The sequence below is a fragment of the Brienomyrus brachyistius genome, chromosome 6 (genome assembly GCF_023856365.1).
Source record: "Brienomyrus brachyistius isolate T26 chromosome 6, BBRACH_0.4, whole genome shotgun sequence".
NCBI classification, from domain to species: Eukaryota; Metazoa; Chordata; class Actinopteri; order Osteoglossiformes; family Mormyridae; genus Brienomyrus; species Brienomyrus brachyistius.
Genome location: NC_064538.1, coordinates 29,134,407 through 29,247,629, shown reverse-complemented (window position 1 = coordinate 29,247,629; position 113,223 = coordinate 29,134,407). Strand labels below are relative to the sequence as shown.

The window sequence follows — 113,223 nt, the reverse complement described above, 5'->3', positions numbered from 1 at the left end:
TATAACTGAAAGATCACAATGAATGAAGTATTCAGACCTTTCACACAGTATTTATTTGAAACACCTTTTGTACAGATTACAGCCTTGAGTCTTCCTAGGTATGATGCAACACGCTTTGAACACGTGGATCTGAAAATTTTCTGCCATTCTTTTATGCAGATCCATCCTAGGACATTGACAGAGTAGTCATTAAGCTGCTCCTGCATTGTCTTGGCTTTGTGCTTAGGGTCATTGTTCTGTTCGAAGGTAAAAATCTTAGCCCAATCGGAGGTCCAGAGCATTCTTGAGCAGGTTCTCAGTAAAGATATCTCTGTACTTTGTTCTGTTCAACTTTCCCTCGACCTTACAGTAACTTGCCTCCCAGTCCCTGCCACTGAGAAATACCTGCACGGTATGATGCTGTCATCATGCTTCACTACCACGATGGTATTACACAGGTCAGGGATTGCCCGTATTTATGATACATGTATTTAAAATACAGATTTTAAATGCATAATTGCATTTTGTCATTTGTATTTGAGCTACTTCAAAAATATGTAATTTGCATCAAAATACTTTGATGTTCAGTATTTTTGTATTCTGAAAATTAAAGAAATTCTCTCATGATGCATGTGTGATGGCATCATATGGGCAAAACATTTGTGCTACAGAAGGAGTTTTTTAAGACATTTTAATGAATGTGTCATACCCGGCTCGTACGATCCTCGTGTGTGCCACGCCCCCTGATTATCCACGTGTGCTTCCCTGATCGTACCCAGCTGTGTCTGATTATGTTAGCCCAGTCTTGTGTATTTCAGTCCGTGTCTTGCCTTGGTTCCCTGTCCGTCATTGATGTTTGTCGATGCCAGTGTTCCGTCCTGCCCTTACCCTTCATTAAATCCCTGTTTTGTCCCGTATTCTGCCTTCCTGCCTGGTCCTTCCTGCCCGCCTGCCTGTTCGCCTTATCCGTCCACCGCGAATCGTGACAGAATGTTCATTAGAGCCAATAGCTGATCACTTGTGTAGGCAGTATTCATTGAGTCTGAGAAAATAGTTTTGACTTGGGTGAATGCAAGACTGCCCCAAGTGCAAAGGAGAGTGTTTAGTATGGAGGAAAGCACCAAATTAAAGGAGCCAAATTAAATATTGGGGTCACACATCCCCCCACCTCCATTAATTCCTATGCTCCTGAACTCTCCCATCCAATCCAAATAATTATATGATAGTAATACTTTATTCACCTCCATTGGGAATTCTGGGTAGTTTTCACATATTTCATCTTACTCACCATGGGACACATGGTCATATACAGGTAAGACCAAGTTTTGAGTTCAGAGCACAGGGTCAGCTAGTGTACAGCACCCCTAGAGGGACTTGCTCAGGGGCCCAATGGTGGTATCATTCCACTGCTCACTACATTTCATACAGCAACTTTCCAATCACGGGCACAGATTCCTTGCCCACAGTGCCACTCAGAACCCCAATATGACATGCAGTTAAATAAGAAAAATTTATCAACATAAGTACATGTTTTATAGTTCCAATTTTTCAGATTACCTATAAATCCAGATACCTATAAAAGCATTTAATAATTAAACCACGTTAATGACTATACTACAAATTATATTATGCTTAGTGAACTATATAGCATTTTCAGGTATTTTTAAATATTACTTAAAGGGCTTGAAATGCAGGTCAGGTAAGCTACTTTCCTACTGACACAACAGAACGAGCCAGATTATGGGATGCAAATAAACACCAGGTCAGTACATTGTGCCCAAATATTTCACAGTGGGTTTAAATATATATCACATTGACAGAATGCAATATGATCCCACATTTATAATTTACAGTGGTTCAACTGTAAAAGTTTGGATTCTCTGCTGCTCATTGGAGTGAAGGAAAAGCTTTATGAGTGATTTGCTGTCAACATCAGGTTGCACAAATGGAGAAAGGTCTGGGCAACTAGAAGTGTCTGCCAGCACATTCCGCTGCTGGGGAAAAGGAGAGGCAAGAAGATAAACACAGACTCTCATTCACATTCATACAGTGTATTCAGGATATATCTTCACATTAAATCTGTCAAACAATGTAGACTGGAAAAGTCCTAGATTGAAAAGAGACTCACAGTTTTTCCATTTTAGCCCAGCAACTTGACATACTTAGTGCCCCACGTACAACTCATCTTATAAATTACATAATGGAGAAGCAAAATAACACTCAATGCTTTGTGACCTTGGTCGAGAATAAAAATTTTTTTTTATTCTGATTTAAGCAAAGTTTGCCTACTAAAATTGGAAAAAAAACACTATATAGTTTGTCGGCAACTTATGACCTATGTGACTTATTACTGATCGACTTTACAACTGTTCGAAGCTCGCAAATATGTGGCCATGACTGCGCCGCATCCGGCAGTGCGAGTGTATGACGGTTTCCACCCCAACTGCTGGCAGCAATAAAGTAAGAAAATGGTGATGAAAAGTTTAACCTTGCTGTCATGTTAGGGTCGGCACCTACCTGTTTGTCGACATAAAATCGGTTTGTCGGCAAGTTTAAAATGCATAAAAGCACCACATAGATTTGTGTACTGCATCTTGACTCAGCTTTTTGACTTTGTCAGGACCCTCTATTTAAACAAAATTAAAAAACAAAAATCACAAAATTATAAATGCTGTGGTCAAGATTATAATCGGGTCCAGCACCGACCCGTTTTTAAGTTTAAAATGCATAAAAGCACCACATAGATTTGTGTACTGCATCAAGGCTTTTTGACTTTTTGAACCTCTATTTAAACAAAATAATAAAGAAAAATGACTAGGCAAGGCATGCCCAGACATGTAAGGCATAAGACCAATTCAGTTTATTTATATAATTCTCTTGGTTTATTTTACCATTATTTTTTCATTGAAAACAAGAGGTATGCTGTCAAATGAAAGGTCCAGAAAGCCACACCTAAACTACAACCAATCTTTTCATGGAGGAGGAAGCCTAACAAGGTAACCAAGAGGTAAGAAAGAAATTGGATGATAAATAATTGTTTTGAGGGTATTTTATGGCTGATTTAAGACACGGGTCGGCACCAACCCGTTTAACATAAGAGATGGGAACAGAAAACTAACATATGACAAAGGATAACAGCTTCAACTCTTCAAGGAATCAAACACTGGAATCAGGAAGCCCAGACATGGTGTATAAAAAATGGGTAATGGAACTCCATCGAGCTTGTGCCATTCAAAATTCAATGTATTGATGTTCCACATCCTCAGGGGAAGCAGATTACAAATTGTGGGCACAAACTCCCATATTTAGTTGGACAGAGTTAAGCACAAAGCATTTATCATAAGTATGATAAGACCGAGAGCCTCATTTTATTTGCTAACCATTCTTCAGAGTCCATTGAAACATTTACTCCCACTAGTAAAGAAGTTTTACTTCTGGAGAATCTTGATCTATTTTGATATTTTTCAGAACAACACATGCTCATTTCTCACGAAAAGCTGAGACCCAAGATCACGTGCCTCTACCAGCAAAGATTTAAGATCTTTATGTTCATCCTTACTGATCAGGATAAGAAGCTACTCATCAACTTTGTAACAGATCTTATATATATATATATATGAGATATGTTCCGAACGGCTGTTAGTAACTTGAATTTTTCATAAGTCGTTATTCAACATCATTTTAAGGGTATATGGAAGTACAAAGAACTAGGATGCTGGGCGTACGCACGCTACACTGCTGCGCGGCGGGAGTAGCGGCCAGAAGTCGTACTAGACGGAATTGGCACGCAGAAAAATTTATTTATGTTGCGGACAGGAAAAAGAGACCCCAATGAACACAATTTGGACTTCCTCTTCGTTCATATCTCTGAAAGCCCATAAGTTGAAAGTTCGGAAGTAGATAAGCATCTGTATGTATATATATATATATATATATATATATATATATATATATATATATATATATATTCTCCCTATGTCGTCGTGGGGTTTCCTCCGGGTTCTCCGGTTTCCCCCCACAGTCCAAAAACATGCTGAGGCTAATTGGAGTTCCTAAAATTGCCCCTAGGTGTGCATGTGTGAGTGAATGGTGTGTGAGTGTGCCCTGCCATGGGCTGGCCCCCCATCCTGGGTTGTTCCCTGCCTCGTGCCCATTGCTTCCGGGATAGGCTCCGGAACCCCCGCGACCCAGTAGGATAAGCGGTTTAGAAAATGGATGGATATATATATATATATATATATATACATATATATATATATATTCTACAGATACAGGGAACAGCTATGGTGACACCACTAGCTCCAAATCAGGCAAACCTATACAGTAAATGTTTACTGCAAGGAGGTATGTGGCTCAGTGGGTTAATCCTCTCTGCCTGTGATAAGAAGGTCACCAGCTCAAGTCCTGGCCTCAGCAGAGTAGCCGCACTTTTGCTGGGCCCTTGAGCAAGGGAGGAGCGTTAGGTAAATGGCCCGACCCTGCACTCAGACCCCAAATTTCACATCCTTTTGTATATTTCTGTGTGTCCATTCCAAAGAAGAGCAATATGGATTTTATAAAAACAAACATTCCAGCATACCTGTACTCACACTTGTGAAAATGGCAAGTAAAGCGTCATCATTTCATTTTGCATAGTTTACCTTTAGTAGTGTGCATTTTGAATGTTTTACACTTAAGGGGTATTCCATCAAGGTCACTAAACAAATCTGCGCTTAACAGACTTAGCCTGGCTTAAATTAGCACTGACACAAACTGAAAGCTAAAGCAGTTCCCTTGAAACGGTTCAGCCACACCTTGTTTATATTAACTCAAGAATAGCTTGTTAAAGCCTCCATAATGCAAACCATTGCTGATATCAGCAATGACTTCACAAAAACAAGGCAAAATGAGTGTGGTGTTCTTCCCCACAGCTATATGAGTATCACAAGGGTGCAATCACAAGAAAATGGAACACTATCACAAGAAGGCAAGGGAGGGTGCATGGAAAAATATTGCTGATAGAGTAAATGTGTAAATGTCCCTGTGGCTCACCTGGTAGAGCATGTAACTGATAGTCAGGGTTTCTGGTTTAAACCCCTGAAAAACTCCTTCACCAAACTTTATAGTTAGTACAATGCAGTCAGGCAGGTAATGTTTTCCTAGCATCTGTCAAACACAAACTTGTCCATCAGACAGTCTCCTAACAGAGAAGTGTGATTCGTCACTCCAAAGAACATGTTTCCACTACTCCAGAGTCCAGTGGCATTGTGTTTTACACCAGTCCAGGCTTGCATGCAGCTGCTCGGCCATGGAAGCCCATTCCATGAAGTTCCCAGTGCACAGTTTTTGTGCTGGGGTTAATGCCAGAGGAAGTTTGAATTCTGCAGGTACTGAATCAACAGAGTGTTGGCAACTTTTACACACCATGCAACCCAGCACTTGGTGACCTCACTGTCACTTCATGTGGCCCACCACTTCATGGCTGAGTTTCTGGTGTTCCTAAATGCTTTCGCATTGCAATAATACCATGGAATATCTAGCAGTTAAAAAATTTCACAAACTTACATATTACAAAGGTGGCATCCTATAACTTGAATTCACCCATTCTTTCACAAATGTTTGTGCACCTGATGCTACAGCTAGGTGCTTGATTTTATACACCTGTGGCAATGGGTCTGAATGAAACACCTGAATTCAATGATTAAGAGCTGTGTCCCAGTGTTTTTGTCCATATAGTGTATGTCAAAGGCTTTGAGCACCTGCCCCATATGAAATTAGCATGAAATGAGCTGCCCTTATAAAATTCAGAAATAGTTCCAATATCAGGAAAATGTTACATATTATTTTTCAGTGAGTGCAATATTAAGAATTAATTACATTCATATTAGATATTTACTCTGTTAACTGTTCATGGCCTAGTGCTAAAATGTCTGCTAAAACGCCACATGTAATCTATCCTTCTCCTGAATCAATATTCATTCGGCTGATTTTTCTTATTATTACATGGCTGATACTCATTGTGATTTAGTTTATTGATCAGTAGAAATTAACAATATATTTGTCGAATTTCTCGAAAATTTATGAACTCCACCAAGATTTCTTATTTCGAAATTGGCATAGATTTCCTTCTGCAATAACAAAAATAACATGAAAACGTGAAAATGAAAATAAATGGCCAGTTACAATGAATGAAGGAATGAATGTTCATTTATATAGCACATTTTGACAACAGCCAAAGTGCTTTACAGAAGCCATGGGGAGCCAATTTAACACCACCACTGTGTAGCCTTCACCTGGATGATATCCATTCTGCACCAGTACACTCACCACGCAGTAGCTAAGGTGGATTTGAAAGGGCCACAGTGGGCAATTTTAGCCAGGACATCAGCATACCACCCCTGCTCTAATTAGAGTAAAATATGGCTAGCTAAAGCATTGAAGAGCAATGAATTTTAATGAACTGAGAATGACAGTATAAATATTGTTTAACCTCTGACCAAAGCTGCCAGTACTCCCCATAAATAGCTTATTTATCTGAATTCTTTCTTAAATTATACAGATGTATTAACAGATAAGTGTTTTCTGTAGAGTTATCACCATAATTATTATGTGTAATCCTTAACCGATGCATTTACCATAGCAAATGTATGCATTAATGGACCTGCACATTTTAATAGAGCAACTCTAGTAAAATGCCTTGCTTACTGTATGAGCTTATGAGCAGAGCGACTGCTAAAAACCGAGCATTTTCATTTAGGTTATGAGTACATGTCTAACTACCATGTAATTATTTCTATGGTTTAAGAAACAAATAAGATGATCTGGCTCACAGGGATTCGTGAATCAAGTAAGGAAGACAAGAGTGTCCAGTCAGCCAGCTGAGTATTGCTGTGGCTCACTCTTTGCATCACATCCAACTCTATATACCCTTACAACATGGCAGTCAGGCACCAGATGTTTGCTTCCTCAATGTTAGCATCCATGCTGCAGAGGAACCGCCTCTTGCAGGTGCTCTAGTGGTGACAAACTGCCGGCAAAGCATTCTACCCCACCAATCACCCCACCCACCACACCACAAGCCCTTTTTAATAACACGTTGGTCCTGCGCATTCAAGTCTGTGATTGATAATGGTATGGAAAAACAATCAGGTGACAAACGGTGAGCATCAACTCTGCCTTTTTGCACGAATACCCTGCTATAATGTATAAGCATACAAGCAGGATTAATAATGATCTGTTCCACCAGAGGAGTCTTCAGTTCAGCACCCCACACACATTGTGAAAATTAACCAGATGCAATATTCATATTCAAGCCGGCAGCCTAATAAATAACTACATGGAGAATTGTGCTCAGATTCTGTGTCATGGCTTGCGGACAAGTTTTTACCAAATGAATTATTTCTGTGCTTGGCTGACACCCTTTTGCAAAGCTACATACTACTCTACCAGATTCAAAAACATTATGTAATTCTAAAAAATATTCACAAGCTTGACTTAACCTGCTCTTGGTCAGATAGAGTATTTCACCAAAAGGTGCTTGCTCTCATAGGGAGTTAAATCTTCAGGTAATTCAAGTGTTTTGTATTAGTAACTACAGTCCTACACAATTTATAGGATCATGTAAACAGTAGAACATATGTTGTAATATGTAATTAGTGTGTAATTAAATCAACATACATGTGATGAGGTGCAGCATAGTGACTCACTGACAGAGGTGGAAATTTCAGGTCCAGAAAGTAAAAATCCAGACCAAGATTTTGTTTCAACCAAGCAGTAGAATACTATGTGACTGTGACTCTTTATGCTCAACTGGTTGGTTGAAACAACACCCTGGTCTGGATTTTTACTTTCTGGACCTGAAATTTCCACCTTTGCTCACTGATAGCACTGTGTGTGGAGTTTTGCTAGATAATCTTGTTACTTGCAGCAATCTAAAAAATTTTGATTGGAGGTAGCCATATTGGTGTCTCTAAATTTCCCAAAAGTTGTGAAGGTGCATGCCCAGTGATGGACTAGCATCCAGTGCCTTGTGTCCTCTTCTTCCTGGGATAGGCTCCAGGTTAACACTGGAACTCTGTACTGGATACAGAAGATGCATGGTTTGTGGTGCGGCCAGGGGTGAAAAGGCATTGTCATTACATCACAGAGAAAAAGAGTCTGTATCTCTTGCTGCTACGAAGAATACTAGCAAAGGATGAAATACACCATAATTCCAATGTATCACAGGCCATTCACACATATAGAATAGTGGTACTTTATTCATCGTTATGTGGCAATAGGGTCATTTTCAGTAGCCCAGCTTGCTTTCTGTGAGAGACAGAGACACACACATCACAGCAAGTCAGAGCCTGTGGGTCAGAGCCCAGGGTCAGCCAGCATCCAGCCTGACTCTGGTCAAAGGTCCAACAATGACAGGTTTACTCTGCCGACTACAGGATTCAGACCCACAATTTGATGCTGCCCCCTATTAGATAGAAAAAAACAAAAAATAAGAATGATATACTCTGTCTATTGAAACTTACTAAATATTATTGTTGAGAATAACATAGCTTTCCCCTTATGCCACACAAAGATTAGATCAGATTGGGTAGTACAGAGACTGGACTGGACTGACTGACAATTTACTAACGGTCTTCGGGTACTGACCTGACAGGTGGCTTTGAATCACCTGTCCCACCCATTTACACCCTGTTTTGTATGAACTCCAGATGTATTTTGTGTGTTAGTGTCACAGTATGTTTACCTTGCAGTCTCTTCTCCAGTAACATTATCTAGTACAACAGCTGGTCTGCTCCCATGTAAAATGAATCATTACATCCCCACACTATGCCCCATGGGACCTGTTAGCGCTGATCACAACACTAAAGTACACAGTAATTGTAGTGGTACATTGGATGTTTTTCAAGAAGAAAAGTTCTGGATGGCATTTGAATTCAAACTGGTGTTCAGGAAACTACTCCAGTTTGTTTAGCAGTGTACATGGGGACAATATCATCTAGGAACATGAGAACATCATGCACCAAAGGCTTGATTCTGTAAAAAGGTCAGGTATTGCTTGGCTGTTATACAGCCATATGTCTAATGACTGCCATGAGATGGCGATCCTTACTAACAAACAAATTGTGGTTCGCCGGCATCCTTAGGCTTTCTGGAACCCTTAAACTGGCTTACATATAGGGGTGAATATAAGGGGGTGAAAGAAGACTCCAGGTTTTGTGCTCAATTCACCAGGTCTTTTCACGTTGACCTTGCATACATACGATATTCAAACAGCAGCTTTGCCATTAATTCCAGCTTAGTGAAGCTAAGATGATTAATGATTTAAAAATCCTACAGTTTCGTAACAGTCATAACTACACCCCCAAACTTAACATACACCAGCCCACTTTCAAGCCCAATGGACATGCAGAGCCTGAACTTCAAGAGTATCATTTGTTGACTGACAAACAAAATAATTACAATGTTCTAATTAGAGTCAGGTATGTAAGAGAATAATCACACATAAACGCCGTTACCGCACCTTTTTAATTACAAAGCAGTATTTACTCACTTGCCATTAAGTAATTTAAAAAGTCTGAATCAAACATGTACCACATCATTCACTGTGCTAGCCCAAACGCCACACCACATTAAAACATAAAATTAACTGCTTATCGGAATTCACAAGTCACCCAATCATGAATAGGAAAGATGTATTTTAGTCATGTTTCCTCAATGAAAACTATCCTACATCACAAAATAAAAGGTTGTATATCCTCAGTCAGTGTACTCGCAATTCAGCCATGCGCTTTTGTTTATAGGAGTCAAATCAGGTATTTTCACATTTTTTAGATCTTTTCATTAGTGCCAAATTACCATATCGTCATCATATGAAAAGCGATATTCACAAATGGTTAGGCGATCAGCATTGCTTCCTGACTCAGTGACTGTTGTTCTTTATTTTTCTCACAAAGCTGCAAAACATCTGATTTTTTTTTTGAAAAGCAGTTTGTCACGATCGGCAGAAACGAGAGCGGCGATCGTGCGGGCAAGCAGGCAAGCAGGAAGCCAGAATACGGGGCAAACGGGAGTTTATTACGGAGACAGGGACCGGGAAACAGCTCACGCTTACAAACATTAATGACGGACAAAGGACTCGGGTAAGACACGGACTGAAATACACAGGACTGATTGAAAATAAGCCGACACAGCTGGGTACAATCCGGAAAACACACGTGGGTAAGCAGGGGGCGTGGCACACAGGAGGAGCCGACGAGCAGGGCATGACACAGTTAATTTAGTTTTAAAAAATTTGGTAAGATTTTGGTTCGATTTTATCCTGCATGTAGCATTGCCAGCTCCCGAGGGTTGAAAAAAATATTAAATGTCTAAATTATATACTGTATTACATGTATTAACATGTAATAACATGTATTATATAAATACATTATTTCTTCGCTCCACTACCACTAAGACACTGTAAATTGTTCTGATGCTCCAAGTTGGTCACATGATCAGCTGCTAGCATTCTGACTGGAAAATCTCAAAAAGTTGCCGGTTGAGATAGTTGTCCAGATAAAAATTTGTTGCCCGTTCTCAAGTCACCGAGCAACGTCGCACATAAAGGTGCTCTGTGTATTGTCACCTTTAATTCTCACCGCAGTTCCTTCAGTTTTACATCACAGTCGCTCTCCAAATCCACCAATGCTTTTATCAAGCTGACCCTTCTGCAGTAGAAAACCCAAATGAGCTGGTAACACAATGAAACTAGACTCCCTTCAGAGTACACTAGTGTAGAAGTGTCATAAGTGTGAGGATTCATTGAAAGGCAAGGCATCCTTAAACACCAGCAATGTGTACACAATTGTTTAATGAGCCTCATTTCCCCACCGAAACCAGCACTACTGATGTCGCACATTCAAGTGACTTGATATTGTGAAAATATTATTTGTATTTTTTTTTAAACAGGGACAGAAAGGAATTTGAAACTTGTAATTATTGACATGATTCCCCTTAGGGGGGGCTTTTTAATCCTTTTATGAAATGCATTTACAGACTTTTATAAAGGACCAAAATTAGATGCTTTTCAGGGTGGTGTGGACCTTACTGGTGATGCTGAAGCTCCCAGCAGAAATCCAAGCACCAGGGCCCGTATTCACAAAACTTCTTAAGCCTAAAAGTTGCTCCTAGTGATGAAATTCTAAGAAAAATCTTAGAATTATGGCATTTTCCTAGAATTTCCCCTTAAATTTAGGATTAAATCTTAGTAAAGATAAAAATGATTCACAAAACATCTTAGCCCTAAAAACAGCTCCTAAGGTAAAATTTGTTAAGAGTAGAGAGGAGGACTTTTAAGAGGCTTAAGAGTTTCTATAGCAGAGGACGAAATGGCGGACAGAAGAAATATTCTCCAAACACTGAATGATCATGAGTTAATTAAACGCTACAGATTGGATCATGATGGGATAATGTTTGTGGTCGAACTTATTAGAGATGCGCTCACATCTCCCACTCAACGTAGTAATGCCATAACGCCAGAAATGAAAGTGATTACAACACTGAGGTATTTGGCAACTGGAAAAATGCAACAGTGCAGTAGTGATGACTTGTGTCTGTCACAAACTTCCATCAGCAGAGTGATCACACAAACTATTGAAGCGCCTTCACAGTCTCATATAGTGAAACAGTTCATTTCATTTCCACTGGACGTTCGCACTCTGCGCACTGCGTGGAAATTGGTTGCTTTAAAAGTAGACACATTTTCAACATTTGGCTATTTTAATTACCTTTAATATATTTTGCCTATAACAGAAACTTTGCATAAAGTATCCTGTAGTCATGATTATACAATTTCTTTATATACAAACATTATGATTTCACTGTCTATTCTATTATCATATATTCTATTTTTACCAAAAATCCATTTTAAGACCTTTACAGATTTTTTTTTGTTATCAACCAATCACAGTCCTTGAATTGCTGCATCATCCCTAGCAACGGAGTCGACCACACCTCTTCACTAAGATAAAGGTTTTTGTACTTTCCTTACTCAGAATTGCTCTAAGACGTTTTCTAAATCACTTTTAGTCTAAGACTCCCAGCTAGGACTTTTTAGGCTAAGATAGGAGCTCTCTGAGAGCATTCTAAGAAGCTTTGTGAATACGGGCCCAGGTCAGGATTCCAGCACAAGTTGTCCTGCTTTCATAAGCAGATATCTGTACTAATGGAGGTTATTTAATTCAATTATGGATATAGTCAATTTACAAAGTACACAGACTAATGCCTCCAACCCAGAGGTACCTGTTAAGATGTCAGGTATCAAAAGAACTGCATTGCAAAAGAGCAAAATCAAGCCCCTAAACAGGCATGGCGTGTCAGCTTTTACTGCATCTGAACAAGTCCATGTAAACTCATATTTATCACATTCGTAAGTCACAGCACCTGAAAACTGGTAAATTTGCAGGACTCAAGTTCCCATACACTGCAGATCTAACCCAGAATAGATTTTTTTGAATCTATGAATGAATTTAAATATTCTAGTTAGGCTACACTATTTATTCATAGTAAGGCTGGTAGGTGACACCTGTTACACACATTAGTGACCATTACTGAAAAACGACATCTGATAGGACTCTCAAAAGGATATCACACTCAGGTTTAACATTCAATGACGTAAAAAGGCTAAATTTGAATTGAAAATTGTTTTATTTTTCTGGATGTATGAGCAAGAGAGATGCACTTAACTGAGTGTACACTCCAGGAAAAAGGCAAACTGTGCTACACTGCATCCCATGGCAGATTGGGGGGGGGGATAGGGTGCTCAGAACAGACAAAACATTTCATAATGCCATCATGAGACACAAGTCAATGGAACAGAATAACAGAAAAGTATAAAATAATTTTTGTTTTGTTTGGAACCAGCTAACAGCTAGCTAACAGTTTTCCCAACAAAACAGAGTACGTATTACAATTACAATATTGTCGGATGATAGCTAATTTGACTTCGGAAAACAAAAGAGTGGTGCCAGACCATATGTTTACAGATAAAGCTCAGTTCTAAGTCTTAGACAAGCTGACAAGGTGCAGTAAAGGAAAGGGTCACCGGCCAGGACATTTGCACACAATTTGATAAAATGTCAAAAACACTTCAACCTTAGAGTGAGTGAAATCATTAAGCAGCAAGCTGAAAATGAAATGCTCCAGGGTCATTAAATACAGCAACTCATCTTCATTACACGTAATGCCATCTAATTACATCATTTAATGGGAACCTGGGAGGAGGCTTTACATTCCCAGACATCAGATATCAACATTAATGTAAGTAATAAGTTGTAATTGAGGTCAACCATGCCCACTTATTCAAGTTAATGTTCCCATGAACTTAACCTCTTAAAGGGAAAAAAATTATATTCACTAATTTCTAAATGTTCATTTAAGAGTTTCATCTTTTTACAGCATTTTATAACAGAGAAATTGCATTAACATAATGCACAAATAGCCCTGTAATCATAATACATTTTCAATAGCCAGTAAGAATTAACAGCATAAGAATTCATTCCCCTAAAATTCTTTATGATACCAATTCGACACGGGGTTTAAAAATGTGTAATGATCAGATAGCCCATTATAAATTACAGTAATATCAGGCAGTCCCACTGGACAAGGCACCATTCAGCACATAAGTGCATAAAGCTGCATATTTTTCGAGACCCTCATCAGCAGTAACATGTAATCCTCAGAATTCTTAAGGAATTTGGCTACATAAAAACCCCTACTGGGCTAGAGAGTAGAGATGAAAGTAATTTTTTTCCTGTTTCCTAACTTGCTTACATGTTGGTGTTTAAGACAAATGTATGCTTGGATTTATGTACCGCTGTTCTGACTTAAATGGTGACATTTAGTAAACTTTGCAGTTTAATATTAATGTAGAAAATAATTGTGTAAATGGACATCTGCAATCAAACCATTTTAAAAAACTGAACCAATCTCTTCCCAGTAACCAAATTTGAACAGAAATACAAGGAGTTAAAGAACTGTAGGTATAAGCCAAAAGCAGCTTAAACAAGAGGTAGGTGTTTCAGCGCAAATACAATTAAGAAACATCACATGGTCTTAAAAAAGTACAGTTTTCGAAGTACAAATAATGAAACAATTTGCAAGATTATGAGCGGTCAATTATCCACAACTGACAAATGGGGTAATTCTTAATTCAATATGAATTCAACTGTTATCCACTGGTACTGGTTCTTGACCCAAAATGTGAAGTATAAAGATACGACTACATTGTATTCTGACCTCAAGAGTCATCTTAAAAGGATGCATAGTTACATGCGTCTCTCTCAATTTTACGTACGTACACACACACACACACACACACACACACACACACACACACACACACACACACACACACACACACACACACACACACACACACACACACACACACACACACACCTCAACAGATAATATTCAGAGACCAACTGAAGCTGTGATTGTTAATATAGAGGGATGCCTCCTATTTTTCCAAACAATATATAACAAAATTAAATGATTAAATTTATTTGGTAAATTCATCTATAAAGGTACAAATCAAAGCTTGGTATATTACAATCATGTTAAATTGGGGGGGGGGGTTCTAAATTTTAAACAACCCTCCATGATCACACATAATTTCATCATTCTTTTGACACCAGAAAAACATTTCCAGTTAACTTGAAGGTGGTAAAATCGGCTTGATGCTGGAGAAGGATGACCTTCGGCTTACTGCTGTTCATTCGCTGAGGTGTCCTACTCTACCCAAGCATCAAAGTTCAGTTTACCGTTTCCCGTTTTTCAGCTTTATTGATTCTCTGTACAATACCAGTCTCTCGGTAGTGTGGGGCGGCAGCTTATTCCTCTTGGCCCGTACAATGCAGCTAGCAAGGGGGAACAGACGATCAAAGCCTCTCGAAGTGGCGGGTACAGCTAGCAGCTTGCGGGAAAGGCTCCGCAGCTGAGGAAAGCGTGTTGCTTCCCGCCAGAAAACCTGGGTGGACCTGTCACCATCCAGCAAGGGCTCCGACAGGTAAAGTTCCAACTCGGAAAGCTTCATGTGTTTAGCGGGCGGCTGAAAGAAGCTGAAGATCTTTTTGCGCTTGATGTTGCTGCCCGGAGGAGAGCTCGATGTGTCTGCTTCCTCATGGCATTGCTCCACATTTTCTGTTTTTACACACCCATCCTCTGGCAAGTTCCAGGTGTCCATGTCTTCCAATGCAGACTCCACTAGTGTCCTTGCTTGGAATTTGGAAGGGGCTGACAAGGTGACACCCTCTGTCTCCAGTTTGGCATCTTCAAAGGGCTGCAGTTTGATGCGAGGATCAAGAACCGTGGCCAGGATCAAGTCCCTTTGCAGAAGGAGGGGCTGGAAGCGAGCATGCAAGCCCGTACGAAGGCTCTTACTAAAGTGACTGTAATTAGTGGACCTAATAGATAAGGTCTTGTCAAGGCCAATAAGAGATGGGATGATGAGGGAGAAGGTGACACCCTCTTCCTGTAGAACCTGGATGGCCTCCTCAAAGGGCTCCAACAGGCCAATGATGTCCAGCACCTGTTCCCGCTTGGCCCGCACTACTGGAGGGGAGTTTGACGTGTCTTTGGCCTCAATGCGGGCCTGTGCCAACAGAGTCATGACTGAGCCCCACACAGCCTCCTGCACCATCCGGCGCACCGCCACAAAGGTGGAGTTCCAACGGAAGCTGCTGAGGCTGTGCGGGGGCCCAAGAGAAAGGCCACACTCCTTCACCAACATCTCATTCCAGTAGCCACTGTGGCGGAAGAAGCATACCACATTCTGCACCTGAGACAGTACGTTCTCCACTACACGCGAGTTCTTCAGGGCCTCTTTGATAACCAGCTGCAGCAGGTGGGCAATAGAGTTGACCCTTGTGCCGAACTGAATATCAGAAAACTCGTCTGAAGAGGCTGGGAAATCATCCAGAAAGCTTAGCATCTCTTCCTCATCGGGGTCGTTTCTCAAGGAGGAACGTATGATTTTATAATCACAGAAGAGACTGTTGGTGGCAATGGTGGTCTTGGCCTCATTAGTAATGATGTAGCCAATGTTATGGGGAAACAAACCATAGCTCAACAACACAGCCTCAAGCTCACGGGCCACCGATGACATAATGTTCTTGCGACTCAGGTGACGGAAGGCAACAGTGGGACGATGGATATTCCAGTAGTCATCAACAAAGTGCAGCTGGACAGCAATGATTGGCTCAGCATACTGACTACTCCACAAGTCCAAGGTGACATGGATAACAGCATCACCTCCACTCATGGCGATGCAGCATTTCAACTCACGAATAAGATGGGGCTTGACAGTCTTCTCCACTTCATCATACAACTTCAAACCCACAGTGCGTTGTGAGAGCCTTGGGTACCGAGCATCCACCACTGACATGAAGCTGCGGAAACCAGAGCCTTCCACAAAGTTAAGCGGCAGCATGTCTTCTGCAATCATGCGCAAAATTGCTTCAGTAATACTCTTGTGGCGACTTGGCTGGGAAGAGCCAGAGCTGGAAGAAGAGGTGGGAGTCGGGGGAGATGTAGAGCTGGTGATATGGCCAGCAGAGGGGCTTGAGGCCTCTTTCATCACCACACCAGATGGTGGAACAACAGCTTTCAGCTTTGGAGTGGACGATTCCTTCCTAAATTTCAATTTTGTCTTTTGATCCATTTTGATATCTTTTGCATGTTTTGTCTAAAGAGAGAGAAAGCAAATATCAGTTCTCTGTAACGAACAACATAAACATGCAGTCAATATTACCAGCACCATGCTTAACCTCACATAGCATGTAGAGTATGCAAAACCCCTTCAATAAGTTCTACAAGATTATAGACTAATGTGCACTTGTTTAATCTCTCAGAATAATTTTCTGTAACATCAATATAATGCTTGCATATAAACAATTTGTTATATAATTTATACAAAGGAAAAGCCATGGCAGATTGGTTAGCAATAATGCATTAAGACAAATAGATTTAGAGCAAAAAAGCACAGACACCTAACAATGTGTTATCCTGTTAAACCATCAATGCAGTCAAATGTAGCAACATAATACAAATAGGTCTACTAGAAATAACACAATTTAAGTTGCGTCAAAAATGTACTTTTTAGAAGCACAATGATTAAAGCTTAAATTGCACCAAAAGGACAAGAGCAAATTAAATTTAAATTCCATTACCAGGATTCACCACTAGCTGCAACTAAATGGCAAATGGGCTAACAAATCATGTCCAACAACTTTACACACACTTTGCATTCCTTTCAATTTTGGGATCCTTAGTCAACCAGTTACAATATTTGAGATTAGCAAGCCAAGCAGATGAAAAACTGCATTTCCCCATTGTGAGCACAGTAAATTGCAAGTTAGCCTATATCAGTATTTCCTGCTGGAGATTAGCCAAGCATGTACCCCCCCTGCCCCCCCCCATGTACCCCCCAGACATCCCCCGATCCTTTGATTGGCATCACTGTGCACCTCGCATGCACAATCTGGCACTGACAACAAGTTCACATTGGTGATTTCATCAAAAACGTCCAATAAGCAAATACAGAGTTTTTTTTTTTATATTTGTAGGGCAATTTGTTGAAATAGTTTCACCCCCTCCCCCATCTCGAACTGAGAAGACCCTCCAAAAAGGAGAAAGCTGCATGACATTAGTGGGTAGTTAGCGAAGTTACAAGTTGAGTTATACTGGTTGATCAAATAAATCATAACTACTAGAGCATACAATAGCGATGTGGGCCACTTGGATCGGCAGAAAGTCAAGGCTACTTTTGTTGCTTTGCAATTGAAGATTGACCCCAAAAACAAAGGCAAAAGCAAATAATGCATAAATGTTTCTTTTAAAAGGAATTCAAAAAGAGCCCTTGTGCCTCGCATGAGGAAGTTAAACTCACCCCCTCTGTGAGCTCCAGCGCCTCCCTGCAGGCGGAGCCAGGTGTGGGTGAGAGGAAGCCTGCACTGTCCACAAACCAGCGACTGGGACGTACATCTTCCAAAGAGTCAACCTCAGTTTTTGGAGTCAACGTCCCAAGAAGTTGACTGGAGGAGGCAATTTCAGGGGAACGATTCTCCCCAGCTCTGACACTTGAGGCAGATGAAGGTGAGGCCTCCTAAAGAGACAAACACTTTACTGAAACTGGCCAGTGCTCCTTTCTCTAGGACATCACCTATCCCTCAAGTAATGTTAATGTTCAGGTGAAGGTTTGGCATCACAAGTAGTTGAAGTATACATGATAAAATGGCATGTGTCACTGTTATGAGTCTGCAAACTACAAGTGCAAAAAAAAAAAAGACTTAGGCTTCAGAAGGATGGTGGAGGCCAAGAATCTACAGATTAGATGAACGGTGAGATCAGCAGCAAACTGATGCAAAACTTTACTAGTAAAAGCCAAAGCAATAAGTAAATTAAAACAGAAGGCAAATTAATGACTATCAGATTAAAAAGGAGAAAAACACAACCAAGTGACAGCAAGACACCAAGACAAAACAGACAGCCAACTACAGTCTTTAAAGTGACTAAGATGCCAGGGAAAATAAATAGGATTTTAAATTTAACTTAAAAACATCATTTGTAGGAGAGGCAGGACTGTTCCAGAGTCTTAGAACAGCTACTGAGAATGCCCGGTCACCTTTAAACTTTGAGACCATGGAACATCTAAAAACATTTGGTCAGAGGATAGTAGGGCTCAAGCAGTAGAATGGTGACTTAATCAAGTCAGAAATATACAGTTGTGGCCAAAAGTTTTGAGAATGACAAGTATTGGTTTTCACCAAGTTTGCTACTTCAGTGTTTGTAGACCTTATGCTTCTATAATGAAGTATAATTACAAGCATTTCATAAGTGTCAAAGGCTTTTATTGACAATGACATTAAGTTTATGCAAAGAGTCAATATTTGAAGTGTTGGCCCTTCTTTTAAAAGACCTCTGCAATTTATCCTGACATGCTGTCAATCAACTTCTGGGCCAAATCCTGACTGATGGCAGCTCATTCTTGCATAGTCAATGCTTGGCGTTTGTCAGAATTTGTGGGTTTTTGTTTGTCCACCTGCCTTTGAGGATTGACCACAAGTTGTCAATGGGATTAAGGTGTGGGGAGTTTCCTGGCCAGGGACCCAAAATGTTGATGATGATGTGTTCCCCGAGCCACTTAGTTATCACTTTTGCCTTGTGGCATGGTGCCCCATTATGCTAGGAAAGGCATTGTTCTTCACCAAACTGTTTTTGGATGGTTGGGAGTAGTTGTTCTCTAAGGTTTGGTACCATTCTTTATTCATGGTTGTGTGAGTGAGCCAACTCCCTTGGCTGAGAAGCAACTCCACACATGAATGGTCTCAGGATGCTTTACTGCTGGCATGACACAGGATTGATGGTCATGCTTATCTTTTCTTTCTTGGACAATCTTTTTTCCAGATGCCCCAAACAATCGGAAAGGGGATTCAGAGAAAATGACTTTACCCCAAGACCTCAGCAGTCCAATCCCTGTACCTTTTGCAGAATATCAGTCTGTCCCTGACATTTTTCTTGGAGAGAAGTGGCTTCTTTGTTGCCCTTCTTAACATCAGGCCATCATCCATTAGCCTTCGCCTCACTATGCCTGCAGATGCACTCACACCTGCCTACTGCCAATCCCAAGCAAGCTCTGTACTGGTGTTGCCCCAATCCCACAGCTAAAACTGTACGAGATGGTCTTGGTGCCTGTTGGAATTTCTTGCGCACCCAAAGCCTTCTTCACCATAATTGAACCTCAGCTCCTTGAAGTTCTTGATGATCTGACAAATGGTTGATTCAGGTGCAATCTTACTTGCAGCATTATCCTTGCCTGTGATGCACTTTTTGTGCAAAGCAATCATGACTGCATGTGTTTCTTTGCAGGTACCCATGGTTAACAGAGGAGGATTTCAAGCATCACCCTCCTTTTAAAGCATGCAGTCTCCTATTCTAACTCAATCAGCATGAAAGAGTGATCTCCAGCCTTGTCCTCGTCAACACTCTCACCTGTGTTAACGAGAGAATCACTAAAATGATTTCAGCAGGGTTTTATTGGGATTAAGTTCATTTTCATGGCAAAGATGGACTTCGCAATTAATTGCAATTCATCTGACCACTCTTCATGACATTCTGGAGTATATGCAAATTTGCATCGTAAAAATGGCAACAGACTTTGTGAAAATTAATATTTGTCATTCTCAAAACTTTTGGTTACAGCTGTAGCTTGGAATCATGTCATGAAGTGCTTTAAAAACAGATAAAACTTTAAATTCAACTCTATTTGGCTGGCAGCCAGTGCAAAGTTGCAAGCATGGGAGCGGCAGCCCTACGCGGGAGTAATGCTCTCTTTTCTTGCTCCCTGTCAGGAGTCTCTCAGTTGCATTTTGGAAAAACTGCAGGTATGACAAGCTTGACTTACAGATTCCCAAGCAGAAAGTGTTACAGTAGTCAACACAAGATAACTTCATGTTGTCAAAGAAACCCACTTTGTAGTACAGGCTCAAGGTGTGTGAGAAAATATCATTGCTAAACATGCCCTACATTCTTACCTGCTCCTCAGTGTCTGGTACAGGGTCAGCATCCAAGACAACATCACAGTGGAACTCCATCTACAAAGAATAGATGCACATCTGCTACACAGGTACATGGCATTAAACAAAGGTGGAATCACCCATAAGTGCTAAGATGTTACAGTACTGCAACCATGCATCGGGGGTATTTCAAAATAAGTGCAAGGTCAATGACTGAGAATCACAATGTAAATTAGGTTTATTTCTCAAAACTGAACTGCAAATTTTCCTTCGTTTCTCCATGCTGATTGAATTTTTTTTCAGTGTATAAAAAAATCAGGATTTTTACATTATTCATACTGAATTTAGTTTACTGATTTTAAAACTTGACTCTAAATGTACTCTCTTACATTACACAAGGGCTAAGTTCAAGGACTTAAAGTGTTTTAGAATTAATCTGGCTAGCCCTTATAAACAGTAAGGCTACATATAGAGTCTAGGTTAATGGATCTGGCTTATGTACTTCTCTCATCATTCTCTGCTTACATCTCCACCCCCAAGACAACCTTCTACCAAGAGAATGCCATCCTTGACCACCCTCCTCCACCCACTATCCACCACCCTAACTACTGATGATTTTGATACTGTCTTCCATGTGAAGGTTGCAACCACACACATCCAGTTCTCTGCCCCCTGCACAGTTCATTTCCCTCATTCACCCACTTCACCAGCCTGGATATATCTAACCTTCTCATCCAAAGGACCACTACCCGTGCCCTGGATCCATCTACTCCAGGCCATTTCTCCTACACTAACTCCTACACTCACCTGATTAACTCATCTCTTAGGTTTCTGCTTAGATGTCTGCATGCATCAATGACATCACAGCCTTGATGAGGGACCAACAGCTCCAGGTAAATCTCTCCAAGACTGAGCCTCCTGACTTTCATGCCAGCCCTACCATCCACCATGACATTGCTGTACAGCTTGGATCATTTCTGTCCTATTCAAGGTCTGCCAGTAATCTAGGTGTAATGACAGACAACCATCTATTCTTCGCTGACCATGACAGTGCTATCCCTCTTCATTGACTCCCTAGACATCATCAGTGACTCACTCATCATTCAGTACTTCTGAAGTAGTACTCCTACTTCATTCCACGTTCTAACTATACATTGAATTTATTGGTTTATGGAACACAAATCAATAGCACACACTACACATTTAGAAACAATATAAGATCAGCGGTCATGAAATGGGAATATTTTCCCAATATATAAAAACAACAAAGGGCTGACAAAAGCTCTTCAGCAGTTTCTCGCTATGGCTTCCAGGTGGAACAATAATTCCGTTATTACCTACCTTTCCAATTTCAGTTCCACCAATATTGATAGCTCCCTTGATTTTACCATCAGAAATATCAGTGAAATTAGGGTACATTCGGTACACAACAAGCCCTCTGAAATTAAAACTCATTTTCAGTGGTGAGGAGCAAAAACGTCACGTGCAGCATGAATGTACCATTACAGACAAGCATGTGGTTAACTTAAGCACCTAATACAGTTACAAATTCCATACATGACCTAAAGCGTAATCCCATCCTTTAGTCAATCAGTGAAAGCCACATATCACTTAAGTGTATGTAGCTTTAAACAAGCCTCAGCTACCTATGATAGTTTCAATCTGTCTATGCAAGTATAGAACTTGCAGTGTTAAATAACTTGCTTAGAATTCCAATGCAAAAACACATAATTTCCACGTAAAGTTGTTTATCCCCACAATATATTCACAGAATTTTTTTGCCTCCACTCATATTAAAGAAAATATGGTCGTTCCGACCAGATGCACTTGCAATTGCGACCAAAAGGAGGATTCAGACTTGCCATTAACCTACTAAAATTCAAATAGAGTGGTTAACTTTTGTAAAACCCGACAACTTCATATTATCACTATGTTACAATTGCATGTAAAAATTCAGGACAACCTATTTATTTCCAGGGACATATTGACAATTTTCTGTGATGGGCTGGCCCCCCATCCTGGGTTGTTCCCTGCCTCGTGCCCATTGCTTCCGGGATAGGCTCCGGACCCCCCGCGACCCAGTAGGATAAGCGGTTTGGAAAATGGATGGATGGATGGATATTGACAATTTTACATTTTACTCTTCCATGACCAGAACATATATAAAAAAAAATACAGGTTATTAATTTTTCCTGGATGATTGGGAACCCTGCAAAACAAAAACAATTGCAAATATAAAGATCAAGGGCCAACCTGTTTATTGCGGTTGCAGTAAGTAGTGACTTCTCCGTGCTCCAGCTGGATTGGCAATGACAATGGGATGTCGTCTTCCTTGGCATAGAAACCCATCTCCACCTTACGTTTTATTGTGGAGTTCCAGTGGTTCTTTATTGCATTGTCTGTCCTGTTAGAGTCAAAACATAAATCACTTTAAATACCATCCCAAGACCATTATTCAAAGAACTGTTCAAAGCAGATTAAGCTTCATATAACGTAAATACAGAGAGAGCTTTAAGTAGGTGATTTATTAGAAAAAATGCGTTAGTTCTCTTGTGCATCAGACTAAACAGAAAACTGTAAATGAAAAACACACACGACAGGGAACAGTTAAGCATACTCTAGGCTACGATTTGTGCCTAGAAACTGGTGCAAGTGAACTAAGCTTGATGCATGTTTTACCTAAAATGGCAGAGTGGTGAAAAAATTGACATAGAAATAAAGAATATAACGTGTCATCAGATTCTCACTTAAGTTTTACTACTTATGTATATTAAGCTCTCAATCTTTTCAGTGCAGTGTGCAAGAATGCCTTTACAGTGGACTCTGAACCAGGGATATGAGCTTACCTCCCAGGCAAGAGCTTGGCAATTTCAGCCCAGCGGTTTCCCAGGACACACTGAGCCTTGTAGATGATGAGATCCTCTTCTGCAGTCCAGGAAGACTTTTTCACGTCCGGATTAAGGTGATTATGCCAGCGTTCACGACACTGCTTTCCCAATCGACCTTTTAGATGTCTAGCCACCAAAGTCCACTGTCTGGTGCCATACTTCTTTACCAGCTCAATGACCTTTGGGGCCAAGAGAATGCAAGATAAGTCAGATGCCTTTTTTTATTTGTGTGACCGTAAGATACCTTTGGGAATATCCAAACATTCCAAGAAAGATCACCTTTTCATCCTCCTCCTTTGTCCAGGGGCCTTTGACCAAGTCAGGATTCAAAACCTTCAACCACCGGTGCTGACACTGGTACTCTGTGCGTCCCTTCCAAGTAATAACAAAGCACAGTTTACAAAAACAGGTGCAATGAAAAAAACTTACAGTGTGAAAGCCGCCTAGAGTGAAGAAACAACTTACTGGCAAAAAACTGGCAATGCATTTCCAGTCATTCTGCCCAAAATTCTGAATCAGAGTCTTCAGACTTTCATCCTGAAGCAGAAAAACAGAATAACTGAATAAAGGTAAAATGACATGGTATTTTAATTGACAGAGAAAGAAAAGTCTTATTGAATACTTTCATCAAAATAAGCAAGTATAAAAACAGATCAAAAGCAGATCCTTCTGGCAGGTAAACTGCCACTTGAAACCTGAACACTCACATAGAATCTCATATCCAATTTTGGCTGGGTGATAAATGGTAGACAGTTGGCCCTCCCGATTGAAAATATCCCAAAAATATCCATAAAGTTTAAAAAAGCTAATCCTGAATGCGCCAAACAATGAGCACTACAATACAGTATAATAACTACAACTTAAACCTATTGTAAGGCGAAAATGCATTTTAATACAGTATGCCTAAGCTGACAAACATCATAGCCTAGCCTACCTTAAACACACTTAGAACACTTATATTAGCCTACAGATGGGCAAAATCATTCACACAAAGACTATTTTATAATAAAATGTATTGTATAATGTACTGAAAGTGAAAAATATTTACCCATCATAAAGTTGAAATATTGTAACATGGACCCTTGTAACCCAGGGCGTGTCTGTATTTACATAGCATTGACACTGTACTAGGTATTGTATATAATCAAGAGTTGTTTTTAAGTATGTAGGCATACGTGCATAGGTAATATATATAAATTGGCATGATATTTTGCATAAGGGACTTGAACATTTGTGGGTTTTGGTATCCGCAGGGGGTCCTGAGAGCAATTCCCCACAGATACCGCGGGACGACTTATCAAAATATTAATCTCCAGCAATAAGAAAATGAGAAACTTATCCCATCAAAGAAACAAATGCAATTCCACCAATAAAATGGACATGGCCAACAAATGCACTGAAAGCAGCAACTCATGTTGCCGTTTTGGGTGTACAATGAGTCATGGAATATATAGTGCTTACAGAAAGTCTTGAGAGGCTTGCTTAATTCAGTAAAAATGTTTCAGATTTATTGATTTAACAAGAATACCGACTTATAACAAGAATTTCATTTGACTGATCACAAAAATTTCATGTTGGAAAAAACAGTAGTTTTTGCTAAAACATTAATTTCAAGTAGTAATAAATTGTAAACCAAATTATAGTTCTAAATGAGCTTAAAAAAGGGTTGAGATGCAGCCGTTTTGAGTCGAAAGTTCACTCACAAGCAGCCTAATCAAGTGCTTTTCAATTAGTAAAATCTTTGCAATTACATAAAATACCAAACATTTGAATTTAGTATCCCTTTTGAAACCAATCAGTCAACAAAAAGAAAATGTCTGTGTGGAAGATTGCAGATGCATTATATGGACAAAGGTATCGGGACAGAACTCTTAATCATTGAATTCCGGCATTTCATTCAGACCAATTAACACAAGTATATAAAATCAAGAACCCAGCCATGCAGTCAAGTTTACAAACATTTGTGAAGGAATGGGTCGTTCTGAAGAGCTCACCAAATTCAAGTGTGCTACTGTCATTCAATGCCATCTTTGCAATAAGTCAGTTTGTGAAATATCATCAGCAAAAAGAACCTAAAGACAAGCCTTTGGTTAGCAAAAAATCATAATGAAAAGACTATTTCATTCTGGGAAAAGATCCCATGGTCTGATGATAAAATAGGTTTCAATCAGAGGGAAAGGTATATGAAAGGGACAGCTGAACATCCTGAAAGCACCACATCCTCTGTGACAAATGGTGGTGGCGGCTTGAAAGCACTGGCATGCACAGCAGCTTCAGGACCAGGGCACATAGTACTTATTGATGAAATGACTGTTGATGGTTCTCAAGTGATGAGTTCAGAAACCGACAGAAAAATAATGCCTGTATATGCCCAAAGATGGTTCTACACTACTGGGCCGTGGGCTTATCATGCAAGCTGATAATGACCCAAAACATACAGCTAGCCAGTTGGATACTCATTGCAAAGAAAAAAATGGAAAATACTGGAGTGACCAATGCCAAGCCTTGACATAAACCCAACAGAACGTGTTTTGCTTTCTGAAGAGGAAACACTACAATGAAAGATCAAAGAACAAGGCTGAGTCAAAAGAAAATGTAGAACAAGCATGGGTGGGCCTCAATTCTGAAACCAACAGCAAAAGTGTGCACTCTATGCATAGAAATTACAGCTATTGTTAAAAGTAAGGGGCATACAACAAATTAACTATTTTTCTTTTTAAAAAAAGGTTTAAACCTGAACCAACGCTTTTTGTGAGTTCTTTTAGAAGTATAATTTGGATTTTCAATTTATAACTATGCAATGCTTTAATTAAAACTACTGGCTGTTTCTATTGTGATGTATATTTTTGTAAACAACTGAATAGATAAAGTAATTACTTTTATTATAAAACCTATACATTTTGAACATTTTTCCTGAATTAAACAAGCGACCCGAGACTTTCTGTGAGCACTGCAAGAATGCTTCCTAAGAAGAAACGCTAAGTGTCAGTGAAAAAACAACAGCTCAGCAACCACAACATCTTTCTAAAAGGGAGGTATTGTGGAAAAACCGAGAGCAGAGACAGTGCTGGTATAACGGTACTTTGCCTATTTCATCTCAAACGCAAGTCTGGTGATGTGTACTGAACCGTGTGCCAGCTAAAACTGGAAACTTATTTCACCACTCGAAGCACTGCCATCCAAAACACAAGTGCTTACAATCACATATTCAACGTCAAACCTGCCCCCTAGAACCAGCAGAGGCAGTGAAAAAAAAAGCCCAGTGACGAACTGTACTGTCAGCATTTTCTAATGATACAGCCTAAAAAAATGTTTACTTTGTATGATCTATTAGAATTAGATTCTATTTTGCAAGTCCATTCAATTTGTGTTCAGTTTTTAAGTAATGTACTTAAAGGGAATCCAAAGAGAACTTTTAAGCAAAACTGGACCCTTGAAGTAAGAAATACGGACTTGAATAATACTGTAGTAATTATCAATATAAAAAAATTGTGGTGAAATGTTTCCTTATCTCCCAGTCCTATACCTGATACAGAAATGAGAAAATGCTGCTGAAAAGTCAACAAAACTAATCAAATTTTAAACAATACCATTCACTTGGAGAAAAAAAGTGTTTTTCTGTGAACTAATGAAATTGAAAGGAGCTGTGTAACTCACCTCCTCAGGGGTCCACTTTACCTTTAATTTCCCACATTCTCGTTGTTCAGCCACATCAGAGTCAGTATCCTGTATCTCCTCACCATCCTCACTAAAATGCAGAAAGAGGTAGGCATCCTGAATGTTAAGTGCACTGAAAACTCAAATCAACTCCCAAAATGGAATACTTCATTATTAACAATAGTTCACTGACAGATGGTTAGAACGGTTGGGAAATTACATTAAGGTTACACCAGTGATCTCTCAGATGGTAAGCAATACATTGCTCGTGCAGTGACCTTTGTAGCTGTCATGGCGCCACACCCACGGATTGTTGCAAGTTTAGGAGTGGCTCAAACCAGGATTCAGATGTCTTGACATCTAACTACAAGTCTCAAAAATTAATTTGCAACCTGACAGTGCAAATTCCTTATAGTGGGATTTATTATTCATTACTCTATAAACCGGCGCATTCTGTATTTATAAAGCGTTCCCTTGCAACGATCTTACTTGTTTACTCGGTCTCGTGTGTGTAACTTATAATGATCCACATGAATAATAGGTAACAGAACGAAACCAGCATTACCTTTCAATGTCCTAAAGACGGCTTAGATATTTTTGTGAGCACATGCTACCCTGTCATTTTAGAAAAGTGAATTATACAGTTTAAAGCTGTTGTTAATAATAACAATCGATATCCACGATCTCACTTCATACACCCTTGTAGTTGGTAAGCTGTTCAGTAAGTTAATTTTTAGACGGCAATATAACCGCTGCACTTTGATGTTTTAACTATGTGCAATTGGTGCATAAATATCCGGTGCACGTTTACTGAGGACCAGTGTGCGCGTAGCAACAGTGTAACGAATTCAAAACGAAGTGACGACCCGCTTGTCCTCGGACATTTGTCAAGAAAAATTTGCAACATTACGACATCGTGACGTTTTTAGGATTCGCTGAATGGTTAATTCTCCACAACAAAACAACGACCAAGGAGCGTGGCAAACGATGTAACTCGCGAATCCTTCCATCAAAACAAATCGATTACAGCTAACAGGCCAGCCGCTCGAGCTAGTAAACAAACTCGACTGTAACTGCAAATGTTTAGGGAGATACATGCACAAATATTCCAAGCTTCCAATCTAAAATCGTATTACACTTCTTCATACGGTAGACATAGTCACACCTAAAGTATCGTAAACACAACGTTAACAATAGGGTCCGGTGTGCTTACCCGCGCGGCCACCAGGACATTTCCCTGTTGCGGTGTCCTAATGTCCAGAAAAAGTCCAAATAATACAAAAACGGACGCCTCTACGGGCGTAAATCGCAGAGTGGTCGCACGGAGCGTAACACTCCCTAGTCAATTGTAAATCGATGAACAAATATGTTGTCGTTTTGCCCCAGAAATTCCAAATTATCAAGCCGTAGCTCGGACGTTTCAATTTCTATCTCGCGCCTAGAGTCTCTCGCAGGTTTTCCCGGGAGTGACGCGCGCGCCTGGGAAGAGGAAGTTGTTCGTATAACTCGGCGGTATGAAACTGCGCATGCGCAAGTGCAGCTTCAACGGAACTAAGCCCAAGCGCGGGAAAGTCGGGGTGAAGTATATTACATTGTGGCCGGCAGAAAAGTTACAAGTCAGATATTTTTAGTTCTGTGAACATAGTGTTGGGTATATCTTTATCTAACTACTGCAGTTAATTACGTTGATGACAAAGCACTGAATTATACTGTAAAAGTACTTGTTACAGGTGTTTGTGGGGCTATGTGCATACTCAGTTTTGCCATAGAAAGTCTCTCCAAACCTTAAACGTTTGTAGCTGCTTTGATTATGCGTGGCTTGCTTTAATAGTCTTGTTTCTATAATTTTACATCTTTGGAGCATTGTGGAGGTGTACACAGATGCCCAATATTCTGTGAACTTTGCGTAATATCCATATATGTTAGGGGATTTCCACCACAAATATGGGTTGTCATTGTCTAATGTTTCACTTATTATTAGGTTACTAACTAGTGCACTCTGATATCTTTCATCACTCTGTTACTATACTGACAATACTGACTCGGACAAACACTGACTGTAAAGAGTAGTGCAACTTGCTGCGTTCCATTATGACTAGTAGGCCTATACCCCTCCCGTCACCAGAAAAGGTTCTTTTCCATGGCAAACTCATTAACATCATGGCAATCAAACTCATCAGCATCTTCTTTTTATATATATATTCGTGTGTGTATGCACTTTTCTTTTTTTTCCCTTCCTTTGGTTCCTTTAAAGTTATGTAACTATATAGTTTATACTAATTTAAAATTACACATTTGAACAACACATTAGTGTTTTTTTTTCTTGTTTGGTCTGTTTGACCGTTATTTCTCCACACCCCCTGTGTGTGTGTGATAAGAATTACTCAGTGGTTTGACAGTGCTGATTAACCACATTCCTATTCTTAAGTTTGTGGGTGTCACTGAATAAAGGTACTGGTTGTGTCATATACCATGGTTGTGCACCATTCAGAATTGATTTCAGAATGGCCCTGAAATTGCAATTCAATTCGTGAATTTGAATTGCAGAATTTTGAGGAAGTACAATTAAAATGCAACTGAATTCAAATAAATCCATATACATAGCATGGGTGCAGCTTTTAATAATACAGCTTTATAAATCAATATAAATTGCATGTAAATGTTAACATAAACAGCATATACTGTTATAAAAATGTCCTGTTATTCAGAATGAAAGAACATTTGAGGTGTTACTTATAGACCAAATAATCTTTTTTCTCAGAATTTTCCTAATACTGTTGTGTGGCCGTGCAAGTTTTGTTATGGTGTCATATTTTTCTGCTTCGTTTTTATAAGTAATTGCTGTATGAATAAACATTTGCTATATGTTTATGCAGTAAAATAAAATATACTGTCTGTATTATTTATCTTCATTCAGAAATATTTACTTAGAAAAGAAACGTCCCAAACTCTTCTCATATATGAAAGTCAAAATAGTCCCTCATGTGTCGTTAAAGTTTCATTTGATGGTACCGTATAACTCAGTCATGTGTGTTTAGCAGGGGATCCCTACCCAGCACAATATGTCTACAAATACCTTGTTATAGCTACTGTCTCTTCAGCTGTTGTTAGAATATTCAATGTAGCAGGAAAAAAAATTAAAAACACTTCTAAAGATCATATGCTGATTAAATGTGACAATACTGAACAATGAGTCATGCATTGGAATAAAGTATAATTGCATTTACCATGATGTTTTGTTTTTCTGTAATACGAAAGTTGAAGTGAAAGATAATACTTATTTTTCTATACATAAGAAAATAAAAAGGAGCGATTGCATGAAACAGTCATTCTATTTTTGTATACATGTGTACATTTACTTTCTTTTAATGTTAAAATATAAACAAACTGTTAAGCAGCAAAGAATAACAGATACTACTTGTCACTTTATTCAAATAAGAGATGAGACTATTGTCATTGCATCAGAAATACAACAAAATTTGTTTGGTAGCTCACGGCTTGCCAGCAAAGAGGTATACATTAATGTACCACATTAATATAAAATACAATCTCGTAGACTTGGTAAATATAAACTATATATTGATCCAGTCAATGATGGTCAAGCCTCTCCTTCGCTCCCAAGACAAGAAATCAAACTTAAAACCGTCCATTGAGCTTGATATCACATCCGAAAACAGTGGATAAGAAATGCTGTCAAGCTGTTACCCTTAAATGTGTCAAAAGAAAACAAAATACACCTATGTCCAGGATCAGGTCACTCTCTGCCCTGACTGTTTTGAAGGTTTTCATACCAAAAAATAAAGGGAAAAATGTCAGTAGGCCTTTCCCAGTTTTCACATTAAAAATTAAAGGCTAACCTTATTCATTGTTCTTCATAAATTGTTCATGCTAAGACTACCGTTAATTCTGAAGAATTCAGCTACCTTGCATTTATGACTTTAATGTTAGTTCAATTTTAATGCTGTAGGCCAGTCTAAATAGCTGTATTCATAGTTCATTAATTGTTTTAGTGTTAATTTTAAATGAAATACGCAGATGATGCATTTTAAAGTATTCTAAGTGTTTTGCTTTTGATTATTTTTTTTTACTTAAAACAAGAAAAGATTCTGATTACTTTAACTATGCCTAAGGGGAAATTTTGTGTTTTTCAGTAACCATTTACATAAATAACAGGAACATACAGACACAAGATTGGCATAATGGTAGACACAGAACCAAATTACACTAAATGTACAAATATGCAAAAAAAATACCTGTGTGCAAAATAAATGTAAATGTGCATTGTACACTGTGGACTGCCTCAGAGACTCTTTTCCTGCACAGTGATCCATGGCATGGAAGGCTAAACTGGAAGAAAACTTTTGCATTTCTAAATGACAACATATTAGTGCGGACGTAGCCTTAGGATAAAACTTCATAAATGGTTGTTGAAAATGGGTTGACTGACTACTTCTCACAAATATCTCTTCCCTACAGTGCTGTTTTTCATAGAGACAAACATCTAGCGATAACATCTGATCAGGGATGGTTAACTACCCAACATTACATTTCATTCCATGAAACCGGAATCTTTGATAAACAGGTACTGAGTTCTGCTGTTCTGCTTCTGGAATACAGTGCAGGTTCGTCTCATTGTGTTTTCCAGGCTAATGATGAGAACTGGACTACTTTATTTTCATGGGTATAGGATTAGGGGGGAGATCAGGTAACTAGGAAGATTGTGCACACTCAGCTCACCCATTTCACATCCATGGGTTCCAGAAATAATTGGTTTTTGTTTTCTCTTTGCCTCAGTAATCCCTTTCACATACTGATGCTTGTTTCTGTCTTTGTTCCAGCAATTGTTGCCTGACACCTATGTTATTTTTTTCCTGATTTATGCCAGCATGGCTTGTCTTTGTTTGCCTCCCTGTTTAACATCACTTCAGTCCAGTCACTGTCCAGTCCAGACTGTTTCTTGTGGCATTCTCAATTAGTCTTCCAAACATTTATGCAGTACCAATTCCCTGTGAACCCAGACCACAAGGGAGGGAAACCCTCTGGGCTAGGGGACAATCCAGCAGAGTACTGCACGCACACTTGCAATCAGATGAGCAGTGAGCAGTTTACAGGCATCTGTTCAACTTATCGCAACTGTATAAAGTGCAGAGACGCCGAACTCCACACACAGAGCAGTGGTGGGATTTGAACCCCCAACTTTGGAATTATTAGGTGCTACCCATTTAACCATCATGTCTCCTTCTCACAGTGCTATTATTAAAAACGTCACCTATGGGTGGCAGGGATAGGCTTCAGGGTATTATAACGCTCTGATTTTCAGATTTTATGGATCAGTAAATGGAAATTGACTTGCCTTTGCTGGAGACTGTAGCTATTCCACTCAAACAGCACAGGTACAGTTCCTTTCGCCACTCGTGTCCTTCCGTTTTCTTTGACGGGTTTGACAAGTTGATCTGAAGTAAAATGCCTGCTACAAACCTTAGTGTTTTTCGTTACGTGGAACTTGTCACGGCAGATGTTTATAAGCCATTTCTTTCTTAGCTTCGCATCAGCGGGAAAGCAGTGAAAGCTCAAAATGCCATTAAATTTCGAGGATGCTGAGCACTGGGGGACGCAGCAGTGATCCGATCGTCTTTTCTGTTGCTTTTGGTAGATAAAGCTTTTAAAAACTTTCGGACGTTTACTGTTATTCATTTTAAATTCCTCGTGTAGCCGCCGACACAATTGATCGCGGTCAGACAGGAAATGCTGGAGCCATCATCTCTTTAAACGGAAGTACGTCACCCCGATAAGTGCAGGCAGATCGGCATAAAAAAATATGGCGGAGTGTGTGAACAGTGTCAGTTCGACAGTGTCGAAAAGGTGCAAATGTCTGTCATTGTAAGAATGACGTGGCTGCGGGCGCTCCGGCAAGTATGTCTTTCAACCTACCCCAAACAACTAAAGGTCAGAGACCTACAATACAGTATGTAAGGCTCCATTTTAAAAAATGGCGGAGGCGACTGACCATTTGTTTTGTACTTGTATAAGTATCCATAAGATTTTTTATTATTTTATTATTATTATTATTATTATTATTAGGGCGGCATGGTTTTGCAGTGGTTAGCACTGTTGTCTCACACCTCTGGGACCCGGGTTCGAGTCTTCGCCTGGGTCACGTGTGCGGAGTTTGCATGTTCTCCCCATGTCGTCGTGGGGTTTCCTCCGGGTACTCCGGTTTCCCCCCACCGTCCAAAAACATGCTGAGGCTAATTGTGAGTGAATGGCGTGTGAGTGTGCCCTGCGATGGGCAGGCCCCCCATCCTGGGTTGTTTCCTGCCTCGTGCCCATTCCTTCCGGGATAGGCTCCGGACCCCCCGCGACCCAGTAGGATAAGCGGTTTGGAAAATGGAAAATGGATGCATGGATTATTAGTATTAAACATTCCCTCTACTGGTTATACCATACCTAGCAGGTTGGAATGTTGAACAGACTTAAAGCTACAAACAAGATACAGCATGATACAGACAGGGGTGTATGCAGAGAATAGAGAAAGGAGGAAAATTAATCATAAAGGTAAGTTCATTCTGAATATGCATCAAGTGTCTTAACAGCTGTTTGTTTTTTAATCCATGCAAGGTCTGGAAATAAAGTCCTATTTCTAAGTCCTGGATCCTTGGTTCCTTCTTTGCCCATTTACACTGACGAATAAAATATTTCCCATGTAAAATAAAAAGGATCAATATACATTTCCTATTACATTCAATATCAGTCTTTTCCAATTTAATTTTTTTTCTAGCATAAAACACATTAAATAAATGTTCAACTTCCAACCAAAAAAATGGACATACATACAGTCGTAAAATATGGTGAGAAATGTACTCAGTGCTGTACTCAAAGAAAATACAATGTTCATCAACTCCAACTTTAAGTCTTTGTAATATCTGGATTGATGGATAAATTAAATGGAAAAATCTTGAAGGACACCTTTTAAAGATTCCATTTATTGGTGACAAAATCTGTTATTATGATTACAAATAAGTTTCCAATTGACACTACACTACTTTAATCAATCAATTTTCTGCTTGGGGTATTGAACGTGTCCAACACATTTTCCTGAACAGTTTTTTTAAAACATCTATTATCTTTAATATGCACATCATCAAGCACAAGATTTATATTGTGAAAAACACAATAAACAGGATCATAACCCTGCAACAAATTCAATAAACCTGACAGTATAGCCTTAGCAATAGTTGCCCATTCTTTTTCAGATATAAAAGTTCCGTATTTCCTTATGAACTCTGTGTATGTGTACAAATTGCCGTTTTCATTAAGAAGCTGATTTACCAATAACATTTTTTTGACTCATTTATCCACATATAAACTTTCGGTTTTGTGTCTGATATCGTTATTATTCCAAATCATCTGTGTGGGGAAATTTTATGTTTATAAATAATCAACCAGGATAACAGTATTTGTTTGTGGAAATTGGACAATTTGATTGGAATTTTTTGCACATCATAACTACAACTGAGTAGAAACTCAGTTTCACCCAACCTGTTAAAAGTAAAATTTGGAATATAAAACCACAACTTATTTGCATTTTGGATATAATTTTTGATCCACTTCGTTTTCAAAATAGTATTATATGTTCCAAAGTCAATCGTGTCTAAGCCTCCATCCATAAGAGAATTACATAACACTAAATTTAATAAAATATGGTGCTTATTTTCCCAAACAAAATCGAAAAGATCCTCATCAGTATGGTTAATTATTACTTTTGATACAACCAACACCATAGCAAAATAAATCAGTCCTGACAAATCTTAAAATCACATTCATTTCCATTGTTTATGTTACAAGGCAAAGAATGACACTCGGCTCAGTCTTCTGCAACACATTTCATGTCTGGATTTCACCTGTTCGGGTGTGGAAGTACAAGATATATTTGGAGCGCGCTAGTCCTCGTATACACTCATGTATTGACGACCTCTAATTTACTGGCCTCAGCTGCTGATTCTGTAGTGTACTGCCCACAGTGCCCTCTGCTGGTTATGCTGTACCAAGCAGGAATAAACTAACCGCACCACAATTTAGGTAAATGATGAAATAACAATGTAATCGTATTGTGTTATTGGGACCTCAGCTTACAACCAACACCCAGTGCCACACTCTACCCCACAAAATTAAATGTCTCCTGACATTTCGATGGCAATTAGTCAGTGTCTCACTAACAGACCTCTACCTTTCAAGGTCTCCAAAAAGTCACTGTTACCTTGAAGTCTCTTTGTACCAAAGACAGCTGGCCTAATGTGTTATAACTCAATACAACAGGCTGCTGTCTCAGTCTCTGTGGTTGCTGTCTTACCCACTTTGCCAAGTCCTTCTCTGGGTCAGAGGTGTCAGCCTCCTCACTCTCCTGACTGAGTGAGGTAAGTACAGGATTTTTGATCCTCTTCCAGCTGACTTTGTTGATCCTACCTTGGCCAAGGGCTCACCCTGTGAGTGCAACAGTGATTGCTCCTGTGAATCTTCCCTGCTGGTGTCTTGATGCCACTGGTAAGTGACCCCATAATTTTCCTTGGAGATGCTATCTGTCATTGGCTATTATATTCGGCTAATTCCACTACCCGTCTATATACCATGGCATTGAGCTTCGCAGGTGTGAGCACATACGTCAGTGGGTTGTTATCGGTATTCACCACAATCAATGAGGCATGGAACAAGTACTCACGAAAGTGCTCACATGCAGCCCATTTTAAGGTTAAGAACTCCAACTTCCCAGAGTGGAGATGTTAGTTCTTCTCTGATGGACTGAGGGTGTGAGAACCATTACGGTCACTCTCATCTTTCTGTCTTCCTGCTGGTAACGCAGTGCTCCCAGTCCTTCTTGAGATGCATTGCAGTGCAACACAGGGGGTTGTGTGATGTCAGGGTAGCCCAGGATCAGAGGTTTTATGAGAACGCCTATCAGCTAAAATGTCTTGATGAATGCTAGTCCACTGTATTGTAGTGCATGATGGTAAATGTTCTTTCTCTGTCCTTACTGTGGCTGGGATCCTCCTTAATGGTTTCACTACAAGGACTGGTCAATAACTCGTACAATGAACGGGAAACACTAGAGAAGCGAGTAATGTAACACTGATAGTAAGACAGGAACCCCAACATCTGCTGCAGGTCATCGACCTTGGCGGGTGTTTTCTCATTTGAAGCCTTAACTGATGCTATTTCTGCTTGTACCTCCATCCTGTACCCTTTCCCTGGCACCATCTTCCCAGGGAACCTCACTGTTCTCTGGAATAACATACATGTCTTTGGGGTGAGCTTTACTCCATGTTTTTGGTACCGCTGAAGCACCGCACAGACATGTTCAAAATGGCCATCAAAACTGCTACTGTGTACCAAATTATCGTCTAAGTATGGTAAGTACATGGAGTCCCTCAATCCAGCCAGACAGTGTTCCATGCTCCTTTGGAATTTTGCAGAGGTGGTCCTCAGCCCAAACAGTATCCGCACTCATTGGTAGAGGTCCCACGGATTTAAGAATGCTGTCAGTGGCTGGCTTTCTTCATCAAGGAACCCCAGATGGTAAGCCTTGCTCTGATCCAGCACAGAGAACCATGAACTCCCACCCAGTGCATCCAGCATGTCTTGGATCCTGGGGATGAAGTGGCGGTCAGGAACTGACTTTCGATCCAGTTCTCCGTAGTCACAGCACAGCCTTAAGCTGCCATCCTTCTTTCTCACAGACTGATGAGGAATATGGTGACCAGGATTGGGTGATCCACCCTCTTTTCAACATGTCCTGTAAATATTCTTTTACTTCCTTGTAAAGAGATTTTGGGACCAACATGTACATCATTTGCACTGAGCTGGTGTCATGAACGGTTATGTGCCTGTTGAGAGATAAAATGCAACCCACGTCATCCTTGTTGAATACAAAAGCTTCTTCTTCTAACATTTGCTTGGCACTTTCCCATTGGGCCTCTGTTACATGGTCAATGTTCACTGGAAGGGGAACTTTAGGAACTCCTCTAGTTTATTCTAAATCTGAAAGTTATTTAGTTTACATAGCTATAGCTTACATTTAGTTGCTGAAATTATCCGTAAAAATAAGTAACTGGCTAATGGTATCATTTAAACATACAGATCAATCAACCTTATTTTATCTGAACATGATTATCTCTCAGCCTGAGATACAAGATATGCTGGTGCTGACAGTATACCTGCTGAAGCTCCTCAAGAAATAAATAAAATCCAAGCAAAAGCCAATCTCATGGCTTCTCGCTCCTTGAAAAATACCCCAACACTTTCGATGCAGCTAATTTTAGTTTTATAATGGAAAAATGTAGATGTGCCATAAGACTGCTTCCGTGAGAGTCAGACAGCGTTAGTGTCATGCCAGATGAGAGACAGTTGGCAAGTGTGTAACGGTTTACGATAATTCAGTGCTACGTTGAAACTATTTGCGCGGTGCAACCTCTTTTTTTTTAGCAGTGCGTAAGCTCGAACGTAGGTGAAGGGTCTAGCTGCCATACATGCACTCTCAGCCACTTGCAACTCTGCCACATGGGGAAATATATCTGTGTATCCCTCCTGGAATGTAGGAGCAGTTAAGTCCATCGAACTTTTCTAAACTGGTGCAGCCCACTACAGAATCTTGCCATACGTAAGGTATGTGTAATGATCGTTCGGCGGGCAGAAAGGCAGTGAAGCCGTGGAGTCAGGAAGAGGTTTTATTCCTCCAAAAGACAGGGCAGGGTACAGCACGATAAAGAATATTAATGACAGACCTGGGGAAACTGACTTGAAAGCAGTCTGAAATACACAAGACAAGCCAAAAATAACAGGAAACAGGTGATCACAATCGGGGAAGCACACGTGGATGATCAGGGGGCGTGGCACACACGAGGACTGGACGCGCAGGTCATGACAGTATGCTAGAATGAAGGAACTCTTGAAATGCAAATAAAACTTATAAACTGATTAAGCTGTCACTCCACATACCACATTGGCATTAATATATATGCAGTACAGGTAAAGGCAGTTTCAAATACACACAGATAGTTTCATATTTTAATTTTAAAGTTTAATAATGCATACTCTTCTATCTGCCTATAGGAGAAATTGTCAGCATGGGGTTTGTTTGGAACTATCGAAGCCTACATGAACCACGTGACTGCATGGCGGCAAGATCAACCGGTGTCGCAACTCTCTCAGTGGTTCTGAGTGCAAGGAGTCTACTGCCAAAGACCATGGATATCATACATATAGATGTCACGTTGGTTGCTTACGGTGTTTAATCCTATGATTGACTGTTTGCTTTGGAAGAAGATTATTGCGTGAAATAGACTCATCTTAAACCGAATTTGAATTTATTTACCTGAATCTGAATGTGTTAACCTGAACTTGAATTTCATTACCTGAATATTAGAAGCTGAATTTCACTGTAATTAACTGAACTTAAATTAAAGAATCCAAACTTAAATATGTTTACCTGTGCTTGAATTTAAGAAAACATATTTGAAGTTATTACCTGAACTTAAATAATAAAAAAAAAACGAATAAAAATTTATTGCCTGATTTATGTTGCTTGTGTGGTAATTAAAATTAAAGTTTCGGTTGTAAACCCTCAATGCCAAGAATAAAAAGACCATACTTGAGATCTTGGCAAGACCCAGTCTTGCTAATTTTCCTTCCAAGAATAAACTTTCTATTGGTCTTTTTTATTGCTTCCCCACACTGGCAAGAGTGGGACATGGAAGCATCAATATATCTTTCTCATAATCAGCTACCTTTATTTCATTGGAACCCATAAAATATCTGTACTTTATATTTCTGCTCCCTGCATGGATTACCTTGAGGGGACATCTGCCAGGTATCAGCCCAGTCGCTAATTAAATCCAGATCCCATTGTAGCCTCTCCGCTGCTAGATCAGTATCAGCTACACCACCTTGGTGTCATCTGCAAATTTAACCAGTTTACTGTATGTAATGGTGTCAATATCATTAATGTAAATTAGGAACAACAGTGGTCCTAAAATTGAACCCTGCGGTAAAGTTAAAGGTTGACTAAGAATATACCTCATCTCTCTTAAAACTATAGGTAAGATGCCATCAGGGCCCTGTGATTTATTTATTTTGAGCTTAGCTTAGTACCACATCAGCCTCAGTTATACATATACTGTGAACACCTGTGTAAAATAATCATTAAACTCATTTACTATATCAATTTCATTTTCAATTATAAGGCCCTTACTATCCTGCAAATTAGTTATTTCAGCTTTTAGAGCTCTTTTGGAGTTAAAATATTGGAAGAAACTTTTGTCATCTTTAGCCTCCAATGCTATTTTTCCTTCAACATTCCTCTTAGAGAGTCTAATGTTGTTTTTTTTAACTCAACCTGTAGATTTAGGTACTCCTGCTTAGTTTTTAAATCATTAATTAATTTCCATTTGTGTGCCCTTTTCCTCCTGACTTTATTCTTAATTTCCTTAGTAAACCACCTTGTTTGTAGTTTCCTAGATTTAGTTTTGCTGGAAACAGGTATGAGGTCCTCTTGCACTTGCAACAACGTTCTTTTAAAAAATTCCCAGGCCTCTTCAACCATTTTGCTATTTAACTCCATCCAGTTTACAGTTTCTTGTTTCAGTCTCATACCAGTTAGCCTTCCTAACATTGTATACTTTTGTTTTGGACTTTACTCCTCAGACACTAAAATTAACCTCGAATTTAACCATGCCATGATCACTACCGTCCAATGGTTCTAAAACCTCAAATTTTCCAATCCTATCCTGGTTATTAGAGAAAACAAGATCAAGAAGGGTATCTCCCCTGGTAGAGGTATTAATAAACTGAGTAAAAAAAAACAATCCTGTACTAATTCCACCATCTCAAGTTCATTTACAGAAGAGACAGAGACAGTGTCCCACTGTATCCCAGGTAAATTAAAATCACCCATAACCACCACATCATTTTTGTTACTCATAATCCTGATATCATCATATAACATTCTGCTTCCCTCTGCAGCTACTTTAGGTGCTCTATAACAAACCCCAACAATTAGGCCATTTGAGTTTTTAGCATCTAGTTTTATCCATACAGCTTCTGTACTTTTATTTTTATCAGTGAGCTCCCTTGCCTGTAAGTTTTCTTTTCCGTATACTGCAACACCACCTCCCTTCTTGTCTATCCGGTCTCTACGGAACAACCTATAACCATCCATAATATAGTCTTCACCGTCATAGTCACTCATCCATGTTTCAGTTATTCCTATAATGTCATAAGTGTCTGATGATATTAAAGCCTCTAAATCATCGATTTTGTTTCTAATACTCCTAGCATTTAAATACAGACCACAAAGGGTAGGCCTTTTACAGTGCCCACTTTTAATATTTATTGGGGTTTTCCGTCTCTCCCCACCTAAATTCGTAACTAACCTCCCTGCCCCCCCAGTCCCTAGTTTAAACACTTCCTGACTAAACTGCATGTCCCCGCTCTCCTATGAATGGTCTGTAGGGCTGAGCAATTACGGGCCAAAAACCATATCTTGGTATTTAACACCGTATTAATGTGGCAAATGTACGAAACCCCATCCCAAATGACTAGCTGGTGTCTTGTGATTGGCCAGGATGGTGAGTGGTTCAGTCTTTCTAATAGCTTTTTAAGACCAGAAGTGTAATTTCATTTTGAATAAATAATGAACCTATTAGCAATAAGGTTTCTGTTAGTTTCCTTTTGACTGTCTTTGTCCAGACCGATGTCAGGGATCTGCCATTTTCCCAATGCCAAACCTACTGGCAAGCATCCAGATCATTCGTCCGGGTGGCATGAGGGGACATCTGTCTTCTAGCATCCTTCTGTACTCACCAAACCATGGTAGACTGGGGCACCAAAAACCCATGTTGACACAACCTTTTAACCGATACAAAGCTCACCAAACTAATCTGAATGGCAGAAAAGAACGAAAAACAAGATGTTTTTAAGATGAGATTTACTTTTGTTGTGTATTTTCATAAAAAGACAATATGGTACCCTCCAGACTGAGCAGATCATTATAGAAAAACAGACAAATGCCCAATAACCAATAACAAGAGGAGTATAAATTATTTAAAGAATATTTAAATAGGTGAAATAAATATATTCAAAAAGAACAGTCTGCAAAGTGTCCAGTGTTAAATTTTCCAGGGTCAAGGTGTCCAGTGGTGGGAGGGGGAGATTGAAGAGATGTGAGAGAAATGTATGTGCTTGTGAGGCGGCACTGGATGTGTGGGAGTCTGGGGAAGCCTGGGGAAGAAGCTGTTCAGCCATGTGGTGAGCCTGCACTCACTGAGGTGGCTTTTGATATGTAGTTGCCAACCCTCACTGTCTGCTGCCTCAGCGACAGGAAGTCAAGGATCGGGTTGCGGATGTTATTGTCCAAGTGTGTGTCCAGCAGCCTCAGCTTCTCCAGCAGCTGTATAGTTGTATTAAAAGCCAACCTGAAGTCAATGAAGAGGATTCTGGCATAGATGTTTGTGTTTTCCAGATGGGTCAGAACGATATGGAGCGGGATTCCCCAGTTTCAGTCCTCGACCACCAGAATCCAGCACAGTTGTTGTTGTTGTTATTTCGGTCATAACCTAATGTAGAAATATTTTGAGCAAATGGTTTGGCTTCTGTGGGGTTTAGGATACCCACAGACAAGTTTGCCATTGTACTGATTTTACAGAAAAACACGGCTAAAGTCACCTAAAATAAGCGAAGTCTGTTCCTCCTGAAGTTGGAAGACATCCTCCCGGCTGGTCTCGTTTACCATTTATGTCAATAATACACCAATTCACTTATCCCCAGATGGTAGATAGTTGAATCATTTCTGAAAAGATTTAGACTGACATTCTTGTACAATAGCACTGGACACATGCCGTTACTTGTGCCCCCTCAAGTAAAGTGTTACCAGAGTTTTTAGTTATTATAGAGAATTCCAGTCAAAATCCTTAATTTATGGATCAGTATAAACTACATTCTATCATACACATAATGTATAGAAAACATAAAAACACACAAACACTGACTGATTATATAATACAGCCAGCATGGGTGGGAAGAGATGGGCAATTATCAAGTTTTTAATGAAAAATCAAAGAACTGAAATGAAACGAAAACTGAAAAGATTCTAAACTTTACAATAACCAAGAAACTATGCAATTTGGTAATCAGAATGTTTTTTAGTCTCATCTCTCTCTACAAGCCAGCTGGGCTCATTAATCTGAGACATCTGTTGTCACTGGTTGGATGATAAATTATCATGACACCACTGAATAACCATAATCCCATGCATATTGCTGTTTTGACAGATCAAAGCAAACTTGCTTTATGATGATGCTTCACTGCTGCATAGATGCGATAACAGTGTTTTTGTCATAGATATATTTGTATATGAAAATGTCCCCTAAAGGGGTAAATTTTATACAAGGTATCTTGCATCTTTCTAGTTGCCACACAGGGCCGCAGCAAAACCAGAAACTGTTCATTAAATTGTAGCTTAGGCTATGGATTAATGTGCAGCCAGCCATATATTAAACAAGATCAATATTGCAGTTAAAGTACGCAGAGACACATAGTTTTTCTCTGTCCTGTGGGCTCACCACCACCTCTTTAGTCTTTATGTAAAGAGCTCTTCCCCCTCCAACACTGGCCCCCACAATAGCATTGAGCATCTTCCTGGCTATCTTCTGTAGACTCCTATCAATAAGTTTTCTCCTCAACCATCTGAACCAAATAAGTTTATCTTGGTCTCATCAGACCACAGGATGTGGTTCCAGTATTCCAGGTCCTTAGTCTGCTTGTCTTCAGCAAACTGTTTGTGGGCTTTCTTGTGCACCATCTTTAGAAGAGGCTTTCTTCTGGGACGACAGCCATGCAGACCAATTCAATGCAGTGTGCGGCATATGGTTTGAGCACTGACAGGCTGGCTCCCCATCCCTTCAACCTCTGCAGCAATGCTGGCAGCACTCACACGTCTATTTTCAAAAGCCAACCTCTGGACATGACGCTGAGCACGTGCACTCAACTTCTTTGGTCTACCATGGCGGGGCCTGTTCTGAGTGGAACCTGTCCTTTTAAACCGCTGTATGGTCTTAGCCACCGTGTTGCAGCTAAGTTTCAGGGTGTTAGCAATCTTCTTATAGCCTGGGCCATCTTTGTGTAGAGCAATAAGTCTTTCTTTCAGATCCTCAGAGAATTCTTTGCCATGAGGTGCCATGTTAAACGTCTAGTGACCAGTATGAGAGTGTGAGAGCGATAACACCAAATTTAACACACCTGCTCCCCAAGGACACCTGAGACCTTGTAACACTAACGAGTGACATGACAACGGGAAGGGAAAAGGGCTAATTTGGCACAATTTGGGCATTTTCATTTAGGGGTGTACTCACTTTTGTTGCCAGCAGTTCAGACATTAATGGCTGTGTGTTGAGTTATTTTGAGGGGACATCAACTTTACACCATTATACAAGCTGTACACTGATTACTTTACATTCTATCAGAGTTTCATATCTTTAGCGTTGTCCCTTGAAAAGATGTAATAAAATATTTACAAAAATGTGAGGGGTGTACTCACTTTTGTGAGATACTGTATCTGTTCAGACTCTGTGTTAATGCTTTATTCTTTAGTCATTAAATCAGAAAAAATATCAGCTACTTCTTATGCATCTTTCAACCAGTTATACAATACAAGGTTTTTGGACAATTTCATATATGTTTTAATTAAATAGAACTATAAAACAGATTTTAGTTTTTAGGGACTTGGCTTTATATGAAAACAGAAAAAATTAGCAAAGTTATTACAAATTCTATCATTAAAACATTCAAATGAACAGTTTGGTTAGAATATATTTATACACATATATATCCAACAATTTAGCACCTAATTCTCATTCTAAGAAAAAAATAACATATCTGTGCTGTAACTATATATGTTTAGTAAATGAAAATAATTAAATAATATGGACAAAATGTACCTTTATATACAATTTATAGGAAATCTACAAAACTATAAATCATAGCCGTACAATGGGAAAAAGTGCTCTAGTTGGTTAACATTGATGAGAAATGCCCATTTCAAGTGGATCTGTATTGTGGATTGTTCATTAGTCTTCCAACAAGAACAGTCTGGCAGTTGTCATTGATAAGCAGAAGCATTACATTGGTTTAGGCACCTTTCTCAAACTGCCTGCTCCTTAATTTCCCAATCAGGTTGATATATAAATAATTGGAATGCTTATTTATGAAATATGGATATGAATTCTCACCACTAAAGATAGCAGAAGAGTCTTACAGATTCTTCAAGATGATGACAGGAAATACACTGCACAAGGCAGTGACATCCTCTCAGTTACTGCAGTTTCTTTTTGTTTTTCATACAGGTTCCATACCAGAGAGATATGTCAGAGATTGATTACAACATTAAGTACAAGATCTAGCAGAGAAGAGTTCAGAAGCAGCCGCACTGAACTCTCCATTACTGTTACAGGAAGTTCTCATCGCTGGGCACATAAGAGAAACCTTTGAAGGCACTGGAACTGCTGGTTCCAAGGCAAGAGGACGGCTCGGGGGTGCGGCCCACTGACCCAGGCACAGTCTCTGTTGTGAACTCTGGATCGATGTGCTGCATGTCAGCGGGCCCTTTCTGGAGCAGCAGGAGGAATAAACATCTCAAAGAGAGATCATACCAGATAACAGAATGCTGCCCTTGGATGACAGATTAACTTACCACTTTTGGGTTGTATGGAGGGGTAATTCTCTTATGGTACAGGTCATCCCAGTTTATGGGAGAGAAGAACACATGGTACTTCACTTCAAGCTGGAAAAAACAAGTTTACTTTGTATATTATATATATGCGAAATGGGGGTTGTGAGAGGAGTAGGGATTAGATGGGAGGGGGCTGATGGGGCGGTCCAGGGATACACTTTTCTGGTCCCTAAAAGGGGAAACTCAGTTTTATAAAAATCTGTGACTGCAATCAAAAAAAACGAAAAATGTCAAAATTGTTGTATTATGTTTGGTTACTTATGGTTAAGATCAGCGTTGTTTTGGGTTTAAGGTTGTCATAGCTGGGATTAGGGTTATGCCCATAGAAATACATGGACAATCCCTGCAAAGATATAAGAACATGTGTATGCATGCATATTTTGTGTGTGTGTGTGTGTGTGTGTGTGTGTGTGGGTTTGCATAGATCATATTTGGGGACCAAAATGTCCCCAAAGTGCGGTAAAACCTGAAACTTCCTTACGTTTGTGGACATCTTTTGAGGTCCCCATTTGGATAACCTCAATTTTATAAAAATCTGTGAATGTAACCAAAAAAGTAAAAATGCCAAAAGTCTGGTATTTTGGTTGGTTGCTTATGGTTAAGGTTAGGGTTGGGTAGGGGTTAAGCGTGTCAGGACTGGGATTAGGGTTTTTCCCATAGAAATGAATGGACGGTCCCCATTTAGATAGGAAGACGTCCCCTCAAGAGAATTCTCAATATTTATAAACATTTGTGAATTCAATCAGAACACTAAAAATGCCATAAGTCTTGTATTTTGTTTGTTTATTTATATTTAGAGAACAGGATTCAGCAAAAAAATATATAAAAGCTGTATTAGAGTCTAATCTTGACCTAGGTGGACTTACAATTGCTAGCTAGTTTTCAATTACACAAAATAATTATTGTATTTTCTATGTCGATTGTTTACATCTGATTAAATTATTAATTGATTAATTAGTGAAAATTCATTCATTTATTGTACATAACTTGGTAGTGTCCCTAGACAGAGAGCACACTGTGACAATTTTGTGCAATTCTCTACCCATGAAACATATAGTGAAGTTGAAGTTATTTCAAAGCTATGCAATTTCAACACCCACATCTGTGACTGTACATGGAGTTTCCATGCAAGTATCTGTGACTGTACAGTATTGTTTTTATCTGAGAGGGTGAAACACACAAAGCTACTCACAAAGTCAGCAATAGCTCCTAGGCGGTGATGTTGGTCTTTCTGCAGCAGCCCCTGCAGTACATCACAGGCTGCCATGGTTTTCCCACCAGGCAGGTGTAAGGGTTTGTGTAAGATCCCATCGTACATTTCAGCTACATCGCGACTGTAGAATGGGGGCTGGGGACCATAGGTACACAACCAAGAACCAACAAACAATTATCACAACAATTCCTCTCTTATCACAACAATTCCTCATTATACACTGGTAGCAACACGTAAAAACTCGTTCTTAAAAGACCATTCATGGTACTCGTCTATTTTATTTCACTCTGACTCTGAGCCCTTCTGTCATTCCTGCCTCTACAGTCTATTTTCACAAGCCTTACCAAGCCAAAGAGCATTTCATATAGAACAGCACCGAGGCACCACCAGTCCACCATGCGGTCATAGGGCTGTTTCCTGAGCACCTCTGGAGCTAAGTACTGCAATGGTGAGAAGGGGTCGGTGTTAATGTAGACGTAGCATGGCGGTGGCTAAGAAGGGGCTTCCTTCAGTCTCTCTGACCTCTGGTGTTCCACAGAATGTGGATGTGGTGAACTCTGGCTCCATTCCTTCCTTGCAAAGACCAAAGTCTGTCAAAACAACATGGCCCTAAAGCAGAATGCAGAAGTTATAGTGTTAGTCACACATATAACTAGCTAGTAAAAATGTTGCTTTTTTGAGGTATGGTATCCGAAGATATAACCCATGTTAACAGCTAGATGCTGTCAGAACAACAATGATGTATTCTCTGGACAGCCCCATTACCCCTGTCCCATCTAATCCCCACTCCTCTCACAACCCCCATTTCACCTATTTTTCACTGAGATTTATTGTGTCCACAAAATCAAGCCTTTGCAGCCCCCCTTTCCTTTACTGCTGCCACCTAACGCTGCTTCAAATTGTCTCAAACTGATTTGTCTCAAAATGAAATTAAGTGTAGATCTTCAACCAAATGTTTCTGAAGTGGTAATTAGGTCATAAGACTATCAGATACTTTTTTTGAATTGTGATGTTCACAGTGTCAAATGCCTTCTGAAGTCACCTTTCCCTTTCCTACCACAATGCGGCATTGCTTCAATTTTCATGCAGCTGCTCTCAAAATTTGATCAAGTCCAAATCTTCACCTATACAATGTATTTGCTCAGTTTGCAAAAAATCCGTCAAATACTTTTGGAGATATCATGCTAACGGAATAAGTGTCTGAGGCCGCCCTTTTCTTTGTTATTAATATGCAGCACTCCTTCAGTTTTAATGTTATTTGATCAATTCCAGTTCTTGCCCCATAAAATGCATCTGCAAAGTTTGAAAAAAGTTTGACAAATGCTTTTTGAGTTGCCGTGTCCACAAGATCAAATGTTCTTCCCTGTTCATCAGTAAGCGGTAAATTGCAACCATTCAATATGTCTGCTAATTTTGGAAAAGATCAGTCAAATGTTTTTTGAGTTATCACAGTATGAAGAATGAGTGTCTCACACTGGTCTTCTCTTCGCTATCACTACGTGGTGATTTTCACTCATTTTCATCCATTGAATGTGTTTGCAAAGATTGAAAATGATCTATAAAATACTTTCAGAGTTACTGCATTCATAAAATCAAGTGTCTTCTGTAGCCACCTTTTCCTTCTTTTGCTGCGCTGCTTCAGTTTTGTCTCAAAAATCGATCAGTTCTAGTTCTTCACTCATACCATTTTTTTGCATAGTTTTAAAAAAAATCACATGTATTCCCCATTTGTGGAATACAATAGCATGTTAATTTAATATTGGTACTATTACCTCTTACCTCAGAGTCTAACAGGATATTCTCTGGCTTCAAATCTCTGGGAGAAAAAACAAGTCTCACAGTAAGTAAGGAGAAGACACAGGTTGAGGGTATAATTGCAGTAGAGGAGATGCTATTGACCTGTAAATTATATGGAGGGAATGGAGGTATCCAATGGCACTTGCCACTTCAGCAGCATAGAATCGGGCACGTGGCTCCAAGAAGCATCGTTCCCGCTGCAGGTGGAAGAACAGCTGAAGAAAAGAAAGGTCAGTAGCGACTTAACACCTCCAAAGATATGTCCAATACCATTTGAACTATGCATCTAGAGCCAGACTCTACCCTTCAACATCCGATTATGTGGAATGCAACCCCTCGGCAGCCCAGGGCACTACCTCTCCTCCATTGACATAGTCCAGTACAAAGTAGAGCTTCTCAGGGGTCTGAAAGGAATAGTGGAGTCCCACCAAAAAGGGATGCTTCAGGCTTTTGAGCAGCACATTCCTCTCTGCCATGATGTTCTTTTGCTGAGGGACACAAACTGCTGATTATATAGCTGGGACAAAAGAATGGGATGTGACAGGAAAGCATAGCTGTCACTGCAGCAGGGCAGAAAACAAGGGCCAATTCTATCATCTAGAGACTAGACAGAGAAAAGCACAATGCGCTCGTCTTTGTCCTGTGACTCTATAATTATATTCATTCTCATTTTAGCAAAGTAAAATCGGTGACTTGCATGTTAAGGGACCTCAAACAAAGACAAGGTATTCCCAATTATTCAAAAAATTTAGCAGATGCTTTTGTCCGATATGACATACAAGTGAGGACGATATGGGGCAGTAATGGATATGGAAGTGTAAGTACGGCTACCATTTACACATTAACCAACCTCTTTTTTCTTTAGTATGACTTTCTTCTGCAAGACCTTTACTGCGTAAAATTTATTGTCTGATTTCAGTTTGGCCAGTAGCACCTGGGGCAGACAAAGACATTGTTACAAAGGGTATCTGGCTGGTAACTAGTCCTAGTGCACTATGGATCCTTAACCTTCTGTGAGATTTTTCTTCATCTTAAATTGACACAAACTTAATTTAACCTGAATATGTGCTTTTCAGCTGTCATACACAAAGTTGACAGTTTGCAGTATTAAACTATAACATTTGTTATTTAGTAAAACATATAATTTATTCCTCAATCCAAGCAATCCTTGGAATTAACTATTTAATTATGATTGTAAACCAAAGGACATATACTGTATATTCCTATACGTACCTTCCCAAATGTTCCTTTCCCAATCACTGATAAGAAATCAAAGTCTGTAGGTCTGGCGCTAAATAAATAAAAAAAATATGTATTTTTTTCAAAGTATATTGCAAATTAATATATTGCAAGTAACAATGATAGATGTTGAATGAAATATGCAATGGAGGAAAAAATTAAGAGACCACTCTATATTTTTAAACAAATCTGCATTTGTAAATCCTGCCTCATTCCAATTGCAATGTTTATATTATATTATATTATATTATATTATATTATATTATATTATATTATATTATATTATATTATATAAAAATGAATCGTCAGATGAATCGGTAGATTACTCAGTTATTGATATAATCAATAGCGACAGCCATAGTTTGAAGCAGGTAATTAGACTATAAAACTTCTCTAAATGGTCAGCTGTAGGTGAATAACACTATAAAGTTGGAAAATTTCTTAAATAAAAGTGTTTCTCTTCAGTGTTATTTTTCTACATTACCCCTAGCTTCACTGTTAGAGTCATGCCTGAGAATTACTCACTGGGGGTTGGCCGTAGGTCCCAGGTTGACATCATTAGGAGAGGGTGACCGGGGCTGGAAAACATAAAAGTATAGGCAACAGTGACAAAAGGGAAGAGTATACTGTCACGCCCGATCATTTAATCCTTCCATGTCCCACGCCACCCTCATTACCCTCATGTGAAATCCCGATGTTACCAGCTGTTTCTTGTTGTTTCATTAAGTCCTGAGCATTTAAGTCCACGTCAGAGTATGTATCCCCAGTTCTGTCATGGACGTCTCGACCGTGTTGTGCCTTGTCTGCCTGTTTTGCCTAATAAACCCCTCATTCTCGAATCTCCATTGCTTGGATCCTGATTCCCCTCTTCCTGTTCACCCGCTGGTCGTGACATATACCTTGTTTGATCATCTGCTCACAGCCTCAAGATATAAGTTTTGCATTCTGTGGCCATCTAGAGAATACAAGTGTCATGGGAAATTTACAGAGGCTGATCTCATGGGACAGTTAGACCTTGTGAGATCACTGCTATTGCCTTGGTGGAACTAAAAACCTTGTCTTCTAAAATCCAGTGTTCATTGCATCAAACTGTTTTTAGGGTTGATCTGATAGGGTTGATTTGGTGAATGAATTTTCCAGATGAATTTTCCAGATCCATTTACACGTTATAAGGTTTAGATGTGTAAAAATATTCAACTTGTCCTAAGTCTAGTCTAAAGTAAAAAATCAATCAAAAAATTAACTTACCTCTTCACAGTGAGCCATCTTATCGGTCCATTCCATTTCCAACCAGAAATCACAGTGGAAGATCCCTAAAAAAGACAAGACTTTATCCTAGTGATTAGTCAGTAATGAGTGGACTAATGTTCTTGAATGAACGTGAAACTCTCAAGTGCATCTGATACCCTTCAGAGGGGCAGAAACGACCCTGCGAAACTGGATGTACTGGTTTATGACAGAGAAAACCAACACACCTACAACATTTTGTAAACGAAGCTGCTAATCTTGTAATCAAGAGAAAAAAATTCAGCAATTTCACTACACAGTTATTAACATGTTAAACATGCTCTACAATTTTCATATAGACTTTATGAGATTACATGTATTATATAACCATGAATGACGGGTACAATAGTAACTAATGTCTTAACTTGAAAATCACAGATTTTTTTCACAGTTACGACCTAAGAACTAATAACATCTGCAATTTATTAAAATGTTTTACTCCAGCTATCAAAAATGTAATCTCCTCTGAAATATGTCCAACAAACAGTCATAGTCATACAATTCATATGATTCCCAGGGTAATCTCAGAACATCCAAAACAATAGCATTTTCTGTCTTCACTGCACTCCTTAAATACCGTTAAACAGTCTATTTGCTTGTCATGCAACCTGCAACTTATATTACACCATAGTTTTAAATAGACTGTAAACATTACGAGTCTTAGATTTTCAAAGGCCAATTTCTTAATTTTGATGGAATTAAATACCAGACGGATCCTTTTTATATTTTCTCTTATGCTGTATATTTTCAGGAACAGCTCAGCATATCTTATCTTTGTATCAGTGTTTGTTCAGGCCATAAGGTACTTTGCTGACTAGCACCTTTCACTAGCTTAAACGAGGAGCTGACCTTGTGAACCGGCCGGCTATAGTCCAGCATTTAACACACCGAAGCAAGACGGTTGCTCACTTATAGCCTTAAAACAACTGCGCAAATCGGCTTAGCTACATGTGAGGCGTATGTGCGTGTAGGTGTATTATTTTGCTAGATATGAATCTTGGAAGACCGCAAGACCCTTGATCGAATCAGACAAATTACTTTTCAGTCCACTGGGGAAACTGCAGTCTCGATATATGGGCAACAACAACAACAATATTATTATTATTATTATTACTATTAATAATAATGATGATCATGATGTGTGGGAAAAACCCAAAACGTACAGTATACGCCATCTAGTTCTTAACGTTTTTTGACTGCAACGATCCTACAAAATAGACAGCCACGGATATCTGAATAGCGACCACCATAAAACGTGTTAATTTAAAACAACGCGCCTGAAGGAGTATACATCTCTCCAAAGTCTGCATGCTGTATTTCTCGGCGTTTACCTTCTGCAGATATCCGATGTCCCAGGCGGTTCCGTCCACGGCGTAGAAATGGCCCTAAACTAATATAACTGTGTATAGTGTCAGGACCTGTCAGCGTTCCGCGTCATTAACATCCAAGTGCTTCGCGAAGGTCAGAACGCTCCAGAAAACGGGTTCCGCTTACAAAAGAATCAATCATTAGCTTATGAGCAGCGTAGGAATGCTGCGTGCCTTAAAATATATTTATATAGAAAAACGACAAAATCGTGTTTGAATCGCATTGTCAACTTCCCCTTTTCTGATTTACTACCAAGATGAATCATACCGCCAGTGACCAAAGTCTGTATACACCGTATTTATAATTCGAATAACGCTGTGTAAAAATAGAAACTTCTCCTTTTATTTTCTTTTTACCAAAATGAGTCTTCTGTATTCAGTTATATCTTATGATATAGCCTATGCGAACACACACACAAAAAAACAAAAGCACCTCAAAATGTGTACTATGTGATGTTATATTACTAATTGTATTATTGTCGTCTATATCATCCAAAATCATTACTATAACTTATTAACGTGTATTGTAAAAATGTAACGGATCCTTTTATACAGCCAAGTGTACATTGACTCCTAGGTAAGGTGATTTATACTGGATGTGTTCATATTTGTGGTGTCACATATTATTGTTCACTGATAGTTATAGATTATGCTGAGACCTAATAATGGGTGTGTGGTGATTATTGTTTTGACGTATTGAAATTCTTACTTACAGGTAACAAAATTTAAGGTTAATACAAGCAATAAATTAATAAAGTGAGATCTTAAACATCTATCCACTGCTTATTCAGCTCCCTGTTACAGGGGCAGCAGTCTGACCCTCCATCTCTCCAGCCATCTCCTTCCGCTCCTCTGGGGGAATATTCCGGCCCTTCCAGGCCAGCTTAGAGATATAATCTCTCCATCCTGTCTTGGGTCTGCCCTGGGGTCTCCACCCTGGTGGACATGTCTGAAGCACCTTTCAGAGAGGCATCCAGGTGGATGCCTTGGGCTCCTCACCCAAGCAGACACCCTGCTAAGAAAACGTATTTCCGCTGCTGGTATCCGTTATCTCATTCTTTTGGCTACAACCCAGTGCTTGTGACCATAGGTGATGGTAGGAACATAGACTGACCAGTACATGTATAAACTCCCCGTTTTGGATCAGGTATCTCTTTACGACAACAGAATGGCATAACATCCACATTACTGCTGACGCTGCACTAATCCTGTAGTCAGTCTGCCGCTTCATTCTTTCATCACTCGGGAACAAGGTCCTGAGATACTTGAACTCCTTAGCCTGAGGCAGTTGCTCCTCCCCAACCGGGGGGGGGGAGAGAATCTACCCTATTATGGTTGTGAAGCATGACTTCAGACTTGGAGGTCTTGATCCTCATACCAGTTGCTTCACACTTGGCTGCAACCTGCCCCAGTCACAGTTTGATGAAGCCTACAGGACCACATAATCTGATTCCCTGGAGTTGGAACATAACAATTAAGATTATTACCCTAGCTTGCCAATCCGGTGGTACTGTCCTCAGCCTCCATGCAGTTTTGAAGAGTCATATCAGCTAAGACAGCCCAACATCAAGAGTCTTTAGGAACTCAAGGCGAGTCTCATCTACCTCTGGAACCTTACCACTGAAGAGTTTTTTGACCGCAGTCCTAGTGATAGGCGAGTCCTTCTCTGACTCCTCCAAATTTACTTCCTCCTTTGAAGGCGTCTTAGTAGGATACAGGAGGTCCCAAAAGTACTCCTTCCACTATCTGACTATATTCCCAGTTGAGGTCAACAGTACTGCATCCCTGCTGTAAATAGCAGAACCCTGCTTTCCCCTCCTCAGTCGCTTCACAGTTTGTCAGAATCTCTGCTAGGCTGACTGCAAGCTATTTTCTATGGCCTCACCCAACTCCTCCAACACCTGTTTTTGTTTCTGCAACTGCCAAAGCTTGCCAGTACATGTCAGCTGACTCTGGAGTCCAACAAGCCAACCAAGCTGAGAAGTCCTCCTTCTTTAGGGTCACAGCTCGCTTTACTGCTTGTGTTCACCAGCAGGGTCAGGGGTTGCTGCCACGACAAGCACCAACAATCGTATGACCACAGTTCTGCACAGCTGCCTCAGCAATGGAGGCACGGAACATTGCCCATTCAGGCTCAATGTCTCCAGCCTCCCTCGGAATGCAAAACAAGTTCTGCTGGAGGTGTAAGTTGAAGATCTTCTAGACAGGGGTCTTTGTCAAACTCTCCCAGCATACCCTCACTATACATTTACCAGGTCTGTGTGATATTTTCCCCCACCATCTGATACAACTCACCTCCAGCTGATGATCAGTTGACAGCTCAGCTCCTCTCTTCACCTGAGCATCTAAGACATATGATCACAGATCTAATGATACAAAACCATCAAGCTGCGCCCTACGGTGTTCTGGTACCAGCTGTACTTATGAAGACCCTTATGCTCGAACATGGTGTTTGTTATGGACAAACTGGGCTTAGCACTGAAGCACAGTACAGGGCAGAAGATCAGGTCACACAGACTGTTCCTCCCAATCAGCTTTTAGCTTTAACTGTCATTACCCACGTAAGCATTAAAGTTCCCAAGTAGGACAATGGAGTCCTTTTGTCTGACAGCACCCCCATCCAAGGTCTTCAAGAAGGCCGAACACTCTGAACTGATGTTTGGTGCATAAGAACCTGTGACTCAAAGTTGAAGGGAGGTGATCCTCTCGTTCACTGGGCTCCACTTCAACATACAAACACTGAGTACAGGGTATATGAGTAAACCCACAAAAGCCTCTCACCCAGGGCAAGTGGAATATAATCCAGACCAGGGGAACCATATAAGGGGGGAAGTTAGCACATTTCCAAGGGCTGCTAACTAACAGAGGCCCTAAAAATTTTCAAACATAATTGGATTGATCTGGGTTGAGGGCCCAAAATGATACACTTTCATGGGACCCAAAATCTCTAGCAGCACCCCTGGTCCAGACACAATCCAGGAGTTGGTTGCAGAGTCTGTGCTGTGCATTGAGGTTCCTTTGACTGCCGCCCAATCCACAAACCAGACCCTATGACTCCTCCTGCTGGTGGCAGACTCACAGGAAATCATACACGCCACTGGTCTTAACTCATTTTATCCTGAAAAAAATAATGTAAATCAGATTTGCCTTTTTACCAGAAACACCATAAAATCTAATAAGGTATTATTCTTTATATATGCCTATTTTAAAATCTATTTCATACGGGCATCTTACAAAGTACAGTGGTACCTTGGAACATGAACTTAATTCATTCCAGAAGGCTGGTCAAGTTGCGATTTAGTCCAAGTCAAATTTCCCATAAAAAATAATGTAAACACATTTAATCTGTTCCAGACCCCCAAATGATTGCCTATTTAAATTTATCTACCTACCTAACTAATGATAAAAAGCATTAACGATCAATATAAAACTAATACACACATGAAAAATCACACACTCAAAAGTGATAAACAATAAAAAAAAAATGCTAATCCAACACTCCAAAGCGAGAGCAGACACATGACCACCTTCAAGTCTCGCTATAATATCCTTTTTAAGTTCTGCAGTTACTTTCACTACTTTCCTCTTTGGTCTGCTGCCATCACTGCTCACTTTCTTAGGGCCCATGATCACTAAATGCACTGTAGATAAAGCACAAAAAATTCACATCAAACATAGGAACATGGCTTTTGCACATCAAACTCGGTCATGAGGTACTGCGAGACTGAGAGTGATTCGTAGTCATCAGCATCCCAGTAGGTCCGTTTGTGTTGTGTCAAAGACGTGTTTCGATCTGTAAGTTTTAGCAGGTCTGTTTTGTTTTGTTCTGAGTTTTTGGCTGAGTTGCACTAGATTTTTCTCAAACGAGAAAACTAGAGTTTTCTCCCATTCCAGGTCTGAATTTGGTAGAGTTGAACACATCTCATCCTGTACAAGTTTTAGCAGGAATGGTCGAGTTCCAAGATTTCGGTTATGGTACAAGTCAAAAAAACAGAACCGTTTGACATCCGAGTTGGTCGAGATAAGATGCGTTCGAGTTCCAACATTCTACTCTATTCCTCCAATGCTTCCTGGCAAAGAATATTGAGTCAAGTAGCTACTTGTTTTTAATGCCTCATAGAGTAACAGTAATAGAGCAGTTTCCCTTAATTTCACTAGACTGTATAAATAAATCCATTTCAACCTTGTAACGAAAATCTAGTACATAAAGTAATATTTGTTTGTATTTTGCACAGCTTTACACTTTATTGAATGGATTTAAATGCACATCAAAATTCTGGAGAAACCAAAGAGCTTGAAATGAACTTGTGCTGAGTTGTGAGAAGCTGAAGGGCTTCTTGACGTAATTACTGCACCTTAACACCGTACAGGCAGTTCCCAGGTTATGAACGAGATCCATTCCCTAAATCTGTCTCTACGTGGAATTTGTAGATAGATTGGAAAAATAATAATACAGTACATAATAATAATAATAATAATAAAGCAGTAATAAAAGTAATACAGTACTATTCTGTACCTCGAGCCAACTAACCGCTGAAGCCAGTCGTTTTCACGAGAGTCACAAAGTGTGTGCATTCATTTTTATGAGCCATTACATTTAACCAAAATTTTTCACGTTACAGACTTTATGGCCGTCCGTTCATAAATACGAGCTGTCTGTAAGTCGGACTTTCTTAACCCGGGCACTGCCTGTAAACTTGTATCCATTAGAGAGAGAGTCTTGGTCCCACTGAAAACCTCAAACTGGGATTTATATTATCTGAAATCTTCAAGTTTTCTTAAATGCAAGGTATACACTTGCAAAAAACTTTTATGTAAACGTGTTACGTTTATGTCACTTTTCAAATAATTTAGCTTTCTTTCAAAAAAGGAGTTTCAATTAAATAAAATATACCTTTCATGTTGTTCTTATATATGCATGTGTATTTGTGTGTCACCAAGCGGAATGGAAACTTCTAGGAACATCAGAAGTTGATAATTAATGGCTCAGTCTAACTATCCGCTTCAGCAACATTAAATTTCTTGGGGACAATAGGCTTTTTTTTCTATTGTAACTACATCATTGAAAATAAAGTATAAAAAATTCATCAGGCGGTCTCTCTTATGGTTTTTGAACTGAACACCAAACACATAGATGAAGAGATTTCTAGACTGGTACACCGCAAAACAGGCAAATCACTTGAGGCCTTCGTCAGTGGTCTTAAACATAAGGATGGCATTATAGATCTTGAGAGCAGGGCCAAGCTTGATGCTCATTATCTTGACTATGTCAGCCTGTGTCAGCAGCAGGAAAGCCTCCCCATCAATCATCTGTGGAGAGAAGTCCATCTTGTTTACAGTCTAGGAACTAGGAGGGATTAGATAGATGTTTGAACAACAAAATCATGGGGACCACAAGAATGACATAATGCTGGTTCTAAGTTCCAGAATTTGGTCTAGAGGGTGGAATCCTACGTCACTCAGGAGATGGTCTACACCTGGCCTTAGAACTCAAGTACTAGCTCACCTCATCCCTGAAGAGTCGGGCCTGCTCTTCACAACCAGTCAAGTTATGAACAAAGCCAAAGACCTGTTTATAAACCAAGACAGAATACAACACATACATTTAAACTACACTCCCCAGGATGTGTTTGTAGTAACTTGAGGCAATTACACCGATATTATACTGCTTGGTAAACCCCAGTCTTGTACTACACTGGCTTACACTGTAAATACCAACTGGAAGCTCAGCCTAGTTGCACTTACTCCTGTCTGAAAGTATGTCTGTAATGTACTATTTGATTGGTATTCAGCTTTGGACAAAAGTGTCTCATGAACAGGGATGCACATAGCTAGTATTCAAGAAATTACTGTGGATTTTAACCTTTATATGGCTAATTTGTACTTCATTCAAGGAAGATGCATGGTAGTTTCTCGTCATAGAAAAGCAAATGCACATTAAATAAGAACGTATTTGCACTGCTACGGCAAGAAATTGCTGCTCACATCCTTTCACACTGCTAATGTGTACTTGTGTTCCAGTTATGTACATCCCTGCTTATGATTAAATAAATGTAAATGTACTTATTACAAGTTTTATCTGCTAAATATTTTTAGGAGCACTGCATTAATTATGCCACCGACACCTGGACATCTTTCTACAGCGCCACACAGACTATTGCTCTGCCTTGTTGCCATGACTATGCAGCGTAATACGTTCCTCACCTCCTCCACAGTCCAAGTGGCCACCTTGCTGGCATGAATGCCTGCCACACCTGGCAACAGCTTGCAGTGCTGTTCCCAGCAGAGAGAGACGGTGCGGTCTGGATGGGCTGAAAGCGCTGACATGAACAGGGACGGATACACCCCCTCTACAGTCATACCTGAAAGATCGACACGCCATGTCATTAGTGCTGCCGAAATCTGCGAAGATGGATCCTGCACTGATTTGAGAATGGCTGGACCGTAAATAACGTGTACATGTGTCAAAATGTCTGCTCACTCTGATAGCTCCTCTGCTGGCTCTTCCGGTACTTTGGAGGGCGGCCGATCCTGCGTACAGAGAGGGACTCGGTGCCAGTCAAAATGGAACCAAAAATCACATTGTAATATTCAGTTCACAATTTAAAGGATGTTTCAGATGCATTAAACTGCTTTAAATCCTTAGACACGACAGCTTGGCATGACGGAATTACCTGCCATGGTAGCGTGACTTCTTGTTACGCGGACCGAACATGAGCAGGTTCCGTTTGCTGCCTAGGCCCTCGGTGTCAGACAGCTCGGTCTTCAGTCGGCCCTGGTTGCGCTCAGCCAGCGGGCAACCGGAGAGACAGTGGTGTGCTGTGAAGCGGCCTGTCACATGCCCCGAGCCGTCGCAGCCCGGGGTCGGACACTTCCTGTTTTCACCATATAAACAGATTCGTGGCAGCATCAGTAGAGTGATAACGAACTCCGTTTCCCTGAACATCACTCGCTGTCACAAAAAGAACTCAAATGAGGTTGTGGTGAACCTCTTCCTTACTTCAATATTCAACAGTTTTACCAAAATATATGATATTATCTTAGACTACAAAATACACAGATCTTCACTATCTAGAATAGGGATTTCAACGGGATCCATGAATCAAAACTATTTTTCTGAAATTTTATAAATTGTCTATAAATAAACTCAAACCAGTAATATATTAAACGACAGATAAATATTCACTGTTAACTGCTCTGTAAATTAAACAGGCTCACATGGTTGTCATCCATCCATCCATCCATTTTCCAAACCGCTTATCCTATTGGGTCGCGGGGGGTCCGGAGCCTATCCCGGAAGCAATGGGCACGAGGCAGGGAACAACCCAGGATGGGGGGCCAGCCTATCGCAGGGCACACTCACACACCATTCACTCACACATGCACACCTATGGGCAATTTAGCAACTCCAATTAGCCTCAGCATGTTTTTGGACTGTGGGGGGAAACCGGAGTACCCGGAGGAAACCCCACGACGACATGGGGAGAACATGCAAACTCCGCACACATGTGACCCAGGCGGAGACTCGAACCCGGGTCCCAGAGGTGTGAGGCGACAGTGCTAACCACTGCACCACCATGCCGCCCCTCATGGTTGTCATCTAAACCCATTATTCAGCTCAAATGTTGTACTGCTGGCCCACTGGGACAATGGGACAACGTAACCTAAATCGAAAACACGTTACATTAATGTCAAACACAGTCAAATTTGATGTTACTAATGACGTGTAATACAATAGAATGGTTATGCATGTGGTGATACTGTAATTTGTCCATTTTGTTTATTTATTTCATGTTCCTGTTCATATGTAACCTCCACTGCAATACAGACACTGAGTCAGTTCCACTTAATATCGTATGCTTTGAGTCTTATACTAAACTGCAATACAGACACTGAGTCAGTTCCACTTAATATCGTATGCTTTGAGTCTTATACTAAACTGCAATACAGACACTGAGTCAGTTCCACTTAATATCGTATGCTTTGAGTCTTATACTAAACTGCAATACAGACACTGAGTCAGTTCCACTTAATATCGTATGCTTTGAGTCTTATACTAAACTGCAATACAGACACTGAGTCAGTTCCACTTAATATCGTATGCTTTGAGTCTTATACTAAACTGCAATACAGACACTGAGTCAGTTCCACTTTGAGTCTTATACTTTGAGTGCCTGTATTAAAACAAGAAAATAAACACTATTGTCAGTGTTGACCAAGCTGCCTAAACCATACACATATACAGACCCTAAAATCTATAAGTGAAATAGAAATGTAATGTAAAAAAAGATAAAAAATAATATTGAAATAGCCAGGCCTAACCCGTAACACAAATTTATAATACGTAAAGAGGTGGTCCCTGGCCTGTCTCTCTATCCACCAAGAGGTCACTGACCTGAAAAGGCTGAATTACAAAAAAAGAATTCTCAGCCTATTTGGATCTCCAAACCTTGAGGAGATTCGGGCTTGGTTATATACTGCATGGCGTAATTCTTATTAATGCATGGCTAGGTAAACACACATAACACAAGTGCCCTTCGATGATCAACCTAGACTTTGAGTTCCTCTTTTTCATCAGTGAATCTGCTGCAAACTACTTTAACATTGTCAAGTCACACGTACAAATCCCAGCATGGACATAACTGATGGTACCAGAAAAAGGCATAATTTTGACCATTTTTGAATAATGGGATTCTTTTACTATTTGCTATAGCTCTGCTTAGAGTTTGGAGTGTCAAAGACAAATGATCACAGCTGACTGTACATATAGGTCTCAATCCATGCTTTGAATTAAGAGCTCAGATTTTGTGCGTCCACCTAGTGGCCAAAGACAGGGCACGCAGCATTTACCTGTGATGGAAGCTGTACTTGGTGTTTCTGGAGTGAGATATTCCTTTGCAGGGCAGAGAAGGAAAATTTGTCTGTCCTGAAACAGGAGGTTCCCTGGGACCTGCCAGCAAAGAGAGAAAAACACAGCCACAGACACGCAAGAATGAGAGAGCGCAACAAAAGGGCAAAGACAGCAAACATTTCTTCTGAAAAATGAAATTCCAAATAAATGGTTTTATTCTTTTTTATAGAGCATTTTAAAGACAGGAAGTGAAGGTTAACAGAACACTGTCAGGGTTGCGTAGTACCTCCCACCACTTATTACACTGTATGCCAATGATTGTAGGAATGTGCACCCTAACAATTATAATGTGAAATTTGTGGCAGACACTGTGATCCTAGGATGTGGATCCTTAAATGGATCAGGATGAGACATATTTATTTATTAAGTGGTGTGATAACGACCATATATTTCTAAACATCATCAAAACACAGTGCTTTTGTATAAAGCAACCATGCACTATGCCCAAGCCAAAGTTTAACCTAATAAAGTTTAACCTAATAAAGTTTAACCTAACCTAATGCTTGTGCAAGCAACACAACCATCACCAGTGTATAACTGACACATGTATTTCACCAAGCCCAGTCCATGCCGCAAGACATCTCTGTAAGAGGCGTTTTTGACAACTGGGCTATATAACAGTTTTGTGGCAGAGGAAGCACTGATGAGTTAATAAAGGGTAAGGGAAGGTCTGCTGTTACCGGGTGGCTGGATGCTGGGTTCCCGAAGAGGTGGCTGCAGGGAGTGCCCTGTGTGCTCGCACCAGCCAGCTGGGTGGAGGTCTGGGTGGTCTGCATCCATCCACTCGTCGTACATGTGACTCCAACCGTCAAAGTGAATCTGGGAGGAGAATGGAGGCATTGAGGTGAATCGCCAGTGTGTGCTTTCTGGACAGACAGAACAGCATTACAGGTAGCCTTCACTGTCTGGACTCACACCATCAGAATATCTGCTATAATGACTTGCAAAACTGCACCCAGTATTCACTACCTGCTATAATGAATTTGCATCTGCAAAAAATTTCACGTTGATTTCAAGCAAAAACATTTTTTCTTATTATTTTTTCCCCAATTACAAGCTCCATCTATATGTAAATTCCCTATACGACATGTTTTCAGTAATAGATTAGAGTCAGGGTTGTATTTAAATACATTACTTCTGCAACCTTCACCGAGACCAGCATCAACCCAAGATGGTCGGGCATTTAAAATAACGAACCTTAATCCTATGTGTATCGACCTCCTCCACGGTTGCTACACGGATGAGAGCTGGGCTTCTCTTGTCCACAGCCTCTAGTTTCATCTGCACTTGGAAGCCATGAGGAGGCCGCTATGGAGAATCGGAAGAAGGTCACCACGTACAGAGGCACCCTTAAGTAAATGTACTCAATAAAACTGGTTTATGGAAATGTGGATGAATGGAATGCCAGTCCATCGCAAGACAAACATGCACACAGTCACACACACAATAGGCGATTCAGAGACATCTATTTACCAACCCACTAAGTGCACAATGCGGAGGTATGAGAAGGTATGTGGCTATTCAAAGGGCTGCCTTCCCAGCCTTGAATTTTAGATTGTATGCAGGAAACACTAGACCAAGAGTCCATGGTCTAAGATACAGATTGGATTTTGTGTTATGCAGTCAAGTGAGAAGTACACACCACTTTAAAGGCCTCTGGTGAAACCGCTGTAGAGCCTGTTTCTTCTAGGTACCTCTCCCAAGAGAACTTATCGGGATCTGGGTAATCTATAGGATGAGACAAGTTATCCTGTAGGAGTGCTCTAGGTGTCTGCATGCCTCATGAAAATGGGTAGGAAAGCTGTTAATTACCTTGTGGGGGTGTCAGAGGAAGGCCTCTCTCTTCACACCATCCAATTGGGTGAATGTATGGGCTGGTGGCATCACACCTATTGGTGGAAACAATGAGGGGTACTGCGGGTTTATAGAGCATATTTTAAAGACTTGCATACATGAGCCACCAACTGCTACTTTGCAAGAAGCACACCAGTAGTCATAGGTGTCGTCCCAGTTATCGAAGTGCACGAGGAACCGACTATCTACTACGTCCGTCACCGTGGCTACACAAATGAGGGAAGGGTTCATCCGGTCTACAGCCTCCAGCTTCATCCCCACCTCAAAGCCGCATGGTGTCTCCATCTAAAGGAGGAGAAGATGTCATGTTTCAAGCAATCTTCGGAGCCTTTTCCAACCCACCAATCTTCTCACATCTAAGCCTAAAGAAAAGACTCACTCTGCCAGAGCTCACAAACAGTTCCTTTGGGGCAGCTTGTGCTTTTGTCAGTTTTAAGTAGCTACTCCAAGAGAACTCCTCTTCCTTACACCCTACAAGACAAAGAGACATGAGAGGGGATGGCATTACCTCTTGACCAGAATTGCACACTCTTCTCAACATACCCAGCCCAGAAAAGCCCCCTGACCTTTGGGTGTGTAGAGCTTGTGCCCCGTTCTCTCGCACCACCCTGGTGGGTGGACGTCGGGACAGTTAGCATTAACCCAGAAGTCGTGACACTCAGAATAGCCATCAAAGTGGAGCCGCATCCTGTAGCCACAAACCTGAAACAGGGTCAGAGGGGACAGTTCTGCCCCATGCACCTGAACGCGCCTTTCTCTGTGTGGACCACGTGACGAACAGGACAGCGAAGCACCTTCCTTGTCTGGTGTAAATGCAGCAGCCCTCCCCCTCCCCTCATAGTCCTCATACCTCAGCCACAGTCAGGACAAAATACATGGATGGGTGCTGGGGATCTATGCCTTCCAACTTCATGCCTTGGCGGTAGTTGTTCTTACACTGTGGAATCCTTTGGAACTGAGAGACAGCAAAGAGTCACCCGAACTGAGCTATCAAAGTCCAAACACTGTAATGATTCAGCACTATTCTAATAAAATTGCAGTAACCTCTTCACATTCATGAGGGTTGCGGTTGAAAGCTGCTTACAAATGTTTAAATTCATAAGTAATACTTCTGTACCCTTAACCTAAACCCATAACAGCTTTCTAGCCTAAACAATAACATTAAAAGTCTATTTATTACCAATTTCTAAACAAACTACTGTACTGCAGATTTTGCATGTCCAAATTGTTTTGCCATTTCCTATCTAGACCTTTTTATATAATATATAAACCATCTAAGTTATTCCCCTGTATATACAAAGTTATTACTGCACGCATTGGGAGCACTACATTTTAGACCCATTATTAAAAATAAAAAATTATGAGCACTCAGAAGTTTAAAAGTTATTGCGAGAGATGTGACATTCCACAGTCACAGAGACAGCTAACATGTGAGTTAGGCTGCTTATCGAGACAAAGACGCGCGACACACCCAAGCCAATACTCTTAATATTAAAGATACAGTATGCAACAAATATTATGTATCAGTAATGTTTATATGTTATATGACTTTATGTAATCCACATCATTTTTAGTATTGTGTTTGACTTATGCATTGTGTGCTAGTTTCTGCAATCTTTTGGCAAGCTCCAAAAATATTCCCGTTTAATTGTTCATGGCCAACTCATGAATAAACAAAAGCAAGAATGTCAAATTCAGAAATCTGGAGGGCCAACTTTAAATGCATTCAGTGGCAAATATGATTTTAATGCATTTGCATTTTATTTAAATTCGCCTCCATTTTGGAAGTATAGTATATGGTTCATGTTTTAAACTACTGTACACAGCCGCACAGTTGAGCAGAAGTATAACGTAAAATCTAGAAGCCCCTTCTGACCTCCTAGCTGCTCATTTTCCTGGCAGGCGAGAGCCACCTACCTGCTCAGTTTAAACAGGTCTAATTCATTCTGTATGACTTTAGGCTACAATGCCACATACCTCTTGGAAGAGCTTGGGCGGGGCAGCGATGGCCCCCTGGTCTTCCAGGAACTGAGGCCACAACCACAGCTTTTTCTTGGTCCCAGCCAGGCCTGTGGAGAAGAATAAGGGCCATATTTTAGTGTGAGTGGCTTTACAAGCCAGGTTGTCACTATTCGGGCCCAGAGTTAAAACCGCCTCTTTCGCGATCAGCAATCCAACTCTCTCATTAAGCAAATCAGCACTACGGTGAAACTCACCATGCTGGCTATATGTCGGTGCTGGCTCCTCTTGTCCCAAAATTTCATTATTGATGATTGATGAAGTGGGTGGTGATATGGGGCGGTGGCTAGGTCATGTGGGTGCTAGGAGACATGTAGCTCATGAGCATGCGCGTATGCATGTGCATGTGTGTAAACAGGGCATCATGCAATCAAATGAATTCGCGCTCTATACCGAGGCAGACAGCAGCGCATATGATAAGACGGCCAGCTAGCCAGACAGTGACAGGCCACACCTCGGGGTTCCCAGGGAACCTCTGGCAGCACCTCCCTGTGCACACCTGGCCTGCTGGGGTGGCTCTCCCCTGCAGAGCTGCACGACTTTAGATCCTCGGTTTTCTCCTCCTTGAACAACCGAAAAAGAAAACTTAATTCTAGGGCACTATATTTAGATTAGAACAAATCATGAGGAGATTCTATTATACAGTACTTTGCAAAATTCTTAGGCAGTCAAAAGAAATGTATAAAGATAATTTTCTGAGTAATAAGTGCACATTCGCTCAGAACAAAAAACACAATTTAACATTAGAACATATGAAAATGCACAGTAAAACAATAAACACAAGTAAGAATTTCTTCTGTCCTCCGAAAGGTTACTGAAATCAAGTTGGACGGCTAGATGAACACCGCTTCGGTTCCCAAACCTCTCTTCGGGGGCACCTCAGCCATTCCATGTGTTTATTAAATTTTACCACCAGCTCGTGTAATTAATTAATTTAATTAGTTTAAAAAACCATTGAGATATTGATTAGCTATATGAGGCATGCAAGTGGTTGTATCTAAAAATACATGGGTGTATTGGATGGTTGCTGCAAATACTGGGGTGATTTTAGCTGAGGTTTTGAAATGGCTACGCTGACACACTTTGACGAACATAATATTATAGTTTTACATGAAGATCATCATTTTCTTTGGCTCCCTAAGACTTTTGCATAGTACTGTACATAGATTGATACGACTGAAACAGCTAATCAGATTATGCCAAATCAGCTGAAGACAGTATTACTTTTCCCATGCAGCAGCAGGCAGCCCGCGATCCTTCCCCTACTATACCATAGCCTCCATCTCAGACTCTTCTTCTGATGGACTTGCATATTCTTTTCTCTTCCTCTTTTTCATTGGCTTCAACAGCTCTGGGTCTAGAACAGACACCTGGTTCCTTGAACTCCTCTCTTCTGTCTCAATTCTGAAAACACACGTACACAAACCCATCAGGTGGTACAAGTTCAGCTCTCCTTAAAATGCCCGACTTGGCTGGGTCTGGGTCCGATCTGAGGTCCCAGCTTTGTGATCTTTTTAGCAGTTCTTACTTGTTACTGCCTAACTCTCGGCGTAACTCTTCTGGGCAAATCTTCTTCTCCACCACATCGCAGAGGCCTGAAAGCTCCTGAACTTCAGATTCCTCCTTGATGGACAGGTTCTGTTGTCCTGCACAGCTGCTCATAGGAGCAAGGGCTATTGTATCTGCATGGGATTCATTTATCACTATTATTTCTAATAATAATAATATGTGACATTTAAAAGATAATTTCATGTTACTGAGATTTCAAACAAGATTTCTACTGAAATTACCTTTGCTCTGGTGTTCTGGAGATGGGGAAATCTGTTCATAGGCACAAGGTTTTATTGCTTTTCTGGCTGGCCTCTTGTCTGCAGGCTCCTCCTTCACAGCAGCCACCTCTGCCAAGGGTTCAGCACTGCCCACCTTCTTATCACTCACCACTTCAAGGGTGCCGGTGTCGCTCATTCGGAACTGCAGAGCAAACACTGCCTCCATCAGTGCGAGACACATGAGCGTGTGATGTCTTATGGCTGATTTCAATCAACGCGACCCAGACCGGTCAAAGTCAAATCCATTCTAGAGGATCAAGGTGCGAGTGCTTTGGTTGTAGCTGAGCAGGGCACAGAGAGCTTACCTTCAGGTTGCTGCCCGGTAATATTGCTACTCCTTCCTTCCACTCCAGCACATGAACAATGCTGCAGGCTCCGCCCACCTGAGGCGGCAGGACAGAAGGCTCCAGATTGCCAGCCCCGCCCCCTTTCACCGTCTCAGTCATACTGTGGGAAACATCCCCCTTCTGTTCAATATGAGCGTTAGCTGAGGAGAGAGGACCACAGAAGTGAAAAGACAGTCTCGTATTTTACTGTTCAGGCAAACACCAGTATCACCAGTATCTGCTTTGGGCAGAGCAAAGTGCTGAGTAGACTGATTTATGGTTAGCCTTCAACAATGGATGACTGATTGTCCAAGCAGATTTGCAAAGTAACATCTCAACTTGGTCACAAGCAAAATCAGCTGAGAGCAAATGTTAATCCAGTGTGTCAGCAGCTAAGTTAATCAAACACTAGTCGACATTCTCCACCTACATCTATGGGATATTAGCTTATCTGAATTTATCCGACAGTCACTGAGGAATTGCACCATATCTGCCCTGCACAATTCAAGACACTAGCAGACAGCACAAAGATGGATACAGTCACATGACTGTACCTTAGATTACATGTCAAACAATTTCCTCAAAGTACATTTAAATGAAATTCCACCAAAAGTTAAATTTCACACATTTTTTTCCGTATACATTAGCAAGAATACACATATTTATTTTTTTCTTAGGAACTACAATAACATTTCTGCAGTTTTTTATTACATAATTTACTTATATAATTTCCAGTAAATATTTTACTAATATGCATAGTATGCTTTATGTTTAACAAATATTAATAGATATCAATTTGTAGAAACCAAAATGTATTACAATTAGGATAGAACATAACTGGTATGCAAGAACGCATTCACTATATAATGCAATACATAACACCTATCCATCCTCCAAATCCTACTGGGTCGCGGGGGGTCCTATCCTGGAAGCAATGGGCACAAGGCAAAGAACAACCCTGGATGGGGGGCCAGTCCATTGCAGGGCACACTCACACACCACTCCCTCGCATGCAAACTCCACACACATGTGACCCAGGTGGAGATTTGAACCTGGGTCTCAGAGATGTGAGCCAACAGTGCTAACCACTGCACCACCATGCCGCCCAATAAATAACATAAAATAAGTATATAGAGTATTTGTGCTACTACGTCATGTGTATTGCTTCATATGGCAAACGTGTTCTGCTATGTGCATGTAAAACATCTTTCTCAAATGACTTCCAGTACAAACTAGGAAAAAAAATTATTTGAGAGTGAGTGCGAAATTCCACTAATAGAATCCCTCTTTAAAGTTATAGCCCAGGAACTTTAATGAAATCAATTAACTACTTACATTCTTTTCAACACAGTCTTACCGGAAATGATGAAAGAAGCAGCAGTCTGGGAACATGACCTCTCAGCCAAGCCCTCATCAGACGGCAGGACACTGGAGGTGTCGGCAACAGCGGCATCTCCTGCTGCTGCTGGGACCTCTAAGTCCACTTTGGCACTCATTACTACCGTCCTTCGGTGCTACTGTAGAAAGAAGCATGTGTCAGGTACCCAGAATATAACACTCCAGCATCTACACAAAAGGTATCTTTCATTTTTCAAACTTCTTAGCCCTCTTAATAATAGCTGCATTTTTGGTCAACATATGGTCTCTTCTACTGGCTTCCGCGGCTGGCCCACTAAAGAACACCATAATAAATCCTACAGGTAAAAGAAGTAACTGAACTAGATGCTGTCAGAAATGTTTGTCCCAGAAGGCCCCATCACTCCCTGCCCCCCCATCTAATCCCTCCTGCTACTAGAGGGCCACCGATCCGACAGCCGTGATCGTTATCGACCCTGATCCATACCTAATCAGACCTTTTATGCGCCACCACTAAGTGACACTGGTTCAATTTTGGAGTGATTTGTTTCAAAATGAAATAGGCCCCAGATCATCACCTATACAATGTTCCTGGGAAGTTGGAAAAAGAGCCATTAAATACTGTTATGGTTACTGTGTTCACAAGATCAAGTGTCTTCTGTAGTCGCCCTTTCCTTCCTTTGCTGCCACCTAGCATTGCTTCAATTTTGGTGCAACTTGTCTCGAAATAAAATCAGGTGTAGATCTTCATCCATGACATGTTCTTCTGTGAAGTGCAAACGAGATCCATCAAATACTTTTTGAATGATCATGCTCATAAGTAGTGGTCGATTTTTCAGGGGCCAATGCCTACATTTTATTGTAGTGGGAAGGGCCAATGGCTGATTTTTTTAAAGAAAAAAATAACAAATGAGTAACACAACTGTTTAACTTTCAATATTTATTTAACATTAATATCATACAAAAAGAATAATAATTTAAACGAGGGCATGTAGCAGTTTAAAAGAAATAAAAACAAAAACTATAATCACTGAACTGCTTAAATATTAATCACTTTAAACAATAGCATGCAGCATTTTAAAAGTATTACAAAAAAACAGCAACTTGAGATTTTTTGGCTTTTATAATTCAATTTCTTACAAGAGGAACAAAACAATATGTTTCAAAACTGCATCGTTTTGGCTTTGTTATTTGTTGGCGATGTTATTCATCAAGTGAAACTGATATAAGCAGGAGGAATTTAGAACTCTTACCTTTGGCTGTCATGTAGGTTCACTACTGTAGGTGCTGATAAGCCACACTACAACAAAGACGTCAATCAGGTGCAGCCACGCATAGCCATACTTCACTATGACGGCTATGTAGTCTGAATAATCGTCTAATACCAACTGCCATTAAATGCTTAAAATTGGCCAATTTTTGTTTCTGGCCAATCGATTTGTCAACCTCTACTCACAGGGTTCAGTGTTTTCTGCAGTCACCCTTTCCTTTAATAACACTAAGCCTAGTTGCAAAGTTTGTGTGTGCAAAGTTTGAAAACGATCCATCAAATACTTTTTGAGTTATCATGCTAACAAGATCAAGTGATTGAGGCTGGCCTTCACTTTGTTATCACTTTGTAGTACTGCCTCAATTTTAGTGCCATTTGTCTGAAATTGATCTGCTCCAGATCCTCACCCATACAATAAATATGCAAAATTTGAAAATGTCCGTCTAATACTTCTTGAGTTATCACATTAATGGCAGACCAATCCCCAAACCATATGTATCCCCCTAGTCTTTTAGAACAAGTACAGTGAGATGTCAGAGTATGCATGAGGGATTATGTGTCAGAGATGTAGAATCCTGTCAATTCTTAGAAACCTTTGTAAATTTATATTATTTAATAACACACATATATAGGGGTTTGTGATATGGCCAAAATCTCATATCCTCATCATGATACCTGTCAAAATATAGCACATTTTTTGTAAATTCAATAAATATAAGGTTTATATAAAATGACCAGATAGAAAGACTTATTTCCTATCTTGAATTCTTTACTGGATATTAAAAGGTATTTACTCATATTTATAAAATTTGCACAAATTTCCAATTAACTGAAATTAGGTTTATATAATTAATCAGCTACAGTACAATGATTAATGCTGATAAGCACATCTAAGCTCTTAGCCACAGTTTAACAATAGTTGTAGCACTGATATATGTGTGTAGGACTGTACAATATGATGGTATATATCATGTGATATATATATCATATAGAAAAATAACTATCATTTTATATATTTGTCATTTATATCACAGTCTTACACACAGCATGGAAGCAATCAGGAAATTTGCGTGAAAACCCCGATTGTCGCTGCCTGATTTGCGGTCACATGCGTGCCTACACTGCGCAGCATTTCACAGCGCCATCTAATACCGCACATGCTCCAGCATTTCACAGCGCCATCTAATACCGCACATGCTCCAGCAGTTCACAGCGCCATCTAATACCGCACATGCTCCAGCATTTCATAGCGCCATCTAATACCGCACATGTTCCAGCAGTTCACAGCGCCATCTAATACCGCACATGCTCCAGCAGTTCACAGCGCCATCTAATACCGCACATGCTCCAGCAGTTCAGTTTTCTATTTACCTTTTTATGTTTTATACATTAATATCCTGAATTTTGTTATATGCTTAATAAATTGAATATTTCTTATTATAAACTAGAATTTCATGTTTTAAATGATAGATTGGAAAATATAACTATGCCTAAACTTTTGTATTTAACAAAAAAACATACAATAGACACTTTTTATACAGTCACTTGAGAGAGTACAAGTTCAAGTACTTTTACCTTAATGCTTTAAGTATATTTACAAGCAAATCCTTACTTACTTTTACTAAGTAGGAAGGCCAATGGGGTACATTAGCTTTTACTAGAGTACATTTTTTGCCTGTATATTTTTGCTTTTACGTAAGAAAATTGTTTGAGTACTTCCTCCACCACTGTTCACAGTTAAGTACAATGGTAAAATAGTAAGTGAATAAATTCAACGTTTCGTGCCTTATCATTAGTTTAGCTATGCAAATGAACTGTAGATAATTTTCTTTATTTGTCTTATTGTAAGAATGCATGAATATTTTATTCAACCAAGTGTCAGTTTTCAAAATCTGGCTTTACTAGATGACAAAGTAGCAGTATTCATCTTATCATTGTAGGCATGTAGACATGCCGTTCTTTTCTGATGGGTTACTTATTATGTATTCTGAGCCTTTTCCACATAACTGGCAAACAATTTAATGAACACATTTCATTGAATGAATTATTTTGTACTACATTAAAAGGCAGCACCTTGTGATCTATACATTTTATACACTGTTGTCTGCCTGGCAATTACTTTCTCTGCCATTCACTTTAGTGAGCTTAAAAACTAGACATCCATAGAATGCTCTTTCCCATACTGATCCATGAAAATAAGCGATTTATCCTGCATTTTCATACACATATCTCCTACTCCCAAGTTATATGGTGAGGGACCCTTCACCCCCATGCCAAGTTTTATCATCAGGGAACCAAAGTTATGACTCATCACGTTCATGGGTTCTGTTTACAGTGAAATGCCTAAATTACGTCAAACTGTGAGTATTGATCTAAAGAAACTATTGATCATGCATACCTCTCTGTATGTAAGTGTGTGTGTGTGTGTGTGTGTGTGTGGAGGGGGGAGCGGTGTTGGGCAGAAGAAATTCTTCTCAAGTCAAATAACTTTAAATTTTGCAGTGGAAGTTCAATACTTTAAAATGATACTTTGAACTGTCTGTTTGTGGGCAGTTTGTCATATCGCTTTCAGTTCTTAAAAATGTATACAGCTCATTTTTGTATGCAATAGGAGGGACTTCCATTAATCTGCAGTATTGGATAGCAGCTTTCAGGTATCATAGCTATATTTCAGGCATGCATAATTCACAATCCTTATTCTTTAAAACTGGACCTCCATTAACAGAAGGGACCCCACAGCTCAGACAGTACTGTCAGAGGCTGCACGATTAATGGACCAATCTGGCCATGATTTTTCTATAGTTTAGTTCAATTTTATTTCTATAGCATTTTCACGACATCACATTGTCTGAAAGCACTTTACATTATTCTTGCCCAATGCCCCCAGAGAGTAAACCAGAGGTGACAGACTGCAGTGGAATATTTTTCTGCCACTACACAGTCACTCAGTTTTGGCGCCTCATGTAATATACACTCACCGGCCACTTTATTAGGCACACCTGTCCAACTGCTCGTTGACGCAAATTACTGGTCAGCCAATCACATGGTGGCAACTCAATGCATTTAGGCATGTTGACATGGTCAAGACGAACCGCTGCATTTCAAACCGAGCTTCGGAATGGGGAAGAAAGGTGATTTAAGTGACTTTGAACGTGGCATGGTTGTTGGTACCAGACGGGCTGATCTGAGTATTGCAGAAACTGCTGATCTTCTGGGATTGTCATGCAGAACCATCTCTAGGGTTTACAGAGAATGGTCCGAAAAAGGGAAAACATCCAGTGAGCGGCAGTTCTGTGGGTGAAAATGCCTTGTTGATGCCAGAGGTCAGAGGAGAATGGCCAGAGTGGTTTGAGCTGATAGAAAGGCAACATTAACTCAAATAACCACTCGTTACAACCAAGGTATGCAGAAGAGCATCTCCGAACACACAACACATCAACCCTTGAGGCAGATGGGTTACAGCAGCAGAAGACCACACCGGGTGCCACTCCTGTCAGCAAAGAACAGGAAACTGAGGCTACAATTTGCACAGGCTCACTGAAATTGGACAATAGAAGATTGGAAAAATGTTGCCTGGTCTGATGAGTCTCGATTTCTGCTGTGACATTCAGATGGTAGGGTCAGAATTTGGCGTCAACAACATGAAAGCATGGATCCATCCTGCCTTGTATCAACGGTTCAGGCTGGTGGTGGTGGTGTAATGGTGTGGGGGACATTTTCTAGGCGCACTTTGGGCCCCTTAGTACTAATTGATCATCGCTGAAACGCCACAGCCTACCTCAGTATTGTTGTTGACCATGTCCATCCCTTTATGACCACAGTGTACCCATCTTCTGATGGCTACTTCCAGCAGGATAATGCACCATGTCATAAAGCTTGAATCATCTCAGACTGGTTAACTGAACATGACAATGAGTTCACTGTACTCAAATGACCTCCACAGTCACCAGATCTCAATCCAATAAAGCACCTTTGGGATGTGGTGGAATGGGATATTCACATCATGGATGTGCAGCCAACAAATCTGCAGCAACTGCGTGATGCTATCATGTCAATTTGGACCAATATCTCTGAGGAATGTTTCCAGTACCTTCTTGAATCTATGCCACGAAGGGTTAAGGCAATTCTGAAGGCAAAAGGGGGTCCAACCCGGTACTAGCAAGGTGTACCTAATAAACTGGCTGGTGAGTGTATTTCTTCTCCATGGAGGTAGATTTGGTACAGATGATGGGGAAATGGAAGGATGGAAAGTTAACTTTAATAGGCTTCTGGGGTCTTCAAAAGAAAAAGGCAAGGCAAATACAGAAGTCAGTATACAAGAACACAATGTGCGAGTGTAAGACTTTTCAAATTTAGTATTACAGAAGCAAATCCTAACTAACTTCAGGAATCCAGTCTTATCTTACTGTTTCCTATCTTAGGAAATCCTAAATACTCAACCTAATATCGGTTATCAACTTTTACTTCTGTTACTCAGCAACCATATCTACTTTTCTCATCGCGTGGAGCTATTTTGTAAGCCATCCATCCATCCATTTTCAAAACCGCTTATCCTATTCGTCGCGGGGGGTCCGGAGCCTATCCCATAAGCAATGGGCACAAGGCTATTTTGTAAGCCATTAATGTAAAATTTTCTCAAAAAAAAAAAAAAAAAAGATTATCATCCATGGTTAAAAAGAACATCCATAATTAAATAATAATAATAATAATAATACAGTGGACCCCTCCATATTGCAGGGGTGAGGAGTACAGGTCCCCCAGTACCTGGAAAAACCACGTAAATTCTTTGGTTGAGCGAAGCGAAAAGATACGACAGGAGACAGAAAGGTCACTGCGAGATATCACATGGAAGGCCCCTGTAAACACGCTGGGCGTCCTCCAAACCAGCACTGCAGGCCTACATATATTTTATGCATTTCTTAGTTACCAAACTTTTTGGATATCGCGTATGACTTTCGTGAAATTCCCAAAAAAACATTATGCAACCCCAGTATATATCAAAGTCTGTTGTAATGATAATACGCCACCTTGTGTTGAAGATAAATGTATCATTAGCTAAACTAGACGTTTTTGCTGTAGAAGGTCTCTTGGATGTTGACGGCAAAACAAGAAACAAAGACCCAGCGACCAGTCCAATTACATGGACATCTAATAGTAGATATAACACTTCCTTGATTATAACGAGTTCTTCTCCTCTCTGAAATTACAGAGCCCCACTCATGACATAATGATAAAAATAATATATATCGTGGCCACATTTTACTAATTCGATCCTTAATTTTAGTCAGCGTGTAGTTACATTTTCATTTGTTCCCGGAGTAAAACGTGGCTGTGATTTAATTAAAATGAGGGAACGAATTCGTTAAATGTGTCCATGTTTTAGTATATCCTTCCCACGACAAGAGCATGCAGCCAGACAGATTAAATAAGTTTACATATAGCTAACACTGTGTGGTGGCCAGTGAAAGTCAGGACAACTTAACAGTCATCCTAAAGTTAGGAGACTTTATTTAAGATGCTGCGAAGTTAGGAAGCTTGTGTAATATACTTTTCCTAGGTTGGGTTAAGGTTAGGGTTAGGAACAATTAAATCACGTCCTAACCCTAGTTTAAAAAAAAAACCAGTTAAAATAGGTGTCACGCCCAGCTCGTACGATCCTCGTGTGTGCCACGCCCCCTGATTACCCACGTGTGCTTCCCTGATCTTGCCCAGCTGTGTCCACTTATTTTCGCCCAGTCTCGTCTATTTCAGTCCATGTCTTGCCTTAGTTTATTGTACGTCATTGATGTTAGTCGATGTCCGAAGTTTCCTGCTCTCCGTTTCCTTAATAAATCCCCGTTTTCTCCATATTCCGCCTGCTTCCTGCCCGCTTGCCTGACCGTGTGCTCACCCGCTCAACCAGCGAATCCTGACAGAATGACGGACCCTACGAAAGGAGCACCTTCCGAAACCGAGGAGGAGTACCTCGGTGTCGTCGACCAGGTGTTGTTTTGGATCGACCAGCCCGGCAGCCGGGAAGATCCCAGGGCGTGGGATCTGCTCAGTCTGAGCTGGGATATCCTGGACCGGCTGTCTCTGGAAGAGGACGCGCACCTCCTCCGCGAGGTGGAGAACTTCCGGCGACTGGCTGAGCTCCGGACGGAGCGGTGGGTCGCGCCGCGCGTACCTGGGACTGTCCTCCCACCGTCCGCCCTGCCGGACTTGGCACAGTCTGCCGCGGCACCAGTGACTCGATGGTGGAAGAGGAGGAAGAAGCCGGCGATCGCCGCGACGATTGTCCTAGGGGCGTGTGCGCTCGTCCCCCCTTCCCTCTAAGCCAGGAAGTGGGAGAACTCCCCGGCAGAGCCTGACGTCACCACCACTGCTAAGCTGCCTTCACGGGCAGCTTCTCCCGTCATGGGAACGCGCCTGGCCACCGCGGAACTACTGCCGCCCCTCAAGCGGTACTTCTACCGGCCAACGTGGCTGGCCAACAAAGGGGCCAGCGCAGTCAGGGACACTATCCCGTACGTGCCCAGGACAGTTAAAGGGGCCACGCCCGACTTGCCTGCGCTAGACTTGCCAGTCCCACCACCTGTGGCAACTACGGCCGAGGCACTGCCTCTGCCCGCTGCAGCCGCTACGGCCGAGGCGCTGCCTCCGCCTCTGCCCGCTGCAGCTGCTGCACCCCAGCTGGAGGTCCCGGCTACGCCCCCTGCCATCGCCAATCTGTTCTTCACCCTCCAGGGACTTTACTGGGGGATGATGGAAGAACCGGCCACTCAGGGCAGCCCGGAGGTGGACCAGCTCGCCGCGCAGCTGCGGCGTGGCTTTGCCACGTTCACTCCTGCCTCATCTCAGGGCGACTTAGGACCTGAGGAGGCTGCTTCAGTTAAGGAGAGCTCCGCCTCTGCCTCCTGCAGCTCCTGCGCCCGAGCAGCCGCCTCCGCCTGCAGCTCCTGCGCCCGAGCAGCCGCCTCCGCCTGCAGCTCCTGCGCCCGAGCAGCCGCCTCCGCCTGCAGCTCCTGTGCCCGAGGCCCTCCCTCAGCCTACCCCAGTGACTGTAATCCCTGTGACTCTTGTCCTCGACCCCGTTCCAGTCTCTCCAGCTCCAGTCCCCAAGCAGGTCCCAGACGACCCCACCACCGCTTCTCCCTCTTTGGAGGTAGAGGAGCTTGAGGGGGACCCCTCGGGGATCCTCCTTGTGACTCCTCTGCCCTTGCCCCGGCGAGCTCGACCCCGGCCGAGGGTCCCTATGTCTGTGTCCAAGAAGGGGAGATGACATAGACGTAGGGCTGGGGTCCCTCCCGCCCTGCCCCCTGGCTCGCCCTCCCTCGCCTGTGCTGGGGCTCGGAAAGCGCCTGTGGGTCCTGGGCCTCCGGGTCGGCTGTCGCCTGCAGGTCCCCCTCCAAGACATCGTCGCCCTGCCTCGCTCCCGCCCCTGACTCCTGGTCGGTCGCCTGCAGGTTCCCCCTCTGCGGCTTCTCCGTCGCCTGCAGGTCCCCCTACTCCGGCGCGTCGGAAGACGTCACCTAGGCCGGCTGTGGCTTCGCCGTCGCCTGCTGCGGCTCCCCCTCCTTCCTTGCCTTCCCCGGTGTCCCCTTCTGCTCCCTCTTCGCCTTCCCTGGTGCCCCCTCCGACTTCCTCCTCGGCCCCTCCGAGGTCCCCTCCTACTCCAGCCTCCTGGCTGCCTGCAGCCCCGCCTGCCGCTGCCCACCGTGGCTCCCTCTGGCTCCCCTTTATTCCCCCTCCTCCTCTCCCTGGTCTCCTGTCTTTGTCCCTCCTTTGTTTGCTTTCGTCCTGCCTGTTCCCTCCGTGTCCCCTTTCCTGTCGTGGCTTTTGCCCTTGTGCCAGTTTTGCCTGTCCGATCTGTTCCCTGTGTCCCATTAATGGTTTTGTTCTTCTTTTCCAGGTCCTGTATCCCTCGTCTCACCCGTCGACTCCCCTGAGGCGCGCCCAGAGAGTGCGCCTTTTGGGGGGGGGGGGGTTCTGTCATGCCTGGCTCGTACGATCCTCGTGTGTGCCACACCCCCTGATTACCCACGTGTGCTTCCTTGATCTTGCCCAGCTGTGTCCACTTATTTTCGCCCAGTCTCATCTATTTCAGTCCATGTCTTGCCTTAGTTTCTTGTCCGTCATTGATGTTAGTCGATGTCCGAAGTTTCCTGCTCTCCGTTTCCCTAATTTTTCCCCGTATTTCGCCTGCTTGCCTGCTTCCTGCCCGCTTGCCTGCCCGTGCGCTCACCCGCTCAACCAGCGAATCCTGACAATAGGATCTGCGAATTAGAAAGTTTCTGTAATATGGCCCCATGTGTGAATGACTACAAATACAAGATATGATCATGGTGTTAATGAACTATTATTACATTTCGGATTTCTGTTTAATGTCGTGTTCAGCCCACATGTAAGTTCATCCATATCCTTTTCCCCAGGGACAGACAGAGATATAAGTCTAATGTTAGTGTATTATAAGTTTTGTAATGGCTGAGGTCACATTAATATCAGAATCTGTGTATTGCATGGGGTTTAATTAATCTATGCATATTTCATTGATAATGTAAAAACATTATTATATACTATTGCCATTGGTTTAATTTCTTAATAAACATGTTTATTTCAAAACAACATAATATTTAAAAAGGAACGTTTGTCAGTATTAATTTAGTATTGATTGATATTTAGGTGCAAAAGCTGGTATCACTATCAAAGTTAAAATTTTGATTTTGATCCAACATTAACTACAAGTATTGAAATACGGCATTTTGTTGAACTTCCTTGATACGCGGACCAAGATAGGTCTTCAACATATAGTGGCAATCAATAAGAAAGTGTGGAGACCGGCACAGAGGTTTCGAGAGATAAGGACCCTGAAAACAGAGGTGTTCTTGAAAACAAATGAAAATGCAGAAGTTGATTCTAAGAAGATTCAAACCCAATGTGACTTTATGAAAGAGGAATTTTTAAATCCCAATGGATCAGGCAAACATGACAACTGCCATGCTGGAGACTCAGTTGCTCTCTCGTGAAACAGCAGAGGATAGTCATTCAGATGTGGCTACTCTTCAGCAAGAGGTAACAATTTAAATGGGACAGCATCAATTTAAAACAAAAACTGAGGATTGAGAGGTTAGATCGTGCCTTCGCGAGCTTTGGAAAATGAGGGTGAAAGATGTGACGAAGGGAAACATGTCCCTAGTTTTGAATAACTACTTAAAAACATTCTAGAGCTCGAATAAGCACTCCTACAACAGGGAGGGACACAAAGACCTAGAGGTGACCAGCTGAGAGGTGCACCAATAGGGAACTGTCACTGTTTTCACGACTTGGAATTACTGCTGGGCAAGGCCAGGCAGAAGAACGGGCTCACTACCTCAGATGGGAAACATAACACACATTCAATCCCAAAAAGTCATCTGTTGAGACGTTGCAAGGGATTGCATTCCAGAATGTTCTATCCTCGTGGGCTGAAAATCATGATGGAAGATGAAATATGGAAAGCTGCTATATAATATGCATCCATCCATTTTCTGAAACCTCTTAATCCCGACTGGGGTTGCGGGGGACCAGAGCTTATCCCGGGAACAATGGCCGCAGGCAGGAACCAACCCTGGGCAGTCGCCAACACACTGCAGGGCGCTATATAATATTTCACATCATATTCCTAAGGAAGTGATACTGAATTAGAATTAAATAAAATGAAATTCATAGCGAAGACCCCGCTCCCGTGCGGCCGCCGCCGCCTGCGCAGCCGTCTTCGCTGCCGCCGCCACCCGCGGTCCTAGCTGACCGATACTTCACCCTCCAGGGGCTTTATTGGAGGGTGATAGGAGAACCGGCCCCACAGGCCCCCCTGGAGGGGGAAAGACTCGCCACACAGCTGGGGCAGGACTTGGCCTCCTTCACTCCAGAATCCCCTTACTCAGATCTGGAGAGAATTGCTGAGGACCTCCGGAGGCTAATCAAACTCCGGAGAGCCTCGGCTGCGACTTCCGAGTCGCCGCCATTGCCGGCGGACCCCGCTCCCGTGCAGCAGCCGCCTTCGCTGCCCCCTTCGCCTGCTGCAGCTCCAGGGCAGGCGCCCCCACTGCAGCCACCTGCAGCTCCCGGGCAGGCGCCCCCACTGCAGCCACCTGCAGCTCCCGTCAGCGCTCCAGTTCCTGACCGCGCTTCTGTTCCTGACCGCGCTCCTGTTCCTGTCCTGGCGCCCCCACTGCAGCAGCCTGCAGCTTCCGGGCAGGCGCCCCCACTGCAGCAGCCTGCAGCTTCCGGGCAGGCGCCCCCACTGCAGCAAGCTGCAGCTTCCGGGCAGGCGCCCCCACTGCAGCAACCTGCAGCTCCCGGGCCGGCGCCCCCACAGCCTGACCATGTTCCTGTCCAGGCGCCCCCACTGCAGCAACCTGCAGCTCCCGGGCAGGCGCCCCCTCTGCAGCCGCCTGCTGCAGCTCCCGGGCAGGCGCCCCCACTGCAGCCAGCTCCTGTTCCTGACCGCACTCCTGTTCCTGACCGCGCTCCTGTTCCTGCAGAGGCGCCCCCTCTGCAGCCGCCTGCTGCAGCTCCCGGGCAGGCGCCCCCTCTGCAGCCGCCTGCTGCAGCTCCCGGGCAGGCGCCCCCACTGCAGCCAGCTCCAGTTCCTGACCGCGCTCCAGTTCCTGACCGCGCTCCAGTTCCTGCAGAGGCGCCCCCTCTGCAGCCGCCTGCTGCAGCTCCCGGGCAGGCGCCCCCTCTGCAGCCGCCTGCTGCAGCTCCCGGGCAGGCGCCCCCTCTGCAGCCGCCTGCTGCAGCTCCCGGGCCAGCGCCCCCACTGCAGCCACCTCCAGTTCCTGACCGCGCTCCAGTTCCTGACCGCGCTCCAGTTCCTGCAGAGGCGCCCCCTCTGCAGCCGCCTGCTGCAGCTCCCGGGCAGGCGCCCCCTCTGCAGCCGCCTGCTGCAGCTCCCGGGCAGGCGCCCCCACTGCAGCCAGCTCCTGTTCCTGACCGCGCTCCTGTTCCTGACCGCGCTGCAGCAGCTCCCGAGGCGCCCCCTGACCGCGCTGCAGCAGCTCCCGAGGCGCCCCCTGACCGCGCTGCAGCAGCTCCCGAGGCGCCCCCTGACCGCGCTGCAGCAGCTCCCGAGGCGCCCCCTCCGCCTGCTGTCCCTGTCCCTGGCCCCGCTCCTGTCCCTGGCCCCGCTCCTGTGACTTCTCTGCCCTTGCCTCGGCGTCCTCGGCCCCGACCGAGGGGCGTGATGTCCGTGTCCCGTAAGGGGCGGGGACACAGACGCAGGGCTGGGGTCCCGCCCGCCCTGCCCCCTGGCTCGCCCTGCCTCGCCTGCGCTGGGGCTCGGTTGGCGCCTGCGGGTCCTGGCCCTCCAGGTCGGCTGTCGCCTGCGGGTCCCCCTCCGATGCCTCGTCGCCCTGCCTCGCTCCCCCCTCCGGTGCCTGGTCGGTCGCCGGGGGGCTCCCCGACGGCGGCTCCTCGGTTGCCTGCGGGGCCCCTACCTCCGGCCCTCCACCGGACGTCGCCGCCTGCTGCGGCTCCCCCCTCCTCCGGGCCTTCGCCGTGGGCCCCTCCTGCTCCCTCGTCCCCTTCCCCGGTGCTCCCTCCTGCTCCCTCCCTGGCCCCTCCGCGGGTCCCTCGCCCTGTCTCCTCGGCCCCTCCACGGTCCCCTCCTGCTCCGGCCTCCCGGTCGCCTGCGGCCCCTCCGGCTACCTCCCGTCGCCCGCTGGGGCTCCCTCGGGCTCCCCTTCCTTCCTCCTCTTTGTCTCCCTACGCCCCTGCCTTTGTCCCGCCTGTCTCTGCCCCTTCGTTTTTTGCTCCCCCTTGCTTTGTTCCTCCCGTCTCTGCTCCTCGTCCTTCTGGGTTCCCTCTGTTCACTCCTGGCCCTTTTGTTCCGCCTGTTCCCTCCGTGTCCCCGTTTCTTGTCTGTCTGTCTGCCTTTCCTGTCCTGTGTCATGTCTTGTCCTGGCTTCTGCCTCTGTGTCAGTTTTGCCTGTCTGTCTTGTTTCCTGTCCCTCGTTGATTTCTGGTTTTGTTTTTCAGGTCCTGTTTTGCCTCGTCCCGTCTGTCGCCCCCTTCCTTGGCGCGCCCGGAGAAGCGCGCCTTTGGGGGGGGGTTCTGTCATACCCGGCTCGTCCGCTCCTCGTGTGTGCCACGCCCCCTGATTACCCACGTGTATTTCCCTGATCGTCTCCTGCTTTGTCTAGTTACTTTGATTAGTCCTGTGTATTTAAGTCCTGGTCTCCCCGGTTTCCCTTGTCCGTCATTGATGTTTGTGAGAGTCAATGCCTGTTTCCCGTCCTGTTCCTGAGAATAAACCCCCGTTTTCCCCGTATCCCGCTTGCTTGCCTGCTCCTTCCGCACGATCGCCGCGCTCGCTTACCAAGATTGTGACACCTGTTATTATTTTGCATTAAACATATTAACTGTTTAGTGTTTTAAAGATCACATGGTGGTGTATCCTGTCACTTTTATTAACTACTATATTTTTAATCTGCAATACAAAACTGTTGCTGTATGTATAAATTGGATGAAAGTAAAATTTGTGACACCTACAGCCCAGGAGAAAATATAATCTTGTTATTTCATCGGCTTTCAGAAAGATTTCAAGATTCATCCATATCAACATGTCTTCTTGTCGCAATATGTACTGTGCCTTAATCTTTGCAGTTTATGTCCCTTTTCTGCTGTATGCAATCAAATTTCTAACTGGCATTAATTAAGTACAGCTATCTGTGGAACATGAAATTGTTGCTGAGAAATCACCAAAACCCCAAACTGGTTAAATCTTAACCTCAAATTTATATCAAACACACACCTCTCCATTGCTGCTTAACAGAAATTGCATAACATTCTTGTCATCTGATTGATGTTTGTTAGGCTGTGCTGTGGGGAGTGAAACACTGTACCAAAAGCAAATCAAAGACTTTGCTAGAACACATGGGTAACTGACAAAAGCTAAAGAATTCACCCATATCCTAAAATATATTTCAACAATAGGACTAAATGATAACACAGTATGACGAGTAGCTCACTGTTCCACAAAAGCAGCCAAGTTCAACAAAAATGAATATATAAATAAGATTTATTGCTCACATCATATTCATACATATACTCGACTGAAATGATAAGTAATGAAGCCGTGGATTAACTTTCACATTGAGTCAGCCACAAATTGACTGCATTTCATAAACAGGAAACCTGCAAATTGTAGCTATTGCGGGGTGTATCCAACCGTTTGCCTTGTACTGGCTAAGATAGGCCCTAGCTCCCCACCCGTAACCAAGATAAGCAGCTGGATTTCGCTAAAACGTATATAAATACCTATATACATAAGATATTGTATATGTTGTATACAATCTATACAATTACTTTAAGAATAAAATTATGCCCGAGCAACAATGCAAACAAAAAAAGCATGTTTGTTTTTATATATCTCATTCATGTACAGAGAAATAAACATCTGATACACAACCTAGGCCAATAGCCAGGCCAGGATTTGCACATGCGCGTTAGTGTGTTTCAACACTGCGCCCCTTTTTATGATTAGGGTGCACGCAAATGCTTAAATGGCCCGTTTCGAAATTAATTTATATTGTTTATACGCATATACAATATATATATATATGTATATATATATATGTGCTGTGCCAGGTTGCTCTGTATTGTAAAGAGTCGTGTGAAATTACATTGATATAGTATTCTTACCGTTTTCAAATGGGATTGCAAGTTTTATGCAGCTTCACATATACTTAGTAAGTACGGAATTCCGTAGCAAAATACATAAATCATAACGACTTACATGTAATTTCTGCACCGAAGTATAATATTCGGGGGTAAGGTTTTCTGACCGATAACTGCAAAATCAGCTACATAGAGAGGTAGAACAACTCAATTCAAGAACAACAAATTTGTCGCTTTGCCATACCAAAAATGTAACAGAAAAAGTACCTCTTCAAAAAGCTGGAAAAATATAGTTATTTTGTTCCTCAATCGCGCAACTCCCGTCCTTTGTCAATGAAAAACATCAAACTACTTATTCGGGTATCATCAATACAGTTAGAGATATAAAACAGACAGTGCTTGTATACGCTTAATCAAAACCGTTGCACTCCTTGCTTTGTATCATTTAACATAAGAATGACCAAAAGCAATGCAATATTTGGGATCACATAATATCCTGATACATTTGCAATATGGCAGTGACATTTTGGTAACCCAGATATTTGTTTTAAATAAGCCTGCCTGCCGAATATAGATGTACACCTCGTTGTTATATAAATCTAAATTTACCAATAAATTTTACCGCATGTCAAAATGGCGGAATGGCTAAATTCGTAGAACCATACTTTGATGAAAACCTATTAATATGACAAAATGTATCAGTAAACAATTGGATATTGTTTTCTAGAGATTAAAATAGCCGCCCTCGTTTCATATTATGCAACACTACGCTAACATCTTCCTAAAGCACCGCTGATATGGTGTTCCACGTTTAAAGTAAATGCTGTAAAATCTCATTTTTAAAGCACATTGCATGCTAATTGCCTTACAATTATTTTGCTCTCAATGGTTTGCTGTCTAGCAAGCAAACGATAACTCTTGCTTAGATAAAATACGATTGCACAATATGGGCTCAGTTTTCGTTGCTATGTTTTCATTAGGGTTAATTTATTAACAAAAATCTAATTCATCCTGCCTAGCTAGGTAAGGGAATAAAATTATTCTTACCAGCCACTCGTCTATGCAGGTCAAAGTGTCCAAGTGCGCATGCGTGGACAATCCACGACGGCTCCCCGTTTTACTCCTCAAGGCTAACGCGAATGTTAGAGAAAAATTGACTTCGAGTAAAAACTTGCGATCGATTTCATTAATACGTGTAAGACACACAGCTCAGTAAACGAGTATGGTGAAATGTCTAAAACCCCTTTAAGAAAATGCAAGGCGCAAACGCAAAACACTCTAGAACATAAAAGCAAAACATCCCTACTTCCGATAATCATTGGATATATTAACATTATTACGGGTACAATTTTAAAGCGAAACGCGATTTTCAATAAATAGTGAATAGTCGACACAGCATGACACAAAAATGAAACCCAAGTTTTTATTAAGCTTTAATGTACAGTAAAAACTTCAGGCTTCACTAATATATGCACATGGGGGGCAGAAATGTGCGAAATAAAATAGCTTTACCTAAACTTGCCCGTATAAACAAAACTCCTGATGGCAAGTTAGTTTGGGGGGGGGGGGGGGGGGGGTGAAAAAAAAAATATATATAAAAAAAAAATTCACACACGTGGCCTTCCTACATCATAAGGCCTAACCCAAACTCTAGCATTCAGATTCTGACCAAGCAGTTAAAAAAAAAAAATAAAATAAAAAAACAGCAGAAAACAGAATTAAGCTCGCAATAAGAAACAGGCCAGGTAAATTTCAGTAGATTACAAACTGGGCCCATACAGCACCTGCTCTGGTCCATAGTTCCCAGCAACTTATACTGATTTACACATCACACCTTTTAATACCAACAAGAACCAATTGTTAGATTCTACTCAGGCAACATCACATGTCCCAAGTGCTTGAAGAGACCAAATTAAGATAAAACCATAACATTTACAGGAGGCAATGTAATGTGTGTGAACTAACAGAAGTTCCTCTATTGAATGGGGGAGGGGGGAACCTTCAGAGCATAGTATGAAGGCTGAAACTTTGATAGGTTTGTCATCACGATCAGTCTTGGGAAGCAGACCTAGAACGGGAACGTGAGCGGGACTGAGATTTTGAGCGAGATGGGGACCTGGAGGCTGAGCTCTTTGCTGGAGACTTTGATTGGCCTTCGTCAGCAGGGGGGGATGGAGAGCGAGAGGTTGATTTGGCACACTCCACTTTCCCATTCTCCATCAGGGAAGGAGAGCGGCTGCGAGACATCTCAATAGATTTCTCTTTTGAGTGACTACGCGAGTCACGCTCCGATTTTGGTTTGGAGCAACTCTTTGAGCGAGACTTGCGACCACCAGAGCGACTGCGAGACTTGCGACCACCAGAGCGACTGCGAGACTTGCGACCACCAGAGCGACTGCGAGACTTCTGTCCCCGTGAACGGGACCGAGACTTCTGTCCCCGTGAACGGGACCGAGACTTCTGTCCCCGTGAACGGGACCGAGACTTCTGTCCCCGTGAACGGGACCGAGACTTTCCATCCCGGGACCTAGAGCGAGACCTTGCGCCACGAGACCTAGAGCGAGATTTTTCACCACGGGATCGAGAGCGAGATTTCCCACCACGGGAACGAGACCTTGACTTCCTGTCATGAGATCTTGAGCGAGACTTCCTGGCATGGGATCGAGATCTGCACGATAAAATCCATAGTAAGAGTACATCACAAGTTAACACCCAGCAGCACAAAATGTCGAAGTAGCTCACCGTGAACGTGATCTGGAATTGCTTCGACTACTCCGACGGCTCCTGCTGCGTGATCGACGGTGGCTACGGGACCTGCATGTCACAAAGGGTACTAAGAATCCCCACTTCTCTAAAATGCACAATGACAATAGTTTGTGTTCTGTGAAGAGGTTCTCTTAAAAGCTAGCAGGCAAAAAGCAGGGAAAATGTCTCCTTGGCACAGTTATAAGATCTCTAAAATATCCAACCACGTTAACTTGTACAACCCAGTATTCAACATCTGGTCAATATGCCACACTGTCAAACATTGTACACCCTCCTTGCCTCCTAAGGAGCATCCAAGCACCACTGAGGTACCCTGAGCAAGGTACCACCCCCAAGCACTGCTCCCCGGGCACTGAATTAGCTGCCCCCTGATATGTCACATTGTCACATATGGGTTAAATGCAGAGGACACATTTCATTGTTGTGCACTGTGTGCTGTGGTGTGTCAGCAATTAGAATTGATCACTAAATTCTAATTCTATTCTAATAATTCAAAACCCTGGTACTAACACAAGCCAAAACGCAGGAAAATACCCCCATGAGAATCATTATAGCTCACAACAGGATACAGTTCTTAGTACATCAAGCAGGAAGCTTTACTATTCAGAAAGATATTCATCCCATAACCAACAATTTATGTATATTAATGATGAATTTTCTGTAGTTAAGTAGTGTCTGCATCCATCAGTAATAAGTAGTGTTCAAATGTAGATTCAAAACAATTGTTCAACTGATGCAGAACTCTTGCTAGTTAAAGCAGACCCTTATATCTGCCAAGTGAGTTTACTGGTGTTGTCATGCTGGCTGCTCACATAATATCCACAAACTCCGCATCAGCTCTTGGGCTTCTTGGCAACACCAACAAACTAGATCCCATACACCTAGGTGCTATGTTCACTGTCATGGGTAATCAATCACTGTACATTAGACGGTGCTACCAATATACTAACAGTACATGTGATAGGTGCTTACAAGGTGGTACACAGTAGTAAAAGCCCAAGGCCCCCTGTTCCTCTGCTCAGCATACAGATAGCCCAACAAGCAAGCCTTCTTCCCAATAAGTAAATCTGTGAAAATGTGAACTGAACATAACTAGGTGCTTCAGCAGTGCTTTAAGTACACCAAAGAGAAGGCATTTAGAACCACTGCTACAATAGAGGATCGTACTGTTGGTCTAGTGGAATGCGCTAGAGGTAATCAGCTACATCAATACCTGCACTGAAAACTGCACACCAGCTTCACTATATCATAATGCTGATCACCACAAGGTGGTCAGATTTGACTTGCACAGATTGACCTGAGAGCCATGTGTGAAGCATCTTTAGCCAATCAGAATCAGTAATCGTTTACCTACCCGGTAGATCTGAAAACAAGGCCTGGATTTGGAATTGAGGGCCCTGCTCTAGACAGTCTCCAACTGCCTATCATACAAACACGTCCAGCTAGGACACTGTCACGCACACGGTTCTCACACACCTCAAGTGCAAAATCAACCAGGTTAGAATGTTATTTACTTGCTAGTCATTCCACCGAAACCGAGAAACTCACCTGTCGGCCACCTTCTACAACAGGGTCACGGACATTCTAACTGCATACAAATTAAAAGCCGACTACAAACACAGGAGCCACACAGCCCAGTCTTGCACTTCAAATTCCTCAGTGCGAACAGCATAACCATACAAGTAATGATGGTAGCCACCTTGATCGGCTGCCAGAATAGGACCGGCGCCGACGCGGTTTGTCTTCCACAAGACGAATCTTCCTGCCATTGATGTCAGTCCCATCCAGCTTATCAACGGCTCTCCTCATGTCGGAGTAGGAGCGGAACTCAATCACACCCTCATTAGTGCGCTCCTTGTGGGCATCCGCGTACGTTACCTCGCCCGCTTGACGCATGAAGTCCTGTGCGGAGAGATCAACACAAGCATGACGCATCAAAGTCCAGCCAAGTTAAGATCATCAAGACATTTTGCTAAACAAAACCCTGGCGAGCTCTTCAATTTCAGTTGCTCTTTGTAGACTAATAGTGTGTTAAATGTTTTTCTTCATCTGCATTTGCACTCTGTGTGCAAATCAAACTTTCACCCTTGCTGCTGGTCAGATGCAGCAACAAAACCATAATAAGCGCTTTGGGATAATGTAACATCGTGAAAATGCACTTTATAAATAAAATCAAATTGAAGATGTATAGTACTGTATTAACGTATTTGAATTACACACAGTTCAGTAATTTCATTTGCACAGTACTGGAACAGCTGTATTGCATTTTGAAATCAACAAAATTAATAGATGCTGTCCACTTTATTACCTTGCATCCATTTAATAAATATACAAAATGTCAGATGGTAATTGGCCTGAGTGTTGTTCATCATGTTATAATGATCTGCTTATAGCAGGGGTCTCCAACTCCGGTCCTGGAGTGCTACCGTCCAGTAGATTTTCTATCCTACCCGGCTTCTGATGATCTACACCTGTTTCTGGTATTTACCTGAGAACAGGTGTAGATCATCAGAAGCCGGGTAGGATAGAAAACCTACTGGACGGTAGCCCTCCAGGACCAGAGTTGGAGACCCCTGGCTTATAGTGATCGATTTCACACAGAGGTGATCACTATAAGTGGTTTTCACTGTATTTGATTCCATAGACGGCAACACCAACTTATTTGACAGGCACTATTGGCAGATATACTCAATTTGCCCAGTCCTCATGCCCACCTTGAGGTCCTGCCAACTGCAGCGGCTGGACAGATTCTCCACAATCAGTCGGTACTCAGTGCGAACCGGTGGCCCATACTTATCTCTTCCGGAGCGGCTCCTGCTGTAACCACTATTGCCTTCAAACAATAGGAAGAACACACAATTAGCATGGTGAAATGGCAAGAACACAGATTCTCCAAAGGATTTTAAAAAGGGAACCATATCAAAATAGAGACATGGGGAGTTTGGATCTGGACCTTGAGACAGTCCTTGTTGACTTGCGCATGAAACCTTCCTCATGTTCAAATGACCCTTGAAGAGAGCGACTTAACTTAATGACTACAGAAGTCTGCAATCCTGACAGAAGTGGGCTGCTATTCTCAAACAATGCCAACCTTTGTGTACTATATAATGTCACAGGTGAAGTGGCTGCAGAAATCTAGATTGCTGTTCCTGGTCAAAATTCCAATGAGCAGCAATGTTTTCCAGGAAATGATCACAGCGAAAAAGCAAGGACACTTAAAACCACAAACCCAAAGAAAAATGCATTTAAAAAGGCAGAATTATCAGTCTACCATAAAAATCTAAGTGACATTGCATTTAAAAGCGGTGGTATTACTGGCTTACAAGACACTCCCACTGCTTGACTGATGACAGCCAGACTTGAAGAAAACTGCTTTTACAAAGCAGAATATACTGCGGCAATATCACGCTTCCGCTAACACCACTCCGTTATTTCTGTCAACATAAAAACCAACGGGATTCCTCACCATCACCCTGGTCTATTGGCAAAAGGCTGTTGTCATCATGGCTTCCGGTTAGGTCAGCCAAAGGGTCAAAGGGCAAAGGTCACACACACATTGTAAGGTGAAAGCCAAGGCCACAGGGACAGGCAGTCATCTTAGCCTCAATGGACTCGGACTCAGCCCGCAGTGGACTCTTTCAAATTGAAACATCAAGGACTTTGTTAATGATAAATTGAGATGGTAGATACATTGCAACTTCACAAGTTATAACCTTGGTTATTTACATGACAGCTGTTCAACTTATTTTCCAGTCAATTTGTTCACCACTTTACCAATTACTTCCAGGTAAACACCAAATATTTTAAGTACATTTGACATTTTAAATTTTGCGGCTGCCATGCAAATATACCTGACCCATCCACCCCCCAACCCCCAAATACAAATAAGGCTACATGTTCCACCAGTAGCTATTTCGCCACCGCATGGAGCACCATCTTCCCACCTGAAGTTGCAAGGAAAATTTACTCTCCCACCCACCAATTGAATGCAAACTCACTCAAAAAGATTCTAACTTAAAACTTCACCCCCCAGAGTGATTTAATTATCCCACCATGGTCCATGTTACTGGACCAGAGCATAACACACAAGTACTGTAAGTAGTCATTAGGCTTAGTTTCTTTAATTAAAAGGGAAACCCAAGTCAGACAAAGCTCAACATATAGGCTAAGGTAGTCTGGGATGCGTGTTGCGTGTCTTGACCGCATTTATAGCGCCCACGCCCCCATGAAGCCCCACCATATCCGTCGCGATCACGCCGAGGGCCCCTGGCGTGCTCCACGATGACACGCTCCCCGCACAGCTCCTTCCCGTTCAGCTCGTAGACCGCGTCGTCTGCATCGCGGGTGTCGTCGAATTCCACAAAGCCATACCTGAAAAAACAATGCGTTGCCTATTTACAAAATAAACCAGCAGTATTTTGCTTTCAAAGTACATTTAAAAAGTAACACATTAAAGAAATTGAATCCGTCATGAAAACGTTTTCAAACTAGCGATCAACCCCTAACGATTCAACTTATAATAAATTAAGTCCCGTTATAAGATCCACGTAGCTGCAGGTTCGTATGCAAATCGTCCTCAGTAATAACGGCCTACAGGGGCTTAAGTGCGTTTCGTATTTAATCCTACTCAACTGATAAAGTTCTCTATCAAACAACCGCAAGAGATCAAAACGTCCAATACAGAATTAAGCTAAATTTTTTCGATTTACCACCTGGTTAAAGTTATGTACAGCTGTGTAGCAACATACAGCCGAAGCGAACTGCAGACAAATAGCAAACATGGCGACCTAGTCAGTCGACCCCAGTTAATTCAGTAACGGCACGGCGCATATGGAACACAAGTTTCACAATGTAAAGTGCTATTCGTCTACCCGATCCGTTACATTTTCCCTACAAGAATATAAATTCAAAAGAGCGCGGAGACACCGATGGGACGCCGGCGAGATCACGGGGCCGGGCGGCGGCCACAGCGCGCTCGAGCGGCCATTTTATGCACGCGACAACTCCGCGTGTTCGCCACACAAGCAGTGTAACAGCCATCAAACTTCAAAATGCTGCTTTCTTTCGGACCGTAACTACGCCTAATGTCGAATAGGATATTTTTTTACATTAACCGAGTTTAAGAAGACGCACTGAACTTCCTTCCATGTCCAGACCAAACACGCGGCCCCTAGCTTACCCGTTTTTCAAATCGATTTCCAGGAGTTTTCCGTAACTGCTGAAAAACCTCTGGATGTCCTTCTCGCGAACATGGTAACTCAGTCTGCCTATATAGACACGAGGCATATTGGTCAGCTTTTCGAATTTTGCCTTCTTTTCGCCAACTTTGCGTGCCACGCCGAAAGGGAAACAGCCTCCGCTAGCGGCCCAGTGCACATAAGAAGTAACAAGCGGCGACTCGCGCTGGCACAAAATAGCCGGCGACGTGCTTTCGTCACGCGCCCAGTAACCTGCTCACCGACGACCCAGAACCTGCAAACCACCCTGTTCCACCGCGTGGTTAGTATTCGCCCACTGCAGTAATAACCTGTATTTCGTCCGGATCCTTTCTGTGCATGCAAATTAGTTCGTTAAATAATCTGCTGAAAACTCAAATATGTGACAGTCTATATACTGAGATCAAGTGCTTCGCTTGTCGTGAATTCGCGAATATTTTGTTTTTGAATGGTGGAGACTAATGCACACTTTCATTTTACCTTCAAAATATGGATTTAGGCAGAAATTGTATTTTGAAGTATGGAAACGGTTTGACTTGTAAAAGATTATATGTTAATATGTCTCGAAACTTTGTTTAAAGGCAAAGTAGCGTATAATTCATACTTTTATCTTATTTTTGGGTATTAAACGACTATTAATGGACTGAGTGACCACTGATCCCTGGTTCCATTATTTACAAGCATACAGCTTTGTAAAAAATTAAGCAGCCACAGCAATATTTCGGTTTCGCTCATTTTTCAATGTATGGGTGTGCGTTCTCCTTGCTTCTCACTGATGGAGGGCTTCTTCCTTGCTTTATGGGTTTTCAGTCCTGCTTCTAGGAGCTTAGCAGTTCACGTCACACCACTTAATATTTCCCAATCTGATTGAAGGTCATCCTCCGATTTCCCAGGCACTGTTCGGTAAGTTAACAGTCATCACTGGCATTAAAAAGTCCCTTCTACCCTCTTCCTGGCTGGTTTTTGGTTATTGCCAATTTCTCCTGCTTCACCTTGTTCTTGTGTAAGCAGCCTCCCTCGCAGTGCAGCCTTCTTCCAGCAGAACCGGGATTTAAAAATGGAGATAGAAGAACAAAGTGGTCTCTTAATTTTTTCCAGAACTGTATGTTTAGTAACCAGCGAACAGAGAAGTAGTATTTGATTTCAATGAGTTTATTTAGCTTTGCACGTTTTATTTATATGTGGTAACTGATGGTAAAATGGGATTTATTTATATTACCCAGTAGCAAAGAATCACCTATAATTCAGATTTTAAAAAAGTACTCAAACCACTAGTATTCTACATATTCTGAAGTGCACCGTTTCGATTAATTGCAACGTATTTTTATATTGCCTAAATAAATCGTATTATTGTACTAAATTGCAAGAATTGTACGATATAGTGCAATACAGTGAAACACTAAAGGACTGAAGTGAGTCTAATTAGCTTTTCAGATTGTCAAAGAATACTGAGCAACATTCAATTGGCCTACAACAGAAGCAGCCAATACTACAAGACAATTGTTTTAAAATCAATATAGGCCTATAACAGCATTGTTAAGTACTTGTAAAATTGTGTTGAACTTTAGCGGTCTTTTTAACTAGTTCAAATTCCAACTCCCATTGAAATGAATGGGAAAATCGTGTTGAATCTCATTCGCCAATGTAGAATTTCTGATATGAAGAATTGGCATTTAACTAGTTAAAATTGAATTTCTGATATCAATATTTTGCATTCTAACTAACTAAAACTGAATTTCTGATATCTTCTAGAAATGGATTAAAGTTAATATGGCTTGCCATACTTCGCAATGTTCTCGCAACTTCGGTTAACACGATAGCTACATCCATTTGGAATTCACCTAATCACCGCTAGATGTCACTTTTCCGGTGTTTTATTTGAAACCTTCTCCGTACGTGTTTTATCTGTGGTTTCAGTCACATAGTCTAAGCACGTTCCAGCCGGATAATTAATACACCAATAACCTATTTTGTTCTTTGACATCTTTAAAGCTGTAAGATATTGTATTAGGCAAGCAACCACGATGAATCCTTGGAACAAATGCATGTGTAACTACCTAGGTTAGGCTTGCATAGGCTGCATTTAATATCTCGAGGTATGTGGCTTAGATTTCAAAGCCAGAGAAGCTTCTAATTTTTTATTATCATATTTTTTTCATTCTTTTAAACTAAAAAGGTGCTCTGATAAACTAACTGTTTTGCCCCTGGTCTAGGTCAGGAAACTGTAACAGGTAAGCAGGAGACTTAAGTGCAGTGTATTCAGATGCTTATGAAGATGCTTATTCAAATGTCATTAGCAGTGGACCGACTAGTACAGAAATACAGGAGACCAACTGTAATCCTGGTGCCTCCCATGTCCTGGATGTCCAATCCTGGGGAGGAGAAAACCGCTCAGCCCCAAAGAACACCAAAAGTAGATCCAGCACCAACTCTGTCTATAGTGTGGAGGGGCAGATCATTACTGCACACGTTGTCCCACCCAACCAACCCCATGCCCCAGCTTGCAGCCTACCTGGATGAGATCCTCCATCGTTACCAAAGTCTATCAGTGTCAATTCACTGTCCCAGCGCAGCTTTTCTTAGGTTTATCTGTCCATTGACCTATGCTGCAACCTCTAGTTTCTTTATCAAAGCACATGGAAATGTGTGCGATAAATGCAGGATCTGAGTGAAATCAATTGTTCAGAATCGGTGAGTGAATTTCAGTTGGGTGATGGGATTCCTGAGGTACTAGGTAAGTTTATTTAAGAGGTGGGTGGCTGCAGGAAAAAAAAACAGAATGTCATGTGAGGTTCAGGTCGTGACTTATACCTCTTCTGTGATGACAGCGATGGCATTTAAAGAGTCCAACTACAGTTATGTCATGTGAAAACTTTAAAATTTTGATTGACTGTGCCTCTGCAGACAAGTCCTTCACGTAGAGTGAAAATGGGAAGATCCTGTGCAAATGGCCTTAGGGTCAGACAGGTGTATGTAGACTGCCCTACGTACTGCTTCCTGTTTGTCAGGAAGCTGGTAATCCACTGACAGATGCTTGGAGGTACAGTTAGCTGAGTCAACTTGCTGTGGAGAAGTAATGGAGTAATATTATTGAGTGCTGAACTGAAGTCCACAAACAGGATCCTGGCATATGTGTTGGGAGAGTCCAGAGTTTGGCAAATGTAGTGAATGGAAACCGAACTGCATCCTCAATTGAGCAATTTGCTCTGCTTGTAAACTGTAGACCGTCAAGGAAGGGGTCTGTGATGTGGACTTGATAGGCCAGCCAGAGTTGGAAAGATCAAGTTCAAAAAGTACAAATCCAGACCAAAATTTTGTGTCAATCAACCAGTTGAGTACTCTGGGACTGTCACTCTTTAGGTTCACCAGGTTGGTTAGAATAATCTTGGTCTGGATTTGTACTTTCTGGACCTGAACTTTCCATCTCTGAGACCAGCAACAGGCATTCAAAGATTTTCATAAGGTCAAGGAAACCGACTTATAGTCATTTAGTCCAGCCCAAATGATAGAAATTTGTTATTTAATCATACATGAACTGTGTGAATGTACATTTTGACTCTTGGAGCTGTTCCTAATATCTTTGTTTTTTTTGGCATGTTTTTTTTTAAGCCAAGCAACCTCCATGACATGATTTCTCACTTGAATGGAGAAATGACCCATAATAAGGTGTTTAAGTTTGCATCTCCTTTTTGAGTGTGTGACAGCATATATGTTACCAGATATCACAGATATTTGTATAATTCATTTTGTTTCACCGTCCTAACTTGAATTTTAATTGTAATATTTACAGGAAGTTGGAAGCAAGTGAGTATGGCTTTCAGAAAAACAACTAATTTCCGTATTGACCTATTTCAATGGAGCAGATATGACAATCATTACGGTAAACCGAACACTCCCTCTGAGATATACTCTACACTCTCGACTCATGCAACAGTCCGTGCAAGTTGGAGTAAATTAAACCAGTCGTCTTAACCTGTTACCCTGGTTTAAAACATAGTGCTGTTCGGGTTCTTCAGGAGGATACAAGTAAGTTGCTGATCGCTGTTTTGCAACTTTTCTTATGAATGACACCGAAAGCCTTACTCTTGCTGGCGAAGGTAACTTGGTGTGTGTTTACTGCGCGGAAAGTATTGAGCGCACCCAGCTTTCACACATATGCGTTAAAATGCTTCCATTTACAGCGTTAAGCATGCAAAACTTTCGTTCGTATGATAAATACCGTTGGTATAATGCATTTGTTACCAAATATTTTATTATGTTCTGTAACTAATTTAGTCTTAGTCTTGTCATATAATCGTATTTGCATAATAGCTCGGGTCTCACCGAATACAAAATGACATATTTAACCACAGGACTAGCTAGGTTTCCTTAGTGGATATTTACCACCGTAGTCGGAATTATTCTGGGAATTATTTTGGATAATGGCGATAAAGCTACACGGGCAAACACATCGGCTTTAGTCGTAGTGACAACGACAGCAACCCGATCGACCTAGTTAGCTGTTATATGACTCTGGCGTTGTTATTTTCATTAGATATTTGCGGTTTCACGGTGAGATCCGGCCGCAGAAATGTCTCCCCACCGGTTGCGGATTTGCGTTGGCGGCCGCTGTCCGGCCGATCCGGACTATTGCTAGTCCAGGCCTTGTGGGAATCACTTCGTCTGCTCACACGGAGCCGGTAACGTTACAAAGTGATGAAAAATTTAGGGGCTCGGCTTCTTATCCAGGCGACCTGTTTGCCTGGCTGGGCGGCCGCCGGCGGCTCTACCTCATTAAATCATTCACCGTCCACAGGAGTCGCCTCTGATAATTTCGCGAGGTTATATTTCACCGTCAATTCCCGTTTTTTAGCCTTTTCGAGTACTACTAAATCTCACTTCTGATCTGTCACACATTTATTATTGTGTTGCAGTCACTTACTGTTACTTTCGGATTCCCGCCATATGGAAGTTAGTGTTGCTCTCTAACTAATCTGTTCAATTATACCTTTATCACAGCTAATAATATCTATCACACTTAGCTGAGCGTCAGTGTTACCTTAAACGCTTACTAAATGACTCATTTGCATGAATAGTTACACGATTTGGCCAGCTTTTGGTTTTTTAAAACTCAGGTGAAAACTTACTGTTTAGTGGACCAACGGCGTGCAGTTTTTCCCAAGTCCAATAGCTCAGATGACGGAGTGTTTTGTAGGACATTGATTTGAAAGTAAAACTCAATCCTCACGGCCAGGCATCCCCAACTGGAAAAAATATTGTGCGCAAGTTTTTATATCGAATGTTTAAGCATAGGGTCAACACTATAAAAGTGAATATTAATATCCACATCTGTTTTGCGGGTAACAGATTTGCGAGCTTTCACCAGCTGTATGGAAGTACCAGGATTCCTCGTTTAAAAGCTTTGCAGACGAAGTCTTAATGCTGCTCTTCCCAGATATTAATATCTGCATGAGATTAGTACTGCATAATTCTGCAGCCTTTCAGGAAGTCCGCAGTATTCAGTTTCCAGCATGAATAATGAAATGTACTTCAATTGTTTCTTTTCTAAAATTATCTATATGAACACAAATACAACTAAAATCGTCCTTGCAAAATGTCATCCATCTATCCATCCATTTTTTTGTAGCTGCTTAGACATCCAGGGTTGTGGGGGGTCTGGAGCCTATCCCAGAGGCTACAGGCACAAATCAGTGAACAACCAAGGCCTGGGTGCCAACTAAAATAAGTTATCCTCATATGAAAAATAATTGTAATAGGTGCATTGAACATTTGAAAGTTGGTGGGATATTCAGTTTTAAGAATGCATCTTGTGTAGCTTTTGAAAATCACTTTGTCAAAGCAGGTGGATATGTGTGTGTGATAAATGCTGGGTTTGAGTGAAAATCAGTTTTTCAGAACTGGAACTAAATTGGCTTCAATTATGTCTTCAGTATCTTTTGTTTCAGCTCACGAATCCCAAATAAGCAGCCCCCTCCCCATTTGCATGAATGGTTCAAGCCATTTAACAAATCCTGTGAAATAGTTAAGTACTTATGTAATACAGCCCTTTTAGAATTTAAGTTTTCAGTTTCTGAAGAAACCTGGAAAGTTTTATTTTCTTCAGAATGGTTTCAGTGCAATTTCTGTAATATCTGTAACTTTAAGCCAGTAATACATCAAAATAAAGTAGTGAAGATGACCATATAGGAACAAATATGGCAAAATAACCTGCTTAAGCAAAGGCTTTTAGGTCTCCACAGCTGAGCTGCCAAACCTGTAGAGCATTAATGGGAAAGATCACACTGAATTTTATGTGCTGTAAACTTTGTAATCTTTAATTTGTAATGTGAAGTATGTGTTGCTGTAATTATGAAAAGTTATCCATTTTAAATTTAAAATTGTGGTCAAAATAAGACAAATCAGTTGTTTTATACCATTTTTACATTGTCAACTACAGTTTACGTTTAAAAAGTAAATTAATATCGTGAAATGCAATATATACCCTTTTTTTTGTATTTTTTTTTTTTTTTTTTGTATTTTGTTAGTATGCTGTATACTTTTGTTCATGTTTTATCCATTCGTCCAGTTTGAGCTAGGCTGCACCTTGAGCAGATGGTCACTCCATCACAAGGTACATACAGTCACGCAGACAGTTTGAGACCCCATTTAGAAACCTCTAATTGCAAGTCTTTGAACTATGGAAGGAAACCAGTGAAACATGAGGAACATGCAGAAGGTGTGAGGCAGCAGTGCTGTCGACTGAGCCACCTGATATGTATAATATAATGCAGTGCTGCACTGCCCTGGCACACCCACTGTTGGTATTATATTGCACTGTGCCACACCTGTCTTGCACTTGCAAATTTTATTTTGCAGTCGTTGCTCCACGACCCCACATGAAAACCTTTTTCTTTTTCTCTACACTTGGGTAAAGTGAAATGACTGAAAAAGAATATAATTGAATTGAAGGAATTAATTCTTATTTACATGTGGTCCCTGAACTGTGTAGGTTCTGTAAATATAGAATTGGAACCGTTGTTTTCTCAGTGGTGGGCAGGTGAGATGGCATCCAAGCTCTTGGACAGACTCCGGCGCACGCTGTTCAAGGAGGGTGCAATCCCTGCCGACCTAGAAAGCAATGAGGACTTTCCAGAAAGTTCCGAGCTGGAGGATGACACGGAGTACGTGTCGGCGCGGCTGGGAGGAACGCTCAGCTTCGAGGCTGAGAGGGCGCTGGATTCTGAGGACCCAGGCGAGATCTCTGGGGTGGACAGCGACTCTGATTTTTTTGCAGAATCGCTGGAGAATGGGTCCTGCAGCACAGGTAGATCTGCCATGGTCTACGATATGAAAATCTTATCATGAGCAGCTTTTCTCTGAGTCACAGAAAAATGATACTTGTATAGAAAATTTTCTTTGTCTTCAATATACATGAAAACATGAATGTCCAAAAACAAATGACAAAATTTCTGGTAATAGTGACAAATCCTGTATTATATGTGACTGGGCTGGGCTTGTCTCTGTCCTCAGAGGAAGTCCAGTGTAAGCATGTTTCACTTCCATCTTCAGTCTGTGACTACACAGCCATTTTTGCACACAGTGTTCCTGTACACAGTTCCTCTGCTTTATTTCTCATTCTGCAGATGCCAGTCCAGTGGGCCTACCATCTGTAGGGCCATCTTTGCTGACCAGGCAGCTGCAGGAGAGCTGGCGCAACTTGCGTTCCCGCAACCTCCCGGAGAAGCTGGTGTTCGAGGTGACCGATGCCAGTGTGGTACAGGAGGGCACTTCTAAATACGTGGTGAGTGTGGAGGAGCTGTGCCTGATTGCCCCAACTGGGGGTTCCTGGAAGGCTGACCCGGTGTCGCGCTGTGTAGAGACACCACCTTGCCCATCTCCCTTCTCAGCTCTACACCATCCACGTGATCCAGTCGGGGACCTTCGACAAGACACCGGCAGTGATCGCACGACGCTACACTGATTTTGCACGGCTCCACAGCCGCCTGCGGCACCATCATGGAGAGGAGATGGTGGGCGTGTGCTTCCCCCGCAAGAAGCTACGGAGGAACTTCGTAGCTGAGACCATCGCTAAGCGCAGCCGGGCCTTCGAGCAGTACTTAGCACACCTGCATTCCCTGCCAGACCTGCGCCAGTCCCCCATTTTCCTCCAGTTCTTCTACCTGGGCGATATGCGGGCAGGCCAGATGCTGCTGCGGGCGGGCCAGTACAGAGAAGCCTTAGGCACCTTGCAGAATGCACTCAGGCTTCAGGAGAAGTTGGGGTGCCAGCAGTTGCAAGATCCGCAGCAGCGGACCCACTGGATCTTCAACTTGTTGGCACTGGTGGCCTGTTTCCAGGAGCTGGAGCAGCTAGGTGAGGCCCAGGAGCACTGCGACCGTGCCCTGCAGGACCTCACCCCGTCCCAAGATGCCCTGCAGCAGCAGCAATTCCACCCTCTGCTCATCCCACTTCTGCAGGCTAATGTCAGGCTGTCTTGGAAGATCTCCAAGGACAAGCGTCGATGGGAAGCCCTTTTGCAGGAGCTCCAGGACCGCGGGGTAGACGTAGTAAACCAGCCAAGCTTGAAAGAGTACCTCACAAAGGAAGTGCTGGAGGGTGGCGAGGGAGAGGCTAAACACAGAGCTAGAGACGACACAATCTAAAAAATTCCTCAAGGTGTACAAAATTAGTTAAGCATCCATATGTATATGCCAGAGCACTACAGGAAAGTACACAGGCACAGTACTGCTCTTATGGTTCACATAGGCACTTGCTAAGATGCTAAGAAGCCACTTCATGTTGCTGTAGAGCATAGCTGAAGAGGAAACACTTTTGATATATTTCTTCATTCTTTATGAACCTTCCTCTTAGACTTTTGCACATGACACTACTCCATTGATGTACATTTTGCATAGGTAAATTATGTAGCAAAATGTAGCAGAGCATGTAACAGTTCTGTATTCACAGCTAATTTTCTTTTCCGGGTGATATTTTATGAAGGGATATGTTACAGAATATAAAGGGAAATATGTGGGTATAACCACTCACAAAACTAATGAAATTAAAGGAAGATGTTTTTAGAATCTGCATTTTTGGTTGTGTGTCCTGTGATGGACATGGCATCCCATTCAGGGTGTATCCCAGCCATGTGCTCCAGGATTGATTTTTTTTTTTGTTTGTTTCCCTTCACAATGCTGGGATGGTTTTAAAGTGCTAGTGAACTTTTGCTCCAAAGGTCATTCAGTTTTGATGTGTAACCAGTACTCTACACAAGTATTGGTGTCCTTGTTGGAAATTTTAGTGTGATTTTTTTTTCAAATGGTTTTGGCATTCAATTTGTCTGAGTTTTGATTAGGGACAGCTGAACTGTCCCCATAACTGTAATAGTAAATCTACTGTTAAGTAGTACAGACATCTGTTGGAGTTGGTTACGCATCCTAGATTCCAATATGAATTTCAATTTTTTTTCCAGCAGATTTTGATTTCAAAAGGCTGTACTGTTTACTAGCTTTCTATTTGATGAATATTTTTACTTTTAAGAATATCATTCGAGAAATGCATCACAGTCTTGAGTCCCGATCTGGCACTCACTCACTTCTGCACATAACATGGCTTTCTGAGGTTCTCCGGAAACATGGTTGTGCATTTCACTTAGAATACAGTCAGTTTGCACTGTTTGCTCTGAACCTGCCTAGCATTTAAAAAACTGCTGCTACTCTTATTTTTATTACACACACTCTAGAGTGAAAGTCTTTGCACAGTATAGAAGTGTTGTGCTCATTTGCACTCCTGGCATTGGTGTGGGTTTTTTAGGGTGGGTGGGTTAGGTGACTGAATTTTCAGTAGCTGATGTAGTTCTATGCTGTTCTGATTTTAGCTGTTTGTGTTACATTTTTAAAGGTGTTATTTAGTACTTTGTAGGTATGACATCAGTGCTGTGTTCATGTTTGTGTCATGCATTCTACTCCTTCATTGCACATTCTGTAGTCACTAGGAACAGTTTGTCCTGTGGACTTCCACATCATACGCAAGAGCTTTGTTATATTAGCATTTTCCCTCCTTGTTAAAGGATATGAAAATAAGCTGTTCACCTGACATGAAAATAGTTTATCAACGTGGCATTCGGAAGAAAAAATACCGGCATTAACTTTTTAAAGGAAGTTTATTGGCTTCCTTGCTGTAGTGCCTTTGTTCCTTTTACATCTCAGTCTATAATGAATGCGATCTTAATTTTTATGAACACTCCATTTTAGATTGGGGGCAAAAGTTTTCCAAACCTATAACATTTGCAGTATTTTTCTATATGTATTGTTTATGGCTTTACCCTTTAGAGCTTCAGAGTGGTTTGAATTATATTTCAATAAACTGTTTTAAAAAATATTGCTTGTTTTTGTGTGATTTCATTTTCATCTTTCTTTTTTAAGAAAACCCTGAGTTGTCTGAGGTGTTAATTTCAGCTGGTTTAATTTCCCGTAACCACCAGGTTTGTCAGCACATGCTGTTATCTATTTTTACTTTCTTGTAACATACCAAACCGTACCACGGCCTTGTAAAAACAAATAATTGATTGCTGAAGTCTTACGAAAGGCATCTCCTATCATCTCAGATTCAATTGGTTGTGTAACTTTTACTGGCGTAATGCATATGCTAAGCATCCCATTTAATTAGAAGACCCTTTTTGTCCAAAGTGACATTCGAGTGAGGATCAGAGAGCAGGTCAGCTGCCATCCCAGTAGCAACTGAGGTTAAGTGTCCTGCTGAAGAGCCCCAATGATTACTCTGCTGGCCCTGGAATTTGAAGAGAGAACCTTCCGGTTATGGAGACACATGCTTTACCCACTGAGATACACACCACCTTGAGAAGGGCATAGATAACCTGGAGGATTCAGGGGGGAAGCACTTGACAGGGCCCTTTAAATATGTGAAACGACACCTAAAATTGGATAAGAGACCCAAGGGGACATTTTGCAAGCGAGCTGCTCTACTTTGAAGGTGTATTAAAACAAGTAAGCAAACAAAATAATGTAATGAATAATTAATGAATTGATCTCTGAAGATTATTGCGCAATCTTAAGTCTGTTTTACTCGATGTGACATAGGCTGACCGGATAATCCATGTAAGGGAAGACACTTTGACTAGGACAGGACATGTCATTCCAGTTACGACACGGGAATTCACTTAAACACTCACTTCTTGCTGTGTGCTAATTGGTCAGTCTCCTATAATCATAAATGTGTCACTAATGTTAATGTTCATATTTTATTTTGACTTAGTTTTGCTTTTATAAAGTCCTTTCTCATCACCATATGCAGTGTACGGAATATGGCTGCACCAATATGGTGGCCCAAGGTAACTGTGCAACATTATTGCTGCCCTCCTAGTGCGCCCCTAGTGGTCTGGCACCCCCAGCAAATCTGTTTTAAATATTAATTTATTACCCTTTAGGTGTCCAATTCAAGGACAGTGATTGGCTCATTTTTCGTTGCTATGTGCATTTCTTGTGTCAATAATTGGCTACGCTGCTGCATGGATTGGGCGTTTTCTCTAGCGCCCGAGATATTTCAATAAGACTGAGTGAGAAGAGGACAAACATGAAGCTGATTTTACCCAAACATAGTGATTTTTTAATGTATATATATTACACGGTATTGTGCATTTTCAACACAGTGGGCTAAGCCTGTGTGCCTATGATCAGAAGGTTGCCGGTTTGAACCCGGCCTTAGCTTACCACGAATGTGGGTTCTTCAGCAAGGCCCTTAACCTCCAGCTCCCTAAGCACTGTAACCGGTGGCTGCCCTTTGCCTACAGAGAGCATGCTGGGGAGGCATAAAGAGAATTTCCTCACCGGGATCAAGAAATTATTATTATTATTATTATTATTATTAATTATTATTATTATTATTGAAATTAATCAATTGTTGTTTAAAAATATTTGTTTTAGAAAGAAAAATCAAAAATCCCCGTTAAACCAGGGAAGGCGGCGCTCTAGCGCCCTCTGTTGACCAGTCGCCTCTGGTGAAACAGCTAGTCTTTCAATAAAGCAAATAAACCAGTCAAATCACAAGAAGAACTGAATAATTTAGCCAAGCACAGGGGCCTTTCAGTTTTAAAGTAGTTTGCAAAACCTGAAGAAGATCAAATTGTCCTCCCTGTCATGGATTGTCTGATCACCCTAATGTAGCCGAAAGCTACATATTTCTATTTAAAGAACCGCTGTCAAACTCAAGGCCCTCTAGATGAATCCGTTGTTTCACTTAATGCGGCTCGCGGAAATCTATCAGAATAATATTGATAAAGTTTGTAATCATTACCATAAAACGATTTTAGAATTATAGCATTGATTTGAAAAATACGCATTATATTCTTAAATTAAAAAATATTCGGGGACACGAGAGTGCTGAAGGTGGCACTGTCACTGTCACACTGACCACGCTGAAAAATGTAAGAGGCAGGGGTGTCTGTTAACCAGCGAAGCAGCACTGCGTTTTTAATTGTCAGGAGGGGGTGTACTATAATTTTCATATAAGTGACATATACGTGTACTGCGTTGCCGGACAGGATGTCAGATTTCGCTTTCACGTTATTCATCAATACTTGGCGAACATTATATGTACGGTATGTGGATGCAGAAGCCGCCCTGAGTGACTGAGCGGCATCTATGGGGCTGCGCTTCGAAGTTTGTTTAAAATGTTAGTTTGTTAGATGGCCTTAAACTTGACGATGTGAGCGTCATAATGGCAGTTTATATGGTGGAATCTATTAAAAAAAAAGGGGGACCCTCCCGCCCGGAGTAATGAAAGGAGTATAACACCCCCGCTGTAAGGCACAGAATTGATGGGGAGATTTGTTTCACATGTTAACAGCAGATGACATCTGACTCTCATTTTGAAGAATTAAATTATCCGCTCACCCATTCGTCTTCCACACCGCTTACCCAGTACGAGGAATACAAGTCAAAAGAAACGGCGTATGGACCCAGCGGAAGGCTGCTCTCCCCCCCCCCCCCCCCCCCCCCCTTTACACTTCTCTGGCTTTAATCCTTAGGTACTTACGGCTGCTGCTTAAATCCTAACTTGAAGCTGGAGAGATGAGGCTGGCCGGGGTCTTGCTTCTCCTGTGTGCCGCGCTGCACTTGTTCGGATGGAGTTCAGCTTTAATCGCCGCTGGACGCAATTCAACGGGTGAGCAAGAAGCATAAGTCTGTCGCTGAGAATAAGTTGCTCACGGTCCTTGTTTGAAACAGATTATTAATGTGACTTTGGGAAAGTAACAGTTGATAATAGGCTACGTGGTGAAATGGGCTATGTTTTTAAATGGGCTTGTGAATACATATGTATCATATACATAATTTATGTTGATTTAGACTTTTTTTTTATTTTAATTGACGCACGGAACATAAAGTAGGGAACTGACATAAATAACATTAATAGTATCCAAACAAGCAGTTTATGTTTCTGTACCGTGCAGAGAAGTATTGCATAAGGAATCCCACTGAGTTTTCGGGTTTCTAAACATCTGCGCGTTCCACAAGACAGATAAAAAAATCTGCAGGATTTGTACATAACTGCAGTACTGTAGTAGTTGCACCATACCGGTGTTAAATTTCCACTGTAGCTCATAAACTGGTTGGTTTCTTTTGTATAATATATATGCGGTATATATCTGGTACATTATGCAGTAGTCTTGCACTAGTAATCGGGACGTAGAAAACACACAGTTTTGTTCCATACGCTTGCATGCACGTATAATGTTTTAGTCCAATGTTTAAAAATTCCCACTTTAACATTAGAGAGTTGCATTACTTTGCCCAAAATGCCCAAGCGTCAATTCAGAAGAAACTCCGCATGTGTTGATAGTGCCGCTTCTGATTGGGTTATTCAGCGCTGTCCATTCCAGCTCGGCTCTGTCGCTTCCGCTGGGCTGACAGTGTCCCCCCGCCCCCCCCCCTTCTTCCAGCACCCAGGCCTGGTCATTGTCCCAAGCGCTTGACCGTGATTCCATCTAAACGGGCATGCTCTGGGGACTCCGACTGTCCAGCCCGGGACAAGTGCTGCACCTTCAATTGCGGGGCCGTCTGCGTCCCGGCTGCTTTCAGTAAAAGCTTCTTTTCTTGTCTAATTAATAGGCTTTAGTAGTGAAACATTTATAATTTGGAGATTTATCAAAAGACTAATCTCTCTCTGGTGGATTACTTATGAATACAGTTCTGTACCTCTTTCTATATTTTAACGAGTATTTATGTGATGCAGCTCATCTGGGAAACATGTTATGCAATAGTGTAACCAAATGGTATTATCACTGATGCCAACAGCTATGGAAGACAACCACCAGGATGACTAACTTTCCCTCAATTCTCCTTGTGTTCCTGCTCCGGCAGCAAAGGCAGGGGTGTGTCCGCGCCGGAAGCGAGGCTCCGGGATGTGTGCAGAGTTCTGTGTCGATGACAGCGATTGTCCCAAAGATGAGAAGTGCTGCTATAACGGATGTGGCCATGAATGTGTTACCCCTTACACAGGTATTACAGGCGCCTATATACTACCTATTACAACAGCTATGGGATTGTACTGACGCTCCCTCTGTGCCACCAGTAAAACCAGGTCGGTGCACCAGCCCCAGTGGGACCCCGATGTGCGCGGAATTCTGTTACCACGATGGCGAGTGTCCGGGCGAGCAGAAGTGCTGCAGAACCACATGTGGCCACGCCTGTAGCGACCCCTGCTGATTGACTGGGCGACCTGCTGCCATTACTTGAACCCGCTTCATGTCTGTACACTCATAGCGCTTATCTGCTTCATTTGCTGTGAGTTTTCCATGGTTTTACATGTATTTGTACCGGGGTCAATAAAATGTCATGGCTAACCAGGAGTCTTTGCATTACCGAAGGCTTTCGATTGTACATTTTAGGAGTCAGTATGTGTTTATGCTGAACACTGACCACGACCAGTTGATTGCAGCAAGATGGGTAAAAAAAACAGACTTAACACAAAGACTGTAAATGGGATATGACTGTACACAGAACCAGCAGCTGGTTCCTTTGTCAGGGAAGCATGGGAGTCTCTCCAGTACACTGCTCACAAATTGCAATGTGTTTTCATTTTTCCACCCACTTGCATGCATGCCTGCCTGAGCTGGCACACGCAGAGAACAGCAAGACCAAACTGAAGCAATTTTTACAGTGGTAAAAATTCATTACTATTAGTTTTGAACCGGTAATGAAAAGGACCTCTGTTTCTGACTCCTGGGGTGTGGAACCACTGAGAGTGGGGGGACAGGAAGGCTTTGTCTATGCCAGACATTATGGGATAAGCACTGCATGGGCCTGGTTAGCTGAACTGGAAACAGATTCCTCAAATATGCAATTAGAAAGCTCTTGGCAAAAAGCAGGCAGGCTGATGCTGGTGGAATGTATGTTTGAGAAGTCCCCTGTGATTGCATTCTTCCCAGGGTGCCAGGATGGGACAGACAGGTTGCTGTGTACCAGAGGATGTAGTTGGGGGTGGGGGGCAGTCGAGACGGTGCGCGTTGCATGGGCCCCTGCCATTTGGAAGCTTCCCTGGATTTCTAGATGGTGTTGTCAGACCTCCAGACGCTGCCAAACATTTTTCCCTCTTTGCTCAACAAGCATTCCATTCCTGTTGGAGCACTAGCAAAAACAGCTCGAAAATACCTTTAGCCAGCCGTTGCATGCATGGAACTAAACACAGACAGGCCCCTGGAGTTTTAGACTGCATTCTATTAAAACTCAAATATTTTTGGGATTAATGTTAGGATTGACAGGGCAGGCCATTTGTTGGCCACTTGTGAAAGTCCAAAATGCAGTGTGGCGATCTCAAAATTTCACAGGATGAGCTTGAATATAGTGATGCCACTTACTTACTAACAAAAAACTAAAAATTTCTTTAAAAACCCTTAATTTCCCATACAAAAATGTTTTATGTCAGACATTTAGTTAAATAACATTAAGGAAGCAATTAACTTCAAAGCCAGAAAACTTTAAAACACAGTTTCTTTTTTTACTGAAACTATCCTCCTCCCTAACCCTAACGTCTCCATAGTTCCCTGCTTCACCTCACTGGTTCTGTTTACCGTCAATCAAAAACCCACAGTCGAAATATGGAAGTGCAGCAGAACCACAAAATATTTTTAATACATCCAGGATGGATGTTTTTAACATCTGGGATGAGGGATGTTCAGTAAAATAGCTGGGGAAAGAATGCAGAGCTTTGTGGAATCTACAGACTCCAGAGGAAGAGGGGGCTGCTCTTAATAATCACTCAAGTACAGCAATTTAAAAAGCAGAAATACCACAAGCATAGGCAATGATATTCTCTTCTAAAAATTCCTCCTACGAAAATTCATTTAAGCAGAAAACATCTTGAATGTAATAATTTTCTTTGAAGAAGGACACTTTCCATTTACCTAAACCAACATTCAACATCAAGATCCAAAGGAGACCTCAATCAAACGAGTGAACTGGTCTCCCTCAGCACAACCAGTCAACTTTAAAGAGGGGTTGGAGGCATGTAGCATGCTGTAAATCCAGGATACATTCCAGTCAAGCTCCCACAATGTTTTCCAAGGGGGGGGGAGAGAACATTTTCCATTTCCATAGCCCCCCCTTCCCATAAATTTCTGAACTCTTAAATAAAAACAGAAGGATAAATCTCAAGTCTTAAGTTCAAACCAAACCAAAAAAAAGCAAACACACGCCGCATAAAGGTCCGAGATTCAGTAATGCGCCCGCAATTATGTTTCACCTGATGCAAAATCCCCTTAGTGCATGAGGAAAAAAAATCCATCCGCAGTACTTGGCAGTGCAGCGGCAGAGCAATGACATCACAAAAGCGGCACGCCACGGAAGTAGCGGATGACGTTGGCCAGGCGCTTCACCAGACTGGGGCTTGGCTCCTCTACCTGGAAGGTGCGGGTCAGGAGATTATAGAGGGAGCCGTAGCCCACGGCGACGACGGTGCAGGTGAGGCAGATGACATTGTAGGGCATGCTGAAGTCCGGGGTGGGCAGGTTCACCAGGAGGGGCTCGGTGTACACACGCACGAAGTAGCTGGACTCCTCCTTGCATGGGAAGCTTGAGGAGGATGGAGGACAGGCAAATCAACAGCATTCAGACAGAACCAACACCGGGTCAGACTGCTCAAACACATTTAAATCACACTCACAAGCTGCTGAAGAGGGGGTATTCCTGGGTGCTGTTGGTATCCATGGCGACAACACTGGGCACTAGCCCACTGATTACAGAGGACCTGCAGAGTAAAAACAGGAATTCAAACAGAGTCGCTTTCATCAACCCCAGGCCTTCTGTCCTGCAAAACATCACAATTAAAATTTCTACAGAGACTGCAGTATGTCCGCATCTGATTACATGGCCTGGGAAACAAACATGACATTGTGGATGTACCAGGCAACCAGCAGATGCAAGACTCAGCCATTTCACACAGCTGTTAAAAAAGAGGGGCAGCTCACCCCACGTATAAGCCATGGTTGGGGTCGGGGGTGTACTCTGTCCACTTCAGCAGTGCCCGCTCAAACTGCACGGTCACCTCGGTGACAGAATTGGGCGGCAGCTGAATGAGCATCTCCAACAGATGGGGGCGCACTCGGTCCTTAGAAGGCTGGTAATGAATGTAGCCTTAAGGGAGGGGGAGAAAAATAAGGTAAAAATAAGGTAAAAATGAGCCTTGCTGTTTCAAGGAGGGTGTGCGAGAGGCCAGGAGGCAGACAGACTCACTGGGCTTATTTGGGCGGGACTTGCTGGTGACGGTCAGAGTGTGGATGTACATGCGGAGGTACCAGGGAACCACGTCCAAGAGCAGCACAGGAAACGCTCGATAGGGATGGTTGTTGTAGATCAAGGTGTGGATCTCTCCCGTCTGCAGCCCATAACCAGCCACATACCTCTCACCGTGCAGCAGGGGGCGAAGCATGTCTGCTAGGGTTGGGCAGGAAGCGAAATTAAATTGACATTTCTATATTAAGACACAGTACTGTGCAAAGAGAATGTCTAATTGATCTTCATGTTGGTGTAAAACTATGATATTATGTCTGTAAAAGTAATCAGCTTAGCCATTTCAAAACTTCTCCTAAAGTCACCACAGTATTTGCAGCAAATCTCCAATACACCCATGCATTTTTTGACTTGACCACTACCCCACCTTGTCTGGCTAGTCAGTACCTTAATGAATTATTTTACTAATTACGTTCATAAACTGAGTTGGTGGAAAAATGTAACAAACACATAGAATGACTGAGGAGAGGTTTGGGAAATGAAGCAGTGTTTTTGCCATCAAACAAGATATCAGTAACTTCTTGCACAAAAGAAGTATCGTATATTTTTAAATTTATATAACCAATAGATTAATAATTCACATAAACAAAAATGAATAACAGAAAGAACAAAGGCAAAGCCCTTTACAAAAGTCTTTGTTACTTTGTATATTTTATAAAGTTAAACCACAATGTTTTTCTGTGCAAATATACACTTACTACTTTGAGTGCCATAGACTTTTGCCCAGTAAGATAATTAGCAAATACTTGTTATCTATAGCAATACACCCAAACTAAGATTCTGAAAGTAATTTTTATTCCTCTTGAACCTGAAATGTGATATGACAGAAGTAGCAGGTGGGGATGACGATGATAAACCTTGTCATGGGTACATAGTCAAATATCACTTACCCCCACTAGACCTCTTCCAACGCAGAACAATGTTTAATGTTCGCAAAGACCCAAAGGTGTCTGTCATCTTAAGATCATACACAGCATATGTCCTGCGGTCTCCCAGAACAACTGCTTGATTCAGAGTGGCTGAAGATGGGTGCAGTTCAAACAGCTCCCCCTAGAGGAGAAGACCAGCATAGTAGCTTAGATGAGTAAATGAAATAAAAGCATAAAATATAACCAGTAAGGGGCAGCATGGCGGTGCAGTGGTTAGCACTGTTGCCTCACACCTCTGGGACCCGGGTTCGAGTCTCTGCCTGGGTTACATGTGTGTGGAGTTTGCATGTTCTCCCCATGTCGTCGTGGGGTTTCCTCCGGTTTCCCCCCAGGAATAGGAGTTCCTAAATTGCTTATAGGTGTGCATCTGTGAGTGAATGGCGTGTGAGTGTGCCCTGTGATGGGCTGGCCCCCCATCCCGGCCTGTTCCCTGCCTCGTGCCCATAGCTTCCGGGATAGGCTCCGGACCCCCCGCGACCCAGTAGGATAAGCTGTTTGGAAAATGGATGGATATAACCAGGAACGCCAATAACGGGTAAACAAATACACACTCACATTTAAAAGCGATACTTGCACCAATCAACTGTTGTAACAGCATAAATGCATATGTATTTTATATGCATTTGTGCAGATATTACATTAAATTATTGTCCAGTTTAACCTTTATATGGTAATTCATGCTTCATTTATAGTATAAAGGTTAAAATGCACAGTAATTTCTTGTCATAGCACAGAATAAGGCATTGGCCTTGTTTCGGCCCACACAACTTCAGCATCTGACAGAAAATGTGAAAGGGTGACCTCTTACTTGGGGGTTGTCTGTGACATCTATGTACACCTTACTAGAAGAGGCCAAAGGGCAAGCCTCGGTCAGGGTGCGAGAGAACATCTTAAATAGGGACCACTCTGTGGAAGAAAAATGTAGACCAAGAAACTATTCAAAGATTAATTTTACACAATAAAATGAGCCAAATGTATATGTTTGCATATCACTATCAGAGACTCCCCATGCTTCGGCTCACCCTTCTTGTTCTGTCCAGTAGTGTACAGATCAAAGACCACATTCAGTGTCTGTCTCAGCTCCCACGCTGTAGTCCTGCACTGCCAGTCCTGAAAGACAGTGTGCACACACACACACACACACACACACACCTGACTTAATACTGTTAAGGATCCGAGGTACAGGCCAATTGGCACACAGACAAGGAATAATGACACTGTATCACAAATGGCAGTGGGATTAAAACAATGGCAGTATTACTCTTGTGAGCTGGCAAAAACTGATACATAACCAGAGCAAGTATTCCATATGGGTTACCTAGACAGTGCCCAAAATGGAAATGCAGACTGAGAGAGCCCCACCTGACATATAGGCCGAATGTGCACAGCCTGCGAGAAGAAACTACTGTGGAAGAGCTTCTCCGACTTCAGAAGAACCGCTAGTCCAGCCTGTAGGAACCAAAAGAGTAAATACTTTGGAAAAGGGCAGCAAGAAATGACAAGTCAAAAAGCTGTAATAGCAGGATCAAAATATAACAGGATCCTAAAGGTGGGAGAGTTCATGCTTTACTAGCTGACTGGCTGGTGTCTACATACCTTTGAACCACAAGGAAGCAGCTTCTTCCACGGGGTCAGATTCTCTGTGCACACAATCTCCCGAGGCAATAAAGCGTAGCGGAGAAACTTCTGGTCCGTCACTAAAGTCAAAAGGTAACTGCTGTCATATTGGAGTGATGATTCAAGGATTACAGAGACATAGATTCCCACAAACACATCAGGGCACAGACTGCAAAGCAGATATATGTTGCCAATATGACACTGATAAGTTTGCACAAACACTGCAATTACAATCAATGTAGCAACAGAACGAACACTTATGCTAGTTTAGGAAAGCAGGTCTCTGGGCAATAACATCTGAAAGAAAAGGCCTCACCATTTCCCACCCCTAGGGACCTGAAGGAGGCGGTGGGCTGCACAGTGTTGGTTGTGTCAATGAAATTAAGGGAGGCACAGAAGATTCCAGATATCACATTGGTAAGCTCCTTCCAGGCACCGTCCACACTGAAGACAGAAAACACACAATCTGAGGCTTAAAAAAAATCATGATGGTAAGGGAATTAAATATGCTTATTATTAAAGGAATAAAAGCCAACTGGAAATAATGACGTTGTGTATTAAAATTATGGAAGTAGCAAGGATGGGGTTAACTGCACTCACTCAGTGACAGTGTCCTGGAACCACACCCAGAGCTCAGCACCAGGAGGAGCTGGCAGGAAAGGCTGCCCCCACTGCATGGTGCGCCAGTAGCCCTGCGTGAAGGAGATGTGCAGCTCCCGCACGGAGAACTTGGAGATCAGCTGGCCCAAAGATTTTGGGAACAACCTGTAGTGGGACACTGTGGGCCCAACAAAGGCAGAACTGACAAGGCTCTATTACATGAACGCAAGCCAAGCCAACTCAAATGTAGTTTTAAAACCACAAATCAAAACTAGACACAAAAGCAAGACTGACCACGTCAAATTTCCATTTTCCCATACTACATCTTAACATGGTAAAGAGAACATCATAATATTTAAGGAACTTAAATTTTGGAAACATTTTTACCTTTTTTCCCCGGCTGGAAGAAATCTATATCCCACCGTGTGCGAAACTGAAAACTAGAATAAATGTCTCCGGATGGAAGAGGCTTGATCACCAGTTCTTCTTGGAACTGGTCTTTTGCGAGGGGATGTTTAAACTCAGCCTCGTCATTTACGCCTTTACTGTGTTCGTCACTTACGACACCAGTGTTTACATCAGCTTCTTCTGATTCAAACTGCGCTTTTTCTGCCTGATTCGGCTCCGCTTTTGAAGTATCCTGAGCTTCTTCGGATGACTGTGCATGTAACTGCCCTTCTGGAGACTTTTCGGAAAGCGATCTGTCTACATCAGTAGGTGGTTTATTTTTGTCTTCCATTGGTTTCAATTGTTTTTCGCTTGATGCATGTGTTATACACCACAGAAGTACCACAGCTAGCAAGATACACCTGCGATTTGTCATTTTGATCGAAATAAGCTAAATAAAACACCTACGGCATTCATTCGTTATATGACAGGATCGCGCTGAAACCGGAAACTCCCAAACTGCACCCTGCGATTTCCAGCGATCTCATTGGCTAAGCCGCAGCTGGGCGGTTCCAGGGAGGAAGAGCGGCTACATAACCCACGTGGTTCGCCTATCATTTTTTTAAAAATGTTTTGGAAGGTTGGCGCGTACGTTTTCTATTTACTCGTAATGCATCGAAACCATGCTCGAAACTGATTTGGAATTGCATAGCAATAAAATAACCCAAAATGCCAGACAAAAGGGAATTACTGTCAAGGGGAAGACAGATCAGCATGGTTGACAATATGAAGCAATACAGACTGGGGCACCCCTCTGCTCTGACTGCAACTCAATACTGAGAGGTCTTCTAAGTTTGCTTTCGTCACAATCATTCATAGCTGGTCCATCCCAAGGTGAAGCAAGTAGGTGTTCAAGTAGCAGAGTGACTAATTTTACTGAGTGTCCCTTTTGAATACTGGCAAACACTCACAAAGACCCCCTCCCCCTGGG

At 41.9% G+C, this 113,223-nt stretch overlaps 7 protein-coding genes across 13 annotated transcripts; 2 read left to right on the top strand and 5 right to left on the bottom strand.

The window, feature by feature from the left end:
- Positions 1–12,623: 12,623 nt before the first annotated feature.
- Positions 12,624–32,799, bottom strand: mybl2a (v-myb avian myeloblastosis viral oncogene homolog-like 2a). 3 transcript variants are annotated; one of them, XM_049017702.1, is made up of 9 exons: positions 32,405–32,799; positions 27,056–27,142; positions 23,864–23,935; positions 23,678–23,770; positions 23,357–23,577; positions 22,764–22,914; positions 20,529–20,588; positions 17,885–18,100; positions 12,624–16,681 (listed from the first exon to the last, which is right to left on the bottom strand). In XM_049017702.1, the coding sequence occupies exons 1-9, from the start codon at positions 32,747–32,749 to the stop codon at positions 14,756–14,758; spliced, it is 3,171 nt and encodes a 1,056-aa protein (XP_048873659.1). In that variant the 5' UTR covers positions 32,750–32,799; the 3' UTR covers positions 12,624–14,755. The 3 variants fall into 3 exon arrangements, with proteins under 3 accessions (XP_048873659.1, XP_048873661.1, XP_048873660.1); XM_049017704.1 differs by lacking the exon at positions 32,405–32,799 and adding an exon at positions 28,269–28,514 and having other exon boundaries at positions 27,056–27,146; XM_049017703.1 differs by lacking the exon at positions 17,885–18,100.
- A 10,859-nt stretch (positions 32,800–43,658) lies between these two features.
- On the bottom strand, positions 43,659–51,822 carry sgk2a (serum/glucocorticoid regulated kinase 2a). Of its 2 annotated transcripts, none has more exons than XM_049016292.1 (13): positions 51,696–51,822; positions 50,326–50,390; positions 49,603–49,655; positions 49,072–49,129; positions 48,689–48,772; positions 48,195–48,326; positions 47,941–48,053; positions 47,821–47,857; positions 46,564–46,650; positions 46,386–46,481; positions 46,021–46,176; positions 44,790–44,879; positions 43,659–44,705 (listed from the first exon to the last, which is right to left on the bottom strand). In XM_049016292.1, exons 2-13 carry the CDS (start codon positions 50,359–50,361, stop codon positions 44,544–44,546), a joined length of 1,104 nt encoding a protein of 367 aa, XP_048872249.1. In that variant the 5' UTR covers positions 50,362–50,390; positions 51,696–51,822; the 3' UTR covers positions 43,659–44,543. The 2 variants fall into 2 exon arrangements, with proteins under 2 accessions (XP_048872249.1, XP_048872250.1); XM_049016293.1 differs by having other exon boundaries at positions 48,195–48,242.
- A 3,841-nt stretch (positions 51,823–55,663) lies between these two features.
- l3mbtl1 (L3MBTL histone methyl-lysine binding protein 1) lies at positions 55,664–70,678 on the bottom strand. The gene is made up of 21 exons (XM_049016287.1): positions 68,028–70,678; positions 66,650–66,831; positions 66,306–66,486; positions 66,044–66,197; positions 65,787–65,919; positions 64,970–65,078; positions 64,474–64,565; positions 63,347–63,451; positions 63,063–63,198; positions 62,876–62,967; positions 62,630–62,781; positions 62,455–62,531; positions 62,285–62,370; positions 61,840–61,950; positions 61,323–61,461; positions 60,582–60,681; positions 58,406–58,606; positions 58,213–58,262; positions 57,936–58,093; positions 57,238–57,300; positions 55,664–57,041 (listed from the first exon to the last, which is right to left on the bottom strand). Exons 1-21 carry the CDS (start codon positions 68,164–68,166, stop codon positions 56,907–56,909), a joined length of 2,595 nt encoding a protein of 864 aa, XP_048872244.1. The 5' UTR covers positions 68,167–70,678; the 3' UTR covers positions 55,664–56,906.
- Positions 70,679–84,337: 13,659 nt separating this feature from the next.
- Positions 84,338–91,128, bottom strand: LOC125744460 (serine/arginine-rich splicing factor 6-like). Of its 3 annotated transcripts, XM_049016289.1 has the most exons (7): positions 90,880–91,125; positions 89,938–90,071; positions 88,415–88,533; positions 87,400–87,602; positions 85,677–85,748; positions 85,368–85,602; positions 84,338–85,313 (listed from the first exon to the last, which is right to left on the bottom strand). In XM_049016289.1, exons 1-7 carry the CDS (start codon positions 90,984–90,986, stop codon positions 84,984–84,986), a joined length of 1,200 nt encoding a protein of 399 aa, XP_048872246.1. In that variant the 5' UTR covers positions 90,987–91,125; the 3' UTR covers positions 84,338–84,983. The 3 variants fall into 3 exon arrangements, with proteins under 3 accessions (XP_048872246.1, XP_048872247.1, XP_048872245.1); XM_049016290.1 differs by having other exon boundaries at positions 84,338–85,602; positions 88,415–88,526; positions 89,892–90,071; positions 90,880–91,128; XM_049016288.1 differs by having other exon boundaries at positions 84,338–85,602; positions 90,880–91,124.
- A 3,655-nt stretch (positions 91,129–94,783) lies between these two features.
- Positions 94,784–101,275, top strand: snx21 (sorting nexin family member 21). Its single transcript, XM_049016291.1, has 4 exons — positions 94,784–94,942; positions 97,943–98,219; positions 98,539–98,696; positions 98,803–101,275. Exons 2-4 carry the CDS (start codon positions 97,958–97,960, stop codon positions 99,556–99,558), a joined length of 1,176 nt encoding a protein of 391 aa, XP_048872248.1. The 5' UTR covers positions 94,784–94,942; positions 97,943–97,957; the 3' UTR covers positions 99,559–101,275.
- A 2,645-nt stretch (positions 101,276–103,920) lies between these two features.
- Positions 103,921–105,755, top strand: wfdc2 (WAP four-disulfide core domain 2). Its single transcript, XM_049017400.1, has 4 exons — positions 103,921–104,077; positions 104,853–104,990; positions 105,274–105,411; positions 105,485–105,755. Exons 1-4 carry the CDS (start codon positions 103,984–103,986, stop codon positions 105,616–105,618), a joined length of 504 nt encoding a protein of 167 aa, XP_048873357.1. The 5' UTR covers positions 103,921–103,983; the 3' UTR covers positions 105,619–105,755.
- Positions 105,756–107,010: 1,255 nt separating this feature from the next.
- Positions 107,011–112,765, bottom strand: pigt (phosphatidylinositol glycan anchor biosynthesis, class T). Of its 2 annotated transcripts, none has more exons than XM_049017398.1 (12): positions 112,233–112,765; positions 111,846–112,023; positions 111,562–111,689; positions 111,225–111,325; positions 110,991–111,077; positions 110,651–110,738; positions 110,437–110,534; positions 109,590–109,749; positions 108,643–108,843; positions 108,378–108,543; positions 108,074–108,157; positions 107,011–107,982 (listed from the first exon to the last, which is right to left on the bottom strand). In XM_049017398.1, exons 1-12 carry the CDS (start codon positions 112,666–112,668, stop codon positions 107,733–107,735), a joined length of 1,977 nt encoding a protein of 658 aa, XP_048873355.1. In that variant the 5' UTR covers positions 112,669–112,765; the 3' UTR covers positions 107,011–107,732. The 2 variants fall into 2 exon arrangements, with proteins under 2 accessions (XP_048873355.1, XP_048873356.1); XM_049017399.1 differs by having other exon boundaries at positions 108,643–108,840.
- Between the last annotated feature and the right edge of the window lie 458 nt (positions 112,766–113,223).

What these genes read in the sequence shown, in the direction of transcription:
- mybl2a (XM_049017702.1), bottom strand. Translation starts at nt 32,749, where the DNA reads ATGAATAACAGTAAACGTCCGAAAGTTTTTAAAAGCTTTATCTACCAA. An exon ending in ACAGTCTCCAGCAAAGGCAA is followed by an intron (nt 27,143 to 32,404) that starts GTCAATTTCCAT and finishes CATTTTAGTGAG; the next exon opens with GATGGTGAGGAGATACAGGA. An exon ending in TAAAGTGGACCCCTGAGGAG is followed by an intron (nt 23,936 to 27,055) that starts GTGAGTTACACA and finishes TTTCTGCTTCAG; the next exon opens with GATGAAAGTCTGAAGACTCT.
- sgk2a (XM_049016292.1), bottom strand. Translation starts at nt 50,361, where the DNA reads ATGGAATGGACCGATAAGATGGCTCACTGTGAAGAG. An exon ending in ACTATGTCAATGGAGGAGAG is followed by an intron (nt 48,054 to 48,194) that starts GTAGTGCCCTGG and finishes TCTTTTCTTCAG; the next exon opens with CTGTTCTTCCACCTGCAGCG. An exon ending in TCCCTCCATATAATTTACAG is followed by an intron (nt 47,858 to 47,940) that starts GTCAATAGCATC and finishes TTTTTCTCCCAG; the next exon opens with AGATTTGAAGCCAGAGAATA.
- l3mbtl1 (XM_049016287.1), bottom strand. Translation starts at nt 68,166, where the DNA reads ATGAGTGCCAAAGTGGACTTAGAGGTCCCAGCAGCAGCAGGAGATGCC. An exon ending in TTGTCCTGACTGTGGCTGAG is followed by an intron (nt 63,199 to 63,346) that starts GTATGAGGACTA and finishes ACCCTGTTTCAG; the next exon opens with GTTTGTGGCTACAGGATGCG. An exon ending in CCACTTGGACTGTGGAGGAG is followed by an intron (nt 57,301 to 57,935) that starts GTGAGGAACGTA and finishes GTTTATAAACAG; the next exon opens with GTCTTTGGCTTTGTTCATAA.
- LOC125744460 (XM_049016290.1), bottom strand. Translation starts at nt 90,986, where the DNA reads ATGCCTCGTGTCTATATAGGCAGACTGAGTTACCATGTTCGCGAGAAG. An exon ending in GAAATCGATTTGAAAAACGG is followed by an intron (nt 90,072 to 90,879) that starts GTAAGCTAGGGG and finishes TTGTTTTTTCAG; the next exon opens with GTATGGCTTTGTGGAATTCG. An exon ending in TATAAATGCGGTCAAGACAC is followed by an intron (nt 88,527 to 89,891) that starts GCAACACGCATC and finishes TGAAGGCAATAG; the next exon opens with TGGTTACAGCAGGAGCCGCT.
- snx21 (XM_049016291.1), top strand. Translation starts at nt 97,958, where the DNA reads ATGGCATCCAAGCTCTTGGACAGACTCCGGCGCACGCTGTTCAAGGAG. An exon ending in GAATGGGTCCTGCAGCACAG is followed by an intron (nt 98,220 to 98,538) that starts GTAGATCTGCCA and finishes CTCATTCTGCAG; the next exon opens with ATGCCAGTCCAGTGGGCCTA. An exon ending in AGGGCACTTCTAAATACGTG is followed by an intron (nt 98,697 to 98,802) that starts GTGAGTGTGGAG and finishes CTCCCTTCTCAG; the next exon opens with CTCTACACCATCCACGTGAT.
- wfdc2 (XM_049017400.1), top strand. Translation starts at nt 103,984, where the DNA reads ATGAGGCTGGCCGGGGTCTTGCTTCTCCTGTGTGCCGCGCTGCACTTG. An exon ending in CGCTGGACGCAATTCAACGG is followed by an intron (nt 104,078 to 104,852) that starts GTGAGCAAGAAG and finishes CCCTTCTTCCAG; the next exon opens with CACCCAGGCCTGGTCATTGT. An exon ending in CTGCGTCCCGGCTGCTTTCA is followed by an intron (nt 104,991 to 105,273) that starts GTAAAAGCTTCT and finishes CTGCTCCGGCAG; the next exon opens with CAAAGGCAGGGGTGTGTCCG.
- pigt (XM_049017398.1), bottom strand. Translation starts at nt 112,668, where the DNA reads ATGACAAATCGCAGGTGTATCTTGCTAGCTGTGGTACTTCTGTGGTGT. An exon ending in GTCCCTAGGGGTGGGAAATG is followed by an intron (nt 111,326 to 111,561) that starts GTGAGGCCTTTT and finishes TTTTGACTTTAG; the next exon opens with TGACGGACCAGAAGTTTCTC. An exon ending in TACTGGACAGAACAAGAAGG is followed by an intron (nt 110,535 to 110,650) that starts GTGAGCCGAAGC and finishes TTTCTTCCACAG; the next exon opens with AGTGGTCCCTATTTAAGATG.